At 49.4% G+C, this 115,678-nt stretch overlaps 2 protein-coding genes and 1 non-coding gene across 5 annotated transcripts; all 3 read right to left on the minus strand.

Moving 5' to 3' along the window:
- Positions 1-13,571: 13,571 nt before the first annotated feature.
- Positions 13,572-41,972, minus strand: UPK1A (uroplakin 1A). The gene is made up of 8 exons (XM_048499269.1): positions 41,785-41,972; positions 23,791-23,890; positions 23,104-23,304; positions 22,126-22,200; positions 18,642-18,749; positions 15,671-15,850; positions 14,115-14,198; positions 13,572-13,866 (listed from the first exon to the last, which is right to left on the minus strand). The coding sequence occupies exons 2-8, from the start codon at positions 23,851-23,853 to the stop codon at positions 13,822-13,824; spliced, it is 756 nt and encodes a 251-aa protein (XP_048355226.1). The 5' UTR covers positions 23,854-23,890; positions 41,785-41,972; the 3' UTR covers positions 13,572-13,821.
- TRNAA-UGC lies at positions 16,077-16,145 on the minus strand. The gene has a single exon. It is a non-coding gene; the product is annotated as a tRNA-Ala (tRNA).
- Positions 41,973-51,286: 9,314 nt separating the features above from the next.
- Positions 51,287-115,280, minus strand: APLP1 (amyloid beta precursor like protein 1). Of its 3 annotated transcripts, none has more exons than XM_048499265.1 (17): positions 114,962-115,279; positions 108,110-108,277; positions 104,760-104,889; positions 103,506-103,618; positions 101,491-101,669; positions 100,300-100,568; positions 99,381-99,511; positions 97,554-97,628; positions 97,159-97,317; positions 93,808-93,936; positions 93,609-93,708; positions 90,839-90,985; positions 75,847-75,870; positions 75,356-75,423; positions 73,860-73,985; positions 57,204-57,347; positions 51,287-53,064 (listed from the first exon to the last, which is right to left on the minus strand). In XM_048499265.1, the coding sequence occupies exons 1-17, from the start codon at positions 115,061-115,063 to the stop codon at positions 52,966-52,968; spliced, it is 2,163 nt and encodes a 720-aa protein (XP_048355222.1). In that variant the 5' UTR covers positions 115,064-115,279; the 3' UTR covers positions 51,287-52,965. The 3 variants fall into 3 exon arrangements, with proteins under 3 accessions (XP_048355222.1, XP_048355224.1, XP_048355223.1); XM_048499267.1 differs by having other exon boundaries at positions 73,917-73,985; positions 114,962-115,277; XM_048499266.1 differs by lacking the exon at positions 75,847-75,870 and having other exon boundaries at positions 114,962-115,280.
- Between the last annotated feature and the right edge of the window lie 398 nt (positions 115,281-115,678).

Genomic DNA, 115,678 nt, shown 5'->3' on the forward strand with positions numbered 1-115,678 from the left:
GCACCGTAGTGACCTTTGCAGTTTCCCAGTCCAGGCAAAAAAGAACTCTTTGGGATAAAAGCCTCCCCCCCCCACCTTCTTGAGCCTGTGGACACTTTGGAATTCTGACACAGGGTCGTGGGTGCTGCCACAAAATGGCTGCTGCAGGAGGCGCAGCCATCCACAAAATGTCAGGGAGTGAAATTATGTAGAATTTCAATAGTAAATCTTTTAACCTTTCAGGCTGAAGCTCTGTCTGCCTTTTGAAATGAATGTATGGTCTATGGATATTTACGGATACCTCCGGGGGTAGGGCTGTTTAACAAATCAAATAAATAAATAAATATCCAATCCAATCCAAAAATCTTTATTAGGCATAAACCAGAAGTACCATACATTTCCAAGTACAAAAAGGGGATCGTTATTGCTATATATCCAGTGGTGGCCGAGACCTTTGGCACTCCAGATGTTATGGACTACAATTCCCATCGGCCCCTGCCAGCATGGCCAATTGGCGAGGGCTGATAGAATGTAGTCCATAATATCTTTGGAGATACTAAAAAATTACATACCTGACTCGTTATATATCATGTAGAACATGGATTAAAATGTAGCAACTGCTTCAGAAATTTCTACATTAGGGCTGTTCAATAGCTTAGACATTTTTAGTTTGTCTGAGAGAAACATAAATTCTAGAGCCGTGGTGGCGAACCTTTGGCACTCCAGATGTTATGGACTACAATTCCCCATCTGACTGCCAGCCCAGCATGGCTAATTGGCCCTGCCATCATGTGGAGGTATTGGCCCTACCAATTGGCCATGCTAACCCCGGGGGCTGATGATAAGGGGCTGTGATGTCCCTTGCTTATCTAAGTGCCTAAGGTTCGCTCCTACTAGAATAGATGATAGTAAAAGCTCCCTGATCGGTTCTAATATCATTATACCTCGAACAGTAAAGCAGGATATGAGGGATTGAGTCCATAGCGTTGGGACAGTACCGACAACAGCGCTCACTTTGTGGGATGTTAAGGAAACGACCTTGAAGATAGACAGAGGGGAATAAAAAACAACAACTGCACAGCCATTCAGAAGCCACACTGGGCAAAAGCCCCACCTGGCCCCACCCATTTTCTAAAAACACTACGCAGGCAGTAGGAAAGAGGTCTGTGGTCAGCATGGTAGCCACGGTTGCTGCATTGGGGACCCTGGGATAGAAGGTGGGTGGGGCAGGCACTGGGAGGAGGTGGTCATTCGAATCTGAGTTAGCTGTGGGTGTTTCTCAAATGCTCTGCAAGTCTCTACTGCCCTTTCTCTCCCGTCTCTCTGCAGGTGCCGCTAAGCCAGGCCTCGCCCCTGGGTAGCTCGGATTCCTTCTCACCCTATCAGCGGGTGCTCAGCGACCTGCCCCAAAGAGAACCCCAGCTACATTCCTTGCCAGACCCATACCGCTTGTCCTGCCAGTCTCCTGCCTCGCCGATTGCCTACAACTTCCACCACCAGCTGCCTCCCCTGTCGGTCCCCTATCCTGTGTCCTGCCAGCCCCAAGACCCTTTCCCCTCATCCACTCAGTCTCCGGCCCCACCCAAGCCTCCGCCTCCTCCACACTTCCCTGTCGCCCCGAGTCCCCTGCCCCTCAAAAGCAGGATCCCTACCTTCCAGTCCTACCTCCCGGATCATCAGCTCCGACACGGCAGCCGCTTCCCTGCCTCTTCCCGGGCGGGCGTTAACGGGACGCCGCCTCCCCAGTTGGAACACGAGAATCTCTATTACGAGATTGCGGGAGAGCCTCCGGCTTACCCGGGCATGGCACGGCCCTGGCCGTCCTACCCACCCCCTGAGTATTTGGCCACGTTTAACGCCTCCTACGGGGTGTTTGAGAGGCCGTGGCGCCAGCCCTACCTTCCATCAGCCCCGTCATCACTCCAGCCTGCCTTGAAGAACAACCGCCTGCACAGCCAGCCGATGCCGCCTGCGGTGACTCGACAGGAGCCCATCTACGTCAACGTGCCCTTTCCAGAGCCCTCCTCTGTTATCCCTGCATCTTCCCCCCCACCCGAATCGGCGCACCCACGCAGTCACTCCGACCCCGGAGCTCCTCAGCCGCTAGCACACCGCAGCAGGCCTCCCTTGCCTCAGAAGCAGCGGCTCGGCTGGGGATACCCGTCCACTGGGCAGTACCGCCAGCTGATGGATGTGTTGCCCTGCAGCCGTACCGTGTGGCAGTTCTGCCGTCCTCCCCCAGCCTGTTGGGGCCGTCCCCCCTACGGTCCCGAGCCCATCATCACGTACGACAGGTCCCCGGCTCGCCCAGGGAGCCAGGCCTCTGCCCCTGCTTCATCTCTGCAGAAGGTGGATGAGTGCTGCCCGTCCCCCCCGCAGTACGGCAATGTTGAAAGGAGGGGGGGCTCTCCATCCGGGTGCTACTTGGGGCCCAGTTGGACAGTGTACACCGAGGGCCAAACGCATAGCTACTGTTGAGAGACCGTGCCCTGTGGGCGCACACCAAGGCTTCCCAGGGCTGGGCTCTGGGGTTTCTGCTTGCCTCTCTTCCCCCACCCCCGACTGTTCGCGGCACTGCGTTGTCTACTGTTTGCTGTGAAAAGGGCAGGCGCTGGCGGGAAGGATCCGTCGCTACAGATTGTGGCGGCGTCTCGCCTCGTGCCCGCTTCGGCTGCTGTGTTTGCCCGTTTCTGCGACTTTGCCGGCGATCGTTTCTGGAAAGCACACGGACTTCCGGGGGCAGCTTTGACTGCGTCCGTCACGCAAAGACCCGCACGACATCACAACAGAGCGATTGCAGGTTTCCTGCCCACTGGTTACATCCCCTGTTGTCGCTGCGCTCCATTATGCGTTGCCAGGGACAGCTCCTGGATACCATCCAAGGAGGCCCTTCAGTCACTTTGCAACAAACCTGACGAGGTGGCCTGACTTCCCATTTCTGCTTCAATGGCGATGCTGCCCTTGAGATCCCGCCCTCAGCTGATGCTACCGTTCCCCAAACTTGCTGCTAGTCATGTTCACAGGATGCAAGGTCCCAGCGGTGATACGGGGGGGTGCTCTTGGCCCGCTGATGCTCGCTCCAATACGCTCACCGCCCCTTGGGAGTTCTACCCAAGAGCCTTTTTGAGAAAGGGAGGGATCAAACAGCACAGCGAGGACTTAAAACACAATTTCCGCCCCACGTTTCCAGCAAGGGAAAAGTTCTAGCTTTTTAACTCGAGTCTTAACTCAATTAAAACACTAACAGCGCACATTCACGCCCTTTCTTCTGCCTCCCCAGAGATGTGACCACAGAAAAGGGATGTGTAGAGTGAATGCAGCCGCCACGCCTGCAACTTCCTGAGGCGGGACAAATGCTTGTGTGGGGTTAAATCTGGGTAGAACGAGGCAAGTTCCAAGGAACTTCGTCAACGGAGCAGGTGGGATCGAAGCATTTGTACGTTTCCTTAGAATCAGAGGGTCTTTGTACATGTGTGTATGGAGGGAGTTCTTTTATTGTTTTTAAGAAATGTGTGCCAGGCATGGAAAATCTCTGTGTGTGTTTGGGAAGCAGGTTTGTGTGCGCTTGGAAGGATGTAGAGCTGGGAGTACCTGTGTCTTTTTTGGGGGATGTGTGTTCGTATCCGGAATTGGCGTGGGCCAATGTGTATGTCTGTGCCAGTGTTTGTGTGTTCTTTGCTGACAGTATTTTAGGTATGTGGGGGAAGGAGGGAGGGGAATTGATGCCTTATTCCCTTTGGATGCACAGTCCCTGCCGGCTCACGGTTCTAGTGCAGTTGGGGCCGATGAATGGGCCCCCCCATATAACCCTGTGTTCCCCCCAAAAGCACTTTTCTGTGGCCCGTGGGTTCCTCACAATATCAAATCTCATAGGAAAAATTAGACACGGTGGTGGTGACTTCTTGAGGGCCATTCACTGTTGCAAAAAATACATTTTACATTCTGTTTGAGCGCAATTCGGCGTTCACGTTTATTTCTTGTCGATTCAATTCCAGTGGAGTGAGAAGCATGCACTTGAACGGTTTCCCGTCGAAATCAGCAGTGTCTGGGGGAAAAAAGGGTTCTCTTCAGCGAGGATTGTGTGTCCTTTCTAGCTAGCCCAATTCTGTGTTTACCTGGAAGCAACTTTCACTTGCTTCAGTGAGACTTCTTCGGATTGGCATCTTCGGCATATAATTTCAAAAGCATCGGCCCAGGGGCTGAATCGCTCCTCAGTTTAAATAGTTGGAGCTGAACCTGCAGTGGGATCTTGGCGTAGGGAGGGGAAATGGCGCCTGGCGGTAAGGATCTGCTCCGGGCGTCCTCTACCCCCCCACGCCGTGCCCCACTTAGCTAGCAGGAACTTGCTGCAGGCTGCCCCTTGGCCTCGCCCAGCCAGGCTGCTCCTTTGCCTGGCGGAGCAGCAGCCTGGTGGGGCGGGACCGAGGGGAAGGGCGTGGGGTTGATTCTCTGCCCCCCACGGGACCAGCTGGTGTGCGCCTGGGGACATGTGACCCACATGTCCCCAGAAGCTCTCCACCCTGGATCTTGAACACCCCCAGGTGGCTGTAAATCTCCTGCAGTGAGATGCAGCTGCTCTTCTGGCATCGGTCATATTAATGCACACAGTGGTAACTTATGCGCAAAAGGAATATATACATTATCTACAGGCATTCCTGTTCCAATGAGGCTCTCGTTCAGAAATCAGCAACCTACGCCTGTTCCAGAATTTCAGATAACATGACTCCCTCAACCACTTATTCCACTTAACTGCAGAAATTGCACTAACGTCGTCAGGTTATTTATTTTATTTTATTTTGCACTACTGTGGCAGTGACCTTAAGGCTACCCCACATCCCCATCCTGTCACCTTCCTGGTGTTTTCAGATGAGACGAACTTTGGAAAGCCACTTCTCGCGTTCCTTTCAGAAGACATGGGGGTCGGCCCTGAAAAAAAGTGTGAAACTTCACGAGAAACACAATGTCGGCGTTACAATCCATAGCCCTGAGCCTTGCCCGTTTGGGAGGTGTGTTTGCTACCGGGAGAAATGTACGTCCACACGGCTTTTAAAGCATTGCTGTAGATAAATGTGTTACAGTGAATGACTAAAACTTAGGGCATGTTGACCTTTATAGAAATATCGGTGCAAGAAAGGACATGGCCAAGTGGTACAGCGCTGACTTGGCAAACGAAAGGTCCCAGGTTTAATTGCTGACGTCACCAGATCAAAAGATCGGGTAGCAGGTCATGCCGCAGTCCTTCCTCTGAAATCTGGAGAGCTTCTGTCAGCTGACCAGACGATACTGATCATGATAGACTAAGGCCCCTTCCGCATTGTAGGAGTCAACCTTAGATCGACTGGCGTCCGACCCGAGTCCTCCGCATAGACGTAGAGTCTGACTCGACTCACCCCCCTCTCGCCGTTGAATTTGTGAGCTCGACTGGGGGGTCGAGTCGACTGGTGGACTCGGGTTGCTCTCGAGCCGAAGCTGGCGGAGTGCGGAATCTCCGTCAACTCGACTCTGCCATCTCGCCAATCACAGCTCAGTATTTCGCCCATGCGCAGAAGGGGAGACTCATGGCGGCGGCGAAAAGCTTTGGGCATGCGCAGAACGAAGGACTCAGCAACCAATCAGAACGTTAAGCGCCCAGCGAGGTGCGGGTCCAGCCCTCTGAAGAAACTTCGGCTCCAGAGAACATGAGTCAGCGCTGCCAATGTCGCGAGGAGGAACGGGAGGACTCGAGCTGAGGTACAATTCTGCCGACATGAGTCGAACCTGAATCACCTTGTGTGTCCAGAAGGGGCCTAAGAGTCTCATTCACTCTAAGGCAGCTTTTTGGTCAACGCCTACAAACTATCTGTATCGTTTCGCACTGCCCCAGTAAATGAATATCGGCAGTCGTATTTCGAGGGACCGCCACATCTCTCTCTCATTCAGGCATTCATAACGTCGGTTTTAGATTGTCCCTAGTCACACGCAAGGGTCAGCTGTCCACCCATTGCAGACATTCCCAGGGACACGACAGAAAAGCATTTGCTGCTGGCGATCCGTGCATGTTTTGTAGTTCAGGTTTTACGTACGCTTGGGTTTTTTAGACGCTACGCCGTTTCAGAGCAGACCTCTGTGCCTTTCTTATGTAACGTGTTGAGCAGCCCTGAGATTCCTCTGACACGGGAGATGTGTTTAGAACCGGTTTCTTGCTATTCACTCGTACATTGGCAGGACGGTGGACGAGGCCTTCTGTTTCCCACCACCAGGGGAATAGATGCCTCTGGGCTCCTTTGCATAAAGTCTACCAGGGTCATGCATCAAAAGCAACAGTCGGGTGGGGAGAAGGGTGCAGGTGGGGGCAGTCCCATATTCTCTGATGCTGTGAAGCTGTCACTGCCGCACTTGTGTGTGTGTGTGTCTTTCTCTGTACGTGCCTGTGTTTCTAAAGGCCAATGTTTCCTCATTGCCCCAATGTGCTGCATTCCTTTTTTGGGATATGACTGAACCTTCCTTTCTTTCGGGACTCTTGTACTAAATGGCTTAAAACAAACCGATTAACAAATAAAGGCAAACTGGCAGCTCGGCCCCAGAGTTTCACTGGTAAGGAAAGCGAGGGGACCGAATGGTGGGTGTGTCGCTTCGGTTCTGTTTGGCGGGTGCTTTCTTTTAAGAACTTCTTACGAAATCGTATCTTCAGTGTGTGGCCAATTCCACACAAGGCTAGTGTGGGGAGTGCCACGATGGTCACGTTGCCGGTGCGATTGTGGGTCCGTTCGCAGTTGCGATAGAGATTTCAGATGGCATGGGGTAATCTGTTTTTCACCATTATTCGCTGTAGTTTCCCCTCATACCAGATGCTCATTTAATGGCAGAGAAGGTCCTAGTCTCCTAGGGCAATTCCGCACATGAGTAAAATAGGTTTTACCCAGTTCCCTCAGAAGGGTACTAACCTAGGTTGAAGCCATTGTTGTTCCCCACTGCAACCAGCTTGATCCCAGCTCGGAGGGCGGAATCATCCTGTGCCTCTTCACCGCTCCGTTCCGATTGGCTACTGTTCTACAGCCATGTTCCGTCTATCCCCACACACGTTATAAAAAAAAACTGCCACAGGAATGGAGGGACGAAGGTGGCATTTTTTTATTGGCCAGCTGTACGCATGCCCGAAACACTCAGCTGTGATTGGCTGAATGGGGGACTCCTGGCACCAGAGATTCCGCACTTTACTGGAATCGAGCTGAGTTCGAGCGTGGTTCCTCCCTGAGAAAAGTAGAAAGTAGTTCCTCTAACTGGAGTCGGAGATTTGAGCCGTTACACGGGACGAAGCTGGTACAAAACCACGTCGATCCCAGTGGTTGTGCAGAGCACTTAGCCGTGAATACCGAGAATGCAGCTTTGAAACCTCTAGGCTGCGATAACGCCGATAGATCACCTTGAGGAATCGACTCTAGTGGCCTTTAACTGGACACATCCAGAATTGAACCTAGGACTTTTCAAATGCAAAGCATACGCCAGGGGTGTCCAACTCTGGTGCTTCGGATGTTCGTGGACTACACTTCCCATCAGCCCCATCAGATCACTGGCCCCCTTCACTTGTAGTCATGCCACAATCATACTTTGTGTGTGTGTACACTTCGGTCCAGTCACCGCCAACTCCTGGCGACTCCAGGCAGATGCTTTTAAGGCAAGTGAGAAGCAGAACCGGTTTGCCCTCACCTTCCTCTGCAGAGTCTTCTTAGAGGTCCCCCTCCCAAGGTCCCCCTTCTTAGAGGTCCCACCTCTGCAGAGTCTTCTTAGAGGTCCCCCTCCCAAGTACTGGCCCTGCTTAGCTTCCGAGATCTGACAAGATAGGGATATTATACCATGCCACCTTCCCCCACTCTAGATAATTTTATTTTGTGAATGCAAAGCACTGCTCAAGATAATTCAATTCTACAATTTTTTCAAGAAGCACGTTTGCTTAAATGCAGTGCCGAATAAGACACAGGGTAGTTCCCCCCCTCCCCCGCCCAGCTCTGTATTTTTGGGCTCCATTTCAGTGCTGGGCAGGTCAAGATGCTGGCGCCTATTCCAAATTTACCCCCCACCCTACCCCTCGCAAATCTCCCTGGTTTTATATTTCAGTTCTGTACTAACTGGTAAGATATTAAACACACACACACCACACACAAAATACTTCAAGTTCACTGTGAAGATGTAGAAAAAGGAGACGCATGGGGCGTTTCCTCTCGTTGGAACATAAGGTGTGCTTTCCCTTTTAGACCCAAGGAAAAGATCACCCTTTGCAGAAAGATTAGTACGAAGATGAAGGACGACATCTCGAGGAGCCGAAGCAAAACCCCTGAATGGTAAATGTCTGGAATAGGGGGAAAGACCTTTCTTTGTGGAACCTGCCCTGCCAAGTCTTTCGTCATGTCTGCATTCCCACCGTTGCAGTGGAATTTAATCACTGTTGATTTGGGCTGGATCTTTTGCACCAGATGCTGAGGAACGGGCTGGTTGTATTTGCGGAGTGAGAAGTGAATTCTTTCTGTTCCAGCTCTGTTAAGGCCTCACATTCCCCTAGCTCAGTGATGGCGAACCTATGGCACAGGTGCCAGAGGTGGCACTCTGAGCCCACTCTGTGGGCACACGCACACAGGATTTGTCATGTGGAGGGGGGCGGAAAATCACCCCACACATCTAGGCTGGCCTGGGCCACTGATCACACCGCGGTGAGCAAGGAGGACTCGGCTGGCAGGCCTGGTGGCTGCTGCCTGGGGGGGTGGGGGGCGCAGAGGAGGCAAAGATTCTAGAGAGGCACAGAGTGGTACGTGCGGGACTTGCTGGAGGCTATAGCAGGCTGGCCCTTGCTTGAGCAGGTGGGGTGGAAGAAGAGGGAGCCAGCCTTTTTTTCCTAAACTAAAACCTCAACATTCAGGTTAAATTGTCGTGTTGGCACTTTGCGATAAATAAGTGGGGTTTGGGTTGCAATTTGGGCACTCGGTCTCAAACAGGTTCGCCATCACTGTGCCTAGCTCAAGTCAAGTGTTAGTCTCATAAATGCATTGGGATTGCAGGCCTCTGGAGATCTTCTGGACTTCTAACCCAGGGGTCTGCAACCTGCGGCTCTCCAGATGTTCATGGACTACAGATCCCATCAGCCAATTGGCCATGCTGGCAGGGGCTGATGGGATTTGTAGTCCACGAACAACTGGAGAGCCGCAGGTTGCAGACCCCTGTTCTAACCAGTCTCTGCAGATCTGTTCCTGGAGAAAATTGATGTTTCAAGGGTGGGGGACAACTTGAAAGTCCATGCCAGATTCCTTGAGCTGGAGATGTCACAATGCCACCAAACCAGAAAAACCTGCTAATCCTGGGCGCTCGGTTCATAAGTAAATAGTCACCCGTCCACCCCTGGATTCTTACCAGCCATTCTTCCCTTAGAGTAGAACTCCTGTGTTCGGTGCCAAAGGCTTTAGGGAAGGATGCCAGTCTCCTGCCAAGCAAAACTGTGTTCCCACAGGTAGAGATTAGTCTATGGTTGTTCAGTGGGCAGGAAGAACAGATGATCCGAAAACAGAACCCGACAGGGATCCACATGTGCGGTAAGAAGATAGTTACCATAGCAACACAGCCAGGCCTCTGGAAACTATTTACAAAAGGGGATATGAGAAAAATCCTCCTAAGCTTGTTGCTACATTCGTTTGTCAGGTGTGGAGGGGTCACTGGCTGTTATAATTTAGCTTTTCTATGGTTCTCTTATCATAGCGAAAGCTGCACACAGTTTCTGGGTAGCTGGGTTAAAGAAAGGGGCTCGCTGTTTTGAGCCAAATCTGCTTTGTACAGGGAGGGGCCCTGTTTAAACAACAGGTTGAGCCTGCCATGCAGAAGTCAGACAGGTAGAGTCTTTGGCCTCGCCAATACCGTGTGTAACAGCTCGCTCATTTACAAACTTTATACTTTGCTTTTCGACCCCACTGGAGCCACAAAAGGGGCCCACAGTCAAAAACAGAGCAGTAAAATGGCATAAAAGCAAAACACCTATGTAAAAACCAAGACACACAGCCGAGAAGGAGAGTTAAAATCCTTCTAAGCCCATTGAAGTGAACAGGCTAAGAAAGATGTTGTTCTGTTTAGAATTGAACTATGAATGCTGGGTGGTTTTTCTAAAAGGGTGAATAGGAAAACTACTCCACACCTATTCAAGAGGTTATTGATTGTCTACGTCACCCTCACACCAAACATCATTTTTCTGTTCCTGATCCAAACTTTCAAAATGGAGCCTCGTCCCCAGTTCCATATATACCAGCCAACAGTAATACTGATTTGGGAGCCAGGGCATTCAGACCTCAGGAAAAGCCTACCTCTCTCTGCCTGGCTCAGACTCTGACCGCTGCTGTAACTAGAACAAAACATCTGCCCAGTGGTGGAATCCAAAAATTTTAGTAACAGGTTCCCATGGTGATGGGATTCAAGCAGTGGCGTAGCGCCAATGGGGCTGGGCGGGGCACGACGGGGGCGTGACTGGGCATTCCGGGGGCGGAGCATTGCTGGGCAAGGCTGTGGCAAGGACGCAGCCACTGCGCCGGTCCTTGGGTGGGAAACGAATGCACACAGGCGCAGGCTGCCACGCACGCCGGTGCACCTCCTGCTAGACTGCTTCAAGTTCTGCGTGCTACTGCTGAGAGGAGGGGCGTAACTAAGACAAAAATCACGTGGCAAAATCACCAATTAGTAACCCCCTCTCGGCACACTCAAATAATTAGTAACCTACTCTCGGGAGCCTGTAAGAACCTGCTGGATCCCACCTCTGCATCTGCCCTATGGATCCACTAAAGCATCAGTTTTGAACCTTTGTGGTATGGTGACCCACAAGTACAAATTTACTTGGCGTGGTGACCCAGGCAGGGCTGGCCCGAGGCTTATTGGTGCTCCGAGCAAAGTACTACTTTGGCCCCAATCTAGTTCAGCATTCCATTTCCTACAGTGGCCATCCAGAGGTTTTTGAGAAACCTACAACCTAACGCAAAGGGCGCTGTATGAACCTCAACACAGCCTTTGCATATGCAGGTACGTCCCAGTCTTTGACCACCTTCTTTTTCCATTATCCCTCTGATTCCCCTAAGAAACTCTAGTCACCATCACTACACCTTTGACTTGATCCAACTGGATAGGCAGTAAAGGAAAAATATCAACTAGCACATGACATGGAAGCTGTCGTTTCCAGGCTCAGATCTGGGTTTCCAAAATACAAGAGAGAGCAATGGAAAGGGCAGAGGTGGCCTTTGGAAAGGGCCATTAGAAAAGGCTTCGCGGGCACAGTTTTGAGTCCCAACCCACAGGCTGGAGAATCTGCCGATTTGTATGGTTAGATGGGTGAGGAAGCGTTTGTGCAAATGGAGGCTGCGTGTACAAGTCTGGGGCCCCTTCCGCACATGCAGAATAATGCACTTTCAATCCACTTTCAATGCACTTTGAAGCTGGATTTTACTGTGCGGAATGGAAAAATCCACTTGCAAACAACTTGTGAAAGTGGATTGAAAGTACATTATTCTGCATGTGTGGAAGGGGCTACATCTGTGCTCCAGTCACCTGCAGACCTGACTTAGGGAGGGGGAATCCAGTCGTGATATGTTCACTATAAGGTTGCCAAGATTGAAATTTTACGGATGAAATCTGGGGGAGGGGCTGAGATTGGAGAGGGGGCTCAGTGGGCGATTCTGCACATGAGTAAAATAGGTTCGATTCAGTTCCCTGAGAAGGGTACTAACCTAGGTCGAAGCCATTGTTGTTCCCCACTGCAACCAGCTTGATCCCAGCTCGGAGGGCGGAATCATCCTGTGCCTCTTCGCCGCTCCGTTCCGATTGGCTACTGTTCTACGGCCAGGTTCCGTCTATCCCCACACATGTTATTAAAAAAACTGCCACAGGAATGGAGGGACGAAGGTGGCGTTTTTTTATTGGCCAGCTGTACGCATGCCCGAAACACTCAGCTGTGATTGGCTGAATGGGGGACTCCTGGCACCAGAGATTCCGCACTTTACTGGAATCGAGCTGAGTTCGAGCGTGGTTCCCTGAAAAAGTAGTCGTTTCCAACTGGAGTCGGAAATTTGACCGTTAACACGGGGCGAAGCTGGTACAAAACCACGTCGATCCCAGTGGTTGTGCAGAGCACTTAGGTCGAACGCAGCTCAAACTTAGGTCGATAACCCAAGTGCGGAATCGACCAGAGTGCTATAATGTCATAGAGTCCACCCTCCAAAGCAGTCATTTTCTCCAGCAGAACTGATTTCTGTTAGTCCTGTTTGAAGGTTGCTAGGAGGATGCCGGTCCTAGTTCATTGACATGCCTTAACACCCTCCACCAACACTGGCGATGGGACATCTCTGCAGAAGTGTCGTGCGTGTACTTTCCTGGAACAGCTCCTGTTTTCCTTGCCTTGTCCCTCCTGCACCACTGGAGGGCTTTTTATTACTATTGCCCATCATTCGATGATCTTCTCCTATATTCTACAACTTCCTCAGAGTTGGGTTGCCAACTTTGGTATTGGAAATTCCTGGAGACTGATGGGAAGGGGAGGGGTCCAGAAGAGGGTGGCGTTTGGGAAGGGACATCAATGGGGTCCGCTGTCATACAGCCTACCCCTAAAAGCTGCCATTTTCTCCAGGGGAACTAATCCCTGTATGCTGGGCCAGTTGTAATTCTAGCAGATCACTGGGATCTCATCAAGGGTTTAGCTACCTTGCTCTGGATTCTCAGCCATCATGGTGAAGTGGTTAGGAGCAGTTGACTCTACTCTGAAGAACCGGGTTTGATTCCCCACTCCTCCACATGAGCTGCGGACTCTTATCTGGTGAACTGGATTTGTTTCCCTGCTCCTATACACGAAGCCTGCTGGGTGACCCTGGGCCAGTCACAGCTCTCTCCAAACTCTCTCAGCCCCACCTACCTCATAAGTTGCCTGTTGTGGGGAGAGGAAGGGAAGGAGTTTGTAAGCTGGTTTGAGACTGGTTTATCGTTGAGAAAAGCGGGGGATAAATACAAATTCTTCTCTTTAAAAAGAACAGTGATTATGTAGCCCTTTTTGGAGCAGAGCTAAGAGGAATCGCATTAATGCCTTCCTTATTTCCAGGTAACAGACACGCTAGTTTTTGGTCACTTCCCCAGAAACATTATGGTGATATTTCTCCAGTAACAATCTCTCCAATAGACTGGCCTAGACCCCGCCCCCCCGCCCTTTGCTTCCTTTCAGAAAGCAGCATCAGTTAACATTCCTAGGGCATCCTCTGTGCACAAAGCAAAAAAATCTGGGAGAAACTACCTTCGGAAACTGCTGCATGCGTCATCCCAAATTTCCTAGGGATTTCTCCTCTTGTTCTCCAGTAGGGGGCTCCATAATTTAGGAAGTTGTTTGGAATAGAGAGGAAAGACCATCCCCAAAGAAGGGATCTACTGTAATAAATTTTGGAGTCTGTTGTAATAAATGTAGGGCGCTACTCAACGGGATGTCAAAGAAAAACAGGGGGCGGGGCAGGGATTAATTATGTTAAGAGTCCCAGATAGGTTTTCAACGGCCCAGGTTGCATGAAGAAAAACACTTTTTTGGGGAGAGGCATGAAGAACATTCCTGAATCTCAGCATTTCAAATCACATTTATGATATATTTTTTTAAAAAGCAATTGGGAAGATTTCTCCACCGGGGATCCCCCTGTGATAGACTGAGGAGAAAAGGTCAACTTTCTAGGACACATTTTGATGCGCGATGTGGGTGTAGCCAGAGACCCAGAGAGGTCTCCACAGGAAGATGGCTGAGCATCCCCTGCTCTACCTAATAGAAGATAGATTCTCTTTCACTGTTGGGTTCAATCCAGTTTGACCAGTTGGTGTTCCTCACATTGTGGTGTAGTGGTATATGACCAGAAGGACCACAGGGCACTGAAGGAAAATAAAGAGGATACGGTTAAGCAAATTCCACAGTAGCCTTATAGCATAGGTGTCAAACTCGCGGCCCTCCAGATGTTATGTACTACAGTTCCCATCATCCCCTGCCAGTATCATGCTGGCAGGGGATGATGGGAACTGTAGTCCATAACATCTGGAGGGCCGCGAGTTTGACACCTGTGCCTTATAGCTATCAGGTTCCTCGTCCCCACCAGCAAACCAAACAGCTGCGACTCACTCACCGCGAACATCAGGATAGCAAAGCCAAACCAGGAGACCCCCCAGGCATAGCTGTCTACTGCATGTTTGATGTGTTCAAAGCAGCCCTGGAGAAAGGAAGGATAAACTGGGTGGAAACTTCTTAAAGAGGAGTGGAACAAAAGACACGTGAACGTACGAAGTTGCTTTTTGCTGAATCAGACCTCTGGCCCTTTCTGCACAAACCCTCCAAAAAGTTTGCAAAACGTTTTCAGTCCCTTCCCGTTTGTCCACACTCGCCCTCTTGAAACGGTTCCTGGCCGTCGTTTTGTGATGGTTCCTTTCAAAAATTATCTGTGGATTTGATGCGACATTGCTCCAAAGCCTCGTGCTGCAATTCTCCTAAATTGTGCACAAGAGACTTCAAAGACTCTTGACCAGAGGTGGGATCCAGCAGGTTCTCACAGGTTCCCGAGAGTTGGTTACTAATTATTTGTGTGTGCCGAGAGGGGGTTACTAATTGGTGATTCTGCCATGTGATTTTTGCCTTAGTTACGCCCCTCCTCTCAGCAGTAGCGCGCAGAACTTGAAGCAGTCTAGCAGGAGGTGCACCGCCGTGCGTGGCAGCCTGCACCTGCGTGCATTCGTTTCCCGCCCAAGGACCGGCGCAGCGGCTGGGTCCTTGCCACAGCCCCGCCCAAGAATGCCCCGCCCCCAGAATGCCCGGCCACGCCCCCGTCGTGCCCCACCCAGCCCCATTCATGCTACAACACAGTTTGAATCCCACCACCATGGGAACCTGTTACTAAAATTTTTGGATCCCACCACTGCTCTTGACCCCCCCCCCCAATAAATATATATTTTTAATGACGAAAATAAACAGGCGAGCCAATGGGGCAAACTCAGAAAACGGCGCTGAGAAAGAAGTCCAGGGACTGCAGAGATGCATGGGAAAAGTTTTAAGGAGATTTAACAAGTGAAAACATTTTGAAGGTGCTCCAGCAAAAGAATGGCTAAAATAGAGGATTTGTTTGAAATGTTCTGAAGTTGGAAATTAAACCTTTTTTTCTTTTTTTGGAGTGGGGAACTTTGCAGAACTCCTTGGAGGAAATGTTTTATTTCCAGCTGCAAAACATTTTATTTTGGTTGTGCAGAAAGGGACAAAGTCAGCCTTGTCTACTCAGACTTGCAGGTCTCGAAATGGATTCCTTCACCTCACCTACTATTACCTGATCCTTTCTAACTGGAGATGCCAAGGATTGAAGCTGAAACCTTCTAAATGCCATGAGTTGCTCTATCACCGAGCCACCTTAGTTGGAAAACCAAATCCAGCAACATCAGAGCCAACTGGCAGAGAAGGTCCTATTTCCCAGTGGCCTTTAACTGGACACATCCAGAAACGAAGCTAGGACTTTTCAAATGCAGAGCACACATCATACATCTGAGTCGTGGCTTCTTTCCAGATGTCCAGTGTGCGGCTTCTTTCTCCAAGTTCCAAAGGGGAACATGGAGAAGAAGGCTTTATTCAACTCAAGCCAGTTCCGATCTTCTCACAAAAGCCTCCAGGAACAGCAGCCGAAGTGTGGAGGATTCCCCGTACCTTGGAATTGATGTAGTCAACGTGCCCCAGTCTGCAGCCCTCTTCATTGATGATGATGAAGTTGGCGTCCCGCTTGCAACAGTAGAATGGCCAGGGGGCCACCACCTCAGGGTACCTGCTGCGGAAGACTGAGGTGTAGTTCACCCAATCCATTGGACTGTTGGTACCACAGCATTGTTGCTGGAGGGCAAAGAGAGGGGAAAAGATTACACTGGTTAGGATTTGTATCTCCTATTGAAAAAACAACCCCCAGACATCCTCTGTTTTGGTTTTTGAACTGATCTACCAACCCATGAAGTTGCCTTATCCTGAATCAGATCCATGGTCTACCAAGTCTGGACTTGTCTCCGCTGCCTGGCAGTCACTCTCTAGGTTCTCAGGCAGAGACTGTTACCTCCCTCTTAACTGGAGATGCCAAGGATTGAACCTGGGACCTTCTGTATGCAAAGCAGATGCTCTACCACTGAGCCACAGCCTCACCCTGCCTATTGCATTCAGGAGTGGTGGAAATATTCAGAGGGCCTGGAGCAGACTTAGAGAGGCCTATCAGCAGCAGTGGCAGCCTGTTGCCGAAAGGGAGGGACAGGGGAACAAAATTCCCTAGGCTCAAGTGGTAGGCACCTGAATGCATGCTGCAGTCATGAAGTTACCATTTTTTCCTAGTCTGGTTCTGCATTGCAGCCACTAGGGGTGCAGGGAAGGCAGGAGACAGGATCTGGGAAGAAACCGTTGCCCTCAGCCTCCTAATAAATGATGTCAAAAGGAGCAGCCAGGAGAGTCAGTTCTGACTCTCCTGGCTGGTCCTTTTGGCAACGTTTATTAGGAGGCTGAGGGCAACGGTTTCTTCCCAGATCCTGCTAACCCCATCAGCCAAGCCAGCGCTGGAGCAAGGCAGAGTCAGCCAGGACAAGCTACAGCCCTGGCCACGATACAGCCTCCTAATAAGGCTGTTATCTCCAGAGGTCTGAGGTTTTCCTCGTCCTTCAGTTCCACTCAGCTCCATAGTTTTGTCTGCACAGCCAGATCTTGCAAAGGGCCAGTCTGGTTAGTGCAGTGGTGGCGAACCTTTGGCACTCCAGATGTTATGGACTACAATTCCCATCAGCCCCTGCCAGCATGACCAATTGGCCATGCTGGCAGGGGCTGATGGGAATTGTAGTCCATAACATCTGGAGTGCCAAAGGTTCGCCACCACAGGGTTAGTGTATTGTAGCAAAAAATTTTTTTTTTAAAAAAAATAACTTTGTTGTCTTTTTTCCTTCATTTCTTTTTTTTTTCATCCTTCGTTTTGCTCTCATCCATCCAGGATCCGCCATTACTGTATCCCCAGTTCCAATTTTGCTCCCTTCCCCCTAGTTTCCTATCTCAACTCCTTCTCATTCATCCAGGTTGGCAATTTAGAAAGCATTTTAAGAGAAATATAGCTTGCTGATACTATAAACAGAAAAGGGGGAGTTCATGTTTTCCCATAATCTATCAAAGTAGTAAAAAGATGCTTCCCCCCACCCTTTACTTGTATGATAATAGAATGTTAAATCTGCCTTAGTGGTAATAAATGAGGAACAGAACCTAGGATTTAGCTTAGCTTCCATTGCAAACAGCATGGGGGAGGGGGGGTCTGGAGATAATCTGGACCAGGATATTCTGATTCCTTGGCTCTGGAATCCCTAAAATCATCCTGATTGACAGATGGATTGATATTTTTTATTATTAGATATACATGGTAACAACCAGCCAAGAGGAAGAAGAATTGTTTTTAATACCCAGCTCTTCTCTACCTTTAAGGAGTCTCAAAGCAGCTTACAATCACCTTCCCTTCCCCTCCCCACAACAGTGAAGTAGGTGGGGCTGAGAGAGTTTGAAGAGAACGGTGACTAGCCTAAGATCACCCAGCAGGCTTCATATGGAAGACTGGGGAATCAAACCCAGTTCACCAGATTAGAACCCCGTCGCTCATGAGGAGCGGGGAATCAAACTCGGTTCTTCAGCTCAGAGGCCACCACTCTTACCACTACACCGTGCTGGTGTGGTGATTTGTTTGATCACACTATTTTATTTGGTTCAGGGTCATACGGAGGCAGGTGGAATCGTGGTTTGCGGGATCGTGGTGGCTCTCGGCAGCCTTGAGCAACAGACTCAGTACATACAATAAAACTCCAAAACACAATTTATTTAGATGTATAGACCCCACTTTCCCCCTCAGTGTGGATCCAAAGTTGCTTTCCTCTCATTATTTTATCCTCACAACAGTGCCATGAAATAAGTTAGGTTGAGATGGATCACCATTAACTATTCACAGCTCTGGTGTGCCCCCTGACACCTTTGGTTATCACAGCTATCACACTTTGGCTAGGTCCATTTCCACCCCCTGACAGGAGGGTATAGGAAGGAGTGAGGGGTGTCATGCAAGGGAGAGGACAGAAGGGGAGGGGGCCCAGCATCTGGACATGGCCCACTCACCCTAGCGGAGGGAGGGGAAGGGAAGGGAGGGGTGGCATGTAAGGGAGGGAAGGGAGTGAGGGGTGGCATGCAGGGAAGGGGAGGGGGCCCAGCATCTGGACATGGCCCACCCATCCTAGCGGAGGGAGAGGGAGGGGGAGGAAGGGGTGGCATGCAAGGGAGGGGAGGGAAGGGGAGTAAATCTTAATGTTGGACAGCAGAGGTTAAAAGAGGAGAAGTGTCAAGACTATTTCAGAGAAACCTTCCTAATACCAGCTTGTTCAAAAACCAGGAAACTAGTCACTAGGAGCGTTGCAGAGTATGCACAAATTCCCAGAATGCCCCTTAGCAGTGAATTGTTTTTCTCCTTTAGAATTGCAGATATGCCACTTCCGTATATCCCAGCTGTGACCTGGATGGGCTGTACGCTGTGGCTTCTGCCACCAAGCCACCATCTGGCCTTGATGATTCCACAAGCTGGCCAAGTCTAGTTCTGGGCAGTTCTGCTCCGTTGTGGGGTTGGGCACTTTACCTCTATCATAAAGCGGTTCCACATCCGGGTAAGCTCCCGGCCTTGGTGCGTGTCAGCGGAATAGTAGGTCAACATCTGTTTGGTGACCAAATTGGAATTCGAAACCACCTGGGTGGGGAAGAGAGAGGAAACTATGCTGGTGAACCACATTCCCAAACTTCTCGGCCTGAACCATGTAGTCTGAGAAGCCTGCTTTGCAAAGAACCCAGTTTAAAAATATGTGCAAGGATTGGAAGGGCCCTCTTCTTCCATCGAAACCTGCCCACTTCTGAACGCTTGAGGTCCTAAACTCGCTGCTGCTATCTGAGGTTAGCAACTGGGGGCAGAACGTTTCCACCAGGCACATCCTACCCATGGAACGTTCTCCCCAAAGACAATTATCAACCGCTTCTTCCCAAATGTTATGGACTACAGCCAGCAGCAGGGGATGATGGGAACTGTAGTCCATAACATCTGGAGGGCCACGTGTTTGACACCTGTGCATGGCAAAGACAGTGGACTGTAGTGGGAGAAGAAAGTAGGGAAGTCCATCTCTGCAAAGTTTGGGGATGGTTGGATATACCTCAGTGGTTCTAGGCCACAGGTGTCGAACTCGTGGCCCTCCAGATGTTATGGACTACAGTTCCCATCAGCCCCTGCCAGCATCATGCTGACAGGGCGTGATGGGAACTGTAGTCCATAACATCTGGAGGGCTGCGAGTTCGACACCTATGTTCTAGGGGTTCGGTAGGAAGGGTTCTGCACTCCAGATACAGGGACTACACTTATCAGTTCCCTGACAGCATGGCCAATTGGCCCTGCTGGCAAGGGCTGATGGGAATTGTAGTCCATAATATCTGGAGTGCCAAAGGTTCGCCACCACTGTTCTAGGCTATGTTGATTTAATAGAGAGGAAGCAATTCCAGGCTAGATCCTATTTGAAAAATAGGGAAACTGGACTCCAGGTGGGATCTGGGAATTCCCCAGAATTACAGCTCATTTCCAGACCACAGAGATCAGTTCCCCTGGAGAAAATGGATACCTTATATACTCGTGTATAAGTCTATTTTTTCAGCACATTTTTTGTGCTGAAAAAGCCCCTCTCGACTTATATGTGAGTGAGGGTCCCACTTAATTTTTGTGTGCCGTTCCTCCTCTCCCGTCTTTGCTCTCCTCTGCCTTCTTCTCTGCCTCCCCCCTTTCAGCCGCTTTCACAGCCTCCTTCTCTGCTTTGCTCTCCTGTGCCTTCTTTGCCTCCCCCCTTTCAGCCGCTTTCACAGCCTCCTTCTCTGCTTTGCTCTCCTGTGCCTTCTTTGCCTTCTCCCTTTCAGCCGCTTTCACAGCCTCCTTCTCTGCTTTGCTCTCCTGTGCCTTCTTCTCTGCCTCCCCCCTTTCAGCCGCTTTCCCTGCCTCTGCCTTCTTCTCAGTGGCGGCCGGCCTCTGGCTCTCGGCGGGTGACAGCCAGTCAATCTAGGTGAGCTGGACAAGCTGCGGGATGGAGAGGTCGGTGGCAGAGACCTTGGGATTGGTGAGATGGGGGGCCAGTGGCAGAGACCCCCAAATAATGCCCGGACCGTATCTATTTTTCATTTTTGCAATTTACCAGTAGCTGCTGCTTTTCCCACCCTCGACTTATACTCGAAACAATAAGTTTTCCCAGTTTTTGGTGGTAAAATTAGGTGCCTTGACTTATATTCAGATCGACTTACACACGAGTATATACGGTAATTTGGAGGGTGGACTCTACGACATCACACTGTGGTCCTTCTCCTGCCCAAGCGCCACCCCCCAAATCTCCAGGAGTTTCCCAACTTGGAGCTGGCAACACCCTCCCACCACCACTGGTGGCCGAGGAGGACCTGGAAACCCTACTGGAAAAGTTTGTCTTCAAGAAGAGATGCTTGTAGAGTCAATGGGTTGCGCCCAAATGGCTTTTCTGCTGGTGGTAAAAATGGACCACCCAAAAATCTTTGCTGTGGGTCACAGCACTATGGAAGAAGGAGTATTTGATGAGATGGTGTCAAGATATTTCTGAAGAACAATCTCAGTTTGTTTAACTTTCTGCAGCCATGCCTGAAGGACCACCTTACAAAGCCCAGGAAGCTTGTAATGTAAACTGGTTGATCCTGTAAGAGACACTGGCTTGAAAAAGTTTGTGGAATGAAGCTTTAAACATTGGCCATTTGTGCACTTAGAATCATAGAGTTGGAGGAGACCCCAAGGGCCATCAAGTCCAACCCGCTGCAATGCAGGAACACAATCAAAGCACTCCTGACAGATGGCCATCGAGCCTCTCTTTAAAAAAAACTCCAAAGAAGGAGTCTCCACCACACTCTGAGGTAGTGCACTTGTGGTCTCTTCACACTGAGCATACATCCGCTTCGGGTTTGATTCTTGGGGACGCGCATGTTTTCCCCTCTTTGGCACACACTGCACTCTCAGATCAGAGAATCCCCACAGATTCCAAAACCTGTTAAGTAAAACTTTTTCTTGCCTTTTGCAGGGAAAGTGAAGGGGATCACTGGGCGTTAAGCTCCCTTGCTCCTCCTTGCCTCTTCCTGTCCACACAACAACAGTTTCTCCCACTCTTTGGGCCACCATTTTAAAATAATCAGAAGGGCTTCCTTTTTTATAATTTTAATGCTGAAACTAACGTAAAACTGACATGCCTAGGAAAGCAATGATAGACCAAGGACAGTGGAGGGGAGGAAGGTGGCAGGCAACCTCCCCAAATGACGGCTGCCCAGAAACAACACGGAAACAGCAGGCGGGCAAAGTGGCGGATCAGCTCGACTGGGGACACTTCATGGGGATAATCCCTGAGTAAACAAAAAAATTACCCCACTGCAAAGCGAACAGCCATGGGGTAAACAGTACATGCATAAATGGGCATTGACTACTCAACTGCTCTAGCCACTGAGACAGGCAGCCATCGTTACTCTCTAGCATTGTTCAGAACCTTGTTTTCCAGGGTACCATGGATCACATTCCCATCAGCCCCTGCCAGCATGGCCAATTGGCAGGGGCTGATGGGAATTGTAGTCCATGAACATCTGGAGAGCCACAGGTTGCAGACCCCTGCTCTAGCCAATGGCAAAAGAAACACTCCCATGTTCCCACAAGTGCAGAGATCACTGGTGTGAAGACACCTGGCAAGTCACATGGCGCAAAGGGGCACTTATTTTGTTCCACAATATGTGCAAAACAGAATTGTTCATGAAGGCCTGTTTATACATAGTGGAAAGTCCCATCAAGTCACCATTGACTTTTGGCAACCCTTTTGATTTTCAAGGCAAGGGATGTTCAGTTTTGGTTTACCACGGCCAGATTCGGTGTTGGCCTTCCTCGGTGGTCTCCTGTCTAAGTACTAAACAGGACCAATCCGGCTTAGCTTCCCCAGTCTGATGAGATGGGGATAGCCTGGGCTATCCAGGCCAGGGCATAAAAGAAATAAGGTTGCCTCGTCAAAATGGCATCATTGCAAAACACCCCCTTCCATACTTACGAAGTCACGATGAGTGTAGGATGTGATGGAAGATGCGCATTCAAACATGTAGACAACCACGATCAGGACCAGGTACTGAGGACAGTAATGAGAAAGTGAGATTCCAGCAGGAATCATGACAGCAAGTCAACCTTCTCAGGTTGAGACTTCTCAGGTAAGCGTAGCTAGGGGAAATGGAGCCCAGTGCAAAATCAGAGTTTTGCGGGGGGCCCCCCCCATGTTCATTTGTGTTTTTTGTATTGTTTAGTGTTTTTTTTCAGTTTTTGGCCTGCAGAGGACGTAGTTTTTAGACTAGCAGCATCAAAATTTCCGGGTATCTTTAGAAGGCTCTCCTGATGATGCCTCCCAGGTTTGGTAAAGTTTGGTTAAGGGGGTCCAAAGTTATAGACCCTCAAAAGGGTAGCCCCATCTACTATTAGCTCCCGTTGGAAACAATGGGGGATGGGGCACCTTCTTTGGGGGTCCATAACTTGGATCCCCTGAACCAAACTTCACCAAACTTGGCTGGTATCAGCAGGAGTGTCGCTGGACAATATTCTGAAATTGTGGTGCCACTATCCTAAAAACTGCACCTCCTGCCGGCCGACAAAAATAAAAACACTAAAAATATCAAAAATACATTTTGCTGCCCCTCCAGGCGCCCGCCCGGTGCGACACACACACCCCTGTCCCGTGGTAGCTACGCCACTACTGGAATTTCTTTGAAGAAATCTCCTGGAACATCTTCAAGTCAACAGGGCTTTTAAAAACAAATCAAACCTCTGAAGCCTATTGCCCAGCGACCATTTTGAAATGGCTGTCAATACAATATGTCAGGCTCCACCTCCTGCTTTCCCTGATTCCATTCACAGCAACTTTATCTCATCCCACCACCTGGATGTTCAAAGCTTCCCTCACCCCCATCCCTATAGTGACGGAGTGACTCAGGCTTTTATCTTAAAGCTGGCGTTTGCAGACTCGCCCCCTTGTCGCACTCACCAATAACACCATGAGGCGGTTGCCGTGCACCAGGCTGATGATACCCAAGATACAGATGCAGAAGAAGGCAAAACCAGTGAAGATGGAGATCCATGCTCCTGCGAAGACGTCGTCTTTGCCCGAGACCCCCAGGATGGGGTAGACTTTGTACGGATCAGCTGTTACCCAGACAGACTCAGCATATAGAGCCAACCCTGCGAGCTGCATGAATACAGGAGGCTGTTAGCATGACCTGCAGTCACCCCACACTCTCATGGTTTTTAGGATTCTAGGGCCAAGAGCAGTGGCGTAGCTACCACAAGGCAGGGTGGGGACAAATGCTCTGGGCAGGCCCCTGTTTGGTCACGTGGGGGGCAAAAATTGCCCCTCCCCCTTTCCCACTTGGCCCTGCCCTGCCAGGCCCGGTGGAGGCTGCAGCCGAGCACCCCTCGGCCCCTCCAGGCCCAGCCAGGCTGCCTGGGACTGCTGCCAGCTCAGGTAAGTAGGGCATATCTGGTCATTGACTGTAAATAAAGTCTTCTTCAGGTAAGTAGGGTGCAGGGGGGGGGTAGCTACCATGTGGCATGGGGGCGTGGGGGGGAATGGGAGGCGCCATTTTCCCCAGGCACCATTCTTGGCCCAAGAGCTCCCTCTATTAGCAGAGGAAGGAATGTACAATGGTTTCAGCCTGCAGCCCACCATACTCACCATGATTACAGCGTTGCCCATCACCAACAAGCCCCCAAGAAACGGTGACCCTTTTTCTGCCATGTTCCCTAGATGTGTCTCCTTTTCAGCAGTTCAGATTCTGAAGGAGCGGGAAAATAAAATGAAAGTGCTTGGGATGAATTGTTTGGGGCAAGAACTTCTCCCACCAACAGAGAAGGGGTTGAGATTACAGTTCTGGTTTTCCCATAATTCCACTTGTGTAGAACAGCTATCTTAACCCTCAAGATCATGAAACTCCACCTCCTGGGGTTCCAAGCCCTTATGAAGCAGCTGTATTTCTTTGCTGGCATTTGGAAGAACCTACTGCTAGTCTGCATGGACAGAGACCGAGGATACCACAGCTCCTGCCTCTTTGACAATGCTCTGAGTAGCTGCCTTCAGAGTAGAGTTACTCAGTAGAGCAGAGTATTCCTTTCAGATCTGCCCTTCACTTGGGTCTTTCACATCCTGCATGTGAGCTCCCAAAGGCACCTGGTGGGCCACTGCGAGTAGCAGAGTGCTGGACTAGATGGACTCTGGTCTGATCCAGCTGGCTTGTTCTTATGTCTTCTCCTCATTATAGTAAACCTCTTCGTTTCTGGCACTTTTGGTCTGCTGCTCCTAGTCCTACCCTTGACAAAAGTGATGTCATAACTGGCCCTCCCTTCCTGTCACATGACCATTGTCTACAGCTCACTGTGTTCCATATTGCCTGGGGATTTAACATGGGTATCTGGTATGGAAAGGTTGAAAACAATCGATATAAAAGACACCTGCACAAGCTATACTCTGTCTCAGATAAAGATGTTAGTGCAGTCAGTTGAGATGGAGCGGTCGAGAAAATTGTATGCATCCGCATTAGAATATAGTCCTGAACGAATATGAGAATTATCTTCATTTTTATGCGCTGCCTTTGTCAAAGCTATTATTTTGTGCATTGCTGACTATGGTACTTTGATACAAGAGCTCATAGTTCATTGGGTGACTATCGTCGAGCTATCAAACGGATAGAGGGAGCAGGGCTAGGTAGGCACTAGGCCCCAGGGAGAGCATTCTACAACAAAGAAGATCCAGCATGTTGAGTTCTATGGCAGAGGAACATACAACCCTACTAATATCTTTTTGTGAGACAGAGTATAGTTAACATGTCCCCCACAATCACAAACCCCTACCCTATGCCAAGATACTAAAAAACAACTGCTAAATCTTTGTGTCAGGGAGTGATCTTTGCTGGAACTTTGGAATCGTGCACAAGGAAAAAGCTTTTTTTGTTTTGTTTTTAAAAAGAGAGTATTATGAACCATCTTCCTCCACCAACCCCACTTTTGTGTTGAAATAATCCATTTTACAGCTTGTTTATGACAGTGTCTCTTTATAGAAACAGATTTTAAAATATTTAACTAAAGCAGTAAAGGGAGTTTAAAATATTAGTTTTAAGCGCATCTGGTGACGCATTACTGGGCCAGTGTGTGCGGATTCGGATAGGCATGTTTTAGTTAAAAGAAAAAACAGCTCCAACGATCTCTCACAAAACAGCTGTACAAAATGTGTGGCTGTGGATGAGCTGAATAAATTGCAATGCATTCTCACTCCGTGAACTGGCTCAATGGCCTTTACATAGCAAGGAACTCTTGAATGTGGCTCTCCTAGAGATAGAATTGGAAGCCACTACCTCTCGCAGTGAGGCCTGGAATGAGATCTCTGGATGAGTCTCTGGTCGTTTCCCCACTTACCTGCTGCTGCGCGCTACTCTCCCCAGCAGCTGGTCCCCGGCACTCTAATTACAGGGGCATCGACAACGCAGTTGCCCTGACGCTGCCGCTGTCGTACCCCCTCAGCGCGTGTCATTCCTGGCGCCTCGAACGGCATCTTTGATGACCTGCTCTGGGGAAGCCCGAACGCACAGAAATGACGCGCACTGGGAGTAGTGCGTAGCAACCTTTGGTCGAGGTAAGTGGGGAAACGACCTCTGATTTCCAGAACATCAAGAGCAGGTCCCTGGAGAAAACTGCAGCTTCAGAAGGCAAACTCTGGTCGATTTCACACGAAGGCTTTAAAATGTTTGCAAAACGTTTTGCAGATGTTTTGAAAATACACTTTTCATGTATTGTCAAAGACTTTCACGGCCAGACTGAGTGATGGGGTTCTGCAGGTTCCCACCACTTCGGCAGAACTGGTTGTTAAAATGGTGCTTGTCAACAACCAGTTGTTAAATTATTTGAATCCCACCATCGGAACTGGCTGTAAAATTATTTGAATCCCCCCACTGGCCAGACTCAATTGGTTGTTGTGGGCTTTCCAGGTTGTGTGGCCGTGGTCTGGTAGATCTTGTTCCTAACGCCTACATCCGTGGCTGGCATCTTCAGAGGTGTATCACAGAGAAGTGTGTTACACACTGTGTCCAGTGAGAAGGGAACGTTTAGTGGGGTTTATATTGTCGATGTCCCAGGGTGGGGTGCCAATCAGTAGGTGTTTGGGTGGAACTTGCTATGCAAAGGTGTGGTTGACTGCATTGTATCACGGGCTGGCCACAAAGGAGGCACAAGGCACGGTGTAGTGAACACTCACAGCTTTACTTGATAGGCAAAGAAACTCACAGCTTTACTTGATACAAGTTAGGTCAGGGGTAGGGAACCTGCGGCTCTCCAGATGTTCAGGAACTACAATTCCCATCAGCCCCTGTCAGCATGGCCAATTGGCCATTGGCCCTACCCCTGAGTTAGGCAAAGAAGCTCACAGAAGCTCACTGCTCCGTTGGTGCAGCCAGGTCCACTCAAACAAAGTCCTCAAGAACAGTTCAGCAAAGTCCACACAAAGTAAGTCCACAAGTTCAGCAACACAAGGTCAGTACAGTTCACACAAAGGAAGTCCACAAGCAGAGTTGTAATCTGAAAGTCAGGTCTAACGCAAGGTTCAGTGCAAGGCAGCCATCAACGTGAGCTGTCGTCATCTGCAAAGGAACGAACCAGCAACCAGCCCTTTTTATCCATGTGGTGCTGATTGCCATGCTTCAGGGAGTTGAGTTCGTGAGCTCACATCTTGCTTTAGGGAGCCAAGTCTGTGAGAGCACCTCACATTTTAAGCACCAGTCAGTCTGGCTGATCGCAGTTGCACTGTCAGGTCCCGCCGCAGCCGCTGCTGGCGCTGCTCTAGCAGGGTAGGGTAGGCTGACCAGACGTCCTGCTTTTGGCGGGACAGTCCCGCCTTTAAACAATTTGTCCCGCGTCCTGTGGGTTCTTCAAATTGTCCCGATTTTTGGGAGGCTGCCGCACTGCCTTCTGGGGTGCAAGGCAGTGCGGCAGCCTCCCGTGCATGTGGCCGCAGGAGCGCACGGCCTTCTGGGGCTTGCCGTTTGCTGCCCTGTCACGCGCCCTGTCACGCGGCCGCCTCCCCCCGTCCCGGATCACAAAGGTGACCATCTGGTCACCTTAGGGTAGGGGTACTAGGAGGACTGCAAGCTGGGGGGGGGGGCTTGAGGTGAGCTCTGGGACTGTTCTGGGGGTGCTTGCTGACCTGACCCTGGTTCTGTAAGGCCGTCAGAGGCCGGTGTGGCCCCAGCTGGTTCCTCATCCTCCAATGAGTCACTGCTGCCAGGTCTGGCTTCAGGGGTCTCACCTCCGTTGGAGTCAAAAGACCGGCATGACAGGCCATCATCCTTCCTCACTGTCAGACACGGCGGGAGAACAGACCCTGACAGCATTGTATTGTGGGGCGGGGTTTTCAGTCCATTTACATTTGTATTTGCATTCTCTGCAGTAGCAACCGTATTAGTGAATGCAAATCCTGTGTCTGGGTGGAGTTCATTGTCCATGGACCTAGCATGACCTTGGCCTTTGATTGTGGTGTTTTTAAGTACTGGTAGCCAAGCTTTGTTAATTCTCAGAGTCTCTTCCTTCTTGTTGAAGTTCTGGCTCTGTGATTGGATCTTACTGTTGCTTGCGCTACGATTGGGTGTAAGTGGTTCGGTTCCATTGGTCAGCATGCACACAAAGTGCAAAGGCAAATTTTCAAGAAATTCAGAACTATACCAAAAAAAATCACTACCCCTTCAATGGTATTTTAAATCAGAATATAATAGTATAAGAATATAATGCTAATAACCACAAGAATCTGCTCCATCCCCATATTGTAGTCGACCCACGCGGTCAGCGTAAGAACGAGACGAGACGCGGAGATAACATCTGGTGGAGATCGCCAGCAGCGGGAGACCGGAGGCCGTCCGTTCCTAGCGAATCTCCCGCCTGCCGTTCCTGGCACCTTTTATTGTTACTCTATCAGCGCGTAGGAGGGGAGGACTGGGGAGTTCCGGGAGAGCGGGAGGTCGGGAGATCATCAGGTGATGCATGATCTCATCTGCTACGCGGCGAGAAGCAGCCATTGCCTGAGCTCAATCCTCACCTGGGGCAAGATCACTATTGTCCCTGCGCCCGGTGATTGAGCCAGACAGTTCAATGCACCTGTGACTCATGGGGATGAGGAGTGGGGGTGCGATGCAACCGGCAAGGCCGCAGGTCCGTTGGCGTGCCAACGTTCTACTACGGCACTGCCGGGTCGGCAGTGCACTACTACACCATATAAAGTGGCATGTCAAGGATTCCATTATTTGAATGCGTGTGTCTCCATGGCATCGAATCCTCCACAGACAAAAAGAAACAGAAAAAAGGAACACAGCAATTTCCTGTAATGGGGAGTCTACAATGAGTTTATTCTTGTATGTAGGTGAGGAAAATCACACACAGTTTTACAGCCAGGGGAGAAAATGTGCTTGGGGAACATCACAAGATGGCAGGCAGCCAGAGCATCACCCTCAAATGGCAGCCGGATCAAAAGTATCAGAATAGAAGAGGCGCGGAGGAGACTGCAAAAACGGGCAGGAAAATTTAAATGTTTCCTCCTTTCCACACGGGCAAGCAGGAAATGTTTGGAAAACATTTCAGGGAAAAAGAAACGCCAGAATGCGTTTTCCAAAATAAAACTTTGTCAGGGGAAAAAAAATCTCTTGCCACATTCTTCCCTCTACCATTACCCAATAAACAGAGGTGGGATCCAGCAGGTTCTCACAGGTTCCCAAGAGTAGGTTACTAATTATTTGTGTGTGCCAAGAGGGGCACACTGGTGATTTTGCCACGCGGATTTTTGCCCTTTTGCTACTCCTCTCAGCAGTAGCGCGCAGAGCTTGAAGCAGTCTAGCAGGAGGTGCACCGGCGTGCGTGGCAGCCTGCGCCTGCTGCATTCGCTTCTGCCCGGGCGACCGGGCGGAGCGGCTGCGTCCTTGCCACAGCCCCACCCCCGGAATGCCTGGCCATGCCCTCGCTGTGCCCCGCCCATCCCCATTGGTGCTACGCCACAGTTTGAATCCCACCACCATGGGAACCTGTTACTAAAATGTTTGGATCCCACCACTGCCAATAAATCTCCAGGAATTTCTCAGGCCAGAGTAGGCAACTAGGAATGTCAGCCTCCAAGTGGGACCTGGAGATCCTCCTGTCCAGAATACAAAGATCAGATCCCCTGGAGAAAATGGATGCTTTGGAGGGTGACCTCTATGGCATTGTGCTCCACTGAGGTCTCTGCTTTTCCCAGGCTCCATCCCCAAGTCTCCAGGAGTTCCCCAATCTGGATCTGGCAACCCTCCCCCCACCTCTTGACCAGTGGTCAGGGAGGCCTTATTGTCAATCATATCCCACAGGCTGCAAACACGCAGCTGAACTACAGAGTGTGTGGCTTGCCCAAAATCACCCAGCAAGCTTCCATTCAGTCCCAGGTCTCATACATCCTAGACCAGTGGTGGTGAACCTATGGCACTCCAGATGCTCATGGACTACCATTCCCAGCAGCCAATTGGTCATGCTGGCAGGGGCTGATGGGAATTGTAGTCCATGCACATCTGGAGTGCCATAGGTTCGCCACCACTGTCCTAGACTGACGCTCAAACCACTATGCCACACTGGCTCTCTATTTGGGTTTCAAATGGGTTTAGCCATCTAGCGCTTTTTCTTCAACTCACCAACATGTACCATCTGCACTGGAAGTATTTAATGCTAAATGTGGACCCCAGCTCCGATTTGGATCGGAGCAGCGAATAAAACTCTAAATACATCCCAGTCCTGTTTCTTTCACAAAATCATGGGCTTACCCAACTGTGCTCCGTATGCAGCCCTCTGTTTAGAACTAGGGCAAATTTCCCATGTCACAATGGCCTGGCTGAGAAGAAGAGAAGAGGAAGAGTTTGGATTTATATCCCTCCTTTCTCTCCTGCAGGAGACTCAAAGGGGCTGACAATCTCCTTGCCCTTCCCCCCTCACAACAAACACCCTGTGAGGTAGGTGGGGCTGAGAGAGCTCCGAGAAGCTGTGACTAGCCCAAGGTCACCCAGTGGCGTGTGTTGGAGTGCACAGGCTAATCTGAATTCCCCAGATAAGCCTCCACAGCTCAGGCGGCAGAGCTGGGAATCAAACCCGGTTCCTCCAGATTAGATACACGAGCTCTTAACCTCCTACGCCACTGCTGCTCCTGAGAATAGTCAAATATTGGTTGCGTATTCATTATTCACAGGATCGTTCCAGTTTACTCCATCTGATGCTTTCTGATTCTCTGGCATCCAGATAGATGAAGTTAGTTGAAGAAAAAATTGGTACCATCGGCCTCTCACTAGAGCCACTATATCCTCTTACTCTGTCCGAGGCGTTTAGCTGCTTGAAAACTAAGCTTTTAGGACATGAGCATTGTGACATGATAGCTGCCGCGAGAAAATCGTGTTCTCCCTTAACCCTGCTCATTCCTATGGAACAAGGGCACATAGCCAACTATTTCTTCTGGCTTGTAAATCCAAAACAAAGAAAAGGTATGACGCTTGTCCAATTTAACATAATACCCTCCATGCTTCTCTATGGTAGATACCAACAAATAGACAAAGGAGACTATGTCCATGTAACTCGGGCCAAATTGAGACACTCGATCACACTCTCTTTCATTGTGCAAGATTTGAAAAGTTAGAATGAACCAATCCTCCTTGTCTCCACTCCTATACAGCCAATTAACTGATGCTCTTAAGATTCCTCTAATCTTGGACAACCTTGATCCCACCGTTTGTAAGAATGTAGCGAAATATGCTGCCACAGGAGGTGGTGATGGCCACTAACCTGGATAGCTTTAAAAGGGGCTTGGACAGATTTATGGAGGAGAAGTCGATTTATGGCTACCAATCTTGATCCTCTTTGATCTGAGATTGCAAATGCCTTAACAGACCAGGTGATCGGGAGCAACAGCCACAGAAGGCCATTGCTTTCACATCCTGCCTGTGAGCTCCCAAAGGCACCTGGTGGGCCACTGCGAGTAGCAGAGTGCCGGACTAGATGGACTCTGGTCTGATCCAGCAGGCTTGTTCTTATGTTCTTATGTTCTTACGTTCTGTTAAACATTATAGACACAAGCCTAGATCAGTGATGGTGAACCTTTTTGAGACCGAGTGCCCAAACTGCAACTCAAAACCCACTTATTTATCGCAAAGTGCCAACATGGCAATTTAACCTGAATACTGAAGTTTTAGTTTAGGAAAAATGGTTGGCTCTGAGGTGCGCATTACTCAGGAGTAAGCTTGGTGAAGCAACCGTGCAATGCTTCGAATGGGTGAATCACAACCCTAGGAGGGTTTACTCAGAAGCAAGCCCCATTGCCAGCAACAGAGCTTACTCCCAGGTAAAGGATCGTGCCCAGGCCAGCCTAGATGCATGTGTGTGTGGGGGTATGATTTTCCGCCCCCCATGATGAACTCTGGGCACGCATGCCCACAAAGAGCTCTGAGTGCCACCTCTGGCACCTGTGCCATAGGTTCGCCACCACTGGCCTAGATGGATACAAACTTTTAAATGGTTAGCAATATTATATTAGTATTGCTAGCAATACTATATAATTGTTATTAATATTTGACATTTACCAATTAAGCTTTTTAGCTGAAGAAATGTGTTCCAGCTCATTGTGTATTTTATAAGTATTATTGTGTCATCTTGTATATGCCAGTAAAGGCCTTACTTACAAAAAATGGGGCGCTGTAGAAATGCATCCATGGAAGATAACTTTTGAAAACTACAGACTGCCCTGTATCTACAGATGGCAGATTATGTTGCCTCTTATTGCATTTCTCAACTTTATAACAGGTTTGCAGAATTGCCTCCCAGCTCGTAGCCAGTTGCTGATGTTCCATCTAAAGGAGACAGGCTGAGCTAGGCCTGAAGCAGACAAACCAGAAACTGATAAACACTGTTCAAATTTGTTTGTATACTCTGTAACAGTGTTCCTTCAGCATTTCCAGACAATGACAGGTAAACAAACAGTTCCTAGAGAATCACAGAAGTGATTTGTTTTTGTCTGTGACACAACACAATATAGCATGTCTTCCTACCTCAAGGAAGCTAGTTAACAACACTGGGAAAAGAAGGGGAGGCAGCAGTTACTCGGCCGGCTGTGTACTCAGGCAGGGTAATGTTTATCCTCAGGTATCGATTTGGGACCAGTTTGGACCACAAAAGGCCAGTTTAACCAGTCAGGTGGGACAGACCTACTAGACAGCATTGTAAAGATTCCAGGGGATGGGGGGAAGAGAGTCAAAATTGCAACATCCAAAAAGGGGACAGACAGGAACCGGCCATTCAAGCCTGACCAACGAAATATCCCTCCCACTCCCAATGTACCTGTGAACAAATAGCCCCTTCTTTAAAGAAGAACATGTAGCAGCCTACTGGGTGTACGTTTGAATTTCTGACTGGTATGGTCCTCATCCTTTTAGGGGTGAGGTGAACTTATTCTAGAAAGATACCTAGAGAGTTGTGGCAGTGACTGACTTCTGAATCTGGCAAAACGGGCTTTGCCTCATGAAAACTGGGAAATGTCTTGGTCTCTTGGGTGCTACTGGACATGAATTTTGTTCAGACAGAACCAAACTTCTCGGTCTTGTCATCCACAAGCACTGAGATGATCTGGCATATTCCAGTTCCACATATTCTGTCACAGTACAATAATGTTAATGCATTTTCACTTAATTATGATAATTTTATAAACTATGGACTTCTATGTTTTTTTCCCCTTGTCACAGTTCTTTTTTTCCTGTACAATCTATATACAGATCATTTAAGAATTTTTTAAAAATAAAAATTGGACAGCTAGGGGCGTTTTCCCACTTACCCTTTGTTGCGTGCAAGTAGTGCGGGTCCCTCGCCTCCCCACTACAGGGGCAGCGACTACGCAGCCACCCCGACGCTGCTGCTGTCTCGCGCCCCCTCAGCGCGTGTCATTCCAGGCGCTCATTGCAACGTATGGGTCGTAGAAGCCAGGCGCCAGCGCTTGAATGGACGCTGAGAGAAGCGCGCAGCAACGCAGAAGGGAGGTAAGTGGGAAAACGCCCTAGGTGTATAGTATTTTGTCAGGACAGATTCAACCCTGCATCTGCAACCAAAACGGAGTTCTGTACAAAAACAGATCTAGGCTATATTGTGGAACAAGAGAGGTTTTTTTATACTCAGGAATGTTCCAGAAGTAACACTGACTACGGCTGCGATGTATCATTTGTGGCGGCTGCAGATGGAAGCAGGAAACATCTATTCTTAAATTAGCATGCACGTTATGATTTAAACCCAAACTTCTCCATTTGAGACATGGGAAACGCAAAGCTAACTGAAGGGCTGCTTGTGAAAATGGCCCCCGAGTGGGTTCTAAGTAATGGGGCATGTAACGGATGAAGACCAATTGATCACTGGGCGCATTAAGAGCCACAATACCATATTTTAAGTAAGACGTTTAGAAATGCAATATAGATAACACATTACGCTGTCAAACTCTCAAGGTTTTCTTTTCCTTTTCATTGAGTAAGCCAGGGAAAAACTGGAATTCTGAACTAGGGTTGCCAGCCTTGAGTTGGGGTATTTCTGGAGATTTGGGGGATGGAGCCCCACAAACCGACAACTCTCCTTTCCCTCACAGAGGCTGGCTTGTAAGCATCATGTTGTCCTCTGTTGTTCTCTGCGCAGCCGAACATCTGCACCGATTCAACCCATCAGTGTCAGAAGATTTGCATGGAGAAGTAAAAAAGATAGCTTTTGTGAACCTGCAACACACCCTGCCACACAAATAACCAGTTCTCTTTGCAGTCATAGACAAGGATTGCAGGCTCTCGTTTTCTGAATAATGGGACTGTTTGTAAAATGCAGCCCACTTAACGAACGTTGATTTGAAACTAAGATCTGGCTTAAGCATCTCAACCTGTTACAAATTTGCAACCCCCACTCTCCCCTCAGTGGAATGTGTTTATGAGGTTAAAATCACTTGCTGCAATCTCCAGTTCAACTTATTTCTGGTGGCCAGTGAGAAGCTAGAAATTCCACTTGACCTTGCTTTATTAGTTACATTTTGTTTACGCAATCCAAGTGGCTGAGCCGGATACCAAAGTCAATATCCCTCCCACGTCTTCTACATATTTTATTTTTCCAAAAGTGTTTGCACAGCCCATGATAACAATGATGATGATGAAGAAGAATAGTAGAAGTAGTAGTAATAGTAGTAGAAGGAGTAGAAGTTTGGATTTATATCCCACCTTTCTCTCTTGTAAGGAGACTCAAGGTGGCTTACAAGCTCCTTTCCCTTCCTCTCCCCACAACAGACACCTAGTGAGGTAGTGGGGCTGAAAGAGTTCCCAAGAACTGTGACTAGCCCAAGATCACCCAGCAGGAACGTAGGAGTGCGGAAACACATTTGGCTCACCAGATAAGCCTCTGCCACTCAGGTGGAGGAGTGGGGCATCAAACCCAGTTCTCCAGATTAGAATCCACCTGCTCTTAACCACTACACCACGCTGGCATTCCACCAATGGGTTTTGCATGGGAGAAGATTCTTGTGGATCAAACCCATATCTTTCATTTTAGGGATGACCCAAAGCAATCTAATGAAATTGGATTCTATCCGCTATTCTGCTCAATCTCACCTGATTACCGTCTTCAGTCCCTGTTCTCCATGCCTTTTGTTCACCCTGGTCCCACAATCTCCAACTTGGCTTTTTCAGTCATCTTTTCCCATTCTTTTGTCTGTTCAGGTCCACTCCCTCCCAAGCCTGCAGATTAGGATCCCGCCATCTTTCTAAGACCATCTCTACAAATGGTAGAGCTCTCATCTTTGTTATACAAACCACCCAAAAAGCATAAACAAAGGACTGGGAGAAAAATTTGCTTGTTCAGTGGCCCGTGGTTCCAGGTTCAAATCTCTAGGTCAGTGATGGTGAACCTTTTCGAGGTCGAGTGCCCAACTGCAACCCAAAACCCACTTATTTATTGCAAAGTGCCAACACAGCAATTGAACCTGAATTCTGAGGTTTTAGTTAAGAAAAAACGGTTGGCTCTGAGGCGCGCATTACTCAGGAGTAAGCTGGGTGGTAGTCGGTGGCTTTGCTTTGAAGCAACCGTGCAACTCTTCCAACGAGTGAATCACAACCCTAGGAGGGTTACTCAGAAGCAAGCCCCATTGCCAGCAATCGAGCTTACTCCCAGGTAAAGGATTACGCTTTAGTTCTTCGCATGAAAATCAGTGGGGTTTAACAGCGCTTAACAGGGTTACCTACACTGCTTCCCCAAAACTAGGTCTTAGGTTTAATGCTAATAATCGAGTTTCAGTGGCCCAGGCCAGCCTAGATGTGTGTGTGTGTGTGGGGGGGGGGACACTCTGTACGTGTCCACAGAGAGGGCTCTGAGTGCCACCTCTGGAACCCGTGCCATAGGTTCACCATCATGTCCCCATTGCATCTACGCCTTTGCCCTCACTGGTCACATCCTGGCTTCTACATATACTTAATTCCCAGCGACAGTGGTTAATATTTGCTCTACCTGTGCTCACCTTTCTCAAAAAAAGAGCTTTACTGGCTTGGACCAGGGGTGACAGACAGTGCTGGATTTAGGTGAAGAGAGGCCTTAGGCCACAGGTGAAATTCGCGGCCCTCCAGATGTTATGGACTACAGTTCCCATCATCCCCTGCCAGCATGAAGGGAACTGTAGTCCATAACATCTGGAGGGCCGCGAGTTTGACACCTAGCCTTAGGCTATTCCAGTTTGAGACCCCTCCCAATCCCCCACCCTCATGACTAGAGGGAGATGGAAGAATGTTTCACAAAACTGAGTAAAACCGAGGAGGATGACAGGTGTTTAAAATCCCACAGTTCCCAATTCCTCCTCTAAAGGACATAAGAGCCACTTTCAACTCTTTTGCTCGTGCTTAGATCAGAATTTGAAAATAAAAAGTAAAATCGATCTTCAGTTATTCGAAAGGAAAACATGAAGGGGCGTTCTCACAAAATGGGGTCCACGTTGGTGAAGTCTTGAAAGGACAACATCAATACAGAAATCAATAGTTATCGGGTTAGGATGGTATTATTCTGAATTGGAGTGCACGAAAAATTACTGAAGGGTTATTTGGAGACTACAGTGCATTATGACAGCATGTATAAGGAAAGCCTATGACAGTGTCAAAAGTATTATACATCTTGGTGGGAGGCCCCCTAGATTTTGGGACCCTGGGCTTCAGCCTGCCAAGCCTATAAGTAAATCCGGCACTGCATCTAGACCATAATTCAGTCTTCTATAACCCTGGGAGCCAACATATAGAGGGCCAAGACAGTCCTTTGACATAGCCTACTAGTGCTGGGTTTCAGAGGCTCGGTGTCTGAATAGGTAAGTTGCCTTTAGTCACCATGGTTAACAAAACACTAATATAACTGGATAGTCTGATGAATGAATAAACTCCATTAATCTTTTCACCCTTCCCCCTTTTACAGTCATCCATATTCATGGCTGTCACTCAGAGGCATAGGGTGGGAAAATGGCGCCTGGGGCAACACCTGCTCCGGCTGCCCGCACCCCCTGCCCCTGCCCCCACCTACCTTAGCCGGCAGGAGCCTGCCGTGGGCTGTGCCTTGAGCAGCCTGGCAGAGCTGGGCCGAGGGGAGGGGGGGCGATTCTACGCCCCCATATGACCAGCTGGCATGTGCCTGGGGACATGTGACTCGACATGTCCCCATGAGCACTCCGCCTCTGCTGTCACTGTGTCCACTGGCAGTGAATTCCATAATGTAATTACTTGTTGAATAAGATTTCCTCTTATCTGTCCCGAATCTCTTGCCCATCTACTTCATTGGGGAACCACAAAATCTAATGTTTTAGGAGAGAGAAGAAAACATTCTCTCGATCTAGTTTCTTCTTCAACCACCCATAATACCAACGCAGCTCATCATATCCCGCTCGTATCCACCTGATACAGACGGGTAGAACAGCACAGATACAAACTAGTCAGATTGAACCCAGCCAGGGAACTACATGGTTGTCACATGGAAGAGGGCAGACTCCCCCCCCCCCCGGGCCCTTGCCCCTGCCCCCCGCTGCTTCATTTATCCACATATAGCAGACGAGATCTAGTGAATTTCAGCAAGCGGTTTCCTAACAGTACGAATGGTTTGAACATTTATCTAGGTTACGTGGGTGGACTTTCTCTTGCTGAAATCTTCAAACAAAGACCGAGCGGGCTTCTGGAGGGATAGCCAAGCTTTGGATTGGCTGCGCTGAGCACAGGGAAAAGGCCTCTGAGATGCCTTCCAACTCTAGGACTAGGGAAGCAATCTTAAGCAATGGTAGCTGGCCTCCCTCCCTCCCTTCCCCCTCCTCTTCCCCCCCATCTTGATCTCCTTCCTTTTGAAGGAATTGAGACGGCTACATGCCGTATGGCCTCCCTGTTACCATTGGTTTGCCACCATTACCATATAGAAGCGTAGTCAGCGAGCTATCTCATGTTGCACTGTGTTAGTTAGACCAGGACTATGGATTTAATTATCTGTTTTAACCTGTATGTGTTATACTAGCAGTAAAGTCCATTGCAGGGGGGAATGCAATGGGCTCTAGAAAAGGGGGGAACCTTTAAGCTTTACAATGGGTTTTAAGACTGACAAGGAGGGAAGTGGGGGCACACAAAATCCTGTCTGCTCTGAGTAGCCCCCCCTATCCCATTTCTTCCATCACCACTCCACCTTACCCCCTCTCCATTCTTCTCAAGGTCTGGCAGCTAGGTTAAGGGGGTTGTAGCTCTGGTTCTCCTCCCGTTGGAGATTTGGTCTGTGGGGGCTGGGAAAGGGTGGGCAGGGGAGTGAGGAGTCTTGTGCCAGGCCAGGTGGGAGGGCAACTCACCACCCATGCCTTTGTAGGCCCACCTTGGTCTTTGGGGGGTGGGTGGGGGAATGGGGAGGGTGGTGCTGGGTTGGAGGACGCTTGGGAGGGCTGGTCTTTGAGGCAAGGAGAGGGCTGGCGGGGGGATGGGGAAGGTGGTGCCAGGGCCAGTGGGGCAGCGGGTGGCCTGCCGGCACTGCCTTGCCCGCTCAGCTTGGCCCTAGGGGTGAGGGGAGGGCAGAAAGGGGGATGGGAAGGGTGGTGCTGGGGTTGGCAGGGCAGTGAGCTGCAAGTTGCCACTGCTCAGCTGGCCTGGATTGGTCTTTGGGGAGAGGGTAAGGCAGGTGGAGAAATGGGAAGGGTGGAGCCAGGGCCAGGAGGGCAGTGCGTGGCTTGGCTTCTAACCAATCGCCGTACAGGACTCCCTTCCATGGCTGGGAAGTGAGTCATCGACTCATGTTCCATTTCTTAGGGAATTATGTCTTAGGACACACACACACACACCCACACTCAGTGGTGGGATTCAGTAGGTTCGCACCACTTCGGCAGAACCGGTTGTTAGCCGAGCCAAGATCACTGTCTAAGGCCTCTGGTTCCCGCCCTGTGACAGGGATGGAGAAACCAGGAGCTTCCCAAAAGGCAGTAAGGCTCCTGTGGTCAGGAGGTTACCAGCACTGCCTTCTGGGCTACCCCAGAAGGCAGTGCGGCAGCCTTCCAAAAATTGGGACACTTCAAAAAACCCGTGGGACGCGGGACAAATTGTCTTAAGGCGGGACTGTCCCGCCAAAAGCGGGACGTCTGGTCACCGTATTGTAAACAACCGGTTGTTAAATTATTTGAATCCCACCACTGCACACACTCATATATGTTGTAAGCCGCCTTGAGCCCGTCTTGCTGGAAAAGGGCAGGTTATAAATAACATGAAATAAATAAGAAACGTAATAAGTCCCATATTATTCAGTGGGGCATACTTCCAGGAAAGCATCATTAGGACTGCAGCTGACACTGCTTCGCAAAGGACTAAGAAAATATACAGTCTGCAAGGAATTTATTTATGCTACTTATAGCCTGCCTGTCTGACTGGGACTCAAGGTGGATTACACATTACGAGTCCATACAGTCAACAAAACAGGACTTTCAATAAACAATGCACTAAAATGGTAGCAGTCTGGAACCACCAGACAGAACTGGAGCATAGCATAAGTGTGAACATGACAGTTTAAAAGATGCACAAAAATGACATAAGATCTTATTTACAATAAGCTGAACGCAGCAGTATAAACCACAATCATTTAGACAAGCAATTTTTAAACTGTTTTGTACAGCGCAACCCTATTACCTATGCCGAAAAGCCATCTCAAATAACCCAGTTTCGCATAGTTTGCAAAAAGCCAGGTGAGGGAGAGCCTTCCTGACCTTCTCAGGGAAGCCACGCCAAAAGGCAGAAACCACAGTGGAGAAGGCGTGTGTACGGGCAATTGTTCATTGTGCCCATTTGCAGGCTGGCATTTGCAGAAGAACAGAGAGCCTGCAGAATGGGAGTGATATACTTGTTCCATCCAGTGGCAGAGCTCTGGAAGTCTGTAGTTGTTGGAGCATCCAAGTTGATTTTAAAGGGAGGCCTCCATTATCATACATACAATGCTTTATAGTAGTTTAGTCTCAATGTTACTGTGGCATGGATTCAGATGGCCAAATCAGCCATATCAAGGTAAGAGACCATCTTATGAGCCAGAATGAGTTAGAACCTTTGGCACTCCAGATGTCATGGTCTACAATTCCCATCAGCCCCTGCCAGCATGGCCAATTGGCCATGCTGGCAGGGGCTGATGGGAATTGTAGTCCATAACATCTGGAGTGCCAAAGGTTTGCCACCACGGAGTTAGAAGAAAGCCCTTTTGAGGGGGGAGGGGCAACTGCATTCATGTGCTTTTCCAATAATATATTCATATGCTTTTCCAATAACAAGGTTGGATCCAGTGTAACCTGCTGAGAGCCAGCGTAGTGTAGTGGTTAAGAGAAGGTGCACTCTAATCTGGAGAACCGGGGTTGATTCCGCATTCTGGCACGAGTTCTGGAAGCTTATCTGGCGAACTAGATTAGCTTGTGCACTCCAACACATGCCAGCTGGGTGACCTTGGGCTAGTCACAGTTCTTCAGAGCTCTCTCAGCCCCACCTACCTCAGGGTGTTTGTTGTGAGGGGGAAGGGAAAAGAGTTTGTAAGTCCCTTTGAGTCCCCTTATTGGGGAGAAAGGGGGGATATAAATCCAACTCTTCTTCTTCTTAAGGCTCTTAACTGAGTCAGCAAGGATCAGTTGAACTCGATCAAAACTGGCAATAACAATGTCCTTCAAAACCTCCACCTTCTCACCCAGTATTACCTCTGTCTTTTCAGGATTTCGTTTCAATTTGCTAACTTTTATCCAGTTAACCACAGCAGCCTGGGACCTATGTGGGACTTGTACTACATCACCAGGAGACTTGGCTAAGGATATATACAGCTAGGTATTGCCAGCATATTGATGACGACCGATCCCAAAATGAATTGACCTGCCTCTTTAACATAGAAACTGAAAGCATGAGAAGAGAGAATTGCGCCCTGTGGAATTGGGGGAGGATCTGGAGACCTCCCAGAATCATAAGTGATCTCCAGATGAAAAAAGATCAATTTTCCTTGGAGAAAGTAGCTGATGTGGGGGGCAGATTCTACAGGAGGTCCCTCCCCTCCCCAAACCCCGCCTCCAAATCTCCCAAGAATTTCCCAACCAGAATGCTAACCACAGCAAGGAATCTTTGGGGGCAAGGACAAACTCCCCTCCTTTAATCAACACTCAGTTAATTCCAACAACCCTCCCTTCTGGGCCAGATTTGGTCCTCATGAGACTGATTATTTGTTTCTGCTTTTGGGCAGATGGGTACAAGTCTAATTTTTCTACATACGTACCTAGAGAACCCCAAGTAGGTAGCAGCTCCTCCCTGCCTGGGGGCGTTCCAGTTGGGGCAGATATTGTTGTCATGTACTCTTAGACAGAACAAGCGGCAAAGGGGGTAGAGGGACAATATGGAAATCCCACCCAATCCCAGATTTCCCCTTCCAGAATTGTCTACAGTCTTAGGAGCTTGAGAGGGCTTTTATTCCCAAAAATGTCATTTGGCAGTTCTCAAAATTTCATCTTCTCTAGAACCTTCTCCTTTGGAGCAGCAGTGGCGTAGGAGGTTAAGAGCTCGTGTATCTAATCTGGAGGGACCGGGTTTGATTCCCAGCTCTGCCGCCTGAGCTGTGGAGGCTTATCTGGGGAATTCAGATTAGCCTGTGCACTCCCACACACGCCAGCTGGGTGACCTTGGGCTAGTCACAGCTTCTCGTAGTTCTCTCAGCCCCACCTACCTCACAGGGTGTTTGTTGTGAGGGGGGAAGGGCAAGGAGATTGTAAGCCCCTTTGAGTCTCCTGCAGGAGAGAAAGGGGGGATATAAATCCAAACTCTTCTTCTTCTTCTTCTTCTTTCTCATTGGCCTCGCTTTTAAAGGCATTTCTGCTTTTCTCAGTAGGCAGTACTAAAAAAATAATATTTTCCCCACCTACCTGGGGAGACCGGCAAGTAAACAGAGATCCTCTACCTCACCTACTGGTACACCCTTCATACACCTTTGATGTACACACAGGAGCCAGCCAGCTTGTTATTAGATGTGATACTTAGCTGTAACCAACACACCTTCTCATACCCCTAAAAATAATCAACAGGCTTGCAAGTGTAATTCTGAACAGCTGCTTCTGCCCACCCCGCTCAACAAAACCTTTACTCACCTGTCCACTATATACAAGGCAACTCCAACCCGTTTCTGCCAGATAAACCAGATTGGGGGCTGCCCTTTATACATTTACCCAGGTAAAGGGTGAGGGGTTTTTTGACTGGACTGGATTTTCTGGATTGGAGTCTGAAGACACTAGCTGAGACGAGATTGGTTGTCTTCTGCTCTTCCTGGGCCACCTAGGCAATGCCCCACCCAGGAACAGGTTGATAGATCAGAGCCAAGATTGCTCCGGCTTAGTGAGATCCAGATGGTTAACTGTGAGCAAGAATTTCCCCTGCAGGAGTTCAGCAAAAGCCCCACGACACAGGAGAGAAAATGGAAGAGGTACATTGGAAGGCTGCCAGCCAAATGGAAGAGTTTAAAACACGCTGGCCGATGCCACAAATGGCACACAGATATTAACTGGGCAGCTCTCTGCCCGGATTGCAACCTAATTCCGATGACAATCAATGCAGCAGCTTAATTCTGAAAGATGACCCTGTTTTATATTTCCAGGCTATCCCATAATCTATTGCTGCAATCTACAAAACACATTAAGGGGAGGGCGGGGCAAACCCAATTCCATTCTAGGGATTAAATCAAGACAGAAGAAGACGAGCCATTTCAAACATTTCGGGAAATCTAGGAGCTGGTTTGTTTCAGGCAACAGATTAAAGCCCGGCCGATGGAAATATTTATAGTCTGAAATAATCATGTGCTGGTCAGGGGCTGCTTTGGGAGTGCCAATTTTCCCATCCAGGCCATTGTTGACTGTAGCTTTAACTGTGGTTATCAGCAGCAGGTGAGCGCGTTCTTCACTAGAAATGGCCCACCTGCTGATTTGGGCAGAGCGAACTGGGATAGGAGCATAGGGCAGGCTGCTTTTCCTGGCTAGATCCTAACTCTGCAACAGGATCTACAATCTACGGCTTTTGAAAAGTAAAAGGAAGACTGTAAGTTGAGGCGTGCATGAGTCACCAGGTTGGGAAGGCAACGGTGACAAAGATTGTGAAGAGATCTCTTCTTAAGAGATGCTTTATAGAAAGGGAACAGTTGCCCAGTACACTTGCCAGTGCGCAAAATCAATTGTGCAGAGAGATCCTCTGCAAAACATTATTTTTTAAATAATTTTTTATTGTATAGAATATTGTTCTATTTGTTACATTCAATATGTTTATTCAAACTATACATTTTTCCTTTTTCTCCCCTCTCCCCCCCTTCTTTTCATTGGTTATTCAAGCAAGCAGCAGAGGGTTCATTCTTATTCTCTTGTTCCATAGTTCTTCGTTAAATCCGGCTTCTTCCATCCATTTCTCATACAATGTCCATAATTTCATAATATCTTCTAATTTCTCTTGCCATAGTGTATTTTTTGCCAGCCTCTCAAAAATTTGTAGCTGTATTTGTTCCCAAATATAGTCTAACCATTTTGAGACTGTCCATTTCTTGTTATCGTTCCAGCCCAACGCTAACACTGCATGTGCTGCTCTGATCATCATTTTATACATTGGTTCCAAAGTTCTGTTTACTCTTGTATCATCTATTATCCCCACTATTAATAAATCATTGTTTACATGTTTTCAAAATGTTTTCCCAAAACTTTTTTACCCCTTTACATTCTATCCACATATGAATATAATATGCTCTCTGTTCTCCACAGTGCCAACATTTTGGGCTTAATCCCTTAATCATATAGGCTAGCAGTATTGGGGTTCTATACCATTTGAGTATCACCTTTCGTTCTAATTCCACATATTTTTCAATCTTTATCTTCATCACGCTATCCATAATTCTTTCTATTTTTCTACTTCCAAGAAATTTTCTTTCTCCCATTTTTGCTTCATCGTTCTTAACACAAATTCTTTATCCTCTGCCATATACTTATACACGGATCCTATAACTTTCCCTCAAAACATTATTGTGAGGCCTCACGTGCACCACTTCCCCATAAGTGACTTGCAGCCACCCACATTTGGGCTGTGGAAACTTAATGGACGGATCCACGCGTCAATTAGCAGTCATTTAAGCTGTATGTTTTCGGTTATGCAAATAGCTTTTCTCTCCTCCCGGCGCTGTCGATTTTTTCCGCTCTGTGTTTTGACGCCACTTGACTCTTGAAAAGTAAAAGCTTTGCCGGCGTCTGCTCCAGACGATGCCGGTGCGAGGCTTGTGTGCGTTTTTAGCTGGGTTGTACTGGCTTGCATTCCCACAATGGTTTCGGTGATTACCCTCAAGGGAGATGGGAGTTAAAATCCCTGGATCTGCGCCAACGTTTAAGAGAAGAGGGGAGTGGAATTATCATCTAATCAGAAAATAATAATAGCCCAGCTTTGCTGCCCTTCTGCTTTTAGCAGAAGACGGATGGGCAGAAATCAGTGAAGCTTTTCATGGCCTGGAGCAAAACCAAGATGCTCCCTGGCCAATTTGCTCCCATGGAAATGCTGTTAAGGGGGCCATTCCTGCAGACACTCCTTAACTGCATCCTCTGATAATTCCAGATTTCCCCCCCTATCCATTTGGCCCTTTTGCTTCCTTGCTTGTTAGCTAGTAGGAGGACTCCCAGCTTGGGGTGAGGGGGAGATAAAGACCTCTTCTTGTTCCTTAAAAAATGCCTGAAGTGTTGGACTTAGCAGAGAAACCTTTCCCATCTCTGTATTTCCAGGAAGTGGGATGCTACACCTGTTGGACATATGCTCCTTACTCAGTTATTTAAAGCATATTAACACATAGGGAGGAGAAAGCAGGCAGTGCCCTTTGTTAGCTGGGTGACCTCCCTAGTTCCAAGGAGTGCCAGATCATAAATGGGTAAGTCTTTTATTAACTAGCCTTTTCCAGACATTTCGACCTACCAGGAGCCCACTAATGGAAGCAGTGTTACCTGCAGTGTTCCCAAAGGTCACAGGGCCTGCTAACATTTTGACTGATCCTTCTAGCAGGCTCTTTAATATCAGTTTGATCTACAGCAATTATCATGTGACCTTACTCACTTCCATACCACTAAAAGCCAGCATGGTGCAGTGGTTAAGAGCAGGTGGATTCTAATCTGGAGAACCAGGTTTGATTCCCCACTCCTCCACCTGAGTGGCAGAGGCTTATCTGGTGAACCAGGTGTTTTTCTGCACCCCTACATTCCTGCTGGGTGACCTTGGGCTAGTCACAGTTCTTTGGAACTCAGCCCCACCTACCTCACAAGGTGTTTTTTGCGGGGAGAGGAAGGGAAGGGAGCTTGTAAGCCACCTTGAGTCTCCTTACAGTAGAGAAAGGTGGGGTATAAATAAATAAAAAAGGTCAACTGCCTATTTCTGTTCATTAGACTCCTATTGGAGGGCCAAGACAGGCTTTTCTGGGACCAGTTGACAGCCTTAGCTGTCTCCACGTCGGGTAATGGAGATCACAGTCAGGTTTTCTATAAATGTACAATTTTGGTGCATGCTCACATGAAGCCAAGGAACCACAGTCACCAACAAATCTGAAGGAGATTGAGACTGGGGAGGAGCTAGGAAAGCTTTTTAACTGTGAGGATGTTGCTGGTTACAAAAATCAAGTTAGTTCATGCCACTGTATCCCCTTATTCCCTATTCCATTGTTTAAGCTAGGCTGAGCCCGGGGTCTGCAACCTGTGGCTCTCCAGATGTTCATGGACTACAATTCCCATCAGCCCCTACAATTGGCCATGCTGGCAGGGGCTGATGGGAATTGTAGTCCTTGAATATCTGGAGAGCCACAGGTTGCAGACCTTGAGCTAGACAACAAAGAAAGCGACAGGAAGGAAGCCAATTCCTTTGAAATGTGGTATTGGAAGAGAACGTTGTGGATACGTTGGACTTCCAACCCCCTCCCCCCACACAAATAAGTGGGTTCTAGAGCAAATCAAGCCTGAATTGTCCTGAGAAACCAAAATGACTAAACTGAGGCTGTTGTTCTTTGGTCACATAATGAGAAGGGATGTTAGACATGATTACCCACTGCCCTATTTGCCGTGGGGCAAGCATTACCCATCAGCTGGCATTTTGCTTGTGTTGGGGGGGGGGCAATGTTTCTCTATCATGCATGAGTTCTTTAATTTTAAATATAATCTTTCATTTTTATCGTTAATCTTACCAATAGATCGATCTGGATCGATATATCGACATAAAAAAGGTTAAAAGGTGAAAAGTCTTGAATATGGCATCTGTACACTTTGCCTGAGCACTGATTGTCTTTTGTGGTGAGAAGTGAGACGGGGAGTGTGCAAACTGCAAAGCCAGGAGGAGGAGGGCAAGGGGGAAGCCTGCGAAGTAGTGAAAAGGAGTGGGGTGGGGGTGGGGGGCAAGACTAGGCAGGTTGGCTGCAGGCGGAGGGAAGAGGTCCAGGCAAACCTGTCCCGCTCTGGCAGTGAATGAAAATTGTGCTATAAGTGGATTTACTTGCCACAGAGAGAGTGGAAAGTGAGAGTGGGGCTAGAGGAAATGCTTCTGTACAAGAAATCTTGCTGCAATGGACATTTGCTTCCACCACGCAGCAAACAGCTTGTGCGTAATCGGCCCACGAGTTGAAAGTGACTTGGCACTTAAAGCACACGTATGAAGCCACGTAGTGTGTACTGAGGCTGTATGCACACATCCTGAAAATTCACCTGTAGATTCCTTTGCACGCACTGGCAATTGCACATAGGAAGCAATTGAGAGGGTCTGCTGTCTCTGATAGCAGACCCTCTCAATATATATAGTTTTTTAGTCACAAGATTGTGAAGTTGGTCCAGTCATGGATATTTTTTCAATTAAATGTCACCACCAACACTCTCTTTTGAACTCATTTCTTTGGTGACTGTGGACTGTGTGTGACTTTTCATGGGCTTTATATTTTTTTAGCTGCCCTGGGAACCACCTTTTATGTTTGAGAAGAGAAGAAGAATTTGGATTTATATCCCCCCTTTCTCTCCTGCAGGAGACTCAAAGGGGCTTACAATCTCCTTGCCCTCCCCCCTCACAACAAACACCCTGTGAGGTGGGTGGGGCTGAGAGAGCTCCGAGAAGCTGTGACTAGCCCAAGGTCACCCAGCTGGCATGTGTGGGAGTGCACAGGCCAATCTGAATTCCCCAGATAAGCCTCCACAGCTCAGGCAGCAGAGTGGAAAATCAAACCCGGTTCCCCCAGATTAGATACACAAGCTCTTAACCTCCTACGCCACTGCTGCTGTTGGTGGTGACATTTAATTTAAAAAATGTTATTGACCCCTCACTGTTCTCCCCTTTTAAAGCCCAGAGATCTGTGCCTTTGGCATGAATACTTACTACAAAAACCCATTGGTTTACATCCAAATTCATTCAGTGCATAGAATCGGTGAGCTAGCCACAAGTATAGCCACAAGGGACCTAAATATGAATTATTACAGCTCCCCCAATGTTCTTTCCCTCTTTGTCAATCAGAATAAAAATACCCCTAATCCCAGTTCAGTGATTACCCACAGCAGTGCCTGTATGTCTTCCGCTGCCTCTCTTCTCTCACAAAGCAAAGAACCAACGCTAGCTTTCCTGTTCTTTGTTGAGGCAGGAGACACTTCCAAAGAAACCAAGAGGGATCCATCGCCTGTGTGTCATCGGAGAGCACCTATTTGGAAAAGGCTGCTCCACCCTAAGAGGATGCATGGCTTACAAAACCTCTGCACGTTTTTGATTGCTGCCTCTGGAGGCCATTTTGTGGTGGCAATCTCTCGGTGTTCTCAAGCCTCCAAAAGTGCCCACAGGCCCAACCTAATAGGAGACTCCATCCAGCTGTATTTGGAGAAAAAAAAACCTGTTCAGAACCATTTTGTTTTGGACTGAACAGTAGGTTTGCCAATAGTTCTGAGAGACTCCTTGTTATTTGCATCACACCCTAGTTTATGAACATTAGGAGATCTTTTACGTAGTGTTGCTAAGTCCAGGTTGGGAAATACTGATGGAGGCTGAGGAGGGTGGGTTTGGGGAGCAACTTCAATGCAGTATAATGCCATAGTCTGCATCTTCCAAAGGGGCCATTTCCTCTAGGGCTGATTACCCGTGAAAGGTCATGCCAGAAGTGCTCTTGCGTTCCCCGTGAAAAACGAGAAGCATGCACTGGGCAAGAGGAAGCCTCGATGTGTGGCAAAGATGAACAGTGTCAAGACAAGATTTTTTGTCCCGACATGCCTCCTCTCTTGGTGCGCTGCAAAGAGGAAGCATATCGGGTCAAGATTTCTTGCGCAGTTGTGTTTCCAGTTCTCCCGCGTGCCCCAGCAGAGAAGAAGAGTTTTGGATTTATATCCCACCTTTCTCTCCTGTAGGGGACTCAAAGGGGCTTGCAATCTCCTTGCCCTTCCCCCCTCACAACAAACACCCTGTGAGGTGGGTGGGGCTGAGAGAGCTCCGAGAAGCTGTGACTAGCCCAAGGCCACCCAGCTGGCATGTGTGGGAGTGTACAGGCTAATCTGAATTCCCCAGATCAGCCTCCACAGCTCAGGCGGCAGAGCGGGGAATCAACCCCGGTTCCTCCAGATTAGATACACGAGCTCTTAACCTCCTACGCCACTGCTGCTCCTGGTGGGTAATGGCCAATTACCCATGCTGGCAGGCCATGCTGTAGGCCAATTACCCATGCTGGCTGGGGCTGATGGGATTTGTAGTCCATGAACATCTGGAGCGCCGCAGGTTGCAGACCCCCGTAGGCCAATTACCCATGCTGTAGGCCAATTGGCCATGCTGGCAGGGGCTGATGGGATTTGTAGTCCATGAACATCTGGAGACCCGCAGGTTGCAGACCCGTCAGAACTAATCTCTGTCACCTGGAGATCAGATGTAATAGCAGAAGATCTCCAGTCACAACCTGGAGGCTGGCAACCTTACTTCTAAACATCATTACCACATGCCAAAGCCTGGTTAGTTTTGGCTTCTACTTCTTGGCAGTTGGTTTGTGTGTGTGTGCTGTGAATGTCACTCTTACTTACAGCAGCCCTCCAAGATTTAGGAGTCCCTCAAGCTCTCTTGAGTTAACAAGGCAGCAGAGTAAAAGCCCTGTCTGGGTGATAGAATGGCATGATGGTAATTCCATATTAAAATGAAACAAAAGGGTAATGGCACCTTGCAGGCCAACAACCTTGATTCGAACATCCAACTGAAGCATGAGCCGCTGACTCACAAAAGGTCAAAATTATGTTCGTAGTCTTCAGGGTTCCCCAAGACTTCTATTCAGTTTTGCTGCCGTGGCAAACACGGCCATCCCTCTCCCTCACAACAGGCGCACAAAAAGAAATATAGTGTGACAAAGTAATAGCCCCCCTTCCCAAGGCTTGGAGACACAACTTTCTGTATATACTGTAGGGGAAGTAACTTGAATATGAGAAAAGAAAACTTTCCTCAGACACAACCTGGAGAAAGTAGACCTCTAAGCAGACATTTTGGTTTCCTTGTGAGAGTTTCTTGGGCCTCGTGAAGTCACCGCTTGGTATAGGGCAGGGGTAGGGAACCTGTGGCTTGAGAGCCACATGCAGCTCTTCTGCCCTTGCACTGTGGCTCCACATGCCAAGCCGCCGGCCCATCCTTGCCCGCCCTGCAGGCAGCAGGGCGGGCGCACCAACTGCCCACGGTCGGCTGGGCCGCGCCGTGGGCTTCCCCTCTCGCCCGCCCCGTTGGAGCGGGGTGGGCGCTTTCCCAGTGGCCGGCGAGGCCGAGCCGCCGGCTTCATCCTTGCCCGCCCTGCAGGCAGCAGGGCGGGCGCATCCATGCGCTTCTCAGAATGAGCGAAGTAAAAGGTAAAAAAAACCCTATATATATAGTGTTATCTTTATTTTAAATGTCAAAAATTATTTGCGGCTCCAAGTGTTTTCTTTTCTTGTGGAAAACGGGTCCAAATGGCTCTTTGAGTGTTAAAGGTTCCCTACCCCTGGTATAGGGATACATCTTACAACCCCACATACCAGCTTCACGCATCACCGCTTCCCTCTGCTGGATCAGAGGAGAGAGCATGTACTTCAGAACTGATTTGTTTTGGCCTGGATGCTGTTTCTTCAGTGTCGGCGTTCTCCCCCTTTCCCTCACCGATCCTTGCAAACCTCTGGACTGTGAAGTCCTCTGCTTCCTCCAACTTGAGCTGGACACCAGGTTACCATTTTGTCTCCATACCTCTGTCCTCAGAAGCTAAGAAGCGTAGCTTGTGGTTAACATCTGATCCCGGGCAACAGGCGCTAGTCAGTGAATTCTCCCTGAGTAAACCCATTAACGCCTTGCTAAGTGCGTGAACTGCCTTTAAGTGCTGCAGTAAACAATTAAGAAAACATCCTTCCCTGCTGCTTGGTCTTGTCATTAGACAGATCCGTGCAGGAGAGTTCTGTCACTGGCTGCTAGCCATGGTGGCTGAAGGGAACAGCCACATTTAGAGGTAGTAAACTCCTGCATGCTAGTGCCAGGAGGCGACATCAGGGGAAGGCCTTGGTCTCTTATGCCCTGTTTCTTGGCACCCCTAAGGAACTGGTTGGCCCTTGTGTGACACAGGATGCTAGACTAGATGGACCCCTGGGTTTATCCGGCAGGGCTCTTGTGATATTCTTAACTCTTCCAAAGATATAAATCATCACCTGAATGGGGGTTTCCCGCGATGAATGCATCTACAGCACCACAGGTGCCAGCACTTAAGAAAAACGGTTGTGTGAACGAAGTTTTTCTCCTCCCAAAGTTTCTCCGCTTGCTTCCTCTTTGCAAGCTTTCGGGCTCGTTACCCTGTCTTTCCCCCTGTTCCCCGACCGCCACACACAGAAGAGACCAGGTCCAGCACTGGGGTTAGAGAAGTGACAATATTTTATTAGTTTGGTGGGAGGGCTGGCAATTGAAATCCATTTCCTGGTTTGACATATTTGCATCTTGATTTCGAGAGTGTCAGCTTTCTTCGAAGAAAACCCAGAAAGGAACAAGAACGAAACAGAAACGGGGGGTGGGGGGCAAGGGGAGGCAGGGAGTGAATTGGCAACGAATGAAATAACAGAGCAGAGAGTGTTTCAGGGCCCAAAGCCTTACAATCTATCTTTCTTCCTGAATCCAAATCTGGCTAGGAACTAGGGGTGTGTGTGTGGTTTTTTTTTCAGGCGGCCAGTCTGCCTCCTGTGTGTGTGTGTGTGTGTGTGTGTGTGTGTGTGTCCAGATTCCACAGACCAGTTTCTTTAGGGTCTCTGAGGCAGGAGGGTCTCCAAGTGTCTAGTTTCATGCTGCAGCGGGGGAAAGTAGAACGTGTGAAAACCTGCCTCCCGTTGCGCAGCTGGTAGAAGGGCAATAACCCTATTGGTGGGTCGGACTTGGGCTGTCTTTCATACCCTGTTCCCCCGAAAATAAGACCTAGCATGATCTTTCTGGATTTTTGGAGGATGCTTGAAATATAAACCCTACTCCAAAAATAAGCCCTAGTTACAGATTCCCTGGCGCAGCTGATCTAGGGGCGCAAAATCACGGATAAAAATAAGACATCCCCTGAAAATAAACCCTAATGCATCTTTTGGAGCAAAAATTAATATAAGACCCGGTTTTATTTTCGGGAAAACACGGTAGGTAGTTCGCCCCCACCCCCCTGGCTCTCCAGGGTGGATTAGATCTTGGGAAACGAGTGGACAAAACCAAAAATAAGCCCCCTAGCAATTGTTGCAAATTCTCTACCCCCTAAATCCCGTTAGTGTAAGTCAACCAGTGTAGTGTATTTCCTTAAGAAGCCACCAAAAGCAACCCTATAAAAGCCGGAGAAATCAAGAGCATCGCCCAGCCTCTAGCGACGGATAAAAGTCTGGTGGGGGTGGATGCTGTTACAAGGTAATCCGGCCCCAACAACCACGCTGTCCTCCCTTTTCCACAGTGCCAAGATGGCTCGTTCCTACAGATCTTAGGAAGGTGACGATCAATGCCATACTGCGGCACCTTGTGGCGATTGGCGATGTTCCGCCATCAGGAAAACGCCCCGCTTGCAGAGGGGGAAATCGGCCTGATAACGGACCCTCCGCTGCTGTGACATCTGCTGACCTTACTGCCAAGTCAACGAACTGCCAGAATGGACAACGGCCAGCCCTCTTGTCTGTTTTCAGCAACTTTTACCTGCCTCCCTTACATTGTTAAGGAGTGGAAGCGAGGGGGAGGGAGAGCAGGAGCCTTCTCTTCTCCCCTCCCCTAACTAGTCAAGAAAGGTGCTGACGGAAGTTCCCTGGAAGAAGGGACGTGGAGGGGCTCACCTGCTGCGATCTCCGTCACAGCTGGCTTTCCAATAAATTAAGTGCAACTAGTGAGGAGTTGAAAAAGGAAGCATAATATAAGGCCAGGGGACGGAGGGGGTGGGGGACAGGAGGGGAGGGGAGCAAGCAAGAGTAGGCAGACGTGGGTTCTGACACGGGAGCCTGGTGAGGTTAGCAAAGGTCTGAGTGTGCACGGTGCACTTATCTTGCGCACAAGCTACCAAAAGAAAAGTTACAAATGAGTGCAGCTGATAGAATGGGTAGGGGGCTTGGTGGGATACGGCGCTACCCGTGCGCATGATGTGGAGGCGGTGGACTTCAAGGGTCAAAGCTACAGTCCGCCCTGTGTAAGGTTAGGGAAACGCTCGTGTGACAGTCCCAAGCAACTGAGCACTGGCTGGCGGCGTGTGCGCACACGAGCTGTTAGGGAGCAGGGTGTAGTCCTCCGTGCGCCCCTCAGAATTTTGCATGAGGGTGCTGCAGATTCGACGAGGGGTACGGGCGCTTTGCGGAGATAGCCGGACGAGCCGACGTACCTCGAAACGTACCCCGAGACCAGCAGTACCGGGACTGGGGGGGGAGGGGGCGGAAGGGATTGTGAAATTGGAGGATGTGGGGGGAAGGGAGGCTAGCAGTGGGAGCCGTGAAGCCCAGAGAGAGAGAGGTGGAGAGAGGAATACGGCAAATGGAGGGAGGGACAAAAGCAGTGGTGGGATTCGGCCGGTTCGGCTGAACCGGTTGTTAAAACGGTGCCTTGTAAACAACCAGTTGTTGAATTATTTGAATCCCCCCCCACTGGACAAAAGGAACTTGCAAAGGGGGAGAAGGCAAGGCTCAGCCAGGGCAGAGGAAGAAAAGGTCGGTGGGAAGAACTGGACGGTGCGTGGCGAACCTACCCCTCTCCCCCTGTAGATTCCACCCCCTCCCACCCCCATGGTAACACCCACTTCCCCAGTGACACCACATTCCCCGCCCCCACCCGTAGCACCGAGGAACTCAGTTCATCTCCTCAAAGAATTTGTAGGTGGGATTCTCGTAGCCGTGGTTCTGCATCTTGTTCAGCTGCCGCTCCTCGGGGCTAACCATAGGATCCACCTGCGGGGGGGGGGGGGGGGGAAGAAAGAGAAGGGGAGTTAAAAACAACGACACAAACGCAGCACCAGGACCCAGAGGCATATGGAGGGGAGGAATGGTGCCTGGGGACAACATCTGCTCGGGAGCGGGGCTCAGGGGAGGTGGTGTCTCGGAGCTGCCCCCACCTCCCTGCAGGCCAGCTTCTGCCCTCCCCAGGGAAGCACATATTTCTTTGTGAAAACAGTGATGCACAAGATTGGCTGACTTCAGGGTGGGCTTGTTAGCCCTACCTGTTAGAACATAAGAACAGAAGAACTAGCCTGCTGGATCAGACCAGAGTCCATCCAGTCCAGCACTCTGCTACTCGCAGTGGCCCACCAGGTGCCTTTGGGAGCTCACATGCAGGAGGTGAAAGCAATGGCCTTCTGCTGCTGCTGCTCCTGAGCACCGGGTCTGCTAAGGCATTTGCAATCTGAGATCAAGGCGGATCAAGATTGGTAGCCATAGATCGACTTCTCCTCCATAAATCTGTCCAAACCCTTTTTAAAGCTATCCAGGTTAGTGGCCATCACCACCTCCTGTGGCAGCATATTCCAAACACCAATCACACATTGCGTGAAGAAGTGTTTCCTTTTATTAGTCCTAATTCTTCCCCCCAGCATTTTCAGTGTATGCCCCCTGGTTCTAGCATTGTGAGAAAGAGAGAAAAATTTCTCTCTGTCAACATTTTCTACCCCACACAGGCGTAGCTACCATGGGGACATCCGGGGACAAGTGCCCCGGGCGCCACTTTGTGGTGGGCGCAAAAATTGCAGGTTCATTTGTGGCTTTCTGTATTTTTTTACTGTATTTTTCGATTTTGGCCTGCAGGGGGCGCAGTTTTTAGGCTAGTGCCACCAAAATTTCGGCCGATTGTCAGGTGACTCTCCTGATGATACCAGCCAAGTTTGGTGAAGTTTGGTTCAGGGGGTCCAAAGTTATGGACCCCCAAAAGGGGTGCTCCATCCCCCATTGTTTCCAATGGGAGCTAATGGTAGATGGGGCTACCCTTTTGAAGGTCCATAACTTTGGACCCCCTGAACCAAACTTCACTAAACCTGGGTGGTATAATCAGGATAGTCTCCTAAAGATAGCCTAAAATTTTGGTACTGTTAGCTTAAACCAGGGGTCGGGAACCTTTTAGACTCAAAGAGCCATTTGGGCCCATTTTCCCCGGAAAAGAAAATTCATGGAGCCGCACCCTGGGGGGGGGGATTCCACTTCCTTCTCTCCCCCCCCCTCTGTGGGGGGGCGGACGGAGGCGCGGAGGCCGCTTTTTTCTCTGGGGGGGGAGGCAGCGGAGGCTGTTGTTTCGACTCGGCTGGTTTCACTTTCACCGCTGTTGCGGCTCCTTCCCCCTCCCTTCTTCGACCTGTCAAAAAATCCCCTGCGTTGCCAACTCCAGGGCTGAGCTGTTTCGGGGATTTTTGGGCGAACGGCTGGTGCTGGCTTTTTTCTCTTTGGGGGGGGCGGCGGTGGCTCGGAGGCCACTTTCTTCTCTTCCCCCCTGGGGGGGGGGGCGGCGCGCAGGCCGCTTTTTTCTCTTCCCCCCTGGGGTGGTGGCAGCGCCGGAGGCCGCTTTCTTCTCTCTCCCCTGGGGGCGGCAGCACGGAGGCCGCTTTTTTCTCTTGGGGGGGGCGGTGGCGCGGAGGCCGCTTTCTTCTCTGGGGGGGGGTGGCGGCGGCGCGGAGGCCGCTTTCTTCTCGGGGGGCGGCGGCGGCGGCGGCGGGGAGGCCGCTTTCTTCTCTCCCCCCCGTCGGGACGGCGGCAGTCTCTGCGCGGGGGAAGGGGGCGGAATCCCACGCTGCCCAGGAAGGGGCGTGGAGCCGCACCACAGGCTCTAAAGAGCCGTTTGCGGCTCGCGAGCCGCAGGTTCCCGACCCCTGGCTTAAACATTGCTCTCCTGACAGGCACCCTCAAATTTCCCCCAGGTTCTCTCCTTAAATCCACCCCCTTTGGAGTGGATTTAAAGGGAGAATCTGGGCACCCTAGATTAAAAAAAACATTGGAAGTACTGTTGAAGGCTTTCACAACCAGATTCAACTGCTTGTTGTGGGTTTTACAGGCTGTGTGGCCATGGTCTGGTAGATCTTGTTCCTAACGTTTCACCTTCATCTGTGGCTGGCATCTTCAGAGGTGTATCACAGAGAGAAGTCTGTTATAAGAGAAGTCTGGACACAGTGTATAACAGACTTCTCTCTGTGATACACCTCTGAAGATACCAGCCACAGATGCAGGTGAAACATTAGGAACAAGACCTACCAGACCACAGCCACGCAGCCCAGAAAACCCACAACAACCAACATTGACAATGATGCTGTTTGGGGTGGATGGGTGGGAAATCTACCCTGAAACAGCATCACTTTCAATGTTGTTTAAACTAGAGAGCCCAGAGTCTCTCTTTAAGGTGGATTTAAAAGGAGAATCTGGGCTCTCTAGTTTAAACAACATTAAAAGTGATGCTGTTTCAGGGTGGATTCCCTCCCTTTAAAAATAGCATCACTTTCAATGTTGTTTAAACTAGGGAGCCCTGGATGTGTTCAGATTTGTGTGTTGGGGCATGTTCTATAATGTGATGGTGACTTTGAGATGACCTGGTGCAAAAAATGTTGTTTGGTTGTGGTGGGGGAGGGACGCTGTCCATATGCGGGGGGGGGGGGGGTTGCAAAACTCGGATTTTGTCCCGGGCTCCATTTCCCCTAGCTACGCCACTGCTACCCCATGCATAATTTTACAGACTTCAACCATATCCCCCCTCAGACGTCTCCTCTCCAAACTAAAGAGTCCCAAACGCTGCAGCCTCTCCTCATAAGGAAGGTGCTCCAATCCTTCAGTCATCCTCGTTGCCCTTCTCTGCACTTTTTCTATCTCCTCGATATCCTTTTTGAGATGTGGCGACCAGAACTGAACACAGTACTCCAAGTGCGGTCGCACCACGGCTTTATATAAGGGCATGACAATCCTTGCAGTTTTATTATCAACTCCTTTCCTAATTATCCCCAGCATAGAGTTTGCCTGTTGGAATAAGCGACTTCTGCATGCCTGGACACCAGGGGGTGCTGTGTATCTCACACTAACTGAGTTGTTGCCTCTCTTGTTTGCCCTCCGTGTCTGGGCCAGGAGACCGCCCACTAACTTCCTTTCTTCCCCATGCTGGTCTCACTTCTGTCCTAGCCTTTGACTTGAGTGCATGGTCAATGGCAGCCTGCCTCAGTGGGGCTTTCCCACTGTAGCACTCTCTCACTTGCACACATGTGATGGCGCCGTAGAGTGCCCACTTGTCGTAGGAAAAGTAATCCTTAGATTAGGGTTTCTTTCTATCTACCTTTTTCCTGGAACTAAGCTGTGAACTGGAGATGCTTGAATAAATGTAAGTAGGAGGTTAAGAGCTCGTGTATCTAACCTGGAGGAACTGGGTTTGAGTCCCTGCTCTGCCTCCTGAGCTGTGGAGGCTTATCTGGGGAATTCAGATTAGCCTGTGCACTCCCACACACACCAGCTGGGTGACCTTGGGCTAGTCACAGCTTCTCAGAGCTCTCTCAGCCCCACCTACCTCACAGGGTGTTTGTTGTGAGGGGGGAAGGGCAAGGAGATTGTAAGCCCCTTTGAGTCTCCTGCAGGAGAGAAAGGGGGGATATAAATCCAAACTCTTCTTCTTCTTCTTTTACATTTATCTCTTGGGAAGTTTCTATAGACTGCACTCACACACACTACTGGGCAGATCCATAATTCTAAACTAAATCTAACACAGTGGTGTCAAACTCACGGCGCTCCAGATGTTATGGACTACAGTTCCCATCATCCCCTGCCAGCATCATGCTGGCAGGGGATGATGGAAACTGTCGTCCATAACATCTGGAGGGGCGCTAGTTTGACACCTATGAAACACTACCTGGGGTCACAGCATCCTTTCCTGTCAGGCTGAGGAAAGCAGTGGGTGTTTTTACCATTTCACGCAGTGCGTGGTTTGACTGTGGCGCACCTACTCTGCTCTTTGCTTGCGGTTCACTGTGGCCCGAGTTGCTGATCTTGGTGGGGGTGGGGGATGGGGAACGGACACTCAATCTTGCCTTTGAGATGGGAGGGGGTCAGATCTGACACCGTGTCCCTTCCAACTTTACCTCAACAATGCCGTGGCTGATGGTCCCGTAGGGCTTCCGGCGGACCATCAGGAGACTGACGATGATCACCATGGCAACTGCCACGGCCACCACTAGAAGGCCGATCAAGGCACCCCTGTTGATGGTCACCAAGGTGTCTGGTTCCTGTGAAGGAAAAGATCTGGTGAGCTTTGAATGTAACCATCTCAGTCCCGTTCCTCTTCCCATGACCTGCCCTTGCCCCACCCTCCAGCCCCCTTGTGCCTACGACAGAATCAGCAGAGGTCTGTGAAGTGGCAGCCCCACACAGGACGAGGGAACAGCCTCTCTGCATTCGGGGCACTTCCCTTCAAATCTTCACGCTGTACAGCACGAGTGCTTCAAGCATGCAGGAGATGGTGCAATCACCAAAGGCGACGGAACAATGCGTTTCCCACATTGAAGGCAAGTTTGTGAGATTATGAGGCTAAGAGAGCCGTGTTCAAGTCCCTGTTTGGTCATACACTTGGGTCATGTGAACAAATGCTGGACAAAGATGCCCTATTCCCCCCTTCCCCATTCCACACTTTCAGGCCACTACATACAACATTCTCAATTAGAACAGGTATGCTGTGACTATCCCTCAGCCAGCAACCTAGGCCCTACGGTTGCCAGGTCCTCCCTGGATACAGGTTGGGCAGATCCAGGTGGAGAAACTCCTGAAGATTTGGGGATGGAACCTGGGGAGGATGGGGACCTCAGTGGGGCACAGTGCCATAAAACCTACCCTCTAAAGAAGCCATTTTTGTAGTAGTGCACTGCCGACCCAGCAGCGCCGTGGTAGAACGTTGGGACGCCAACGGACCCGCGGCCTTGCCGGTCGCATCGCACCCCCACTCCTCATCCCCCCATGAGTCACGGGTCATGAACTGTCTGGCTCAATCACCGGGCGCAGGGACAATGGTCTCGCCCCCAGGTGAGGATTAGGCTCAGACGCTTACGCTCCTCTCCGCACGTAGCCAGATGAGATCATGCATCACATGATGATCTCCCGACCTCCAGCTCTCCGAACTCCCCGGTCCTCCCTCCTGCGCCCCAATGGGATAACAATAAAAGGTGCCAGGAACCGCAGACGGAGACTTCGCTAGGAACACGGACTCCTCCGGTCTCCAGCTGCTGGCGATCTCCACCAGATGTTATCTCCAGCGTCTCGATCTCGTTCTGCAGCTGACCGCGTGGGTGACTGGCAGTTGGTGCGAAACGGGAATCCTCGAACCTCCACCCTGCTCACCGGCCGCCTGGGGAAGGGCATGATATCGAAGTCCGCTGGATCGGCGCATCCAGGGACCACCGTTTCGGGTATCGCCTGTCCTCTGGATCGGCGATCCAGAGACCTGGCGATCCTAGGACACTCTCTGCGTCCGGCGGAACACCGGTGAAGTATAGGAGCTTGCAAAAGCAGGGCTTATGACAAAATGCGTTCAGCCGAACTGAAAGCTGTTAGCGAAATGCGGCAGGGTCCCAGTAAAGAGAAGGGAGCTGCGCCAAATTGGTTGAGGAGATTGAAGCTCAGTGTCCATGGTACCCAGAGGGGGGACATTGAATCTTAAGGACTGGGAAAACATCCGGGCGACTCTTAGCACAGAGCCTGTGGCTACGATGGCGCTGCTACTGGCTGATGGAGACAATGTTTTGTCGCCATCAGCCTGCAGACCTATGGCTCCCTTGCTGTAGGCAGCCCCCCCTCGCTTCGATCTTTCACCTTCAATTTCAACCCGAATTTTCTCTATCCACTAAATTGGGCCTGTCTCTTTGCCCCCCCTCGCTCCCTTCACCCAATTCAAATACCAGCGGCTCCAGCCGCCCCTCTGCTCCGCCTTCATTTTCCAAAGCCACTGCACACCTCCGTCCAGCCACGCGTAATGGCGGGTTTTCAAACTCTGCATAGGCAGTATTAGCCACGATCTGCAGAAGAAACCCTGGCGGAAGACGATGCCGATATCCCTTGCATTGTGCCCGTCCACTTCACAGATACCGTGGGGAGGATGGCATAGTTACGGCGGGTTGTAGTACCGCCCTTGAGCTATAATATCCTCACGGGCTCCGAAAGCGGTCGCGGGGCGGGAGTCACCAGCCCCTATGTGAGAAGCATGCCGAGGCAGTCAGCGAGGAGTCACCTAATGGTTCCGACGACTGGAAGACCACGTTCCGCGATGCTCCTGAGCCCTGCACAATTTGTGATCTGGGAAGCGAAGTTCCGCCAGCAATGCCTTAGGGCAGCGCGTACTCGGGCGAGAAGCCCTACGCTCAGCTTCAGCACTACGGTTTCGATGCTTTCGCCAACCCTAACGATCAGATCGTCCTGCCGGAGGCCACCCATACGGTCGCCGCTGAGTGTACTATAAGGCATTTATCAAAGTCCCCAATGCCGGCCAGCCAACCCAGAGTTTCTCCACCATCCGGCAAAAACCCCAAGAGCCCTATGCCGAAGTTTGTGAACAGGCTCCAGGAGGCCCCTCAAGAGGCAGGTTGACAACGAGGGAGGCCCAGGGCTGAACTCCTTAAGCGCCTTGCCAGGGAGAACGCCTCGCTGGAGTGCATGGCGATCACAGGCCTAGGAAGGAACCCGAGCTGGCCGACATGCTCAAAGCTTGCCAGGATATCGGGTGCAAGCCCATCAAGCCAGCCTTCTAGTGTAGCCCTCTCCGCTGCCATGAGGCAGCCCGAGACGAAAGTGTTTCAATTGCGGCAAGCCAGGACATTTCAGGAGGAATTGTAGGCTGCCGGCGGGAGCCTACAGCCCTGACGGAGGAGGTCTCTCCCCAGAGGCGGCGAAGACCCAGGAAAGTCTAGGGCCGGCGCTCCCAATGCCCGCTGGAGGCTCAGCGCCCGGGCATCTCCCCAGCCCGGAACCAAGATCCGCACCTCAAACCCTTCCCCAGGCTCCCCATGAGATCTTGGCTGCTCCAGCTCAGTATAGTGATCCCATCCCCCACCCGGAGACCATTAGGCTGGTCTTGCCAAAGCTTCGCCGCTGAACAGGGGTTGTTCATCATCCCAGGGGTCATCGACCCCATGCACCAGGGAGCCATCCACATCCAAGTATGGACAAACATCCCGCAGAAACTGCCAAGTTCACCCTGAACACCCTGCCCTCTATGCTCTCACTTGAGTCTAATCTAAGTTCAGCTAATCTAAATCTCCGTTGCTCATCCCCTCTCGCCTATACTTCCTGCTCTGCTAGCCCCTTCTACTTCCAAAGTCACCATGCCTCCGCCAGTGCCCCAGAATGGCACGCGATTTCAAAAATCTCTGCAGAGTCCACAGTCACTGAATTGCAACAGAAAAGAAATGCTGACGGAAGAGGACTGCCGTTTTGAACCCTCCTCAGAATGCCCCATAGCCAATCCACAGGACAATGAGGCATGGAAAGGGAAGATGCTCACACAATGGCCTTAAGCCAAAAGTCCTTCGCGGAAGAAGAAGCCCCTTGGCCCCTCTCCAGCTGTAAAGGTTCAAACCAAATCTCATAGCCTCTCTAGCCTGTGCAAAGCCCTAAGCTCAAAGCTCCCAGTGCGGCAGTAAAATCGTCAGTACCTCAGAGAGAGCAAGATCTCAAATCAGAGTTGTAATCCTCCCTTGTTACTTTATATGTGCTCTGTATGCCTATGTATGTTCTGTATGTCTTGCCCCTTTCAAGAGACCCTAAAGTTTTCCCTCATAGGGATTTTTCCATTAGCTTCCAAGCTATGCTCTTGTGCTTCAACTAAAAGTTTTCTCCTTCTGATTATGTGTGCCAAATGCCTTGAAAGGCTTCGCCCATTACAGCATCCATATGCATGGGACACAGCTGATGCGTGCTCCCAGGATACCCGATGGGACCTGCTGGGCAGCCTCCATCTTAGTTTTAAACCTTCAAAACTTTCTTCAAACCTCTCCTTGAGAACCTTTTCCTTCGTCCATCTGAGCCTACACTGCCACATTGGTGGCATAGTTTATATGAAGCCAAAATCATTTTCATGTTCCCACATTCTCTGCTGGCGCTCCCTGGCTAGTCACAGTGCCAAGGGGGTCTCTCCAGCCACACCCTATCTTACACAGCCTCCGGCTGTGAAGGTAGGAAGCAATCAAACCGGCCAAAGTCCCTTACGGGAGGGGAAGGTAGAGCTGACTTCCAAACCCTTCCCCTGCCTTCCTTTCTGCACACCCCTCCCTCTTTCTAATGGGCTGATGCACCCCACCTCTAGATCTAGGATCTGATAAAGGGTTTTTTGCAAACCCTCTCCAATTTGCTCCTGTGATCAAACCTCAAGCCCAGGAACTGTTTTTCTTTGCATCTTCTCTGTATCTTTCCTATAGATGCTATATTACGATATGACTATAATTGTGAATTGTTCAAGTTACTTTGCAAAAACCCACACCTTAGACGGTGATTGGGATCGCTTTTACAAACAAACATCCGACCCTGGATATGACCTCTCCCTTCTCCTAAGCCAGACGGCAATTCCCTGCCTTGTATCTCTTAACGCTTGTAGATGTTGCAAGTGATGCGTTGGCCGAATGGGCCAACTAAGCCCCTGACTGAAAGCTTGGCCCAAAACAACGAAAGCTGAGGGAGTAGTTCCCCCTATTGACCCAATCAAGGTCTCATCCAGCAGACCATATCCAAAGTACTCTTCTCCTTCTCTATCAAAAAATTGCCGCCCCACTCAGGGCTCACCGAGCCTTCCACTGTCATCTATAAGGACTAACTCAGCCAGCGCACAAAACCCTAGGAAGCGTTTGTCTTGTCTTTTCTCTTCCATACAGGAGTCCAGCTTCGCCATGCCAGACCAGCCCCATCCCGGAGATGGAGCTGGGCCTCCCTGGAGTGATCCGACCCTTGCAGCCCTGTCGAGGAGGGCCGGGATTGCCCCCCCAGCCTGGGCCGAGATGGGAGGGATCTCTCTGGAGCCGCACACCCATTCTTCCACAAGGATCACAGCCCCGCTGTTGTTCACCCCTGAGAGGCGGCAGCCTGGGGCCAGCTGTGGGTCAGAGGTTGATGCCGCGTGTGCTGCTCACCTCATCTACAATCGCTATTCTCTCTCCCTCTCTGCCGCCCTGGCTGAGGCTTGGAGTTGCAGCCAGGGACATTCCTGATAGATTAACCCTTGGAACTCTCCGCTGTTCTCAGCCGCTTGAATATTGTTGGAACCGCCTTCTCTCACAACCTTGCTCGTGAGAATCACTGAACCTGCAATGCTAAAGACTATCAGTAGCTCTCCCTCCGTTCTTGAGAAATCCATGGACTCTAACGCCATCGCTCTGTAGCTTTGGTAGTCAAACAGCAAGAGCCATGCATTGGACAATTATGCAACCACGGGTTGCCTTCCTTTGATACATCATCCAGCCTATGTATGTCGTTTAGCCATGTTTTATTGTTTGAATTTATTGCATGCCCTAATTTTTGAAGTTATGTTATTTGTTATTGCTGCATTTCCAGCCCTGTCTGTCTGCCGGGACTCTCTGCTACCCAAAGCTCCACCCAGGAGCCGAGCCGCCCGCCGCCGCTCAGCTCTGCCTTTCGATCCCTCACCAGCCGAAGCAGCCGGTGCAGCCCTCTCCAAGGCGGAGCCTGTCTCCCTCGCAACTTCCCTTGTGGGAGCCCCGGACTTGTTTCCTGTAACACCAAGACTATTGGCCGGGCTGGCCTGTGCCCTTCATGAAGCCCATCAATTCTACCTCCATTGCTCTTGGACGCTCCTGGCCTCCGAAAGCAGCAGGAACTTCGATCAAAGCGACCCTAGACAATCGTGTACGCTTATTGATTACTTATTGTTATTACATCACCAAGGTTGTGAGAATGTACATAATATGTGTTGTTTTAATCTTTCTGATAATTCCCAATTGATTCATATGAAAGTATGTGAGCTGCAAGAAGTTGTATCTAATCTGAAGTATGATGTTTTGCCCCATTGGTGGTCAGCCCTCTGGAGCTGGCTGCGGGAGGATGGTTGAGTGCTATTGTACAGCTCTGCATTGGTTTAATTATTGTGCCTTGTTTATCGGATCTTGTTTCGTTCAATGCGGTGTCTAATATTGCCTGTAACATGCTTAAAAAAGCCCCTCGAATTTCCCCTACCCCGCGACCAAGTTCTAATGTTACACAAGCAGCTTGGTCAGCTTGACCAAACAGCGGAGGAGACAAGCGTCCCCTTTAAATCGCCCCTTAGTATTTATTTCGCCCCTTTTCTAAAATGTAAAAGGAGGAGATGTAGTAGTGCACTGCCGACCCAGCAGCGCCCGTGGTAGAACGTTGGGACGCCAAGCGGACCCAGCGGCCTTGCCGGTCGCGACATCGCACCCACTCCTCATCCCCCCATGAGTCACTGGTCATGAACTGTCTGGCTCAATCACCGGGCGCAGGGACAATGGTCTCGCCCCCAGGTGAGGATTAGGCTCAGACGCTTACGCTTCTCTCCGCACGTAGCCAGATGAGATCATGCATCACATGATGATCTCCCGACCTCCCGCTCTCCCGGAACTCCCCCCGGTCCTCCCTCCTACACGCCCCCAATAGGATAACAATAAAAGGTGCCAGGAACCGGCAGACGGGAGACTCGCTAGGAACACGGACCTCCGGTCTCCCGCTGCTGGCGATCTCCACCAGATGTTATCTCCGCGTCTCGTCTCGTTCTTACGCTGACCGCGTGGGTCGACTACACATTTTCTCAAGGGAAACTGATCTCTGTCGCCTGGAGAAAAGCTGTAATTCCGGGGTATCCCCAGGTCTGACAACGAGGCTGGTGTCTGTTTAGCAGTGACGTATCTGCGTAGGGACAAGGGGTACCCCTTGTCCCCGGGCGCCACTCTTCTGGTCACGTGGGGGGCGCAAAATCGGCCCCCACACGTGACCAGGAAGTCCTGCTGACTCGTCGTTTTCAGCAACTGCTGCCTCTAAGCGCCCTCAACCCCCCCTGGACTCCCCCCTCCCTCCCCCCCTGCCAGCTGGGCTCCCAGCCAGCAGCCTGCAGTCTCTTCTGACCTCCCCTCCGGGCAAGCCAGAAGAGACTGCAGTCCCGGTCTTGGAGACCTTCTTTTATAAGCACTGAGGCCGGGGGTGGGGCTTGGGGAGCAGGAAGGGGTGGGACTTCCCCCATGTGACCAAGCCGGGGGTGGGGCTTGGGGAGCAGGAAGTCTCACCCCTTCCTGCTCCCTAAGCCCCACCCCCCTCAGTTATTATAAAACAAGGTATCTGAGGCTGGGACTGTAGTCTCTTCTGGCCTGCCCGGAGTGGAGGTCAGAAGAGACTGCAGGCTGCCGGCTGGGAGCCCAGCTGGCAGTGGGGGGGGAGTCTGGGGGGGAGGTGAGCACCCTAGACCTTGCCCATGTCCACGGTGACATGGGCAGTGGGGGGCGGAGCCGGCGGGGCCAGAGCCTGGAGGGCGTCTTGGAGACAATTTGTCTCCAGGTGCCATTTACCCCCGGTACGCCTCTGTGTATTAGGCTACTGATTCATGCACCCGACTATTGACATTTATTTATGCTCGACGCCAAGTTTTTCAAGGCACCGAAACTCTTAAAAGTGTGAATGAGTCAAAAATGAATCTGGAAGCACACAACATTATTTTAATAAGCGTGCTAGGGTTAATAGCAGCTCCTAGCTGAATATTCAGCCTGCGGCGAGTGCGCGCTTGTCGCTCCCTTGGAAGCCGAGGCAGAGTGGCCCTGAACGCCTTGCTCTTTCTCGCAGCTTTTTATTTTGTCAAAGTACGAAACATGAACCTTGTTCACCAGGCTGTCTGGAGGATAAAGACTGGGAAGGAATTTGCGCGCACACAAAAACGTGCTGCTTAACAAGTCGAAGAAAAGGGATTAGGTAAAGATTACGGCGAGTGTTGCAAAGTGTTCGGTAAGCTTTTGATCCCCACAGCATTCATCGGGTACTAAGAGCAGAAATAAAAACGGGATTTGCTCTTAGCGTTCCCATCTCTCTTCCGCCCTCCCCCCCCCCCCCACCGTCCCGGGGGCCATTTTCACGGGGGATACTGAAGTTGGTAGAATGTAATGCTGGAATTTAAGAAGGCATATTCCTATGGCATATTCTGCGGCTTCCTAATCCCACCAAATTGATTAAAAATGTGTTTTGAGAATCAGCCCTAATAGTGCGAGGGAACGGGGAAAGCTGCTGTCACCTGCTTTCTCCAAGAATAAAAGCAGACTTGCGGTGAGATTAAACAGGATTAATTGGTTCCTGGGGTTTGCCTTTTCGCACAGAGTTCTGTATTCCAGCCCCTGACTCCTCAAGGCCTTTTGGGACCGCAAGCCAAAGAAATGAAGCAGAAGTGACTCTTTCTTGGGATGCAATGGTTTCTTTTCTTTTTTTAAAGAGAAATCCATGAACCAAGATGTGAAACATGACATGAAGCAGAGAAATGACCTCAGCCATCGAGAAGGTATCCGTTATATAGAAGAAGGGGAGGGAAAGGACTTCCACAGGATATATTTTCTACGCTTTGGGAGAAGCCGCCAGATCGCTGTGACTTCTCCGCTTCCTGCCAAGTAATCCGATGCCAGCAAAACCTCATATAAAAAAAAAATTAAAATAAAAGATGGAGTAAAAGAAAGCCAAGAACAGAGAAGTCAGGAACCAAGGTGTAACTAGAGTTTAATATTGCAACAGATGTGGGGGGCGGGGGAAGAGAGTCAAGTGATTCTAATGGGGAATCTGGAATTCTCCATGTCACTGTGAGAACAGTAAAAAAATATTGGGGGCGGGGGGAATAAGAATATGAAGAGCCACCTGAAAGTGATAAATGGCTCAGCCCCATCTGGTGTGGGAAAGGTACTCTGCGCATGCTCAGAAGCAGGCCACAGCTACAAAGAGACGCTTGGGGGAGACCTAGTTTTCCTCACGTTTTCTCTTGAAAGGAGTAAGAAGAGGTAGTATTCTATTTAGAATGTAATTGCTTCTCAGCTTTTTAAGCCGATAACTACCAAGGAGATAATTGATAAGCAGGAAAAGCTTTTTTTTTTAAAGGGACACACAATTATTTTGGTTTCATGTTTCATAAACAAAACATTCACCCTATTGCACTGCCTGTGTATTAGACCCCTGAGTGTTCTGCATTGATTCAGTGCCACGCCACCCTCTCCCCACATCTTTCAGGGCTCCCCCTCACCACAATGCTGTGGTGAAGCTGTCCATTCATCTCCAGGACAGAGTTCTGGCTCTAAAGGAGAACAAAAAAAGTATTTGGGACAGAATCCTAGTCCATCATCAGACTCAGGGCATGAATTAGGAACTAGCATCATATAGGGCAGGGGTCTGCAACCTGCGGCTCTCCAGATGTTTATGGACTACAATTCCCATCAGCCCCGCCAGCATGGACAATTGGCTAAGCTGGTAGGGGCTGATGGGGTTTGTAGTCCATGAATATCTGGAGAGCCGCAGGTTGCAGACCCCTGATATAGGGGTCAGAATGCCGGACTAAGATCTGGAAGACTAGGGGCTGCAGATCTCCGCTCTGTCCCACATGCTTTCAGTCTACTCTACCTCACAGGGTTGTTGTGAGAATAAAGAGGGGAAGGGAGAACCTTGTTCCAGAGCTGCTCGGATAAAGTATACAACGTAGATTGAAAATATTTTTTAAGCAATATATTTTTTTAAAAGATTGTGTCAAATTGGTATATGTTTGCTGTCCTTGGGATGGCTCTCTTTGACTTGAAAGTGAGGGAGCTACAAAGAGGGGTATGTTTTAGCACCCCCACCCCCACCCACTTCAGAATCCATGACTTGTGGTGGGGAAACTTTGCTCACAGTGCGGTCTTCCAGATCACAGCCTCCCACGTTTCTCCCAAAGATATTGATGGGAACTGCCGATATGAATGGCAAAGATGGCAGGGACTAGTGGTGGCGAAACTATGGCACTTCAGATGTTCATGGACTACAATATCCATCAGTCCCAATTTGCCATGCTGGCAGGGGCTGATGGGAATTGTAGTCCATGAACATCTGGAGTGCCATAGGTTCGCCAACACTGCTCTAACCTCGATACTGATGGCTATCATGAATCACAACCGTCCCTTCCCTTAATGACCTCAGTCCCTGTTCGTTCGTTCATTCGTTCACTGCAGACTTCAGGGCAGTACATGTGGCCTTCCCTCCGTTTTATCTCCACAACAACCCTGTGAGGTTGGTTAGGCTGAGAACGTGCGACAGACCCAGGGCCCACTGAGCTTCTTGACAGAGGGAGGATTGAGGGATGCTGGCTTCCAGGTGGGCCCTGGGGACCCCTTGGAATTACAGCTCATCTCCAGACTACAGAGGTCACTTCTCCTGGAAAAAAAACGGATGCTCTGGAGCATAGGTGTCAAGTTAGCGCCCCTCCAGATGTTATGGACTACAGTTCCCATCATCCCCTGCCAGCATCATGCGAGAGTCGCGAGTTTGACACCTGTGCTCTGGAGGATAGACTCTATGGCAGAGGTGTCAAATGTGTGGCCCGAGGGCTGGATCATACCCCTTGAGAGGGCTTATCAGGCCCATCAGCTAGCTAAGGCAACCACCCCCCCAACATTCAGTCTAGTTCTGGCCTGGCAAGCCCACTGTGGGCTGGCCAGTCCAGGCAGCCCCTCCTGCACCCAATCTGACCTGGCAAGCTACTGTCCAATGCCTGTCTGGGCTGGTGAGGCCCCCCGTGCTCATCTGAGCTGCCGAGCCTGCTACGGATTCGCCAGCTACAGTAGTCACCTCCTGCTGTTGACCACCTCCCCGCTCCCACTCTGACATGGCAACCCCCCCATGCCTATCTGGGCTGGTGAACCTGCAGCAAGTTCACCAAGACAACCCCCTGCCCCCCCCCCCCCCCCGTGCCAACCACATCTCCCTGTGCTGTTCTGGTCTGGAAAGCCAACAAAGGCGTAGCTATGGAAAATGAAGCCCGGTGCAAAATCTGAGTTTTGCTGCCCCCCATGTTTGTTTGTGTTTTTTGTATTTTTTAGTGTTTTTTCAGGTTTCGGCCTGCAGGGGGTGCAGTTTTTAGGCTAGCAGCATAAAAATTTCAGGGTATCTTTAGGAGACTATTCTGATGATACCAGCCAGGTTTGGTGAAGTTTGGTTTAGGGGTCCAAAGTTATGGACTCTCAAAGGTGTAGCCCCCATCTCCTATGGGGGCATCCCCTTAGGGAGTCCATAACTTTGGACCCCCTGAACCAAACCTAACTTGGCTGATATCATCAAGCGAGTCCCCCGAAAACTCCCTGAAATGTTGGTGCTGCTAGCCTAAAAACGTGCACCCCATGGCCTCTTACAGCTACGCCTCTGAAAGCTAAGGTAGCCATCCCCCACGGTGCCAATCTGGGCTGGTGAACCTGTTGTGGTTTCACCAACTGACATAGCCCCCCGCCCCCCCATGCTGGGACCTGGCCGACCAAGTCACATTTATGTCATATCCGGCCTTTGTAATAAATGAGTTTGACCCCGCTAGTCTATGGCATGTTATCCCACCGGAGTCCCTGTCTTTCTCAGGTTCCACCCCCCAATCTCCAGGCACGTCCCAACCTGGATCTTGCCACCGTATCCCCCCCCCCCCGCCCACCCCCTCCCTGCGCACCAGTGAATAAGGAGGATCTGGCAACCTGAGGAGGATTTAAACCCACATCTCCCTAGTCAAGTTGCAGCACTTTAGCCTGTGAAACATGCTAAAGCAAGAATCCAAGCATTTCCTGCATTATTTTGGACTGCAAGCGAAGGGACACACATTTTAACTTTCTCAATTAAAAACAAAAATCTAACCTCCCTCCCTCCCGGCTCCAGCCTTTTTATTATTCCCTGACCCCCTCCCACCCACCCCCTCCCACCCCTCCCATCCCCACCCCCTACTCCCTAATAAGCGGCACAAAGCACAGGAGCTGCACAGCCTTGCTGTCGATCCAATTTTTTTTGAGCAGAACGGAACAAAGGCAGAACCCAGAAACGGCGGGGTTTAAAAATATATATATATATTATGAGAACGACATGAAAAGAAACACTCCGGGGAACGCTTGGGGCAGCAGAATGCTGGGAAATGAATCCTACTTTCAAGAACAGGCACAATTACCGCACCAAGAAAAAGTCAGAAAATAAGGTCAGCTTTTTTTTGTGTGTGTGCGTGTGTGCACAAAAGACATCTCCCGTTCAAAAGACGGCGTGCGCTGTAGAAAGCGCATGGGGTTGGAGACGGCGTCAAGATATTTCCGCTAACAGCTTTTTCCTGAATCCTCCTTCGATTGTGGATTTACCCTTCGTAGTGTTTCGGGGAGCGGAGGCCCCCTTTTCTTGCTAGAAGCACAGCATTTGGGGGAGACGTTTAGGCTGCAGTAAGATGAGGAAGAGAAAGAACATCCCATTCCGAAGGTGGGGATTTCACTTCTACTGAGCCCAATTAATGGGTCTCTCTCTCTCTTTCCTTGGCAATTTTAACTCTGCATCACCAAGAACATGTCAAGTTTTGTGGGTTTAAAAAAAAATCTAGTTCATGTACTGTCTTTTTAAAAAATGTCCTTATTGCAGCAACCGGCCCCACTAACAAGGCTGACAGTTACAGAAGAGTAAAGGCCAAATGACATGGGGCACTGAAAGGAATCAATAACCAAACCACCCCCACCCCCAACCTGCAAACGCAATCTGCTTGCAAAAGAAACAGCCGCAGGAAACCCACAACGCAGATATGGATCGCAGTGATGGGAAGGCGAGGGGAAAGAACCATTTTGAAAACCAAAAAACCTGCTATCTCCCCCTTCCAGTTGCTTTAAAATCCTTGTGGGGTAAAGAAAAAAAAAGGGGGGGGGGTTTAAAGCAGCTGCAGATGACATTTGGATCAGGGGAAACTATCTGGAAAAAGAATGAACCTCTTCCCTTGCCAGTATGGGGAGATGGCTGCAGCTGCTTTCGACGGCCAAATCGCACACTGGGGGATTTGAACAAAAAGATCCCCAACTTCACGCAGGTTTTGTGCAATTAATAAGGCAACAGAGGGTTGCGTCTTTAAAAAAAAACCGAAACCCCAAGCTTTTCACTATAAAGAGCCAGGAGATGACCGCATAGCAGTTTGAAAAGTCCTTCCTAAAAAAGGGGGTGGGGGGTGGAGTAGGATAATGAAGGGACCTCAAGATTTGAAATTCTATCAGTCTAAACGTAATATGAAAATCTAATAAGTATGTGTATGAAAGACGAAGTGGAGGGGGGGGGAGGATAAAGAAGAAACTACAAGCATCTTGGTAGAGCTCTAAAAGCCCGTGATAAGAATTTTTAAAAGGATGCATTAGAGGGGAGGAAGTCTGCCAAGAAGAACGGCTCAGGTCATTAGACCATCAAGATGTAAAAAAAAGAGGCACTTAAGACAGACAGAAATATTGCAGAGAAGTTAAATGGATGCTTTGCATCTGTCAGAGACCAATCCCCCCCCCCCCCTCACAATGCTGGGGAGATACACCCAAGCCATTCCTTGGTGCAGGTGATAAATCTGCGGAAATGACACACGCTGAATTGTTTTTGTCTTCGGAAGACATTTCAGAGCAAAAGAGAGAAGGGGGGAAAAAAAGGCAGAGATTAAACTCATAAATCACACGGAGCAGATGGAATTCTCTCTCCCCCCACCCCCCCAGTCCTGAAGGAGGTCCAATGTCAGAGGATGAACTGTCAGCAGGCCCCAGTCAGAAAGATCCATGCTTGAAAGCATAGACTGTACATGTGGATGGTTTGTCCACACATACAACCCCCCCCCAGAGATATGGGAAGCCAAAAGAAAAAAAAGATAAAAGAAACCCCGTCTTTATGTGGGCAACTGGACTCCTTTGCAAAACCTCACCCACACCTGCCAAACATATGGTCGGCCCGGAAACCTTTCACAGCAGCGATTCCTCCTTTTTGGCAGGGAGGTGGGTGGGGTGGCTGAAGCCAAGGATCATCTGCTCCCCCCCCCCCCCCCCCCCGAGATTGGTATCGTTCACTTTGACCGTGCCAAACATCTGTTTGGCAGGGAGGTTCAGACAAGTGCCCTATGATGTGCACGAGAACTCTGTGGGGCCAGAGCTTTGATCTAGTACAGTGGTGGCGAACCTTTGGCACTCCAGATGTTATTGACTACAATTCCCATCAGCCCCTGCCAGCACGGCCAATTGTCCATGCTGGCAGGGGCTGATGGGAATTGTAGTCAATAACATCTGGAGTGCCAAAGGTTCGCCACCACGGGTCTAGTAGAACGAGGAGGTCGAGAATACTCCACCTTTATGATTTTTTGTAACTTGGGGATCCCGGTTGCCCTTGACCAGAGCCAGGGCCTTTTGGGCCCTGGCCCCAGCATAGTGGGATGCTCTCTTGAATGAGAACAGGAGACCCTGTGGGACTTTTCACTGTTCCACAGGGCTATTCCATCAGGCCTGTGGCTGAAAACAGCAACGGCATTACATCTGTTTGGCCTCCTCTTTCCCCTCCTTGGCCCTTTGCCTTTCCTTTCCTTTCCTTTTTATTTTATTTTTTCCCTTTCCCCAAGAGCCAGTGTGAACGGAGTTATGAGTATGGTCTTCTCCCTCTCCTTAAAATGATATGTTGGAAAGGTGAATTTTATATGATTTTAATGTATTCATTATGTTTTTGTGTTGTAAGATGCCCTGAGCCCACATGGGGAAGGGTGCCTTATACATTCAATAAACAAACAAACAAATAACTGGGGGGGGGGGGTGTTCAGGTGCATGCCTCTGGGAGGAGGGGGATCCATATGACACTCTATTTGCAAGAAGTGGCTGTACACATCCATCTCCTTAATTTGTACCCGGGGTTGCCAACTCTGGCTTGAGAAAATCCTGGAGATTGGGGGGGGGGGTACCTCAGCTGGTCTTCAAAGAGGCCGTTTTCTCCAAGGGAACTGATGTCTCTGGTCTGCAGATGAGGTGTAAATGCAGGAGATCTCCAGGCCTGGAGTTGGCAACCCTAGCTACACCCTGTCTTTCTCCTTTCCTCTCCCAGAAGCAGTTTATGTCGTTTTTCTGTCCTCCATTTTATCATCACAGGCAGGTTAGGCCAGTGGTGGCGAACCTTTGGCACTCCAGATGTTATGGACTACAATTCCCATCAGCCCCTGCCAGCATGGCCAATTGGTCACTCAGCAAGGTCACTCAGCAAGCTTCCCTGGCAGAGCAGGGATTCAAACCTGGCTCTTCTGCAGAGGTGTACCAGGAGTAAATTACACCTGGAGACAAATTGTCTCTGGGACACCCCCCAGGCTCTGCCCCCCCACCACCCCAGCTCCGCCCCCTGACACCCCCAGGCTCTGCCCCCCACTGCTACCAGGTGCCCTCGACCCCACCCATGTCGCCATGGACATGGACAAGGTCTAGGGTGCCCAACTCCCCCTGCCGGCTGGGCTGCCGAGGCCAAGGACTGCAGTCTCTGTTGGCCTGCCCAGAGGGCAGGTCAGAAGAGACTGCCGGCTGCCGGCTGGGAGTCCAGCCGGCAGGGGGGGAAGGATTGGAGGGAGGAGTCCATGGTGACATGGGTAGGGTTGAGGGCGCTTGGAAGCAGCAGGAAGTCCTGCTGCCCCATCATTTTTGTGCGCCTTAACCCCGTCTATGTGTCACTGACATGGCCTGGGTCAAGGGTTCTCGGAGACAATGAGGCAACAGGACTTCCTGGTCACGTGGGGGGCCGATTTTGTACCCCCCACGTGACCAGAAGAGTGGCACCTAGGGACAAGGGGTACCCCTTGTCCCCTAGGTAGATACGCCACTGCTCTTCTGGATCCTTCGGTGAAAGAAAGCAAAGAAATTCAGCAGGTGTGGAGAAAGCACTATAAATACACAGAGATCCCCCAGTGGAGCGACTGTGCAATGCAAATGGGCTTTTAAGCGTTCCCTTAATACATTTTCATTTTCCTACGGCACCGTCAGCATTTGCTTTTGCCTTCTTTCATCCTGGAGACGGGAGTAGCCCTCTCGTTTTGCCAGCGCTGCACCACGCTGACGATTCTGACTGTGCAACTAACCGCCTCACCCCAAAAGTACATTTTTGTGCGTACACAAAGATCCGCGGAGTGCCACAACCAAAGTCCTGGGAATCATCACAGTTCACCCAAAAACTTAAAATGAAGATCAGCCTGTCCACCCTGCTGTGTTTCAAGCTTCCGCCAAATCACTTTTCAGGATGGGATCGGGCCTAGTTGCTGAAAAAGTTGTTGCAAAATGCCTTTAAAGATCTAACACAATTAAGCTCCCGTTCTCACTCGGTTCCTGCAGGTGACCAAACTGAACAGAAGTCTTTTTAACCTGAATAGCTGGAGAGTGAGGAGATAGCACCAAGTTTTTGCATGCGCTTGCTTTTGTGCATTTATTTACACCCCGCTTTTCTACCCACGGTTGGGACTCAGGGTGGCTTTTAGAACATTGCCCTCTCCTCCACTCCTGTGAAATAGGCCAGGCTGAGAGTCAGCAACTGGTCCAAGGTCACTCAGCAAGCTGTCATGGTATGTGAACTCGAGCCACCCTGTTCACCGCTCTGTCCACTACACCACACTGGCTCCCGCTACGGTTGTTTTCAACAACAACAAAAAGAGGTGGAAAGGATTCTGCTTCATCTGGTTCTCTATTTGTACGGATGGGTGGGTTGAGCTTGCACACACAAGAATGGTGGGGAAAGGGAAACACACAAAAGAGGAAGATACGGGGGCTGGGGATGCACACCTGGCCAGATGGGAAGGCGAGGTGAAGCTGTTTCGGGCTGGCTCCAGAGCCACTTACCAACTCGTCCCGTTGGATCTCTTGGGATTTGTACACCAGCCTTTTGAGGTCCAAGGCAGACACATTAACCTATAGCCAATGAGAGAAAATGACTTTAGAACTGGGGAGGGGGGGGGAGCTGTAACAGAAGACAGGACTGTAGGTGAATTAATGCTCCTTCTTTCTGAACAACATGGAGATGTAGGCCTCGACCACAGGAACCATCTCTTTCCCCTCTTCGGTGTCTCCTTCCACACCTGACAGAGACAATTCAGAGCAGGCAGACACAAATACGGTACAGCCCTTCACGCCTGACAGAGACAATTCACTGAAGGCAGAGACAAACATGGTATAGCCCTCCATGCAATGGGGGCTCCCCAGGTTTCACGTTCTATCATATTTTTACTGACAGGATGTTTTGGAGGTCATGAATTCACAGGGTTGTCAAAAATTGGGAGCGACTTGATAGCCAGACGCTCAAAGCAGGGCACCCGATTTTCTGCTCCTCCAGTTTACCCTCTCTGCAACTCTCTCAAGAAGATTTCTCAGATCCTAGTTTGATACCCTAGCCACTACACCCCGCAGTCTGCTTTGAGAATCATTCTTTTGAGAGGTGCCTTTGTAACCCCCATGCTCAGAATGGGTTGACCCAGAAAGGGGTGGAGACCCAAAGCAGCAAGAGGCTGCAGACCTCATGTAGTTTGGAGGAGACAAGGCTACCAGACTCGGACCTTGGTTGTATAAGCCCTTAACACCTTGTTAAGGGTTTCTTTTTATGTTTGTAATGGGTGAGAGTTCTCCTGGAAACCTTCATCATGTTGAAGCCTGTTCATCAAGCCTTTGTAACCCCCATGCTCAGGATGGGTTGACCCAGAAAGGGGTGGAGACCCAAAGCAACAAGAGGCTGCAGCAGACCTCATGTAGTTTGGAGACAAGGCTACCAGACTCGGACCTTGGTTGTGTAAGCCCTTAACACCTTGTTAAGGGTTTCTTTTTATGTTTGTAATGGGTGAGAGTTCTCCTGGAAACCTTCATCATGTTGAAGCCTGTTCATCAAGCCCTTGGAGTCTTCAGGAGCCAACCCACTTGCAAATAAGAATTGGACTTGGCAATATCAGTAGACTGTAAATATAAGGACTTGAAAATGCAACCTGAACAGGACTTTGAACTGTGATGTTAAATGTTGATGTTATATGTTATATGTTAAGAAAGGAAACCATTTTGTTTTTTTAAAATTTGTTGTTGCAAACTCATTCCAAGTTCTGCCCCACAGAACCCACAAGCTGAGGTTACACCTTCACATCAATATTTCCCTGCATATGGAAAGCCAGAGTTTGACCACGCTCCTCCCAGAGTTTATAAAATTTGGGATCCTAAAAAACACAAAAACACACAACTCAACAGGAGACGTGATAAAACGCAGAAGATAAAACACAGTACTCCCTTCAGGCTGGACTTACCTTCCTCTCGTACTCATAGAGCAAGGCTTTGTCGCTCGTTGGGTAGTCGTATTCTGCCTGTCCAGAAGCTGCAGAAAAAGGAATCCGTTGAGAAATGGAAACTTATTGCCTCGAGGGTTTACAATGCCCACTTCAGGATTTATTTAGGATTTCTATCTTGCCTTTCTGTCACAAAACGGCACACAAGGCAGCTTCACAATATAGGAAATTTAAAATAAAAACTAAATAATATCTCGAAAGCAACAGCCAGGGACAGAACTAAAGAAAGGATTAAAACCAAGCCAGCCATTATTAGAAATTTAAAAAGCAGCAGTGCAGTAAAAAAACCTGTAGCATAAAGCTTCAGAGGATGGAAAAAAAAGATGTCAACGTGTCCTCTGGAGCACACTTTACGGGGCAGATTTCACAGCTTGGGAAGTATCTCCCTTGCCCCGTCCCCCCTCCAAGAAATAGTCCAAGAAGATGTTGAAGGTAGAGATCTGAACACTCACCTTTCTTGTCAACTTGTTCAGAATCTGCCCGTTCCCCACAGAGCATCAAGAGAGAGACAGACAGAGCGCATGGCAGAAAGAAAAAAAAGAGCAGAAAAAAGAAACACACATTTGAGGCCAAGAGGGAAAAAAAAGATGACAACGGGGTGTTGGGAAAGCAGGGATCAAGCTGGCAACTGGGGCACAAAGGGCTTTCAAGCTACCTCAGGGATTCCTGAGGGGAGATGGAAGCATAGCGAGAATTCCTCACGAAGCTTCTTAGAAAGGACGGACACGCTTTTGTGAAAGATGGCTGGCTCGCCACTGCCAATCTTTATTTTTCCGTAATTTAAGGCCAGTCTTGATGTTATGGTGCAAAAGATGACAACAAAGGGCCTAGCCCAGTGGTCTGCAACCTGCGGCTCTCCAGATGTTCGAGGACTACAATTCCCATCAGCCCCTGCCAGGATGGCCAATTGGTAAGGTGACCAGATTGTCACCTTTTAAAAACGGGACAGGGGCGCACATGCGTGCGCGGGTGAGCGGCCGCAGGAGCGCACTGCCTTTTGGGGCGCTCCCAAGTTTCCCGCCCTGTAACAGGGCGGGAAAACGGGGAGCACCCCAAAAGGCAGTGTGCTCCTGCAGCCTAGTGCGCGGGAGGCTGCCACACTGCCTTCTGGGGCGCTCCCCTGTCACAGGGCGGTAAAAGGGGAGCGCCCCAGAAGGCAAAATCGGGACAATCAAAAAAACCCGCGGGACAGATTGGTTTAAGGCGGGACTGTCCCGCCAAAAGCGGGACGTCTGGTCACCTTACCAATTGGCCATGCTGGCAGGGGCTGATGGGAATTGTAATCCATGAACATCCAGAGAGTTGCAGGTTGCAGACCCCTGGTCTAGCCAAACTTCCAAAGCATATTCTAGAATTTTCCACAACAAATGTCTGAGGAACACCTTGGTCAAGGTAGAACAGGTTCTCCCTCAAGGGAGAGTTTGAAGACCACTGAACAAGGGTGTGCGTCGAGATCGGTGCTCAGTTCTCAGAGTAGATAAAAATAAATGATTTTTAAAAATTAAAAATCAACATTTTTTTCGTACTTAAATCGGATATTTTTTAATAAAAGGCCTTTGAGGCAAACATTTATCTAAAGATAATTTAAATAGTTTTCCGTGGTCCATTATAGCCCCAAGGTTATTCATCATGAGATAAGGCTTAATTTTTAATAATGTGGCAAGAAACTGTATATTCATGCAATTTTTAAATGTTTGGTAAATGAATTCCATTAATCCATTCACAATGCCATGCTCTTCCAGAAGTTTCTATAAGATTATTTTAAGCAGTTTTTCCATCTAGAAGATATTATCGCACATGCTTTTGCAGTTCTCAAAACTGTAAATTTGTGTCTGCAGAGTTAACATGCCTCTTCTTCACAGCAATTAAAAAAAAAATAAACATAGAGTTGTGGAAAAACCTTAATCTTATTGTTCCTCTGCAAATCTACGTACACAGAATCAAACCCTTCCTTCTTAAGTGCTAAGTTTCAAGAAGTTCCATGAATAAAGATTGTTTGGAGTAGAATAGATCTACACAAGGAGCTAAATGTGAGGTGGGAGGGGCAAGTAGCAAAAATGAAAGTGAAATCTTTTGAGCAGAATATTCCAGAAATCTTGCTATCTCTGTGTGCATAGCCTGAGGTTTGTCATATTATTCTCTCCTTGGAGGAGAAAATCTATAGTGGCAGCAGGCCATCAAAGAGACCATGTTGGGGAATATTTTAATGAAGTTCCTATACCCGTGGGCAAGGCAGCCATTATTCTAAATTAAAACCTTAATCTGGTTGTAAAAATTAAGATTATACCAGCAAGAATGAGCCTTTATGTAGAAAACCATGATGTAAATCAAGTCTTGCTGACTAGGGAGGTTTTAAATCAGATCCACCCTATCAATTCTCCCACTCACCTTTAGACAAGGAAAAGTCCGTTGTCACAGTAAATATGATGGAATATTACATGCTGGACCCAACAGGAAACTAAATACCATTGGTCACCATTGTGGGGACATGTTTGCAAGGGGGGGGGGGGTCATGTTCCTTAAAAAAACCAAAACTGACAGTAGAGATATTGCCTCATGGCAGTTTTACCACAAGAAAAATACTGAGAATTGGGCCTATGCCACAGGAATTTCTCAGAATTCAAACAGATGTATCATCTATCTATCTATCTATCTATCTATCTATCTATCTATCTATCTATCTATCTATCTATCTATCTATCTATCTATCTATCTATCTATCTATCTATCTATCTATCTATCTATCTATCTATCTATCTATCTATCTATCTATCTATCTATCTATCTATCTATCTATCTATCTATCTATCTATCTATCTATCTATCTAAATAAATCAAACTGAGTTTGTTCCTGATGGTCTAGCACAGGAACTGCTGGGCCAAATCCTCTGAAAATTTCCAGCCACTGCAGTCAGCCAGGCGAGAGTGTTTCTAGATGTTCACATACCTGAAATTTCACACCTGGTCCAGGTAAAACACCTTTTTCCTGGCGCTCCATTGTGAAGGACATGAAGCTGCCTGTGTGTAACTGTCAGCCTTAGAATGTTCGCTCAGATGGCCAGATATGAGCAGTGGAAACAGTACATAGGTAATAACTCGAGTGGAAGTGAAACACATACACACGTTGCCATGTGAGATGTCAGGTGGGGTTCCCCCCCTCACACTCAGGTATCTTTCACTCTCTGTGCCTCACCCACTACTACCACACAACACACGTACTCTCATACACATTCAGCGGAGGGAGAGGGAAGGGAGGGAGGGGAAGGGGTGGCATGCGGGGGAAGATAAGTGAGGAAGGGGAGAGAGTGAGGGGTAGCATGCAAGGGAGGGGAGGGAGGGGCCAGCCAGTCTAGATTCCCTGAATACTGAGGTTACAGTTCAGAAAACCAGGTTGCCTCCGAGGCACGCGTTACTCAGGAGTAAGCTCGGTAAAGCAACCGTGGCATACTTTGAATGGATGAGTCGTGCCCCTCAGAGGGTTTACTCAGAAGCAACACCCATTGCCACCAACCCAACTTACTCCCAGGTAAAGGATCGTGACCAGCCAGCCTAGATGTGTGGGAGGGGTACCTTTCCATCCCCCCCCAAGGAATGTGGTCACACACATCAATGACATCACACAGCATCAGCCTGCGCGTTTCCATGAGCGCGTACTGCTGGCCTTTGCAATTGATTTGCTGCTACTGTTCCTTTCCCATTTCACCACAAAAACCACAGCAACGCGTGGCCGGGTACCGCTAGTTAAAAATAAAAGATGTTCATAACATTGTGAGAATATGCTGAGCTCTTAGTAACACGTGCATGACTGAGGCTTATCCTCAAATCCAGCACTGATCTGCCATCACCACACTTCCTCACAGCTGTTCAATAGGAAGAAACTTTGCCTGTAGCTTACCTGTGTTCGATTCACCGATATATTTTAGCTGCTACCGTATATACCGGCATATAAGACGACTGGGCGTATAAGACGACCCCCCCACTTTTCCAGTTAAAATATAGAGTTTGGGATATACTCGCCATATAAGAGTACCCGGCGTATAAGACGACCCCACACTTTACAGATGATTTCCCAGGGTTCAAAAGCAGTCTTATACGCCAGTATATACAGTAGCATTTTTAAAAACAGAGTACTCAAAGGGCAATGGTTCCGGATATCCATTCCATGCAGACAAGAATTGCTCCTGATTAAGTCGAGGCACAAAAATTATCTAACTGCACCAATGAATATAGTTCTGATCGCCCATACATCCCATCCTGAAAACATACTTTAGAACATAGAGAAAAGGATACCCAGACTGGCCAAGGAGACAAATGCACCACCTTTCTTATGGGGAAAAGCTTAAACAGTGGGGCAAGTGGGGTCAAAACAAGAGATCCTGAGGCTACCATAACCAGACCTTTGTGGTCTCTTGTTAAACTGAATTATAGACACATGGGGGTGAGCCTTCAATTCCTCATGGTTTCATAACCTGTCCCATCCCATCCCCTAGTTGTGCTGATAAAACCTCGTAAGAAAAAAACCTCGTAAGAAAAAAACTGAAATGGGGGATGGTGGAAAATGCTGTCAAGTTAACAGCTGACTGAAGGCGACCCCATAGGGTTTTGAGGGTAAGAGACGTTTGAAGGTGGTTTGTCATTGCCTGCCTCCAAGTAGGCTGGGAGGGTTCAGACAGAACTATGACTGGCCCAAGGTCATCTAGCAAGTTCCATATGAAGAACTGGGGAATCAAACCTGGTTCTCTAGATTAAAATCCACTGCTTTTAACCACTATACCTCACTGGGCTCATAAGACATGGGGACCGGTCTTTTCCCTTCTAACAGTGAATGGAAGAATGGGAGAATGACTGGTTTTGATGGGCAAAACCACATTAGTTGGAAAAGTTACGCCCAAATACACTTTTCTCGGCGCAATACTAATCCAGCGAGGTGTAGTGGTTAAGAGCAGGTGGATTCTAATCTGGAGAACCGGGTTGGATTACCCACTCCTCCACCTGAGTGGCAGAGGCTTATCTGGTGAACCAGATGTGTTTCTGTACTACATTCCTGCTGGGTGACCTTGGGCTAGTCACAGTTCTTCTGAGGTCTCTCAGCAGCAGCTACCTCACAGGGTGCTTGTTGTGAGGGGGGAAGGGAAAGGATTTTGTAAGCCCCTTTGAGTCTCCTATAGGAGAGAAAGGGGGGATATAAACCCAACTCTTCTTCTCCTTCTTCTCTACTACAATGGCTTTTTTCACCATGTGAAAAGGAGATCGTTATTAAAATAGAGTATAAATTGATGTATGGAATTCACGATGGGATGGCTACTTGCATATTTTAAAAAAGGGATTAGGCAGATTTGTAAAACAATATTTTTTTGCCGTGATATCCAACAGAACCTCCACAGTTAGTGGCAGCATATCTCCAATTACCAGCCTGGTTCCCATCACTCCCGGGGGTCCAAATGTCAAGCCGCAACCCCAGCAAACCTGACGGATGTCCATGCTTGGGCTAACCTGCCCGAGACTTCTATCAATCAGATTCCACAGTTCCCTCTACACAGATTAAAGAGTTATCACTGTAAGCTTGAAATCCCACAAGGAAACCAACACTTAGGTTGGCAACCCTGCGAGGAGACAACCAACATAGAGCTTTCCACGTAAGCCTGCCAGCAGCATCTAACTGACCGTGGTCCCAAAGAGACTGCCAGGATCCGACTATTCCTTTTGTCGGATCTGTAGCTCAGCCCTTATGTTCTTCTGCATGCATGTTGTGAGATTATAGGTTGGGTAGCCGATGCTGGTTATTTCATTCATTCATGAAGAGAGACTAAAACCCCTTTTGTAAGGTTTGTCTTTTAGCGCCCTGGGCTATTCCTCCCAGACAAAACACACAAACCAACTGACAAATTAGAGAGCGACCCTATTCTCAAATGATGTTGACTGGCTGGGACGGCATTGCTGCTAAATCCCCTTGTGCCCGCTAAGCTCTGCCAACAGAAAAGCATACTTAAGTGCTGTAGCAATACCCTTGTATTAGTGGGTGGATATCAGTGGCATAACTCTTAACTGGCAGGACACAACAGGGTTGTTGTGGTTTGAGAATGGGAAGAGTTTGGTGGAACAGGAGCAAAAGTTAGTTGGGCACTTTGGCACGTGCAGAATAATGCACTTTCAATCCACTTTCAGTGCACTTTGCAGCTGGATTTTACTGTGCGGAATAGCAGAATCCACTCGCAAACAATTGTGAAAGTGGATTGAAAGTGCATTATTCTGCATGTGTGAAAGTGCACTCGGTCTCTCAGGGGTCCATCTTCCCCATAGTGGCACTTCACAAGTGTAGAAGAGGTGAAACAGTAGTGGAACATGGGGTCAAATTGCAGCTGATTTTTGGTAACACAGAGACAAATGGAGGTGGTTTGCCATTGGTGGCCTCTGCATAACAATCCCAGACTTCCTTGGAGGTCTCCCATCTAAGTGGCACACTCTGTTTCACATAAAGATGTTAGTTGGGTCAGCTGAGGTGCAGAGTTTTGAGAAAATTGTACTCTGTGCTAGAATATAATCTCAAACAAATACAAGATTTATAATTTATTTTTCGGGCTGCCTTTGTCAAAACCATTATTTTGGGCATTGTTGAACATGGCACTTTGATACAGGAGCATTTATGCCAAAATGTATTTTTATTTTCAAAAGGATGGGGGAAAAGGCTAGGTAGGCACTAGGACTCAGGTAGAGCATTCTACAACAAAGAAGGTCCGGGATGCTTTGTCCTGTGGCGGAGGAATATACAAGAAAGGGTTTCACTTTCCTGTAACTATTGTCCATTGAGGTCTTTACTAACGTCTTTATGTGAAACAGTGTATAACCAGGGCTGACCCTGCTTAGCTTCCAAGGTCGGATGAGATCAGGCTACCCTGGGTCATCCAGGTCAGGGTAAGATTGTGCACCGGACTATATTTCCCCTTGATACGCCTCTGTTTGGGCACATAACCTATCACTTTGCCCTATCTTTTCCAGTTAGACCATAGGTGTCAAACTCGTGGCCCTCCAGATGTTATGGACTACAGTTCCCATCATCCCATGCCAGCATCAGTCCATAACATCTGGAGGGCCGCAAGTTTGACACCTGTGAGTTAGACAATGAGTTACCACTAGTGGTACCAGCAAGCTAACATAGTTCACGCATCTTTCCAAGACGCACAGAAGACGTCAGGAGATGACTGACAGATGATATGATAGCCATCTTCAAGAATTTGCAGGGCCTGTCACATAGATGACAGAGCAGAGTTGTTTTCTGTCACCTCAGAAGGCTGGACCCGAAGCAACAGGGTTGCAATCAAATCCAAAGAGCTTTCAACTAACCATCAGAAAGAACTTCCTGACAGTTAGAGACGTCCCTCAGTGGAAGAGACTTCTTCATACGGTGGTTGGCTCTCCTTCTTTGGAGGTTTTTAAGCCGAGGCTGGATGGCCATCTGACAGAAGGCTGATTCTATGACTCAGTATGAATTTAGGTGGAACGTGAGAGGCCGGACACTCACCACTTTGCGGTCAGGAAAGGATCGTCCTCCAAGCCAGATTGGCCAGAAATCATGGATGGAGGTGTTTTTTTTAACCTTCTTCTGGGCATAGAGCAGGTAGCTGTGAATTTCCTGGATTGTGCCAGGGGCTGAATCAGACGACATTTGAAGTCCCTTCCAGCTCTCTGTTTCTAGGTCTGAGAAGGAAGACGTTGTTGAGGGCAGTTTGGAACTGCTCTTGCTTTTTGACTATCTCTGGTGGTTCAGCTGTAGGAGCTACTATCGAAGGATGTATAGTGGGGGCCTCTACAAACTAGCCAATGGTGACTAGGTTCAGGGGTAGGGCATCTGCTTGGTATGCAACATCCCAGGTTGAATTCCCACCACTGAAAGCTACAAGGATCAGATAGGATAGTGGTTCTCAACCTGAGGGTCACGACCCCCTTGGGGGTCGAACAACCCTTTCACAGGGGTCGCCTAAGACCATCAGAAAACGGTCTTTTTATATTTTATATATACCGATTTTATGGTTGGGGGTCACCCCAATTTGAGGAACTGTATGAAAGGGTCGCGGCATTAGGAAGGTTGAGAACCACTGAGATAGGAGGTCATCTAAAAACCTTGACCTGGCATCTTGGAGAGTCAACGCCAGTCTGAGCAGACAGAATGGACTCTGATGGACCCAGGGACCCTGATGGACTCTGATGGATTCAGTGTAAGGTAGCTTCATGCGCACTCATGCACGGGTGTGAGAAATTGATGATTGGGGACTTGGCACGAGCGTAAACACACTCCAAAGCTAGGGGCGCAAAATAGAGAAAAGTAGATGGGATAGCCTCCCGAAGAATTCCTTGTGGAGTTTAACACACAACTGCTCCACTTATCCCCTACAACCATGGTGGCGAACCTATGGCACTCCAGATGTTCATGGACTACAATTCCCATCAGCCCCTGCCAGCATGGCCAATTGGCAGGGCTGATGGGAATTGTAGTCCATGAACATCTGGAGTGCCATAGGTTCGCCATCACTGCCCTACAACGTCCCCAAGGAGAGCACTGAATTCACAGCGCACTTGGAAGATCTGCAACCACAGAGCACCTCTCTCACTTCCCCTGCAATGATTGCTTTCCTAACGTCTGTGGTTCTTTCAGGCAAGAGGTGCAGCGATTGAGAAAACTGTATTCTTCCGCATTAGAATATAGTCCCAAACGAATATGAGAATTATTGATCCTTTTTACACGCAGCCTTTGTCAAAACCATTATTTTGTGCATTATTGAACACATGGTACTTTGATACAAGAGAATTTATGTCAACATGTATTTTTACTTTCAAACAGATGGGAAGAGCAGGGCTAGGTAGGCACTGGGGCCCAGGTGCAGCATTCTGCAACAAAGAAGGTCCGGCATGCTTTGTGCAGGGTTCAACATGTGCTTGATAACTATCCTGGGTTTGCAGTCAAGATCAAGAACAGCCCCTGGACAGCCCCTACCAACTTTGCTATACGGGGCTGGCCATTAGTGTTCTGCTCACCTGATCAAACTCCAAAGGGTGGCAATTTATGTAGAAGAAGAGTTAGGATTTACACCCTACCATTCTTTCCTGCAAGGAGACTCAAGGTGGCTTACAAACCCCTTTCCCCTCCTCTACCCACAATAGACACATTGTGAAGTAGGTGGGGTTGAGAGAGAACTGTGACTAGCCCAAGGTCACTCCGCAAGCTTCATACGGAGGAGCGGGGAAAAAAACATGGTTCACCAGATAAGACTCTGCCGCTCATGCGGAGGAGTAGGGAATCGAACCCAGATTTTCAGATTAGAGCCACCTGCTCTTAACCACTACACCACGCTGGTTCTCATGTACATCTCTGATTTATTGGGAGGTTTCGTGTGCGCCAATTCCTAATAAAGAACTCTCAACAGCCAGTATTTGGGCTGCAAGAACTTAATGGATTATTAATCCAAAGGTCAGTCTTCATTAATGTGAAACTGTATAGTTTCAGTTACACAAAGGGGGTTTCTTATACCAGCTCTTTGTTGAACTGTTGCTCTGGATGTTGACATCCTTTGATTGTAAAAGATTGATGAACCCTGTCCTAATCCACTGTTACAGACATGAGTTGTGGGGCAGAAAGTGGATCTTATAAACACAGACTGAAAGGCTATTCCAGTTTACTTTTCTTTCTTTCTTTCTTTCTTTCTTTCTTTCTTTCTTTCTTTCTTTCTTTCTTTCTTTCTTTCTTTCTTTCTTTCTTTCTTTCTTTCTTTCTTTCTTTCTTTCTTTCTTTCTTTCTTTCTTTCTTTCACAATCTGCTTCTTTAGATGCTGATAACCTCACCACCATTCCTTCTGCCTGGGACTGCAGCCAGAGCATAATTTTCCATTTCTCATTATGTTTTGCTCCTGCGATCCAATCTTCAAATGGCCCAAACTCCATCAATGTCATTGCTGGAATATTTCCATTGATACTGTGGTTGCTGCCATGGCTTCCTTGATTTTCTTTCTCTTGTTTTGTACAGCTATCCATCTCCACCTGGCCCTTGTGGGCATGGGAGAGGGGTGGAGTTTGTATCTGAAGGCTGGTACTGTCTACACTACAATCTTTACACAGCACCAAGTGTTTTAAGTACTTGAGAAATGTAACAGCCATTATAATTTGAACACTGCCCAAATGTGGGTGTTTTTTAAGCCATAGAGGAAACTATAATCCGTCTCCATAAATTATCAAAGTCTTTGGGACACACTAAACATTTTTCCCTATGTTTTTTTAATCTTAAAAAACCCTCTGTCGTATCTGGTGGTGGAGAGTTCCAGAGACAAAATGGACAGAACTCTAACAAAATTACTTATTTTCTTTTAGTGCTTTTTTGGGTGATTTTATCTAGTTCAAGTTGTTCTCTGGCTACTTTGTCGTAGTAGCGTCAAGATTCTTCATACTTCAGAGCAGGAATGCAATTTCCTCCTGCCCCCTTCACAAACCTCAGAAGTTGATGGGATTTTCTAGGAACCAGACAGCAACAACACAAGTGTCAGTCCATCAACCAGCTAAATGTTATGCTTCTACTTTAGATCCAAAACTCCTCAAAGTCCTCTCTTTTCTGTAGAGAAGAACCCTTTTTTAAAATGTCAAGTACAACTTCAGTAAAGCATTCTTTTACTGCTTGCAACAGCAAACATCTCCTGTTCCAAAATACTTGTTATGAGATGGGATGCTCAAAAGATAGACATACAGTTCTACTTAGAATTCTATTCTTTTCAATGAGGCTTACTCCCAGGAAAGTGTGCTTACAATGGCATTATTCATTTTCAACAGAAGGATGCAGAAGGCAGGGCCGGCTCGGTGAAGTGGTTAAATTGTTGGACTGCTTTCCAGCAGACCTAAGCTCAAATTTCCATTCTGTTGTGGATGCTTGCTGGTGACCCAGGTGTAGTCACTCTTTCAGCCTAGTCTACCTCACAGGGCTGCTGAGAGGGTAAAATGGGAAGGGGAGAGTCATGTAATACGGTCAAAAACACCTTACAGGAAGACAGAGGCGTAGCTCTGTGTTTTCCGCCCCTTTGTCCGTGGCGCCCTGCCTCCCCGCACCTTAGTTCAGCCTGGAAAAGCAGCCTGTTCCCTTCAGGCTGAAAATGGCCTGGTGGGAACTACACTTCCCATGAGACCCTGGGGCTTTGCAAGGTCTCCTGGTAAGTGTAGTTCCCACCAGGCCGCTTTCAGCCTGAAGGGAACAGGCCGCTTCTCCAGCCTGCACTGTTTCATTAAGGTAAGTGTGGGAGAGGGGGGCACGGAGGGCGGGAGGGGGGTGCTGCGGGGAGGGGTGGGGGCGGTTTCCTCCCAAGTGTGTGCCTGGTGCACCCCCCACCCCCTGGTGGCTACGCCTCTGCAGGAAGGATAAGAATGTACTAGATAGATCATAAATCCGCCTTCTCTCTTTCGCGGTTTCAAAGCCAAAATTGTTAATGAGCTCTCTCTTGCTAAGGTTGCTCTATTCTAAGGAAGAGAAAGAGTTTGGATTTATACCCTGCTTTGTCTCAAGGCAGCTTACAAACTCCTTTCCCTTCCTCTCCCCACAACAGATACCTTGTGAGGCCGGTAAGACCAAGACAGTTCTGAGAGAATGTGACTAGCTCAATGTCACCCAGTGGACTTTATGTGTAGGAAACAAATCTGGTTCACCAGATAAGAGTCTGTCACTTATGTGGAGGAGTGGGGAATCAAACCCGGTTCTCCAGATTAGATTCCTTCTGCTCTTAACCACTACACTTAACCACTTCACCACCCCTACACATTGTAGGTGCCCAATTGGGTGGAAAGGCGGCATAAAAATATTTTAAACAAGTAGATAAATAAATATGCCAGAACTCACTCTTTGCATGCGAAAGGTTTAGGTTTGTTTGCCCGGCACCTCCAGTGAAAGAAGGTACCCCAGGTAGGTTCCTTAGGTTATGTTTGCCTTCCTTTTCCTGCAGGTATATATAAAACTCAGGCGTAACCAGAGGGTTGAGTTGAAGGGCAACAGCCACAGGGATCTTGACCTGTGACCAACCGTCTCTCTAAGACTTCCTTACCGCTGCACGGAAGCTTGTTCTCAATGAGCGGAACTGAGCCGCCAGCAAGCGCTCCCCCTGCAGGGTGGCTGCTGAACCTGCATGGTACAGCCTATGTGGCTGTACAGTTTATAGAAAACGTTGCCTGTGGCTTGCAGATTAAGGTAGCCAACCTCTAGATGGGGCCTGGAGACATCTCAGAATTATAACCTCTCCAGACTACCAAAATCAGTTCCTCTGATGGAAATGGTAGCTTTGGTGGGGGGACTCTATCGCATTATAACATACTGAGCGCCGTTCCTCAGTATGGGGGTCCACACCACCCCCCCACCCCAAATCTCCAGGAATCTCTCAGTCAAGAGTTTCAACTCTGCGAGATGGTATCCTGGAGGACAAACCAGCAATTGATTCCTAGACCACTCAAGCCATTAAAAAAATCTTTATCGTATTCCGTTGTTCGTTGTTGTAAGCGGCTTTAAGCCCCCTTTGGGGGGGGGAAAGCAGGCTGTAAATACTTTAAAAATAAACAAACCAAACTCTGTAAAAGTACTACATAAATGGCAAGTGTTATTTACGTAGCGAGGGTAGGAAAATGTTTTGATCTGAACCTCTGGAAAGATTCTGCAGGTCAGAAAGAGAACCCCAGCCCGGGGGATCATTAATCCGATTCATAAGGCGGTTTCAGATGTCCATAAGACTGATGCAGGCTACCCCTGTAAAATCCTAATAAAAAACCCAACAGCTTTTGCTACAGAATCGGGCCCCAGCTACTTGCTATTCATTACGCAGACTTTTTTTTAAAAAGTCGTTTTTTTTTTAATTGCTTCAATCCAAGCAGCCAATATTTCCTCCGCTTCAAAGCAACAGATCAAAAAGCTAAACCCCCTCCGCAGTCATGACTGCCTCCACGGTCAAGTAATCTCTCCACCAGCCCAGCTCAACTGTGCTAAAATATGACTTAATTGCTAGAACCGCAACCGGAACGTCGGAGAAGCCGAATCAGACCGAGACAGATTTGGCGGATAAGAACGGAAAACAAATCTCCAATTCTGAACTTCAGCTGAAACGAGAATCTAAAATGGTCATGTTTGATATGTTTTGACCAAATCTGTAGGTTGAGGAAGAACCCTGCCAGAGCATACCAAAGGTCCGTTTCATTTAGCGTCCCAAGTCCCAAAGTGCTCAACCAAATGTCACCCATCCACAGGCTCTGAAGGTGGTCACAGGGACCAAAGTCAGCTCCCATCATTACCACTTATGATTACACTGCTCCTAAACATGGAGGTTCTAGTTCCGTGGTGGCGAACCTTTGGCACTCCAGATGTTACGGACTACAATTCCCATCAGCCCCTGCCAGCGTGGTCAATTGGCCATGCTGGCAGGGGCTGATGGGAATTGTAGTCCGTAACATCTGGAGTGCCAAAGGTTCGCCACCACTGTTCTAGTTAGTCCTCAAGATTTAGCAGCCACTGATGGACCTCTCTTCAGTGAATTGGTCTTACTCCCCTCTAAAGCAATCTATGCTAACCACCATTCCTAGATCCTGGGGCAGCAACTATGCATCATGGGAAGAAGGATTTTGCCTGTCCTGAATCTACTGTCACCTTCACAGAATGCACCAAAGCATTATGGGAAAAGAAGAAAAAGAATTCCTCACAGGTCTTCCTTGACACCGCACGTACATTTTCATAAATCTCTAGGGAAAAGACAATTAGGATGTAATAAGCCCCCAAACCAGTGAAAATAAAGGTTCTTTTTAGGGGGGGCTTACAACTATCCTAGACTGCAGTGTAGCTGTTTAGCGCTTCACAGAGCATCCAGCTTGTTATTTCTATTTGGTAACACAACTTTCATTTCAGTCCAAAACTTTTGTTTGTGAAATGAGGAAAAAAATTCAGATTCTGAAACTAGAAGACAGACTCAGAAACGGAAAGGGAAAACTCTGCTGTCTGCACGGCCCATGTGAGGAATGTGAGGAAAGGTCTCCATCAAACTCCATTCCAAAGAGAATCTTGAAAACCAGCAAGGAGAACTGACCCTCCAAAGGACAAGATCTACACTGTCAGATATACATCTGAACCTCTTGCTATCTCAGCAGAGACTACATCCTGTGCACTTGAAGGAGATAAATGCTTACTGTAGTTAAAATAAAGGTGACCAGAAACTGTGGAATGACTAATTTTAGTTTTCCCCCCTAATTTATCGCTGTTCAAAAGAAGAAGAGGAGTTGGATTTATATCCCCCCTTTATCTTCTGTAAGGAGACTCAAAGGGGCTTATTCATTCATTCATTCATTCATTCATTCATTCATTCATTCATTCATTCATTCATTCATTCATTCATTCATTCATTCATTCATTCATTCATTCATTCATTCATTCATTCATTCATTCATTCATTCATTCATTCATTCATTCATTCATTCATTCATTCATTCAGGGCTCTTACAAACTCCTTTCCCTTCCCCCCTCACCACACTGTGAGGTAGGTGGGGCTGAGAGAGCTCCAAAGAACTGTGACTAGTCCAAATTCACCCAGCTCACATGTGCTGGAGTGCACAAGCTAATCTAGTTCACCAGATAAGTCTCCACAGCTCTTGTGGCAGAGCAGGGAATCAAACCTGGTTCTCACAATTATAGTGCACCTGTTCTTAACCACTGTACCACGCTGGCTCTCCTAAAAGCTGGACAAGACGAACTTTTAGTTAATAATGCTGGGAAAACCCGGGCTTATGGAGTAAAATTCTGACCACTGAGTCCATGGGGTGGAAATTTACCACACTTTTAACTGTTCGTTACAACCAAACCAAACCAAACTGACATAACTACACAACACCACCTTTCAAATTCAGGGTTCAAAATGATGCAATTTCTAAAAACTTACGATAAGGATCACCATTTGAGCATTTCACAAAAGCCATCCCAAACACAACGGATAGGGAGTGTTGTGGGGTTTCCGGGTTGCATGGCCGTGTTCCAGTAGCATTTTCTCCTGACGTTTTTCCTGTATCTGTGGCTGGCAGTGAAACGCCAGGAGAAAATGCTACTGGAACATGGCCATACAACCCGGAAACCCCACAACACCTCAGTGATTCCGGCTGTGAAAGCTTTCGACAATTCAATGGATATACTTCAACAGGGCCAGTAATGGGGAGTGGGTATCTGCAGCCATACAAAATATTCTCTCAAAGGACCAATACACTGAAAGGCAAACACAGTTCCCAATTATCTCGTTCGCATGTGATATGATCTTCCTATGGATCCGCCACCTGAGCAAACAAACTGCTCGCTGACTCTCCACCACCACAGCCAAGGAACAGCTCCCCTATTTATACTGTGCCGACCATGCTGCTCTAGGATTTAAAGGCTCTTCTGCTAAGTAATGGGTGATTCCTACTCACCTTCTCCATCACGTGGGTACGAATGACTCTCGGCGGCCATGTCCTCGCTACTGTCCATGGGCAGGAACTCCTCCGTGGTGCGTGTCTCCGAGATGGAGGTAGTAAGCAGATCATTGGTTGCCACCCTTTCTGACCTCAGCAGCTCCTCTGGAAAGACCAAAAAGCAGCCATTTTGAGATGATGCAGGAGAACTTAGCATGATAGCCCAGAGATGCTACAAGCCTTCTGAGTCCTTGGGCTGAGGAGGGCATAATTCTGGCCCTGGATTGATCTGGTAGACTCCTAACCAGGGATATGTATTTGTAAAACTGAATTGAACCCCCACCCCCAATACCTGATTAGTATTTGGGGGGGGGGGCAGAGGTGAGATCCAGCAGGTTCTCACAGGTTCCCGAGAGTAGGTTACTAATTATTTGTGTGTGCCGAGAGGGGGTTACTAATTGGTGATTTTGCCACGTGATTTTTGCCTTAGTTATGCCCCTCCTCTCAGCAGTAGCGCGCAGAACTTGAAGCAGTCTAGCAGGAGGTGCACCGGCGTGCGTGGCAGCCTGCGCCTGCGTGCATTCAAGCTTCCCACCCAAGGACCGGCGCAGCCCCGCCCAGGAATGCCCCGCCCAGCCCCATTGGCGCTACGCCACAGTTTGAATCCCACCACCATGGGAACCTGTTACTAAAATTTTTGGATCCCACCACTGGGATTCTCCCGAAAAAAGGCAGCATTTAAAGGGAGCCAAATTGCAAATGCCAAATGTTTTTGGCATTATTACAGTCGTTTTGGCCCCATTGCCATTAAACATTTTTTAAAAAAACAGAAATGGGGGGGGGAGATCCCTCTCCTCTCTTCCTCCCACTCCCCCCTCCATCCCTCACTGACCTGGTGGCCAGGACAGAACTCTGCCACTACTGCACTCTACACACAGCTTGGAGGTGGCGGAGCTGCAAGTTGAGCCCAGCCTCCGCATGGGATTTAGACACGGCTGACCCGACATGCAATTCTGCACAGGGTCTACCGCCTCTAGCCTCTATGGGGGGCTTAGAGGTGGCGGGCAGCACAGACTTGCGTGCCAGGCTTCACCCAATTGGCCCATCGTGCGGCACTGCATAGCCAGCCACCTCCAGCCTCCACCTGTGGTTTGGAGCGGGCGCCACCTCTGGTCTCCTTGTGGGGCTCAGAAGCAGCTCTGCGCTGGGTTTGCTGCCACCGCCTGTAGCCTCCATGTGGGGCTTGGTGGCAGCAAACCCAGTTGCACCAACAAAGATGGGAGAGGAGGGGGAAAGTTGGGAGAGGGAGGGTAAAATCCGGATTCATGTCTAATGGACTCTTTTTTTAAAAAATCTGTATATTCTCAATACAGGAGTTCGTGAGTTTCCAGGTCTCCCCCCCCCCCCCCCGCACGCCCCAAATCAGTTCAATTAGATCCAAATCCAATTTTTACTGATTATTTAAAAGTTTTTGCACACCCTTATTCCTGGAGTACAGCAGAACACCAAGGGGGGGGGGGCTTAGAGGGAAAAACAACCCTACCCTCTTAGCTCCATTCCACCAAAGGAAGGAGGGAAAGACTGCAGCCTGCAGGCAGCAACCCCCTTTCCCCGCCCCCGGATCCAGCCAACCCAGTGGCAGAAGGGCAGCATGTGGTCTCACAGGCTGGTTGACAGGTTGCGTACCTCCTTTTTGCCACTGAGCCGGCTCGGCCCAGGTGCAGAGAAGGCAATTGGCTCACTGGGAAAAACCCTGTTGCCATAACAGCCAGTCCATCCTCCCCCATCCCCTCCCCATTCCCCCAACCCCTTCAGGCCACTCCTATGGGAACCTACCATTGTTTGAGACCCACATGACAAACTTAATCCTCCACTTCAAAAGGGAAATCCCCTTTCATACTTTGCAACGTGCTCTCTTTAGAGGCCCATTAGTGGGATTAATAATGCCCATCTATGCACAAGTTTGTCACAAGCCACCAGCCACCTGCTCCGGCTCCAATCCTTGCCCAACCCTCCACGTCAAAGAGCTGGACACCTTAATTCATACCAGGCCACCTAAACATCCCAGATATCTCTGCACAGTCCCTTGTTTTGATTTTCATCCAGGGCCCCTGACAGTGACACTCACTCAAAACCAGGGGCCCTGACAATGACACTCACTCAAAACCAGGGGCCCTGACAATGACACTCACTCAAAACCAGGGGCCCTGACAATGACACTCACTCAAAACCAAGGCCTCTGACAGTGACACTCACTCAAAACCAGGGGACCTGACAATGACACTCACTCAAAACCAGGGCACCTGGAGATAGAAGGTGCTGCTTCCAACTTGGAGGAGACAAAGTCCAATCCTGACACCCACCCAAAGGAGTGGATCTTAGTTTGGTTGAAATGCTTAATCTCCAGCTGCTTTTTAATGGCTCACCCTCCTTTTCTGGCACAAGAACTGCTCATTTGCCTGTCTTTTATATAGATAATATTTGTGCCTAAGACATTTTGGCAATATTGCATTGATGCAGCACGGTATAACATGTCTTGAGCAAACGAATAACTCAGTAAGATCTGCGGGTGTCTCTTCCCCTAGCTCTAGAAAGACAGCTGATTGGATCATAACCAGTGGAATCACTAGGAGCAGTGATCCGGATCAGGCCATTTGCTTCCAGCCAGGGAGAAGCAAGGTGTGCTCTATGAAACTAGAGAACAGGTTTCCCAGACATCAGCTAGCCATTCCTGGTTTAAAAGCTGCAAAGGGAAGAAAGGCACCCCTTGGGAAATGATGGAACTTACCAATGTCCCCCCGCAGCTCTTGAACAAGCTGAGGATTCTTGTAAAGCAAGGCCAAGCTCTGGTTCATCCGTTCTTCAATGACGTGGAGGTGGGTATACACCTAAAGACAAATGGCACCGCTAGTTCAGGGTTCTGCGCGCTGCAGAAATTGGGGGCGGGGATTTCCCAGGGTGGTAAGTAGTTGCGGGAAGAATCGCACCTGGAACTTCATTTGCTCAGCCTTCTCGGGATCGGCGGCAGCCACATGTTGGTAATGGCGGAGGGTGTGGCGCTGGTCTTTCTGCTCTGCTCGCACGTACCTCTTTAGGGCTGCCAGGACGCGGTCCGGCTGGGTCAAGAACGGGAGAGAGCAAAGATGGAAGATGGAGAATCACACCTGCCCTATAACAAAGGATTAGAGCACCTTCCTTATGAGGAGAGGCTGCAGTGTTTGGGGCTCTTTAGTTTGGAGAGGAGACGTCTGAGGGGGAATATGATTGAAGTCTATAAAATTATGCATGGGCTAGAAAATGTCAACAGAGAGAAATTTTTCTCTCTTTCTCACAATACTAGAACCAGGGGGCATACATTGAAAATGCTGGGGGGAAGAATTAGGACTAATAAAAGGAAACACTTCTTCACGCAACGTGTGATTGGTGTTTGGAATATGCTGCCACAGGAGGTGGTGATGGCCACTAACCTGGATAGCTTTTAAAAGGGCTTGGACAGATTTATGGAGGAGAAGTCGATCTCTGGCTACCAATCTTGATCCTCCTTGAACTCAGATTGCAAATGCCTTAACAGTCCAGGTGCTTGGGAGCAACAGCCGCAGAAGGCCATTGCTTTCACATCCTGCCTGTGAGCTCCCAAAGGCACCTGGTGGGCCACTGCGAGTAGCAGAGTGCTGGACTAGATGGACTCTGGCCTGATCCAGCAGGCTAGTTCTTATGTTCTTAAAGTAGGCCATTGGTCCATCAAGGCTGATAGTGTTTACTCTGACTGGCAGCTGCTCTTCAGGGTCTCAGGCAGAGATCTTTCATATAATCTCCTGCGTGGAAGGTCTTTCATAACACCTACGTACAGGTGTCAAACTCGCAGCCCTCCAGATGTTATGGACTACAGTTCCCATCATCCCCTGCCAGCATGATGCTGACAGGGGATGATGGGAACTGTAGTCCATAACATCTGGAGGGCCGTGAGTTTGACACCTGTGATACTGCTTCTAACCAGAGATGCCACTTCTGCATTCCAAACAAATGCTTCACCACGGAGCCCTGCCCCACCTCGAACTTTTCCCTAACATCTTTGCCACTTCTCCCATCCCCTGACTAACTCTCTTCGGATGCATTTCTTCTGCAGCCTGCCCTTCTCTCTTCCCACCTGTCCAGGGCTCTTCTGAGCACCCGAGGCTGCACATTCCTCCTACGATCCATTATGTTTCAATCTATATAGCTCACAGCAGTTTTGGCGCGCATCGCTTAAGCCTTGTACGCAGGAAGACAGGGATCTTGGGCTCTGCACACCTGCATGTGGCAGGTTATTCCAGGCTAACTGGTGTCCCACCGCCCCCAGGCAGTGCTCGCCTGCATATTACCCTCCAAGATCAACCTTTCCTTCAATCTCTGTCAACAGTCGCTTACTTGCGTATTCCTGATATGCAGCCACACGCTTGTTATGAATTTGTCATTCACAGCACCAAAGCACCGGAGGCAGCGTGGGATGTCAGGGCAACTCAGCCTACATCCCGCATTAGATGAACCGGACAGAAAGTAGCGGAAAGGGAGGGGAGCAGGCAGGCTTTGCTGAATGAGTAGATCTGAACAAGGATCTCAAGACGAGAGGGGGAAAGCAGCCCTGTGCAAATTAGAGCCCCCTCTCCCGTTGTTTTACAGGCTTGAAAGAACACACACACACCAAACACTCATTCAGCTCCTTCCGTACAAGCAGAATAATGCACTTTCCGTGCACTTTGCAGCTGGATTTTACTGTGCAGAATAGCAAAATCCACTTCCAAACAATTGTGAAAGTGGACTGAAAGTGCATTATTCTCCATGTGCGGAAGGGGTCTGAGCGATCCAGCATGGTGCAGAGCTTACAGCATTGGGCTACAAATTAGGAGACCTGGGTTTGAATCCCTGCTCTGCCATAGAAGCTCAATGGATGACCTTAGGGCAGTCATTTACTTTCAGCCTAACCTACCCCACAGGGTTGATGTTAAAAAAAACTGGAGGCAGGGAGAATGATATTGTTAGCGGCTTTGGGTCGCCTTTTGAGAAGAATATACTACAAATAAATAGCTACATAAATGACAGCTCTCTATATCAACTGTAATTACCCCCCCCCCCTTTCATATTTCTATTACATGGAAGATTTGCTTTAATAAACTTTCAGGGTCTTTTAAAGTCTAGGTTGTACATTTCGTTGATCCATTTGCATATCATCATTCTGTTAAAATTATTATTATTATTATTATTATTATTATTATTATTATTATTATTATTATTATTATTATTATTATTATTATTATTATTATTATTATTATTATTATTATTATTATTATTATTATTATTATTATTATTATTATTATTATTATTATTATTATTATATTTGTACCCCGCCCTCCCCACCTTCCCCTCACAGCTCAGTGCAGCTAACAACATTTAAAAATATACAATGGTTATATAACATACAATAAAATTGTACGAACGCTAAGTACATTTTCCATTCCTCGCCCGTATTCTGGATCCAAGCCAATACATGAGCTGCCAGCCCCAGTTCCCCTTTACACTTGCACGCCAGTAAAGCTCTTACTCGCAAAAGCTCAGGCTGAAATAAAACTTTGCTAGCCTTTAAAGTACTCCTAAACTCCTGTGTAATTTTGCTATGACAGACAGATCTGGTACGACCTCTCTCGCACACATGAAGCCTCCTCATATTGAATCAGACCATTGGTTGGTTGAAGTCAGTGTTGTCTACTCTGACTGGCAGAGGTTCTCCAGATCTTGGATGAAGTTCCTTCACATCACCTGACCCTTTTTGAACTGGAGATGCTGTAATGCAAGATGTCCTAACACTGAGCCATGTTCTCTCCCCTGATTTAACACAGTTCCACCAAACCAAGGATGCTGTGAGCTGTTATCTGGAAATACATCTTGTGCCCATCAGAGCCATAGGAGATATTATCAGTCTCTTCAGAAGTCTCCACCAGTAGTCCCTCTAATTGCTTTCTACCTCTGCGCAGAATGGAATTGCCTGCGAGAGCTCCCCCTGCCAGCGGCCGCCCAATCTGCATGGCACCAATATGGCGTCTCCAAGGCTTACAGAGAAAGTTGCTCTCCGGCCTTGTTCAGTTCTCCTGTCATCCCCCTTCCTGTTGACTCACAGTGATGCTTCAAGAGGTTTTCAAGGCAAGAGATGTACAGAGGTGGTTTGCCATTGCCTGCCTCCTCATAGTGACACTGGATGTCCTTTGGTGGTCTCCCATTCAAACACTAACCAAGGCTGATCCTGCTTCTGAGATCTGATGAGACCGAGCTAGGCTGGACCATCCATGCCTGGGCCCTCTGCCTACCTGAGGGAAATCACTCTGTACAGCTGTCAGGTAGCTCTCAAGTGCCGCACGTCGGTTATCATTCAGCAGGGCCACCACCCGGGCAAGGTGAGTCTCCACCAGCCGTTGTCGCTCCTTGGCTACCTGTTCTTCCAACGTCTGGAGGATGGACTGGAAATGCTGGGACAGCCAAAATAAAGCAGGCAGCCGATTAGAGGTGGAAGGTAACAGTTATAGGAATGTACAGAATAACGTATATTCTTTTGAAACATATATGCTTGAGATGGTTTATGGACAAATATTATCGAATAAGCCACCAATGGATACGCTAGGGTTGCTGGCCTATCACCCCTTTCCCAATCGATACTGTGGCAGGGTTGCTGGCCAATCACCCCTTTCCCAATGCTGATCCTCACCTCATTGAGTGCCTGCCGATCCGTCTTGGGCAAATTCTTGGCTTGGTTGTCAGCCTCGGCCCACTCTTTCATCACCTACAAAATCAGAATGAAACTCTGACTCATGATGATCTATTTACTGACAGACACACAGCCTGCTCTGCTATCAAACTGCAGTCACCCATTGCTTCTTGATATGGACATATGCCTATTATACATATATATTTTGGATACTGTTGTACATCGTCTTGCGAAGTCAGCAGAGGTGAGGGATAAAGTACTGAAGGCTGCAGTTTTAAGGACACTTTCTTGGAAGTACGCCCCACTGAATACAATGGGACTTAGCTCCTAGAAAACCTTCTTAGACTGGTTCTCCGGACATTTTGCGTCTCCATCCTCCTTCCAGCCAAAGACACAATCGTTTTTAACTTTACTGGGTGCCAGTTTGCACAAAGGGATGCAGTTGTCAGACCACTGGGGTAAAGAGTTTCCTGCCTACATTTGCAAGGAATAGAAAAGCAATATTCAAGGCCAGTACCACTTTAAAGACCAACAAGCTTTCCAAGATACAGTCTTCCAAAAGTCAAAGGGCTCTTCATTGGATACCTTTGTTGGACTCTCAATTTTGCTGGTCCTTTAGGCGCTTTCGGACTCAAATCCTGCTGTTGGACTGCAGACCAAGACAGCAATCCACCTGAAACCATCCTCAAAAAAGAAGTGATCTTCTATGAAGTCAAAAGACATCTAACCCAGGGCTGTTTAACTGGAGGGCACAGGCTTTCCAAGATCTCAGCCACAGATCCTTTCCCAGGCAGCTACGTTGGATTCATCTATCTGAAGACAACGGGGACTGAACCTCACACCTTCTGAGTCTATTGCTTAGCTACAGGCCCATCTCATCCACGAAACACCACTTCCATGTACAAAACATGCCTATGAGCATGCGTCATGTGGCTGCATCCAATAGCTCCCAGGGTCCACACCTGCTTGAGAAAATAAGCTGTTGCCTCCAGAAGTTTTCCCAAACTTTTGATATCAGTAACACAAGTTTTACACTGGGAGCAGCAGTGGTGTAGTGTCTAAGAGCAGTGGATAAGAGCAGGTGCACTCTGATCTGGAGGAACCGGGTTTGATTCCCAGCTCTGCCGCTTGAGTTGTGGAGGCTTATCTGAGGAATTCAGATTAGCCTGTACACTCCCACACATGCCAGCTGGGTGACCTTGGGCTAGTCACAGTTCTTCGGAGCTCTCTCAGCCCCACCTACCTCACAAGGTGTTTGTTGTGAGGGGGGAAGGGCAAGGAGATTGTAAGCCCCTTTGAGTCTCCTACAGGAGAGAAAGGGGGGATATAAATCCAAACTCTTCTTCTTCTTCTAATTCTGGACTTCTTTGCTTTAATTTAAAATGGAGCGCCAGTTCATTCTTCCAATGGTAAGAAAACAGCTTCATGTAGCACAGTGGTTCTCAACCTTCCTAATGCCGTGACCCTTTGATACAGTTCCTCATGTTGTGGTGACCCCCAACCCGAACATTTATCCATTTTACAGATGGAGAACACTGAGGCAGAGAGTCTTAGGCGACCCCTGTGAAAGGGTCGTTCGACCCCCAAAAGAGTCCCGACCCCCAGTAGCAAGCATTCTCCATTGAAAATGCAGGATAGCATGGTTCACTTCATTTCCATCCACTGTGGCGTTTTCTAATGTGTTTTTAAACTGCTTTGCTTTCAACTCTTAGATGGCCAGGTTGGCCCTGACTGGGCAGAAAGGTGGGATATATATATATATTTGCAAATAATTAATAATAAATGTTCTGACCAAATGCCAGGAGGGGAAAAGGGTAAGCAAATCACCTCGTTAATTTGCCTCATGCGGCGCTCCTCCAGATCCATCTTGGCCCGCAAGAAGTTGGCGTGCTCGCTCCCGTCTCCGGGCATTTCAAAATAAACGTCCACTCCGTCGGTCGGGCGAGGGGTTGGGGTCACTGCAAAAAGAGAGGGGAAGAAGAAGAAGAAGAAGAAGAAGAGTTTGGATTTATATCCCCCCCTTTCTCTCCTGTAGGAGACTCAAAGGGGCTGACAATCTCCTTGCCCTTCCCCCCCTCACAACAAACACCCTGTGAGGTGGGCGGGGCTGAGAGAGCTCTGAAGAACTGTGACTAGCCCAAGGTCACCCAGCTGGCATGTGTGGGAGTGTACAGGCTAATCTGAATTCCCCAGATAAGCCTCCACAGCTCAGGCGGCAGAGCGGGGAATCAAACCCGGTTCCTCCAGATTAGAATGTACTGCTCTTAACCACTACGCCACTGCAGCTTATCACGCAAATGATTCCCCCTCACGAACGCATCTTGAAGCAACACACCCACCTGCCTCGAGTGGCACCAATACTGTGGCGTCAGACCCCTCCTGTCCTCTGAAAAAAAACCTTTCTTCCAGTGACCCAGAGTGATTCAAAGCCTGACAGATGCTGGGCTCAGTGCCAACTGAGGCGCGAGTGCCCCCTTCAGCCTCTCAGAGATGCTGACCAAAGGATTCATCGGCTGAGAGGCCGCTGCCCCTTTGTGTCAGGAAGAGCCAGGTTCCGAGCTCTGCCTAGAACACAGGCCCCATTGTGTGGCGAAGGAGACGTGACCGGGCCAAGCAACTGAATGTTTCCTGGGTGGTTTGCAGGCTCCACGCGCCCTGACTCTGGTGCGCCAACGGCCACTCCTGCAGCAGAGATTCTACAAACTTCTCCCTTTGGAAGAATCTGACATTCCCCACGTTGGCTTACGTTTGACGTCCTCTTCGGTGGTCTGCGTGGTGGTTGTGATGGTCGTCTGGGTGATGCTGTCATCGTAGTAACCCGGTTCCACGAAGTAGTCATCCCAGGCGTTGGGGAAGGGGTCTGTGTCCGAGGCATTGTCTACAGGGCTCTCTTCCTCCTCCTCCTCCTCTTCCTCTTCTTCCTCCACTTCTTCTTCCTCCTCGTCCAGGTCCTGATCTTCCTCCAGTTCCAAGCTCTCTTCCTCCGTTGGGATGCGAGCTGTTGGAACCTTGTTACTAGGGTCAGAGGGACAAAGTCAGATGAGGGTCTCAGAGGCGCCAGTCACCTTTTGTGGAAAAGGTATAACTTTCTTCCCAGAAGTATTCTGAACAGGGTGATGCAACTCCTACTGGGTTTGCAGCACAATGAGTGGGAGAGATCTACAGAAAGTATCTGAAACAAATTTATCATATTTCTTTGGAGCACTACGGTAGTGTATGCAGCTCTCCCCTTTTCCTCACACAACAGTCCTGCAAGGTAGGCTGAGAAAAGATGGCCCGCTGAAGGTTTGCCCAGTTAACTTAATGAATGAGCAGGAATTTGAACCAAGGTCTCACTAGGCTTAGTTGGACGAACGATCCAGTACACCACATTGGGTCTGAATAGAAACTCAGGCTCACAATTTTGTCAACACACAAGAAACCTGGGGTGTCAAGATTCAGATCTTGAAGCAGACACTCAGCTTTTACTGGGGAGGGGTTGATAAAATGCAAGCATATGGGACTGAAATAAAAAACAGTCCACCTGTGTTTTGATTTTAAAAAAAAAAGAAAAACAAAGTTTCAAAAAGTTTGCTCAGCCAGAAAGCTGAATTCCAGCTGGCCAACTTCAAAAGCCTTTTTAAAGTTGTGAAACATTTCTCTTTCACCGCTTTCTGGAAAATAAACAAAACAAGAGCTTGCGTAACCTTGTAGGTAAGTAACTTTGCTGTGAGTCTGGAAGCCTCGAGTTTGAATCTAGCTAATCATCTTGTAAGGCAAGCACCCTTGCCGAACCTCAGCTACCTGCCTGCAATATAGGTATAAACACGCTGGTCCACTTTGCAGGGTCGCTATAACGTCTGCTTGAAGCTGAGCATTTCTGAACACTCTAAATGATAAATGCTCGGTATCATTCCAACGGCTGGACAATGCTTACAATTCGGTGCCGTCGGCTCACCTGTACAGCGCTTCCGCCCTCAGATGGGCGAGGCTCGGAGGGGCCTCAGTGGCTTGTTCTACCCTGACGGGCGCGGGGCGTGAAGGGCAACACACGTACTCGACCCCTCGGAAGCGGTCGGCCCCACAAGGCAACAGCATGCCGTAGCTGTGAAGTTCCAGTTCCTCACCGCTGCAGGCCTGCAAACGAGAGGAGGAGAGTCAGGATGCTGCGAAGGACACCAGAGGGCCTAACAACAGGGGCGCTGCTCCTCAGCTCCTATACAGTAGATGGGGATTGAGAGTTCCCACGGGAAGGGTAGAGTCTCAGGTGCATAGGGGCCAATTTCAGTCAGGGCTGTGGGGCAAGGGCCCACAGGGCTGGTCCCAAGTTTTGGAAGACCCCAGCAGATGGTGCATTTTTGCTTGTACATCCGTGCAATCCCTTCCACTGTCCATACTTACCTGCACCATGGACATCCTGGGCCTCGACAGCTGCCTCTGTGCTCTTAGTGCGCAGTGGTGGTAGTCTTTATATCTCCAGATGCGCTATGGCACTGATAATGCCTGTCAGCCCCCGCCAGTTACACATGGGCTGGGCTACAATTGACCGTGCTGGCAGGGGCTGATGGGAATTGTAGTCCATAACATCTGGAGTGCCAAAGGTTCGCCACCACGGGCCTAGTGTATACGGACGCCAGCCCCAGGCAGCGAGATGGGCAAGACGTCTCCCATGCCATTTTCTCAACTCGATATCGCTCCAGGGAGCTTCTATTAACCCTCCACTCAGCCCCATCAGTACATGTTAAGTTTTTGCAATAGGGCAAGCAGCCCCAGGGGCTGAAATGGTCAGGAAAAGGCTTGAGCAGGAAGGGGTTTAGGCTTCCCCTCCCCCTGTAACACAGGGCAAATCCAAGCTTGCCCTCTAAGCACCTACTTTTCAACCCAGAATGCTGAGTGTGCATATGCTTGACGGAAGGACGCTAGGATGGGCTAGGAAGGATGGGCTAGGAAGGGAGCACCCTTCAGTCAGACTTTCAAGATCCCCTCCTGAACTATGTGAGCTTGAAAAAACCCCCACAAAGTTCTGACCAGTTCTACCCACCTATACACATTCTCGAGAGTGAAGAAGGATGTAAACCTCTCTCTCATTTTGCCTATGCTCTACAGCAAGGGTGTCCACAGTCCAATTCTGGCCCTCCAGGTGTTCATGGACTACAATTCCCATCAGCCCCCTGCTAGGGGCTGATGGGAATTGTAGTCCATGAACACCTGGAGTGCCATGGGTTCGCCACCATGGCTCTACAGAAAGGGTGTCCACAGTCCAACTCTGGCCCTCCAGATGTTCATGGACTACAATTTCCATCAGCCCCCTGCTAGGGGCTGATAGGAATTGTAGTCCATGAACACCTGGAGTGCCATAGGTTCGCCACCATGGCTCTACAGAAAGGGTGTCCACAGTCCAACTCTGGCCCTCCAGATGTTAGGGGCTAGGGGCTGATGGGAATTGTAGTCCATGAACATCTGGAGGGCCAGAGTTGGACACCCTTGCTCTACAATTTTGCAAAAATGTCTTCTTTTAGCTTGTCACCGGGCACGGCTCTCAAGCACCACCCCCTACTTTCCATCAGTGGAAATCTTGCTCCAGAACTCTTCCATCTTCTGATATTTAACCAGGTGTTGCCAAAAAACTTTCCACCCACACGTCTGAACTCATAAGATCTAGAAACTTGGAAAACAATTGCATTGTCAAAGAGGCATTCAAACCCCAAATCCTACCATTTTCCTGCTCTATCGCAGAACGGTAGTCTGCATTTAGGTCTCTTCTAACCTCCACAACAGGAATCCCAGGAATTTCAACACAAAAAAGCTTTCAGAAACAACGCCCCAGTAACCGACCCCTGGAGGACGCTGCAACGGTTTAAAATTGGTGTGTTTTTGTAATGTCTTCAACCGGGGTCATCTCCAAAGGAATTGGCTTCATTTGTAGGTTTATATTTCCCTCCCTCTTCCTTGAGTAGCTCCGCGGCTGCTCACCTCTTTGGCCACGCTGTGCCAATACAAATAGCTCTCACAGGAGTCCATCTTCTCCTGATGCAGGAATTTGCATTTGTCCGGCACAAGGAGCGCCTCACTCACAAATTCACCCACTGGAGAAGGGAAGGAAAGAGTAAGCAAGCATCAGTCCAATAACTGTACACAGACAACACAGCACAACTCTACAAATGCACAAGGTCCTAGATTCAACACCCCGTATCTCTGTGTCAAGGATCTCAAGACACTATTTGAGGGTGATGAGGCACTTGCTGAAATTCTTGGCACGGGGCTAGCATGATTCACCTGGCTATCAAAGGTAATCCATAGCTACCTATGGCATGAGGCTATAGCTCAGTGGTACAGCATCTTCTTGGAATGATCATCCCAGAGTCAATCCCCCAACATCTCCAGTTAAAAGGTACAGAGGGTAGGGGAGGTGAACGAACGCTTACCTAAAACCCTGAACAGCTGTAGTTAGTCTAAGCCAGGGGTCTTCAAACTATGGCCCTCCAGATGTTCATGGACTACAATTCCCATCAGCCCCTGCCAGCATGGCCAAATGGTAGGACTCATGGGAATTGTAGTCTATGAACATCTGGAGGGCCATGGTTTGAAGACCCCTGGTCTAAGCAGACAAGACTGCCCTTCACAGTCCAAGGGTCTGACTTGGCTTAAGGAAGCTTCATGCGTTCACCGAGTCTAGTTCTAAGATTTCACCACTGTTACGCAATAGTAGCTATTCATCATTGTCTCCCCAAGGAAACCCAGTTACGATTTGCTATTGCACAAGTGTGAAATATCCAGTGATGTGTGGATGCAGGCTAACTCAACACCAGAAAGATAATCAACAAGTCTTGGCAACTAGCCTCATCGGTGAGGCAGCACTCCCCACAAAGCATGGCTCACATGCAATGAAGACAACCATCTGCCCACTGCTCTTGCGTATCATAGACTTGACTCACATATGGCTTATGGATCACTTTCCTCCCCATTTTACAGAGTGCAAGGATATCACCCACAGACAATGTTCCCCATAAGCCGCCAGGGTGCGTGGCCGCCATGTTGGTGTCATGCAGATAAGGGGCCACCCAGAAGGGAGAGCTCTCCCAGATTCTGCTCAGTGTCTGGAAAGTTCTGCACAGCACTGGGGAATTACTAGAGGGACTATTGTCCACAGGGTTGACGTACAATAGGATTACCTCTGCCCACCAGATCACGCTGGCCCTTGGTGACCCTCCCACGTCAGGCACTTACCCAGACACCTATAAGGCACCACAATGTGCCGATGGTTTTTGCACCGGGGCCGCCCCTTCTTGCACCAGTTGTCAATTGTGACGGGCTGGGTGCCCTCCACGGCATTGGTGATCTGCAGCTCAGGGTATACCTGAGGGAGAAAAGAAACATCGTCACAGTACAGCCTGGGAGCAAAGGGATGGAGATGAGCAAGGTCCTTCAAGCCTTTCCTGGTGGCGACCCCGGGAAAACAGCCAGAGGGGTGCAGCGCTTTGAATTTTGGATTATGATCTCGAAGACCTGAGCATGAATCCCCACTTGGTCCCAGAAACTCACTTGAATGACCTTGGGGCAGTTGCGTTCTCTCTCTTTCTCTCTCCAAGGCCTCTTCCGCACGTGCAGAATAACGTACTTTCAGCCCACTTTCACCATTGTTTGCAAGTGGATTTTGCTATCCTGCACAGCTGCAAGGTGAACTGAAAGTGGATTGAAAATGCATTATTCTGCATGTGCGGAAGGGGCCTCAGACTAACTACCTCACAGGGTTGTGCGTATAACATGGAAGACTGGGGATGTTGTCATAACCCACTTTGGGTCCCCACTGGGGAGAAAAGCAGAAGATAAAAATCAAAATCTGCACCCTTCCTTTGTTCCAAAGGAGCTCAGAGCAGCATACCCAAAGATGGCAGGTCGCCTCCCATCCATGTACTGGGGAAGTCCAAACCTAGTCAGCTTCAAATAGGGAGGCTAAAACAAATTCGTCTGGATTGTATTCTGGGCTTGGTGATACTCGACAGCCAGGAATGGGGCAGTTGACGGATTTGCAAATGGAGTTCACCGCAAGGAGCTTCGTCGTCATACACAACATCAGCATTTCTCAAGAATGGTGCTGGATTGTGTGTAGATGCTGACAAATGGCGTGAAAGGATGCAACCGAACAGGTGGGATAAACGCAAGAGGCCTGCAGAATTAGTGCCGCAAAACTACCATAAAGCTTATTGTTGGCCAAAATACTGAGATGCAGGAAAGACCATGGTTCTGCATGACATCTGGTAAAGAACATTAATGACTTGCACAAGAAACGGCTAGCAGTCAAAAAGACTGAAAACATTCACAATTTTACTCCACAAACAGTATTTACACACTAGCAAGTCAAGTTGAATTCCGCTTTTCAGAGATCAGTTGAGTTTCAAACTCTATCAGCTTATTCCAGGGGTGTCCAACTCTGGCGCTTCAGAGGTTCATGGACTACAATTTCCTTTGGCCATGCCAGCAGGGGCTGATGGGAATTGTAGTCCATGAACATCTGAAGAGCCAGAGTTGGACACCTCTGGCTTATTCAATACAAATGAAACATGTAAGAATCTCTTATGTGATATTGAAAACCCACAAGCTTCCAGTTTCCAGTATATCACTGGTTCCAAGTGTGCCTTCAGAGCCATGTGGTATTTTCAGAGTTCCTCGTTTTTCCTCACTTTCAACTACTTTTGCAATTAAAAGTATTTCCCGGCTCGGATAACTTTCCCTGTGAAACTGACCAGCTTGTCGGTTTTTGTGAAAGCCTTTGAAAGCGAGGGGAGCTGAGGAACTTGATATCACATAAGAGATTCTTACGTATTTCATTCGAATCGAATAAGCAGATTGATTGTGAGACGTCTGTGAGATGAACTGATCTTTTAAAAGGATGACCCACTAGCCACTTTTGTGTATAGCGTAAATACTATTTGTGGAATAAAATTGCGAATGTATTCAGTCTTTTTGACTGCTAGCCATTTCTTGCGCAAATAATTTCAATTGACTTTCGTTGCACCCGCCCCCCCCCCCCCCCGCTCGTTGCTTGACAAGATAACATCTGGCAAAAGCATTATGGGACACAGCTGTGCTGTTGGGAAGATTCGCACTCAGGAAAAGAATTTGCTCCTGGCCAAAAATTCCTTGTACCTTCCACAGACCTCCCCCGCACCATGTATTTCCTTGGCTGACTCTCTTGAGTCTTTCCAGCATAACCAAATTCCCTGATCTAGAAACAAGGTTATCCAATTTCATCTTCAGGGCCACCCTGCCAGGGAAACTAGGTTGGCAGGCAGCAACCTAATCCATTCTAGCGAACTTTTGGGCCAAGAGGGGTTTCTTTCCACATAAAAAGGTGCCTCGGGCGGAATAGGGAAACAAAAGATAATATAAGACAAGCCTCTGTCCAATTCTGCTCTGGGTGCCTTGTCTCTCTGGCATCTCAGCAAAGTAGCCAACAGTAAGATTAATGGTAGCTTTTACAGCATGGTTCCGTGGGCCATCTGGTTGTATCCTTTGATGGCATTTATAGGCCTTTGCACAATTCACTAAGACAACAGAGCACAGCGCAATTGTCTGGATTAGGTAGATTCACTGGGCATAGGATGATCCATAAAAACGGGTAGCTCTGAGCTGGCCATCGAGCTTTCTTGGTCAGCTCAACCCCAGATGGAGACCTAGGTTGTAGCAGCTACAAAGTTCACTGAGGTAATTGTGCGCTGGTCACTTCCCCCCCACCCGAACCTACCTCGTAGGGTTGTTGTGAGGATAAAAAATGGTGGCGACTGACACAAGCAGATATGCGCTCCATCGACAAAAGGAAGGCTGATAAACAGCATCAGTGATGTGTAAACAGAACTCGGGCATCCTTAGCCGGGGTGGCACTGCTGATAATATTCACCACAGTGTTAGCCCTCAGATATTAAAAACAGCAATGGGCATTGTGGACTGAGAGAAAGAGAGAGAACAAGCAAGGCTGTCTCATGGATTGTTAGTCAGCGGGGTGTTGACATACTCCAGAAAGATGTCACCGCTTGGCACGTGCGCTCTACCAGGTGGCAGCATCACCGGATGTTTGTGCATTCAAGGTGCTTTGTGCGAGTGCATTCGAGATGGAATGCGTAAATCCCTCACCCGTGGGCACCGAACCCATGCTCTGGATTTTTGCATACCCTTGTCATGCCGATAATGTAATTCTGAGTGGGCTAGCTGAGGGCAGCGTTCCCTTGGCATTGCCAACTTGCGAAGGGACTGCAATTTCAGTGAGGTTACTTCTTTTTTAGCAGTTGTTACCTTGAAGATCTCAGATTTGTCCCCAACCCTAGTTTCCGAATGGGACCCGGTTTTAGTACAGTGTAACGCAAGAGCAATTGGTACAGCTGGCAAATACAGCTTTTAACAGGGGATCAGATTAATGAGGGAACTGAGTTCGAGTGCAGGACGGTGGTCGCAGGTGCTCACAAGGCAGGGCCAGCTGTGCGGGCTGAGAGGGAAGAAAAGAGGTAGGTTGTGAAAAGGGGCATCCCCTCTTCTATGCCCGTGAGCTTGCGAGGGAGGGGAGCAGAAAGGAAGCTTAGTACCTCCTGGCAATAGCTGCGGATCTCTTCGGTGGTGCGGAAGCAAGTGTGGGTACCGAAGGCGTCCGGCTCCCAACGGCCTGTTTGTACGTTGAGGTGCAACACCAGTTTCCCACAGAACATGGCCACTTGGGGGTCCCCCAGAGGCGGGCCAAGGGCGGCTCCCATCACCTGCAACACACCAAGAGAAGGGACTTCAGCCCCAAAGGCTCCACACAGACTGCCTGTCATCACAAAGAGCCCTGTCTGGCTGATCTCGCGGGGTGGGGAAGTGGGGAGAGCCCCGGTTTACTTCCGCAGGGGATGACAGAGTTCAGGGGTTGCCTAGAGGGAGACGCCCCTCTTGACCCACCCCAATCTGGGCATCCACCTGCCGTGTCCCTTTTCGGCCCTTCCCCCATCCTTGTTTGTAGCATCTCTCTCTCTCTCTCTCTTCTCCTCCTCCTCAGCAACCACTGAGATGTTGTTGCCGTGGTAACCGCTCCCCATGGAGTTGCCGGATCTTCTCTGTTGCCATGGAGACCAGCTCCCAGATGGAAATTAATACTGCAACACCGGCCCCTCCCTCGGCAGCTTCCTTGTCTTGAGCCCCCTCCCACTAGGAAGCCCTTCCTCTTTTCTCCCTCTTCCCCCTCCCCAACAACCACCTCCCATTCTCCACCCAGGGTCTCTCCAGACTTGGATCTATCTTGCTTTTTAATGCTCTTTCCTTCCTCTCAAATTTTAGAGGGTACCATTTCTCACGGTATCCCAGCATTCTGCTTGGGTATCATACCAGGGGGCAGGTGGGGCCTTCAGACTGGGCAGCTATTTCCCAAAAAGGGGTGAGAAAGAGGCAGGGCTGCTTAATCTTCTCATCGCCCCTTTCAACCAAGAGATTCAAGGCCCCCCGTAACCGCCTGACCGAGCATCAACACCCCATTTCCTATTACTTCTCCCAAGTTCACCAAAAGATTGACACAAGAACCCTATTCGCCTGGTGCAAACAAAGGGGTGAGGATTCCGACAGGGAGAAAAGACCCCTCAGTCTCTAAGCCATAAAATAAAGCCCCCCATGTCTGAGTCATAAAACAAAGACCCCCCCAACATCTGAGCTATAAACCACAGACCCTCAGCATCTGAGCTATAAGGTTACAAATGAAGATTTTAAGAAGGAATCGCAGGAATCAGATGCTGGAGACACCAAGAGGGGGACAGCTCTAGGCCCAGGCTGAGGGACAATTATGAGGGCCTCAAAACCACCAGAGAATTCAGTTTATGAGTGGCAGTGACTGGTTTGGGGGTGGGGGGGAGGTGACCCCAAAAGGGCCATGACAGAAACAGAGATGGTTTCAATTCAGCCAAGCCGCCAGCAGTCAGACCGCACATGCTGAACACCTCTCCTCCTTTCCTCACGGTCCCAATCTTGCCTCAGTTGAAGTGTGGGTGTGTAGGGGGGTGGGGTTGAGAAGAACCATAATTCCTTGACTCTGGTTTGTTGTATTAAAAATAAACAGTAATCTATTGGCACCATGTGGACTAACACCTTAAGTGATACCTCAAATACTAAAACAGGACTCCCCCCACGCACAGCAGGTGCAAACTAGCTGAATAAAAATATACAACGGTGTTGGTATTTTGCTGGATTTGATACAATTTTTTACACACACAAGGACAGTTCAACTTGGTGCTCCCAGCATTTTTGGCTCCATGATCTTGCTGCTGGTTCCCCCCCCCCCCCCCCGCCAGCCACCCCCCAACACCTTCCCACACACAACTGCATAGTCATGATATCCACTCATAGCATCTGAAGACCTGGGAGTGAGCTAGTTTTTAAGCCCCTTTCAAACAGGCTTTTAAACCCACTTCGGTTTCTGAAGGCAAACAGGTTTGCCTTTCAGGTTTCACGCACCTTAAGGCTAAAGTGAGTTTGAAGGTTTCACACGCTTTAAGGATAAAACGCAACCCAAAACAAAACAGATTTTTGGAGGGCAGCGTCAGATCCTGAAGGCAACTGAAACCTGTACCAAAAAAACCCCAAATTTGTGTCAGAAGCTGAGAAGGGCCGGAGAGGCTGCCCAAAATGGATCTTGGGGACTTCCGGACACCTGTGTGTGCATGAAAACGAGTGTGTTGCGCGCACACACACACAGAATGGGGAGGACCACGGAGAAGTCAGGCCCAGATTAAGTTGGATCTTGTGGCTAAGCCGCTGCTCTGAGCGATTACATGCAGTGCTGCCGTAATCATAAGGTGGTGCGGTGACCTCCCTCCGGGCTGGGGTGGGACGGGGTTAGGCATCAAAGGAGGGCTGACGCTTCCCTCCTAAACCTGCCCCCCTGCCCCGAGAATCTGGTGTGTGGGCGTGCGAGGCAGGGGGGGGGAGGTTGGGGTCGGGGATCTGAACACGACAAAGGGGCGGCTGGGAAAAAAGGGTGCCCAGGCGGCAGGGAAGCAGTTAATTGGCACCGGGATTAATAAATGCAGTACTAATCTCCTCCTCCTGCTCTCTCCTCCCCGCGCAGCACTTAGTGAGATGAGATAGAAGGGAGGGAAAGCTTCCACCTGTTCCCCCCCACACTGAGTCTCATAACTGGGGGGGGGGGGGTGCTGCAGACAAAAGGCAAAGGTGAAAGCTGGCGTAAGGAGCAGAGACCCCTACCCCTTGCAGAAGGGGACAAATCCTTTAAGAGGAAGGCAGCCCAAAAGAGGAGAAGCCAGCCGAGGAGGCAGGGATGGAAACGGCAGGGGGGGGGGGGGGGAGATCTGCTCGGTTTTCTCAGCCTCCCTTGGTGCTGCCCCCCCCCCCCCGCAGTCCCGTCCTCTTCAGCTGATGCAAGCTGTCCGCGCATCTCAGCACCAGCTGGTTCTCGGAGGTGGAGGCAGGGTGGGCTTCTCGCCAACGGGAGTGCGTGGGGGGGGGGAGGGGAGAGAAGAGGTAGGATAAGCATCTTTCAGTCGTGAGGCCCAAGGAGTCAGAGCACCCCCCCCACACACACACACACAAGCAAGGGGGAAAAAAGCATTTCTGTAGAAATCACATCCGGCGAACAGGAGGGACTCCACTGGCACTGGAGAAAAATCAAGACAGCGAACCAGGTTTCTTTTCCAGAGGAGAGGACTTCCTTACTCCGGTGCTTTACACCAGCTCTTAACTACTCAGTCAAGCGAGCAGCAGAGATGTGGGGGGGGGGGCACTGCTGAAGAGGGGAAGAAAAGGAAAGAGCAAGTGATGGGGATGGGGAGGAAGCAAAAAATGATTGAGGGGGGGGGTGCTTCTGTTTACACAGGCCAGAACCCCAGTTGGAAACAGAATGAAATGACTCCCCGCATACTAACTGGGTTCCACAAATCCCTCAAGGGCTAATCTACGCCCTTGACAAGAAACACTTACTTTTTAAGTCCCCCAAACTATTTACCTAAGTAATGAAAACTGAAATGGAATAACGCAGGATCTATCCATCAATCATCTATCAATTATCTATCTACCAATCATTTATCTACCCTCTACCTATCTAAAACCGGACTACACAAAACAGAGGTGTCCAACTCTGGCGCTGCCAGCAGGGGCTGATGGGAATTGTAGTCCAGGAACATCTGAAGCGCCAGAGTTGGACACCCCTGACTTAAAACAACATTTTGAGGAGGAATCGTGGCTCAGCAACAGAACGCCTCTTTGTAGGCAGTAGGTCCTGATTCACTCTCCGGCCTCTCCAGTCAAAGGCAACAGGCATTAGGAAAGAACTCCCACCCTGCCCCTAGATGCTGCCAGTCAGAGCTGACAAAACTCAACTAGATGGCTCCAAGGGATGACTCCAGTGTGAGGCTGTTTCCTACGGAGAAGAAACCTGTCCTAGATTTAGTTCTAGTGGAAGGGATTCAGGGAGCCAGTACTGGGTGAGAACGTCCTTCTCCTGCTATGTTGAGGTGCTGCTGCCAGCCTGGGCAAGCAATTCAGAGCTCAAGGGACCCATAGGTGACACCAATGCAGTGTCATGTGTTTATTAAAGCAAGGGGTCATGGCACAGTAATTGCCCACAGAAGGCCCCAGGTCCAGCCCCCAGGATCTCCAATTAAATGGACCAGGTAGGAGTCGTGTTGAAAAACTTCAACCCAAGACCCTGGAGAGCCACTGTAGACAACACTGAGTTGATGGACCAATGGTCTGAGTCAGCACAAGGCTGTGTCATATGTTTCTACACAGCACTCTTCCTATAGAGCAGCAGTGGTGTAGTGGTTAAGGTGCACTCTAATCCGGAGAACTGGGTTGGATTCCCCCGCTCTGCCACTTGAGCTGTGGAGGCTTATCTGGGGAACTAGATTAGTCTGTGCACTCCCACACATGCCAGCTGGGTGACCTTGGGCTAGTCACAGTTCTTCCTAGCTCTCTCAGCCCCACCCACCTCACAGGGCACTTGCGGTGAGCAGGGGAGGGCAAGGAGATTGTAAGCCCCTTTGAGTCTCCTTACAGGAGAGAAAAGGGGGATATAAATCCAAACTCTTCTTCTTCTACTACTTGAGAAAGGACAAGGGCTGAAGGATCCGGCCAAGTTTTGAATGCAGCGGGTCCCAAGTTCATTTCCGTGGCATCACCAATTGAGGAGCTCTGAAGTAACGGTTGTTGTGGAAAGATCTTTCTCCTCCAAAGACTCCAGAGAACAGCTGCTAGTCTAAGTGGGGAATTCAGCGCGCAACAGACGCCCCCCGTTTCAACCCCTGGCATCTCCAATTAAAAAGATCAGCCAGGGACGTGACTCTTTACTTGCCTTTCAGCCTCCACAAATAAAAGGTACACTGCCTCTAATCATGGAAGCTCCATCCCGCTAGATGCAAAAGACTTCTGCCTGAGATTCTGGAAAGCAGCTGCCAGCTACAGTAGACCATACTTGATGGACCAATATGCTCAGTAAATAAGAGTTTCTGATGTTCATAGATCCCACTTCCCAAACACTACTAACCAAAGCAAGGCAACCCAAGAATGGCCATAAGGCCACTATTGACTTCACCGTTGATGGGGGTGGGTTGGGGGAACGTCAGTCCCTTTCCAAACCAATCAGAACTGCTTTGCTGGGTCAGACCAAGGGGCCAAAGAACTCAGTATTCGGTCCTCGACAAGAACCAGCCAGATATCTCAAGACACTCCCCAGCAAGAGACGTGACTCTTTACTTGCCTTTCAGCCTCTACTAATAAAAGGTACACTGCCTCTAATCATGGGAGCTCCATCCCACTTGAAATCTCTATCATCCATGGATACAACTATCTTCAGTGGCTGTATCTGACCCTTTTGAAAAACACGTCGTGCTAGAAGGCCTGTGAGAACAGAATAGCAGCCTGCTCTCTTTAGGGCTAAATATGGTTCACATGACCCCCGAAAGAACCAGAATTCAGTTTTGGAGTTGAGGGCGGGGGGGGGGGGGGGGGTTCCTGTGCTCTTCCCTATTGGCTGTGTATTGGGGGGGGGGGTCACACCTTTGACCAAAAGGCCACATTTGCTCTTCTGCCCCCATTCATCGTCTTCTGGAAAGACATTCTCCCACACCTGAATATCCCCATGGTTTACTGCAGTCTCTCTCCAATCTGTTTCTAATGTGAGGATAGGCTATTTAGCATTGTAGGTTGCCACAAATTGCAAACACAACCACGGCTTCTCTGAGGCCACCAGCCACCCAGGCTGTGTGCTGCAGACGATCCCCCCCTCCCCAGGAGCTATGCAAATACACAGACACATTGCAAAGAACTCACAAAGCCAGGCTGCTTGTTTGGACTACCCCCACCCCCTCTTGCTGTGGAGCGCCCAGCTAGAACAGCCTCTGCACCCAATTCTTGCGGGCCAAGAAAAGGCAGGCGAATCTCCTCTGAACCGGAGACGTCTGCAGTTCCCCAAAGGGGTTGCTTCTGTCCTCCAAGAGCCAACAGCAGTTTTTGAGGCAGCCTGCAGGGAAGGCAATGGAGTCCAGGCCCACAAGAAGACTGCAGGCCAGGTCCGCAACCCAGCTAGAGGGTCCCGGGCAGGGAAGATGCTAGGCAGCCAAGCGTCTTGGCACTGCACCATTCCCCCCAGGCAGCATCGGGTACCACAGCTAAGATGTCGGCTGGGTGATTCCACTGGGCACCGTCCAGGCTGCGTGCCACCCGGCAACCTGTGTAGGCCCCGTCCTAAGAAGATGGGGTCATCCAGACCACCTCTGGCGTGGCCCTTCGGGGCTTGGTCTTCCTTGGGAAAGGGACCCTCTGCTTAAGCCCAGAGACACTGCAAGAAAGACTGATCCTTTTGGGAGTGCTAGAGAGAGTGCTACCCAACATAGGGTGGGGAACACCCCCGCTTGAGGCAGGACTGGTCCACCAACAAGATCAGCCGCTGGAGGTAGAGGAACAACAGCCCCCTGCCCCACGGAGCTGGCAGACCCCCAAACCTTGCCAGGTAGCCCTCTCTCCCACCTTCCAGGGGCAACATCTGGACCCAAAAAGGAGACTCTTCGAACCATCTTGGTACTAGCAGCACAGCCTCCTCCATCAGATGGGAGGGAGCAGGCGGGCCCCCTGCCACCCTTTTGCCAAAGATGCCCGCTTGCTTCTACCCACCCTTCGGCCCTGGCGTTGCAAGATCCCGAAGATGGCTGCCCGAGGGGCGTAGGTGTTCGGTTCCCCCTCCCCTCTTTTACTCTCCCCCCCTCCCCACCCCTTGAAGGTGGCACAGAATAAAAAAGGGTGACCTTGGGCATCCCCCCCGCCTCCGGTCAAACGCGCCATCCCTCAGTCACACCCCACTAAAGTCCCGCCGTCGAGGCTCCAGCGAGGACCCCCTGCAGCCCTGGCACGGCCGCCGTCCCGCCATCCCCCCCCCCCCCCCCCCCCCGGACGCTCGGCGGCCTCACCTGGGTGTTGGCCGCCGCTGCGGGGCCGCTGGTCGAGGCGAGCAGGCAGAGGAGCGCCAGGAGACGGCGCGCAACGGGGGCGCATCCCGCCGCCCCAAGCATGGCCACGGCTCGGCCGGGACTCCGGCGGCGGCTGCTGCTGCGGGAGAGCAGGGGAAGGAGCGCGGCTGCACCGGCTCCGGGCGCTGCGGCTGCCAGCCGGGCTGCGACAATGACAGGAGGCGCTGGTGGCTGGTGCCGCTGCTGGCCCCGCCGTCGCTGTTGCTGCTGCTGCTGCTGCTGCTGCTGCTCCTGCCGCCGCCGCCGCCGCCGCAACCCCGCCTCGCCCCGCCTGCAGCCAGCCGAGCCGCGACGTTGCGCCCGAGGAGGAGGAGCCGCGGCCGGGGGCGGGCCTGATCCGCCAGCGGAGGGCGGCTCCCCGCGAGGAAGGGGCGGGGAGGACGCGGAGAACGACGGCTGTTCTGCGCCTAGCTCGGCCAAGGGTGGGGGGGAGGCGCTCTGTACGTGCTCAGAGGTGCCTGTGGGGAGGAAGAGGAGGCCTGTTCTGCGCCTGGCTCGACCAAGGGAGGGGGAGGCGCTCTGTGCATGCTCGGAGGCGCTCTATGCATGCTCGGAGGCGCTCTGTGCGTGCTCAGAGGTGCTCTGTGGGGAGGAAGAGGAGGCCTGTTCTGCGCCTGGCTCGGCCAAGGGAGTGGGGAGGCGCTCTGTGCATGCTCG

Source organism: Sphaerodactylus townsendi, linkage group LG06 (genome assembly GCF_021028975.2).
Source record: "Sphaerodactylus townsendi isolate TG3544 linkage group LG06, MPM_Stown_v2.3, whole genome shotgun sequence".
NCBI classification, from domain to species: Eukaryota; Metazoa; Chordata; class Lepidosauria; order Squamata; family Sphaerodactylidae; genus Sphaerodactylus; species Sphaerodactylus townsendi.

Bases quoted from the DNA above. Each gene is read 5' to 3' on its own strand.
- UPK1A (XM_048499269.1), bottom strand. From the start codon at position 23,853: ATGGCAGAAAAAGGGTCACCGTTTCTTGGGGGCTTGTTGGTGATGGGC. The intron at 23,305-23,790 runs GTGAGTATGGTG...GTATTCATGCAG, and splicing joins TGGGCAACGCTGTAATCATG to CTCGCAGGGTTGGCTCTATA. The intron at 13,867-14,114 runs GTGAGTGAGTCG...ATTTTCCTTCAG, and splicing joins TTGCTATCCTGATGTTCGCG to TGCCCTGTGGTCCTTCTGGT.
- APLP1 (XM_048499265.1), bottom strand. From the start codon at position 115,063: ATGCTTGGGGCGGCGGGATGCGCCCCCGTTGCGCGCCGTCTCCTGGCG. The intron at 75,871-90,838 runs GTGAGTAGGAAT...GGGAACGGGCAG, and splicing joins GTACCCACGTGATGGAGAAG to ATTCTGAACAAGTTGACAAG. The intron at 53,065-57,203 runs GTAAAGTTGGAA...CCCCCCCCGCAG, and splicing joins TCAGCCACGGCATTGTTGAG to GTGGATCCTATGGTTAGCCC.